Source organism: Nyctereutes procyonoides, unplaced genomic scaffold, assembly GCF_905146905.1.
Source record: "Nyctereutes procyonoides isolate TBG_1078 unplaced genomic scaffold, NYPRO_anot_genome, whole genome shotgun sequence".
NCBI lineage: Eukaryota > Metazoa > Chordata > Mammalia > Carnivora > Canidae > Nyctereutes > Nyctereutes procyonoides.
In genome coordinates this window covers 6,934,514-7,078,692 of record NW_026575145.1, presented here as the reverse complement: position 1 = coordinate 7,078,692, position 144,179 = coordinate 6,934,514, and positions in this window count along the sequence as shown.

Below are 144,179 nucleotides of genomic sequence, written 5' to 3'. Positions count from 1 at the left end.
CCTTTCTTGCTGCAGTTTAAACTCCAACAATGTGAGGACTGTATTTTAATCATTTTTCTATGCCCATTGCCAGTACTAGTATTCAAAAAGTATTATAAGAAATAATGAAGGAATACCTGCCACAATTTGGCACCATCATTGCAACTTCTGTCAGCGGTTCTGAAGTCACCACAGCACACTGCCACCACAGGCTTGTTTAGAACTGTGCCCTCTTGTAGCATTTTTCTTTATTATGCTGATTTTATTTTTATACAAGTCATATATATTTAAAATATACAACACGATGATTTGATATACCTATACATAATGAAATGATTACTAAAAACTTAATTTGTATGTTGTCTCCTAACATAGCTAGCTTGTGTGTGTGTGTGTGTGTGTGTGTGTGTGTGCATGTGTATGCCCCTCCCCACCTGCTCACATGTCCTGGGGGAGGAGGATGGGAGCACCTGAAAACCAATCTCTTAGCACATTTCCAGTATTCAATAGAGAATTATTAACTAGAGTCCTCACAAATACATCAGAACAACTTTTCAGATAATCTAGGCAAAGACTGCTTTCTCAGTCTATGAGAAGGAAAGTGAGATTTATGTGTCTAAAGCTTGGAAACACTATTGCTCCCAGTACTCTGTGAATCTAGAATCAAATATTTTGGTGTTAGTTCTAGCAAAGTAGGCTGATACTGACTTGGTACACTATGGTAGCATATTAGATTGGTTAGAGGCATTACCAAATACTTCCAGCATAGATGGTTAAGGATGAATCTCCTGAATTTAGATATTTATACCCAATCTATTTTTATCTCTGTCTCTCAACCAGTCCTGTTATAGTGCTTATGAGCCAGAAAACATTCCAAATTTTTCATATTCTCAGTTATATTCTAATATTGAAGATGAACTCCTAATTTATCTATTGTCAAATATTTTGCCTCATAATGAATGCAGAGAACCTATTACCCAAGTTCTCAAATCCACTTTGGCCTAATGGTGCTTGTAAATAATACATTTGCATAATGAGCAATATTTATAAAAGCCAATTACCGCTAATATGGATGACCTTTTGGCATCAAGTGAGCTAATAACCTTTGAAATATGGACTAAATTACACGGTGCTAAAGCAAAACTTAGGTATAATAAAAACCAGGACCCCTTGTAAACATAAGAATAAAGGTTATTTTCTATTTTGGCTACACTTTTAAAGATGTGTTAATTAGATGTGTGATTTGAATTAAAAAAATAATTCTAGCTCATTTTCAAATAAGAATATTAAAAAGGAATCATATAAAAATGATTAAAACTAGATGCAAGAGCCTTTTTTCAAAATAATTTCTAAGGATACAGAATTAGCTTTAACATTAAATACTATGATTCATACACTTTTAAGATATTAATTTGCTAAAGGTCATATACAGTTTATATCTATAGCCAGATACAAGATTTTGAGGTTTTGCTGATTCACATATGCTTAATCTCAGTAATAATGATTGATCGGGTTGAATTTTTACTTACTTTTTTAAATGGCCAAAGAAGAGTATCTGGGCACTATTAATTCACTATTTTCACATGGTATAAAACTAAACTATTTCACCTAATGCCAGTAGAACTACAGTTCACTTTATTAAGATAATTTCATTTTTGTGCATTGTTTTAAATTGTTTATGTAAAATTATGTGTCATCTACCATGACAGGCTAGGCTTGATGCAATAGCGTCATAGACCCACAGAAGTGCTTGTGTATTATAGTTGTAGAGTATTCATGCAAAATATACTGGAATCTGATTTTTGCTTCACTGCTACACTCAAGTTATTTAGAAATCAAAATTCAATTATCCAAAACACAAATAACATTCAATTACATATTCAATAATTTTCAGCATCGATAATATTACTACAGTTTTGCTTTCTCCTATCAGGTCTAAGCCTAGTAAAGTTGTCAGTTATTTTTCAGCTATCTACCCCCTTAAATTTTCTGCTTTATCTTCATTTCTTTGTGATTTTGTATTCAGGGACCAGAACTTTCACAATTATTCAGTGATTACTCAGGCCCAGAACAAAGCCATTATTTCCTCCCCCGTCTATTATTCTGGTATGTAACTTTCTTTTATTCTCCTTCATAGCAAAATCACATATAACCAATATTCTCAAACTTTGCCTTTGTAACAAACATCTAACGTGTTGAATTAATTTCAGTCATTAAATTTTTAAAGATATAGTTATATGCCAGCCTTTGGGAGACTAAAGGAGTTGGAATTTACTTTCTTAAGAGACCTGAGTCCAGTAGTAGGTAGAGTCACAAGGATACAAAGCAAAATTTAGTAAGTGTTATCCATATTAAAGTTGATGGTGATGATGTTATTAGGCCTTATTTATTGATTTCTGACTTAGAGATAATCACTGCTCTAAGATTTTTACATGGGAACAGGTATTAAAAAGTGATTTTTATCTGACTCACCTCCAAAAGTATCATGAATAAATTGTCATTTACTCTATCTACTCTGGAGAAAGGCTAAGATTTCTATATATAGAACAAAAATGTAAAAGATTTTAGGATAAGCTGGCAATAAGTCAAAGAAGCTTACTTGAAAACAACAGTTAATATAATGACAAATTTCTGATAAAATTATAAAATATCAACATTGGAAAATCACAAGTCCCCAAAGCAAGATCAAAACTGTTCTGAATATTGAACCATGTGAACGTGTCCTCAGCAGGACTAGCTGTGTCCATAGAGGGCAAGAGTAGCCTATTATGAACCAATTGCTACTGCAAATATACTATTATTGGTGCAATGCTGTTTCATAACCTAACATAACCATGACACAATCAATCAGTAAAAGAGTATGACAGTTAATGCCACACATTTGCATATAGTCATATGCATATGTAATGATCCAGGTATTGTGTTTTAAAGATAGAGTTTAAATATTGTCATGGGCACATTTATTCTCCAGGAGGAATAGGGAATTTTGGAAGAGAATTATAAAAGGGAGAAATGCAGGGCAAGACATGATGTCAGGTTAATAATTATTCAGACAAATAGGCTTTTTCAATAGTTTTCAAAAAGCCTCAAATATCTGTCTTTCGCATAACACATCTATGTAGACTGTTAAACCTATAGTGGGTCATTCTTCCATATCCTCATTTTTAGCAAGGCTTAGTTTTTATTGTCAGTAAAAGCTTTGTAGAAAATTTGTATGAAAAATATACACTGTCCACATTGGATTTAGTAGGTGATGATGTTAGTAGTTTTATTTTTGCCCCAAACTTTTCTTTTTTGCTCCTTTCTCAATTTTGTGACTTTTCATATTGCCCAACTTTTTAAGCTTGAGGTCAGTAGGCTGAAATGCTGCAAAGACAGCTAACTTATAACTCAAAGCCTGAAGACTATATCATACTCTCTCAAAGAGATCAAACATCTTTAAAATCCCCGCTGAAGGGAAGAGGGGAAAAATGGGTCAAAAATTGTGTTTGTGCTATTTTCAGTGAAAACATTCCTATTTTCTAAAATCTCTGAACAGCAGTTAGCTATCAATTCAGCAAGAGTCACTCCACGACTAAGAGCAGAACATAAGAATCATCCCACGGCAAAGGGAACATTATGCATGGGTGTTAGTGAACACTCAGCTAGTGTAGCATTAGGCTCTAAAGGCCACAGTCTGCACTGCAAACTCCTCCCTAGTCTCCAGGAGCTATAGCCTCATTCTTTAAAGCTTCCTCCCACACATATCAACATACAAAGTCTTTCCTCTGCTTTGTATTGAAATATAAGATGAAAAATGTAGAGGTAAGCTTTGAAGTACAACTTATAAGTTGTTAGTTATCTGATCAGGTTAGTTATCTGATCAGGTTTCATAAAGAGCACACTCTTGTAACAGCATCCAGATAAATGACAGACTATTCCAACATCCCAGAAATGGAGTGTTGAAAATAAAACATTCTCCAACCTTGCTACTCTGAGTAATAAAGGTGATTATTTTAGGATCTGTTAGCTACATTTTGGGTTTTTCCCAAATTTGTTCAGAAATCAGTCTAAGTAGAAAGATTTTTTTTTTGAGCCCCCGTCAGAGACTCTAAAAACTGCATATAGGAACTACATAGAGGCATCTGATTTCCAACCTAGTTTGGAACTAGAGTATTTACATAACTGATGAAAGCTGAATAAATCCTGTAGATGTGCCAATGTCAATTTCCTGGTGTTGCTATTACACAGTGAGGAAAGTGGGTCAAGGGTGCATGGGATTTCACAGTACATCCTTTGGCAACTTCCTGAGTCTCCAATTAGTTAAAAAAAAAAAAAAGTAAAAATAATAATTCCAAATTATGAAAGCTATTTTAATGAAACTCTTCTAAGCTGGTTATTGACCAAACATAGCAATAAATATTAATAATATTTAAATTAGGGGATCCCTGGGTGGCGCAGCGGTTTGGCGCCTGCCTTTGGCCCAGGGCGCGATCCTGGAGACCTGGGATCGAATCCCACGTCGGGCGCCTGCTTCTCCCTCTGCCTGTGTCTCTGCCTCTCTCTCTCTCTCTGTGACTATCATAAATAAATAAAAATTTAAAAAAAATAATATTTAAATTAATAATAACGCATAGCAGTTCCTGTGTTTACTATGTGCCAAACATTGTGCTACAAGTTCTCTACAGATGATTGCTTTTAATATTCACAAGACACTCTAAATGTTCTCACAGAACTGAGGAATTGGGATGCTTGGTTGGTTCAGCAGTTAAGCGTCTGCCTTCGGCCCAGGGCGTGATCCGGGAGCCCCAGGATCAAGTCCCACATTGGGCTTTCTGCATGGAGCCTGCTTCTCTCTCTCTGCCTATGTCTCTGCCTCTCTCTCTCTCTCTCTGGGTCTCTCATGAATAAATAAATAAGATCTTTAAAAAAACAAAAAACTGAGGAATAAGGACATTGAATAATATTCTCAAGATCACCAACTAGTAAGTCACAAGGTTTAAACTCATTTAGACAAAGCACCATTATGTCTTAGGTAACATTTATTCCAATAATACTTCCATCTGAATCACAACAAATTAACTGCTCTGAAGACAGTCAGTCACCCAAACAGTATGGTTTCTTGATCATGGTTCTCATCTTTCTTACAGGACTGCACCTTGCTGATCATAACCTAAATGTAAATCAAATCTTGGCTTTAGCTTGGCGTGTCAAATAATATTTATTATCATTAAATCCTGATCTCTGTCAAGGCTTATGCTCTATTATCACTATAGAGAAAAATAAACAATCTTAATGTAAAAAGTATAGAAAGAATTTAGGGGAAATAAGAAACTTGAAGCTAAGTATTTCTGAAATATAGAAATACAGTAACTTTGATGTTGATTTATGTTTTATCATTTGAATTATAAGCAATAAATAAAATAAATAAATAAAATTTCTAAAATAAAACAGGAATTTTCCTATAAAATCTGGCTATTCTGTATTGCTTAAAATATTCCCATTTTTCTAATTTGACAATAGTATAGACACTAATTTTAGTCATGTTCCTGAAAGTTTATGAATAATGCAATAATCCATATTTGTTTGCCAAGGAAATGTTAAAAAATACTTTTAATGCTTACATATTCAAATATATACATTTCTATTATGAGAAGAATCCAAAAGCAGAGTGTTCCTACTAAATCTTGCATTTCACAGAATTGAAAAGATTACCAATAGTTACTATTAGGTGTCTGTTTGTTTATGCACACATTTGTGTAAGTGTGTGATTTTAGGAAAATTTTAATTTTGGAAAGAATTGTTTTGTTCAGAATGTTGAGCATTATACAGACAATGATCAGTAGTTGATGTTCAGTAAAGATTTGAACAAATACAAGAATCACAGAGAAATAAATTCCAATATTTGGGATGATCAAAGGAGATAATTTTATACTTAGTGAAAGGAACAATATTTTAAAATAAGCTTTGTTTTTAATAACTAGAGAGAATTGGTAACATTATAGGCTTCAGGATAAAACTTGAACTCCTAATTCCATGCTATGCTACACATCAGCATATTTTTTCCAAAGATCCAAAATCAATTTGATGAATTGCAACAATCTTCCAGGAGTATGAAATTCCAATGTCAATTATTAATTGCCTTTTCTTCATATAGAACATGTCACTGATTCATGAAATCCAGTTTTTAGATTACTACTTCTTTCCTAAAGAACGATAACCAATCCATGTATCCAGTAATGAGGACTCTCTAGAGAAGTGAATTTTGAAAAACTCATATCAAAATTAATGACCTAGTAATTATGTTAAAAGATTATTCCATGAAGTATATATTTATATGCTGACTCATAAATACAATATCAATTTGCAGGTAATGGTACATGTTTGTATTTGGGGAAATTGAGATAGTTAAAAGAAGTCAATATTGTAGAAGTGCCTGGGTGGCTCAGATCATGATCTCAGGGTCCTGGGATCAAGCCCCATATATCCCTGATCAGTGAAGAGTCTGCTTCTCTCTCTGCCTCTACCCCCACCCCTCCTTCACGGTCTCTCTCAAATATATAAATAACATCTTTTAAAAAAAGAAGTCAATTTTGTAATAGTTTTAGAGAAAAATCTTCATTAACAGCCATAGAAATTCAGATTAGGCAGTAATTCAATATGCTTTTAATTTTACCTAAAATTTGCTATTGTTATTACCAATCAAGCTTTATTTTTTCTACTAATTCAAGATCCCTTATTATATGCTATCACCTATCCTTTCCACAAATGGTTTTTTACATACTTCATCCCCATATTGTGTTTCCTTCAAATAAATGTATTTTGAAGTGTTTCTCCATGCTATTTCCTTTTTAAAAAAAAATTTCAAAGATTTTATTCATTTGTTTGGAGAGTGAGAGTTAGTGGGGGAGGGGTACTAGAAGAGGGAGAGAGAGAGAATCTCAAGCAGACTCTAAGTATGACATGGGGCTTGATCTCAAGACCCTGAGCTCATGATCTGAGCCAAAATCAAGAGTCAGATGCTTAACTGACTGAGCTACCCAGGCATCCTTGCTTTTAATTAAATTAATTAATTTAATTATAGTTGATAACGTTACATTATTTTCAGGTGTACAACATAATGATTCAACTTCTCTATATGTTATGCTATGCACACTACAGGTGTAGCTACCATCTGTCTACAATAGAATACTGTCACAATATTATTGACTATATTCCTTACACTGTGCCTTTTATTCCTGTGACTCATTCATTCCATAACTAGAAGCCTTTATTTCCAACTTCCGTTACCCTTTTGCCCAACCTCACACCTCTCCTTCCTCTGACAACCATACTTTTGTTTTGTGTATTTATAGTCCTGATTCTGCTTTTTGTTGGTTATTCATTTTTTTTAGGTTACACATGTGAATGAAATCACACGGTATTTATCTTTCTCAGTCTGATTGACTTCACACAGCATAATACCTTCTAGGTCTATCCATGTTGCCATAAATGGAATGATCTTATCCTTTTTATGGCTGCATGATATTCTATTGTGTGTGTGTGTGTGTATGTATATACATACTGCATGTTCACACTTTCCTTGTCATTTGTCTATCAATGGACACTTAGCCATTGCAGTGATTTGGTTCAAAATATTCATTCTACATAGGACACTTCTCTTGCTTTTTTACCCCAGCAAAACATCCCTATACTTTAAAGTCCAAGTCAACAATAAAAGCTCACAGATAAGATCCTTTATGGGCAAAGCATTGTGCCAAATCACCTCATACTTGTCAGAATGGCTAAAATGAACTACACAAGAAACAACAGATGTTGATGAGGATTCAGAGAAAGGTGAACTCTCTTACTGTTGGTGAGAATGCAAACTGATACAGCCACTCTGGAGAACAGTATAGAGGTTCCTTAAAAAGTTAAAAAAAAAAAAAGAACCACCCTATGACCCAGCAATTGCACTACTAGGTATTTATCCAAGAGATTAAAAAAAAATACTGATTCGGAGGCACACACATAATCTAAGCAGCATTATCAACAATAGTCAAATTATGGAAAGAGTCCAAATGTTTATCAACTGGTGAATGGATAAAGAAGATGTGTATACAATGGAATATTAGTCATGAAAAAGAATGGAATCTTGCCATTTGCAAGGATACAGATGGAGTTAGATGGAAGAGTGTATTATGCTAAACCAAATAAGTCAGTCAGAGAAAGACAAATACCTTATCATTTCACTTATATGTGGAATTTAAGAAATAAGACAGATGAACAAAGGGGAAGGGGGGAAAAGAGAAGGTGGCAAATCTTAACACTCTTAACTCTAGAGAACTTAACACTCTTAACTATAGAGAATGAACTGAGGGCTGATGGAGGGGAGGTGAGCATAGGTGGGGATGGGCTAAATGAGTGATGGGAATTGAGGAGGGAACTTGTGATGGGGACTGGGTATTATATATATGTGATGAATCAGTGGATTCTACTCCTGAAACCAACACTACACGATATGTAAACTAGAATTTTCTTTAAAAACTTGAAAGAAACACACAAAACATTTATCCAAACTATCATTTATAACTTTCCAGTATGGTGGATAAATTATTAGTCTTGCTTCACAAGTGAGGACATTTGGGGTTTGGAAAAGTTAGGTAACTTACCCAAAACCTAACCAGTAAGAAGTTGTAAGACTAGACTATGTAAGAATTCTGACTGTCAGCTCTGGAGATATTGTGGAGAGGCCCTGACACTACACAGAATGGGAGGTTCATCCTCACCATAGCATCAGGCATGAAAATAAAAGCAACTTGGTTTTTCAAAACCAGAGCAGCTGCTTGCCAAGTCAGCAAGCAATCACACTGAATGTCACATAGAGATGAGTAATTGTCTTGCTGACTCCTTTCCAAATTCCTGACTTACAAAATTATGAAAGCAAAGAAAATATAAATTCCAAAGGAGTTCAACATCAAGCCAGTCATCCAAACTAATATGCTAGTCTTGCATCACACTCAAGGCTGACATTCTTAATTCTTTAATTTACTCACTCAACAAATACAGCAAGTGGCAGCACTGCTCTAGGACCAGGGAATCTAATAATGAATAGATAAAAATCCTTGCCCCTGGGGTGTCTGGGTAGCATAGTCAGTTGAGCATCCCACTCTTGGTTTCAGTTCAGGTCATGGGATCGAGCCCAACTTTGGGCTCTGAGCTCAGGGAGGGGTCTTCCTCAGCTCCTTTCCACTCTTCCTCTCCCTCTCTCTCAAGTAAATACAGAAATCTTGTAAAAAAAAATCCCTGCCCCCATATAGAGAGAGTTAATAACAAACCTAAATAACTAATGGCCTTATATTTCAGTAAAACATTTCAATATGTTGAATTGTCTTTCTGTAATCCTATTTTTGTTATAGGATTCACAATTCTGTATTTACAACTGATAACCTATCATTCTAAAATAGTTTCATAACTAAGAGTAGAAACTCTTCCTCAGAATTCTTAAAAGACATTTTGAATATAATCTGCAGTCTTTTATACTTTTTAGTCCCAACACCATATTGATTTCCCTAGTGGGTTCTCTTGTATGTGATGCCGTCCAGACCCCTAAAGTCATGCACTTTGATGATCCTCAGATGCAAACTCTCACGGCAAAAGTCAAATTGAAAAGGCAGCAATAGGGCAGCCCAGGTGGCTCAGTGGTTTAGTGCCACCTTCAGCCCGGGGCCTGATTCTGGGGACTGGGGTTGAGTACCATTTTGGGCTCCCTGCATGGAGCCTGCTTCCCCCTCTGTCTATGCCTCTGTCTCTCTCTCTCCCTCTCTGTGTCTCTCATTAATAAATAAATAAAATCTTTTTTTTAAAAAAAAAGAAAGAAAGAAAGAAAGAAAGAAAAGGCAGCAATATTCCAAACTAGCACCTAGTTTATTTTGCATTTCTCTTTCCTGCATACATGTATTTTTAGCTTTCTTTTCCCTCAGGAAAATATCTTATTACCCAGTTGTTGTTGTTGTTAATAGCAACTTCTCTACTTCTCATGTATAATGTTCTTAAATCAGGAACTAGAAAAGCTTGCTTAGAATGAATAGGGCATTGATACACCCAAGTACATAGTACTATGGTGTTTTAGAAGTAAAAAGAGTACCTGATGCCAATGTAGAGATAACAGGCAGATGCCAGATTGTCTTTATTTCTGCTTATCACAGAACCTAAAATAAAACTTTATGGTATTTCTTAATTCCTGAAGGCCATTCAAACACCAAGAATTTCCAAGTAAAATTTAAATAATCTTTCTTTCTTTTAATAAAAACATTTAATTTTTCTGAATCCATCTATTGATATAAAAGAGGAAGTCTTCTGAATTTAGAGGTAGTGCCAAGTAGGACTGAAAAATAGAGGTGGGGAGTTATTTACTGCTGGTAGAACTTCCTTAACCATCTGGAATATTGATCCACATCTCAAGGTTTGGACAATTGAGAAAATAATCACATATATTTCAAGATCTACTTGTCATTCTAAACTCAAAGATTAGAGAAGTTTGACTAAACTATTGTTAATGACAAACAAGTCTGACGAGCAATTAAGAACATAGACTTTGAGATCAGATTGGTTTGTGTTGGAATCCATTTACATTCCTCATTGTACACCATTCTGATCCTTAGTTTTCTTGCTTGATAACAAAGATAATTAAACCTATAATTTATTTATTTTTATAAAGCACATTTATTGGATAGGTGCTAGACATTATTGTATGGTATGTATTAAGCATACAGTAGGAAAAACAGCAAACAAAACAAGTGGAACTTATTTTAAAGAAAACAGATAATATGAAGAAGGCAAATAGTGCAATTGGAGAAAAACAAGCAGAAATAAAGATCTGGGAGTATAAGGCATTGAAATTCTAAAAGGTATTTAGGGAAGCCCGTATTGTGAATTTGACATTTGAACAATGCATGGAAGAAGGTGAGGGAAGGCACCATCAGTTTCATGTTTAAAACAAACAAACAAAAAAAGTGTTCTGGCTGGAAAGAACAGTAAGTGTGAAGATGTACAGGTAGGATGTATGAGCACTCTATTACTGAGTGCTGGCACCAAGTGTATAGTGAACAAAGAGACAAGAGATCTGTACACCTTTTTGTTGTTTGAGTTCCCATACATTTTATTTTTTCAAAATAAATAAAAACAAATAATACATAAGTCTTGGGGGAAAAACTTGGAAAAAATCAGGAATAATGAATGTCCTGAAATTTCAGAAAAATAATACATTTTTATTTATTCTAATACATATAATTTTAATATATTTTGACATGTCTGAAATTGGGATTCAGATAACAATAAATATATTAGGAAATTTTATAATTTAATTGATGTTTTTTCTTCCTTATTCATACAAAAACAAAGCATCTTACAGTTGACGGCATTGTAGATTCAATAAGACATGGTAGCTATGTAAATTACTTGAAAAATAATGAGAATAGAAAAGAAAACTTTTGTATCCTTAGAAGAAGACATGAGTTTTCAATTTCTTGGGAGCAAAAGAAACAGGTAAAAGGACATAACAGTTCAAGTTAAAAAATATGATAGGAAAAGACAAATCAAGATGAAAAGAGGGATGGAATATAAGTAACATAGCAGTAACACAAAAAAAAACATATTTCATTTTGAGAATTAAATGCTGTCCTGGAGATTTTAAGGAATGTAATGCCTATGGAGCAGTTATAATGAAGATAAGCTTAAAGAAATTTTCTTTTTCCTATATCTAAGCAGAAAAGAATAAAGATGTAAAATTAATGAGTGAGAAGGTGATAGGTGATAGATTTGTCTCTACAAAAATGGAGGCTTCATAATAAGTATTCCTGAGGGAAAGAAACAGAACAAGAACAAAAGCACTAATTAAATATAAAGCAAAATACATCTTCTTGATCTCAAATGATACAAATGTACAGAACAAGAAATTTGCCATTTGCCCAGTACATAAATCCAGATCTTTGGAGACAAAATCTACATATATTTGATGAGGAAAAAACAAAGAAAGTAAAACTAGATTTCTCATAAATGAACACAAACCTGTATAAGCTCTGGCTTTCTTCTCTGTTGGTAAATGCCCAAAATTAAAACAACAGTGAATACAAAAAAAAAAAAGGAAAACTCTTCTGAGAATTTCATACTCAGCCAAATTAGGTTTCCAGTGTGAAGGCTACAAACTCCCCTCCCCCTCCCACTTCTAATCAGGTGATAACTTTGCTGGGAACCCTGTTGTCACGAGGAGAGTAAATCCTACCTCAAACTGCTACATTTGAAGATTCTGTCAGAATATGATATGGAACTTGCTTCCACTTAAGAAATTTCAAAAACTTGACTGAAAAACAATATTTCTGGAGGACTTTCTTTAGGATGTAGTGCCATCCAATTTTAGAGATAAGTAGTCCTCAAATTGTGTTCACGTGAACAAAAATATTCTCAAAATTATTGGTAGACAGCCACAGTGAAAAATTTCTTTGATTAAATATGTCAGGAAATTTTTGAGCTCAACTAAGTCAAACTAAGAATTCTCTACTGGTACCCCTTTGAGCTTCTAAGAAACTAATATGATTTGTAAATCTTCAGGAGTAGTATAAAGCGTCAGCATTCAAATGTATTCATTTCAATTGCATCCCCAAAACACACAGAAATCACTTATGATTATTTCACATAATGCTAATATTCCACAGACCATACTTTGGAAAATGTCACTTGAGTTACTTTGGGAGATATTACCCAAAGTATGGTCTGAGGACTATTAGTAATATGCATTCAAATATTATATATGCCAAAACTGGAACCAACTTAAATGTCCTGTAGCATGAAAATGGCTTAGACAAACCACTATATCCATGCAAAGAAATATTATACAGTCACCAACTGCATAAAATGCTAAGGGAAAGATGTACAAATATTTACACTACAATCAAAAAGTTTAATGTCAAACATTTACACTGCAGTCTGATTTGTCACAGCCAATTCATGTGGTTTTACTCTTATTAGAGAATTTCTTGGTCCCTATGACTGCACTCTTTCAGTATTCCTCCCCCAACCTTAACAAATAGGGTAAAGATGTTCTTTGTTATATTTTATTATAGTTACATTTTATTTATATATTGTTTTATTTTGTCAATTGTAGATATAACTTAGATACCAACTTGGTGGATATTTTTAGTAATAAAATAATTATAAATTTTTAGATTATTTTTATTAAGCTTTCAATTTTAATTTCATACATACAATTTATATTTTTTCAGGATACAATATGGTGATTATATTAGTAAACACAGTGTTATATTAGTTTCAGGTGTACAATATAGTGATTCTGTACATTACTCAGGGCTCATCATGATGAAGTGTTCTCTTTAATCCTTTTCAACTATTTTGCCCATCCCTCCACCCTCCACCCATGTGCCCTCTGGTAACTATCAGTTTGTTCTCTATAGTTAAGAGTGTTTCTTGGTTTGTCTTTTTTTTTTTCTTTTTCCTCTGCCCATTTATTTCTGAAATTCCACATATGAGTAAAATCCTATGGTATTTGTCTTTCTCTGATTTATTTTACTTAGCATAATACCCTCTAGCTCTATCCATGTTGTTGCAAATGGCAAGATTTCCTTCTTTTTTATGACTGAATAATATTCCAGAGTGTGTGTTAGTCTGTGTGTGTGTGTGTGTGTGTGTGCATGCACCATATCTCCTTTATCCATTCATCAGTTGATGGACACTTGGCTGCTTCTGTAACTTGGCTATCATAAATTATGCTGCAGGAAGCATGTACTCCTTTGAATTAATGTTTTTGTATGTTGGAGGTAAATACTAAGTAGTGCAATTACAGGATCGTAGAATAGTTCTATTTTTAACTTTTTGAGAAAACTCCATACTGCTTTTGACAGTGGCTGCACCAGTTTGCATTCCCACCAACAATGCATGAGAGTTCCTTTATCTCCACATCTTCACCAATATTTGTTGTATCTTGTATTAAAATGTTAGCCATTTTAGACAGATGTGAGGTGATATCTCATTGTAGTTTTAAATAATTCTAAGTTTAAATTTATTCACAGAAAATTTAAATGTATTCACTTTCTTCATTAGCTCAATATTTCTAAATGTTACAGTCCACATTTCATTGAAAAATATGTAAGAATCTGAACTCTTTTTTTTAAATTATTCTGAACAATTTATATTGGGGGGGGGATATTGTATGTGTGTGTGTGTATAGGTTATCTTTTTTTTTTCTAGATTTTATTTATTTATTCATGAGAGAGGGATCCCTGGGTGGCGCAGTGGTTTGGCGCCTGCCTTTGGCCCAGGGCGCGATCCTGGAGACCCGGGATCGAATCCCACGTCGGGCTCCCGGTGCATGGAGCCTGCTTCTCCCTCTGCCTGTGTCTCTGCCTCTCTCTCTCTCTCTCTGTGACTATCATAAATAAATAAAAAAATAAAAAAAATTAAAAAAAATATTTATTCATGAGAGAGAGAGAGACAGAGACATAGGCAGAGGGAGAAGCAGGCTCCACGCAGTGAGCCCAACGTGGGATTTGATCCTGGGTCTCCAGGATCATGCCCTGGGCTGAAAGCAGGCACTTAACCGCTGAGCCACCCAGGAATCCCTATAGGTTATCTTTTGATGTGCAAAAAGCCACCTAAATTTAGTGGATTAAAAACACCAAGGCTCATCAATATGAGTTGGCAATTTGAACTAAATTGAGCTGAGCAGTTTTTCTAGTCTTACTTGAGTTCAAGCATGTGACTACAGGCAACGGCTGGTTCTGCTGGGGCCAAATGGTCTAAGCATTATTCTCATAACTGATAGTTGTAAGCCTATTAGCTGGGATGGCTTGACTCTTTTCAGGGGACTTTTCTAACAGGCTAACTTGGGCTTGCTCAGTGATGATCAAGATGAACAAGATAGAAGCTACAGGTCTCTTGAAGCTCAGGCACAAAATCACCTTTCCAGCATTGTATTGATCAAAGCAAATCACAATGCCACTTCAGGTTCAAGGGAAGGGGATCTAGACTCCCACATTGATGAAAGGAACAGCAGCAATTTGTGACCATTTGTAAGCATCCATAGTTCTTTATAGATGGAGTTTAATAACTTTTGAAATTAAGTTTAAATAATAATTATTATAGATATAATGTCAAACACAGCAGAGTAAATATTCTGAAACCACAGAACTCAGATGAGTAAAATGCAAAGAATTCATATTTTTATAAAAAAATTTTATTGAAGGCTGGATACCCTGTATATCAAACATGGAGGTGTGCTACCCAGCTCTCCCTTCAAGAGAGCAGATGCTATGTGGAGTGCATGTAGCTAACAGCCTTCAGCTGCAGCCTCATTGAGATTCGCTGCTGCATTCATGCCAATGCTGTGTTTTCTTGGAGCAGTTCCCAGCCAGTAACTGAGCATAGTGAGGGTACCATGTCCTGACCATTTTTATCCCATGCAAGAATCATCTTTGCACCATTTATGCACCAGGGCCTGTTAGGATGGCTTCACGCCTCTCAGAATTATCGGTAGCCTGGAAACAGTTACTAACCCAATCCTTCTTTCTCTCTCTTCTCCTTTAATAGACATCAGACCTACATCACAGTCTAAAGGCTTTCTTTGCTATTTCTGTACCTCTTTTCTTTTTTCTTTGGTAAGCATTTCCCCCAATCTATTTCTTGTGTGCAATACAGTCCCTGCTTTCTTGAAGCTCCAACCAACAGACCTATTCTATCTTAGCAGAAAATCTTCGCAATTCAGAGTAAATGACTCTAAATTCTCACCATCACCACCACCACCACCACCACCACCTAAAAAGTTCTTATGTTTCAGTACATTTATGAAACATCATGACATTAGTTTCTGATTATCATCAGGTTATCTTTGGCATTTGCCGAGATGTTTAATATCATGGGGTCTTTGGACACAGTCAACCCTGCATACCACTATTAAATCCACTGGGAGGAAAGGAGTCTTCCTTCATATTCTGTCAACTATTATGAAGTTTCTTCACTTTATAATGAAGCGTCCCTTCATCATAAACACAAGTCACCTTCAGATTTGCCAAATCTTTTATAACTCATATTTGTATCTGCTAAGGAACATGGAAAATGACCACTTCACTAGATCATACCATGTACACATGGTGAACTACAAGATTTGCATCTTGCATCATGTCAGAAAGAGGTCAGAGATCTCTTTGATTATCAGAATATTCTTACCTATAGGGATAAAGTAAGTGGGAGGACAAGCAAAACAGAAGTCTCTTTTTAATTACACGATTCAGACAGCATCTAAATCTCACTTCCTGTATTGGTTTACTAGGGATGCCATATAAACTATCACAGAGTGGGTGACTTAATCAACAGAAATTTATTTTCTCAAAACTCTAGAGAGCTTCCTGAGTTGATCAGTTGGTTCAGTGTCCAAGTCTTGATTCTGGCTCAGGTCGCGGTCTCAGGATCATGGGATAGAGCCCTGTGTCAGGTCCCCACTCAACACAGAGTCTGCTCCTCTGCCCCTCCCCCCACTCACATATGCACTGTCTTGCTCTCAATAAATATAAATAAATAACAAATAAACAAATAAATGATATTTTAAAAAAATCTGAAGGCTAGAAATCTGTGATCAGTGTCATCAGGGTTGTTTTGTTCTAGAGACTTCTTTCCTTGGCTCATAACTATCTTCTCTGTATCTTCACATTCCTTTTGTGCCAGTTTGTGCCCTAATCTTTCTTATAAGGACACCAGTCATATTAGATTAAGGGCCATTCATATTACTCATTTTACCTTAATTAATGCGTTACGGTTCTTACTATAAATATAATCACATTCTGGGGTACTAGGGGTTAGGACTCCAACATATGAATGTTGAGGGTATAAAACTCAGCCCACAACACTTCTCTCCAGTATTGCTCTCTTCCCTTGTGGCCCAGTATTGTTTTCTTCCCTTGTAGCCTAAGATCTTCTCTTGCCTGAGGATAAAAGCGTTTTCATGATCACATATTTTTCTATAATAATTGTTTAGAAAAAACATCTTAAAAATCAAAGTCTGAAAAAAAAATCAAAATCTGAGGATTCCTTTTTTATTTATTTATTTGTTTTTTTACTACATCAATCTTTATCTAAGGGCAGTATGTTTCTGGTGCCTTCTTTTCAATTTTGTCTTTGGGCCAATTTGAAGGGTAGGAAGAAATGATGGAAAGTAAAAGCATATCACTTAATACTTTATTATAACACTCCAAAGTTGGGCAGCCTGGGTGGGTCAGCAGTTTAGTGCTGACTTTGGCCAAGGGCATGATCCTGGAGGTCCAGGATCGAGTCCCACATTGGGCTCCCTGCATGGAGCCTGCTTCTCCCTCTTCCTGTGTCTCTGCCTCTCTCTCTGTGTGTCTCTCATGAATAAATAAATAAGACCTTTAAAAAAAAATAACACCCCAAAGCTAAAGCATAATGTCTTAGATATTGTCTATGTTAAATTTGATTGTTTTAATATGTTAATTACAATGTCAAAAATCCCATAATCTAAAAACTTATCAGAATCAATGTATTGTTAGCCTGTTACTTCCCCTTTTTTAGTGAAAATTATGTCTGACAGAGACACTTTTCAAAAAATTATCTATCTTTGTTGCTCCCTGTCATAAATTGGCTTTATACATTTGGTATAGTTGGAACAGGTAGTTGACATTTCTTTAATGAGTCACACACCTTGTTCAGTTTGAGTTCACTGCTATTTTCACATGTTCAGAAATTTCTTCTTTTCTCAATGTGTATTCACAGCTATAGCTGGTAGATCTATAATAACTACTTTCTGAAGTACCAAAATGATTCTGAGTAGCAAAAGGAGCACAGAATAAGAAATCAAGGAATTAATTTATCAGTAGTTACTGTCAATGTCTTTACCAGATTGTAAGTGTGCTTGAATGAAAACCATAGATGACTGTGAATTTTATTGTTAATCATATTCTACATTTTCTTAACATGAAAAAAATATTCTTTATTTATAATGTAAACTAAGTTGTCATTGTTATGTAAAGTAAAAGATCAAGTTAGGTGTCAAGAGTTGTAAATCATCATCTCAGGGTTGCCAATAATTAGTTGTATGACCTTGAATTCTTTCACATAACATTCCTGAATTCAATTTTCCCATCTAAAAAACAAAGGTGCTAAACTAGATAATCAAGTTATTAATTATGGTTCTCAAATGGTGACTCTTGTAGGGATCTAAAATATTGATATCACCCACCCCTTCCAAGATGAATCCTCTATTGCTATAATATTCCTGTCTAAATCCTAATCTTTTCAGCAAATTACCCTGGTGGTCTTCCCAATTCTTTATCATTGATTGGTTTTCATGTCTCTTCTGTAGATTAGATAAGGGTTTCTTCATTGCTATATATTCTCCTATTCATTCACATTTATTCAGCATGGGTCCACTATATGCCCAATGGTATATGGGAAAGATTTTAAAATGTATGAAATATTTTGCCTTTTTGGCAATATGTTATTTGGCAAAATTAATCAATGCAGAAAAAATTAGCTTTCCAGTGGAAGGTATATTAAGACATTAGGAAAAATAAACTTATCTACTTATTATCAAATATATAATTTAATGTAAATATAAAATTAAGTGCTATATGATTCCTTGGAGATCTGTATTTGTTATCCAAAGAAATAACCTAATATTTGTGCTCTTTTCAGAAAAAAAAATAGTGTCATTATGTGACACAGGAAAACTTGGAAGCATTTTCTGAAAAATTATTTAAACCAACTGAACAGATGAATGGACAGGGGTTATAAAGAATGTTTTCAAAATCAGGTCAGGAAAACATTATTCTCAGAGGAAACTTTACCTTGATAGCAGATATCTGTTTACAGTATATTGAACAGATAGATACTTCAGACTAGAATGAGTGTAAAAATCTTTTTTTTTAAATAAAATTGATAGAATTATCTGCATACCTAGTCTAAATAGCTCTGTGGAAAGTTAGAAAGAAAATATCCAGAAGGGAAAATACAAAGAAAATAACAGAAATCCATGCTGATAATTATGGACATTTTCTTTTCATCTCCCCCAAATTATTAAATTAGATATATTAATTTTTTTACCATCTTGATAATTTTAGCAGGTAATTGGACATATAATCAATAAAATGAACAGAGGAGCAAATTCACTTAAAAATGCCTGCAAAGTTTTATATTATTAAAATCATAACTCAAGACTGCTACTTTTTTTTTTTCACAAAAAGTCAGCTTTCAATGAAAACCAGCAGGGAAAATACGTATGCCTAGGGGGGAGAATATTTTTCAACTTTATAGGCCCTGAAATTGAATCTGTTTTACTCACAATCTATTGTACATAGCTGCTGTCATAAATTTTAAAGGTTCAAGAATTCACTTTTCAAATGAAACAATGACCATTCTTCTACTGAAATCCCTCAATATCTCCCCAAAGAAAACACCACATTCCACATTTTCTACAACCATTTTACGTATATGATTTTCTTTATATGAGAATCAGAGCTTCACACTACCAAAAATAAATACTGTTTTCCTTTTTAAAGATTGGGTAAAGTTTGGCTTTTCAGGGGAATCTGGTATAGGACACACGGGTTCAGCCTGAAAATCTGTGAGGCAGAACAAAAAGTTGAGATGCAAAGGAAGAGGAACAAAAATTTCAAGAACAGAGCATTTTGTCCAGAGAGAAACAAGAGATTTATTCCAGAAATAAGAATGCATTAAACCAGCTTTCATCAAAAGTCAATGAACCAGAGAGAATTTTTTTCCTCTAAAAATGGTATCATGGATCTTGTCTAGGAGAGTGCACAACTAGATTGAATGACCAAATTGGAATGGGAGACCAAAGGCTGGAGTAACAAGGGAGTTGAGAGGAAAGACAGCACCACAGGAACAACGAATATAGTCATGAAACACAGGAAGAGGACAAATTCAAAAAGAGAACATTTTGTTTTTAATTTTTAAAAAGACTTACTTCAAATTCACTAAGTTGTTAAACCAGTTTATGAACACATTCCTGAAAAAAAAATGAAGGTTAAAAATAGAAGGAAGAGATTACTATCATATTAATAAATAGCTATTAAATTCCTACCAATACGGAGGACGGGCAAGATGGCGGAAGAGCAGGGTCCCCAAGTCACCAGTCCCCACCAAATTACCTAGATAACCTTCAAACCATCCTGAAAATCTACGAATTCGGCCTGAGATTTAAAGAGAGACCAGCTGGAACGCTACAGTGAGAAGAGTCCGCGCTTCTATCAAGGTAGGAAGACGGGGAAGAAGAAATAAAGGAACAAAAGGCCTCCGAGGGGGAGGGGCCCCGCGAGGAGCCGGGCTGAGGCCGGGGCGAGTGTCCCCAGGACAGGAGAGCCCCGTCCCGGAGGAGCAGGAGCTGCACCAACCTTCCCGGGGGAAAGGGGCTCGCAGGGAGTTGGAGCAGGACCCAGGAGGGCGGGGATGCCCTCGGGCTCCCGGGGACACTAACAGACACCTGCGAGCAGAGGAGAGTGCGCCGAGCTCCCTAAGGGCTGCAGCGCGCACGGCGGGACCGGAGCAGCTCGGAGGGGCTCTGGCGGCGGCTCCGCGGAGGGGGCTGTGCGGCAGTAGCCGAATCCAACAGTGCAGGCCCCGGAGCACAGGGCGCCGGGACACAGCCCAGGATCCGGCCTCCCCCGGGACAGGCAGAGGCCGGGAGGGCCCAGGACAGCAAGGACGCTCCTGCCCCGAGCTGAGCAGATCAGCGGCCCCGCCCCGGAGCCTCCAGGCCCTGCAGATGGAGAGCTCCGGAGTTACTGCAGGAGCTGACTCCAGGGCTCCAGAGCTGGCTGCCGCCACTGGGGTTGTTCCTCCTGGGGCCTCACAGGGTAAACAACCCCCACTGAGCCTCACAGTGGCCTCACCAGACAAACAGCTTAAACATCTTTCACTGAGCCCTGCACCAGGCAGGGGGCTGAGCAGCTCCCCCAAGTGCTAACACCAGAAAATCAGCAAAGTAGGCCCCTCCCCCAGAAGACCAGCTAGATGGACAGGGGAAAAACAAATTATTGACCAAGCAGCACTGGAAAGTTCCAGGGGAAGTAGAGGGATTTACAGTATACAGAATCAGAGGATACTCCCACTTGTTTTTTTTTTTTTTGTTGTTGTTGTTGTTGTTTTGTTTTGTTTTTTGATTTCTGTTTGCTTCCCCCCCTTTTTTCTTTCTTTTTTCTTTTTTCTTTTCTTTTGTTTTCTTTTTATGTCTTTTTCCTTCCTTTTTTCTTTTTTTCTTTTTTCTCTTTCTTTCCTTCTTTCTCTCCTCTCTTTTTCTCCTTTTCCCACTACAACTTGTTTTTGGCCTCTCTGCACTGAGCAAAATGACTAGAAGGAAAACCTCACCTCAAAAGAAAGAATCAGAAACAGTCCTCTCTCCCACAGAGTTACAAAATCTGGATTACAATTCAATGTCAGAAAGCCAATTCAGAAGCACTATTGTAAAGCTACTGGTGGCTCTAGAAAAAAGCATAAAGGATTCAAGAGACTTCATGACTGCAGAATTTAGATCTAATCAGGCAGAAATTAAAAATCCATTGAATGAGATGCAATCCAAACTAGAAGTCCTAACGACGAGGGTTAACAATGTGGAAGAACGAGTGAGTGACATAGAAGACAAGTTGATGGCAAAGATGGAAACTGAGGAAAAAAGAGACAATTAAAAGACCATGAAGATAGATTAAGGGAAATAAACGACAGCCTGAGGAAGAAAAACCTACGTTTAATTGGGGTTCCCAAGGGCGCCGAAAGGGACAGAGGGCCAGAATATGTATTTGAACAAATCCTAGCTGAAAACTTTCCCAATCTGGGAAGGGAAACAGGCATTCAGATCCAGGAAATAGAGATATCCACCACCACCACCCCCAAAATCAATAAAAACCGTTCAACACCTCGACATTTAATAGTGAAGCTTGCAAATTCCAAAGATAAAGAGAAGATCCTTAAAGCAGCAAGAGACAAGAAATCCCTGACTTTTATGGGGAGGAGTATTAGGGTAACAGCAGACCTCTCCACAGAGACCTGGCAGGCCAGAAAGGGCTGGCAGGATATATTCAGGGTCCTAAATGAGAAGAACATGCAACCAAGAATACTTTACCCAGCAAGGCTCTCATTCAGAATGGAAGGAGAGATAAAGAGCTTCCAAGACAGGCAGGAACTGAAAGAATATGTGACCTCCAAACCAGCTCTGCAAGAAATTTTAAGGAGGACTCTTAAAATTCCCCTTTAAGAAGAAGTTCAGTGGAACAATCCACAAAAACAGAGACTGAATAGATATCATGATGACACTAAACTCATATCTTTCAATAGTAACTCTGAATGTGAACGGGCTTAATGACCCCATCAAAAGGCACAGGGTGTCAGACTGGATAAAAAAGCAGGACCCATCTATTTGCTGTCTACAAGAGACTAATTTTAGACAGGAGGATACCTACAGCCTGAAAATAAAAGGTTGGAGAACCATTTACCATGCAAATGGTCCTCAAAAGAAAGCAGGGGTAGCCATCCTTATATCAGATAAACTAAAATTTACCCCGAAGACTGTAGTGAGAGATGAAGAGGGACACTGTATCATACTTAAAGGATCTATCCAGCAAGAGGACTTAACAATCCTCAATATATATGCCCCGAATGTGGGAGCTGCCAAATATATGAATCAATTAATAACCAAAGTTAAGACATACTTAGATAATAATAAACTTATACTTGGTGACTTCAAACTAGCGCTTTCTACACTTGATAGGTCTTCTAAACACAACATCTCCAAAGAAACGAGAGCTTTAAATGATACACTGGACCAGATGGATTTCACAGATATCTACAGAACTTTACATCCAAACTCAACTGAATACACATTCTTCTCAAGTGCACATGGAACTTTCTCCAGGATAGACCACATACTGGGTCACAAATCGGGTCTGAACCGATAACAAAAGATTGGGATCGTCCCCTGCATATTCTCAGATCATAATGCCTTGAAATTAGAACTAAATCACAACAAGAAGTTTGGAAGGACTTCAAACACATGGAGGTTAAGGACCGTCTTGCTAAAAGATGAAAGGGTCAACCAGGAAATTAAGGAAGAATTAAAAAGATTCATGGAAACTAGTGAGAATAAAGATACAACCGTTCAAAATCTTTGGGATGCAGCAAAAGCAGTCCTAAGGGGGAATACATCGCAATACAAGCATCCATCCAAAAAATGGGAAGAACTCAAATACAAAAGCTAACCTTACACATAAAGGAGCTAGAGAAAAAACAGCAAATAGATCCTACACCCAGGAGAAGAAGAGAGTTAATAAAGAGTCGAGCAGAACTCAACGAAATTGAGACCAGAAGAACTGTGGAACAGATCAATAGAACCAGGAGTTGGTTCTTTGAAACAATTAATAAGATAGGTAAACCATTAGCCAGCCTTATTAAAAAGAAGAGAGAGAAGACTCAGATTAATAAAATCATGAATGAGAAAGGGGAGATCACTACCAACACCAAGGAAATACAAACGATTTTAAAAACATATTATGAACAGCTATACGCCAATAAATTAGGCAATCTAGAAGAAATGGACGCATTCCTGGAAAGCCACAAATTACCAAAACTGGATCAGGAAGAAATAGAAAACCTGAACAGGCCAATAACCAGGGAGGAAATTGAAGCAGTCATCAGAAACCTCCCAAGACACAAAAGTCCAGGGCCAGATGGCTTCCCTGGGGAATCCTATCAAACGTTTAAAGAAGAAACCATACCTATTCTACTAAAGCTGTTTGGAAAGATAGAAAGAGATGGAATACTTCCAAATTTGTTCTATGAAGCCAGCATCAGCTTAATTCCAAAACCAAAGACCCCACCAAAAAGGAGAATTATAGACCAATATCCCTGATGAACATGGATGCAAAAATCCTCAACAAGATACTAGCCAATAGGACAAGGCTGGTTCAACACTTGTAAAACAATCAATGTGATTCATCATATCAGCAAGAGAAAAACCAAGAACCATATGATCCTCTCATTAGATGCAGAGAAAGCATTTGACAAAATACAGCATCCATTCCTGATCAAAACTCTTCAGAGTCTAGGGATAGAGGGAAAATTCTTCAACATCTTAAAAGCTATCTTCAAAAAACCCACAGCAAATATAATTCTCAGTGGGGAAGCACTGGGAGCCTTTCCCCTAAGATCAGGAACAAGACAGGGATGTCCACTCTCACCACTGCTATTCAACATAGTATTGGAAGTCCTAGCCTCAGCAATCAGACAACAAAGACATTAAAGGCATTCAAATTGGCAAAGAAGAAGTCAAACTCTCCCTCTTCGCTGATGACATGATACTCTACATAGAAAACCCAAAAGCCTCCACCCCAAGATTGCTAGAACTCATACAGCAATTTGGCAGTATGACAGGATACAAAATCAATGCCCAGAAGCCAGTGGCATTTCTATACACTAACAATGAGAGTGAAGAAAGAGAAATTAAGGAGTCAATCCCATTTACAATTGCACCCAAAAGCATAAGATACCTAGGAATAAACCTAACCAAAGAGGTAAAGGATCTATACCCTAAAAACTACAGAACACTTCTGAAAGAAATTGAGGAAGACACGAAGAGATGGAAAAATATTCCATGCTCATGGATTGGCAGAATTAATAATGTGAAAATGTCAATGTTGCCCAGGGCAATTTACATGTTTAATGCAATCCCTATCAAAATACCATGGACTTTCTTCAGAGAGTTGGAACAAATCATCTTAAGGTTTGTGTGGAATCAGAAAAGACCCCGAATAGCCAGGGGAATTTTAAAAAAGAAAACCATAGCTGAGGGCATCACAATGCCAGATTTCAGGTTGTATTACAAAGCTGTGGTCATCAAGACAGTGTGGTACTGGCACAAAAACAGACACAGATCAATGGAACAGAATAGAGAACCCATAAGTGGACCCTGAACTTTATGGTCAACTAATATTCAATAAAGGAGGAAAGACAGTCTCTTCAATAAATGGTGCTGGGAAAATTGGACATCCACATGCAGAAGAATGAAACTAGACCACTCTCTTGCACCATACACAAAGATAAACTCAAAATGGATGAGAGATCTAAATGTGAGACAAGATGCGATCAAAATCCTAGAGGAGAACACAGGCAACACCCTTTTGTTGACCACAGCAACTTCTTGCACAATACATCTCTGAAGGCAAGAGAAACAGAAGCAAAAATGAATTATTGGGACTTCAACAAGATAAAAAGCCTCTGCACAGCAAAAGAACCAGTCAACAAAACTAAAAGACTACGTACATAATGGGAGAAGATATTTGCAAATGACCTATCAGATAAAGGGCTAATATCCAAGATCTATAAAGAACTTATTACACTCAACAGCAAAGAAACAAACAATCCAATCATGAAATGGGCAAAGGACATGAACAGAAATTTCACAGAGGAAGACATAGACATGGCCAACATGCACATGAGAAAATGCTCTGCATCACTTGCCATCAGGGAAATACAAATCAAAACCACAATGAAATACCACCTCACACCAGTGAGAATGGGGAAAATTAACAAGGCAGGAAACCACAAATTTTGGAGAGGATGTGGAGAAAAGGGAACCCTCTTGCACTGTTGGTGGGAATATGAACTGGTGCAGCCATTCTGGAAAACTGTGTGGAGTTTCCTCAAAGAGTTAAAAATAGACCTGCCCTACGACACAGCAATTGCACTGCTGGGGATTTACTCCAAAGATGCAGATGCAATGAAACGCCGGGACACCTGCACCCCGATGTTTCTAGCAGCCATGTCCACAATAGCCAAACTGTGGAAGGAGCCTCGGTGTCCATCGAAAGATGAATGGATAAAGAAGATGTGGTTTATGTATACAATGGAATATTACTCAGCCATTAGAAATGACAAATACCCACCATTTGCTTCGACGTGGATGGAACTGGAGGGTATTATGCTGAGTGAAGTAAGTCAATCGGAGAAGGACAAACATTATATGTTTTTATTCATTGGGGAATATAAATAATAGTGAAAAGGAATAGAAGGGAAGGGAGAAGAAATGGGTAGGAAATATCAGAAAGGGAGACAGAACATGAAGACTCCTAACTCTGGGAAACAAAGTAGGGGTGGTGGAAGGGGAGGAGAGCAGGAGGTAGGGGTGAATGGGTGTTGGGCACTGAGGGGGGCACTTGATGGGATAAGCACTGGGTGTTATTCTGTATGTTGGCAAACTGAACACCAATAAAAAAATAAATAAATAAATAAATAAATAAAATAAATAAATAAATAAATAAATAAATAAATAAAATTCCTACCAATACAAGAGGTTATGAGAAACTTGATCTTCAGATCCTATTAGGTAGACAAACTGACAGTACAATCATATTTATTTTGACTTCATTTACTCCTCAAGATTAAGATCGTGGAGTAAGGAATATATTCAGGGTAGTTAACTTAATCTTCAAATATGGCTAGAACTTGAGATTTGCTGAATATATAGTTTTTTAATTAACTATGATCTGTGCCTTGTTTTCTTTCCAATGATATAATTTTTCCATGGTAGAAATAAAAATCTCTACAATTTAGAACACAATTTTCTACCATGCTACATTTTTTCCTTTGTGATTTTTGAGAAAATAAAGTGTTTGAAAGATAGGGTATTGAAATAATATTACTTGTGATTCTTTGTCATAGCAATGTTCTATAATAAGAGTAATCAATATATGTGTAATTTTGAATGCTTTGATATACTATGATATCAAAAATATAATGAGCTTTATGTTATGCATATAATTATATATAATATATATATAATTGATATATGATCAATTTAGAAGCAGAAATATAAAACAGATAATTCATCTGATTTTTGTAAAATGTCTTTAGAAGATTAAAAATTGATTGCATTTTGGAAGTTTTGTCTACTTAGGTAAAAATGCTATTATTTCACTATAGTAAAAGTGACACAACTGTGAACCCTAATAGGATAGAATTTTATTGAGCTCTTAATTTAAAAATAAAAACAGAAATGTTTAGAAAGTGATCATTCTTCTTACTATTATTAGAACATAATGATGTTGCTACAATAGTGTTGTAAATATACCAAAATATTTTCAGGTCGAAAGGATTCTCTTATAATAAATATATGTAATTATTTTAATAGAAAATAATATTTTGCTTTTAATGTGGTGAGAAAATTAAAGCACTTAATTTTACATATTAACAGTGTATTTAATTAAAGCTAGATCAACTAATCAGAGAAAAAAATCACCAGGAATTCTATTGGTAACACCTGGCTCCAGATAACAACTAAAAGAGAAATCCTGCTTTGGAATCCAATAGAAATTCTAAACATGTTTAAATTTATTATACATAGGAGAGCCATTTAAAAGCTACTCTTTTATCATAATAAAAGAATATTCGTTAAACACTTATTTTATAAACAGAGTCATTGAAAAAGAGGACTGTGTCTTGGGAAGCTGTGTCTGGGTAAGAGAAAACAGTTTGATGTCCGCATGCCCTTTGCTCTTCCATTTTAGCTTGAGAATTTTTCTTTTATTTAATTTTTTTTCTTTCAGCCCCACTTCTAAAAATATCACTTACGTGAAGCCCCTGCTTCCATAAAGAAAAAAAAAAAGTCACTAATCATGGAAGAGATGAGCATTGTTTTTTTTTCTGCTCACTGCAAATATAGTTTCCTAAATTGTTTTCCTTAATGACTTTAGAAACTTTCAAATAATCACACAGTAATCAAATGGCCATGTATACATGTTTTAGATGCTTTATTATTTTTTTCTATTTGTAAACTTTGACCAGAAGCAAGAAATGTCTTCATTTTTATATCCTTAGCACCTACCACACTCCTCAGCATGAGGAAATTTGTGTGTCTGTTGAATGCATGAACAATTAGGTGAGTTAATATCCAAGACCAAAGCTAAAAGACCCTCTGCAACTGAGATGCATTAGAAAGGTATTTGATTATACTGTGGGATTCATGAGTCTAAATACAAACATTTATTTAGTAGAACTACTGAACTTGAGAACATTAGTGCTGTAGTACTATAGTTTCTCTTTTGGAACTGTGGACTCCTTAGTACTGAAGTATCCACATTATTTAAAATAAATAAATAAATTAATTAATTAATTTAATTCCAAGATCCTTTGCCTTAGCTGAATTTATACCAATTTTGATGATTTTGTAGAGGCAAGTATATATGACACTAGTTCATTTTCAGTATATATAATTTGAATGTGTATATGTATAGGATTTAAATAAAGAAATTTTAAAAGATAAGTGCAAAGAATGTGAATCATTCTTCAGTGTTAAGTGATTTAAGTCAAATATTTAGTTAGGAAAAAAGGAAGGACAAAATTCACTTCTTGTAATAATACAGAAGTTATTTCACCACAAAATAGAAACTGCATCTAAGGGAAAAAATAACATTACCTTTCAAATTTAATAAGGTTACAAAGGTGGAAATCATGAATTTATATTTCCTAAATAGTCACTAGGTAGTAAAAATATATAAGGCAATTATCTTTAATTGCCTTAGAGAAAAAGGATTTAGGATGAAAGAGTAGGTTACAGGCCCAAGGCAAATAATTCATTCCTTTAAAAAATGATTATTATTTTTTTTTAGTTTTAGGGTAATTTTAGATTTATAGAAAAATTGTTAAGATAGTACAGAAGTTTCCATGCACACCCAGTTTCCTCTGTCATTAGCAACATATTAATATGATATTTTAGTTATATATGATTAACTAATTTTGATATATTATTATTAGTTAAAATTCTATACTTCATTCAAATTTTCTAGTTTTTACATAAATCTCTACACCTGCCCACCAGATTCTTAAAAATGTATATGGAGGTCTTAACTGGGTTCAGTCACATATACCATCTTTTTTTTTAATAAATTAATTGTTATTGGTGTTCAATTTACCAACATACAGAATAACACCCAGTGCTCATCCCGTCAAGTGTCCCCCTCAGTGCCCGTCACCAATTCACTCCCACCCCCCGCCCTCCTCCCCCTCCACCACCCCTAGTTCGTTTCCCAGAGTTAGGAGTCTTTATGTTCTGTGTGGGAAATATCAGAAAGGGACACAGAACACATATACCATCTTGATGGTCTCAGTGGCACATTGCTCTCTCAAGGCTGTGTCCTTAAAAAAAGCTTCCGCTAGGGGAACAATGGGCAGGGCTTGCATTCAAAGGACAGGAGAGGGAGTGAGGAGCCTCTGATTGCCAATGTCCATCTTGTAAGTCAACTCTGATCATGTTGATCTCCTCAATGATCTCCTTCAACAAACACCATGTTAAGAGTGGAGTAAATATCTCCCTGCTACAAGCTAAGAAACTATCAGGATCTAGGAGAGAGGCCTAGAGTGGAACCTTCCATACTGCCTTCAGAGGAAACAAACATAACCCTAAGTATGCCCTGATACCAGATTTCTGGTCTCCAGACCTGGGAGACAGTAAATTTCTGTAGGTGAAGCTACTTTATGGTACTTGTTATGGCAGCCTCTAGAAACTAACATAAGCACTTTATAGTTGTTGACATGTTCCCCAGGAAGAAACAGGTTCATCATTAGAATAGAGTGTTATTGTACAGTTTCTCTTGCATTTAGTCCTGTTAAAATCCATTCATTTGCAGAGTTATTAGGTGTGCATCCTATTTTCCACCCCTTTACTGAGGTTGTTTCATATGAATGTTTCAAGTGATTAGATGGTTTTGTCAATTCTGCAGTCTATCCTTGTTTCATCCAACTTTCCAAATTTTTTTCCAATCTTTCTTTTTTAATTTGTATATTATGAGGCTTACATTCTGTGCTACAAAATTCTAAAGGGTTTGACAAATCCATGGCATAATTTTCTCAACATTACAGTACTGTACAGAATAGGTTCGTTATCTGAAATAATCCTGTGTTTCACCTATTCAAACTACCCTACCTCTTCACCAGTCCAATTCCTTCAAAATACTGATCTATTTTTTGTCTCTATTTTTGCCTATCCAGAATGTCATATAATTGGAATAATATATTAAGTATCATGTTCATACTAGCTTTAAACAATATGCATTTAAGATTCATCCATGTATTTTTTGGGGGATGATAGCTCATTTTTTTATCACTAAATAATATTACATTATATGAATGTATAACAGTTGGGTAATTGGGTCACCTACTGAAGGACATCTTAATTGCTTCCAGTTTGGGGCAGTTTTGAATACGGCGGATTTAAACATTGGTATGCACATCTTTGTGTGGAAATAACTCTTCAAATAATGCATAAAAACCTAGCGGTGCAATTGCTAGTTCATAAGATTATATTTAGCTTTGTAAGAAAGTTTTTGACTATCTTCCAAAGTGACTGTACTGTTTTGTATCCTCATAAGCAATGAATGAGCATGATTGTTGCTCTGCATTCTTGCCAGCAATTGGTATTGTTAGATTTTGGATTTTAGCCATTCTATCATTTATACAATGGTCCCTTATTGCTTAATTTGCAATTCTCTTGTGACAGATGATGTTGAGCATCTTTTCACGTGCTTATTTTCCACCTATTTTTTCTGCCTATGTATTTTCTATATTTAAATGACCATTCGGACTTTTTAAATAATTTTAGTTTGTTTTCGTATTATTGAGTTTTAAGAATTCTTTTCTTAAAACTTAATATTAGTTTTTTATCAGATATATGTGTTTCAAATATTTACTTCCACCCTATGGTTTGTTTTTTTCACTCTTTTTATAATGTCTTTTACAGAACAGAAATTCTTAATCTTAATAAAGTTTCACTTATCAATTTTACTTTCATGAGTAACAGATTTAATATCAAAACTATATAAAGAATTCATATAAATAGCAAAAAAATAAGCAATTCTATTTTCAAAATGGCAGAAGATCTGAATGGATATTTGTCATGATGCCTGGGTGGCTTAGTCAGTTAACTGTGTGCCTTTGACTCAGGTCATGATCAGAAAGTGCTGGGATTGAGCTCTGTGTTGGGCTCCCTGCTCAGTGGGGAGTCCGCTTCTTCCTCTGCTTGTGCTCTCTCTCTTTCTCTCTCTCTCTCCAAATAAGTAAAATCTATAAATATTTTTTTAAAAAATAAAAGAGTAGATTTTTTTCTAAAGAAAACATATAGATGGCCAAGAGACACAGGAAAAGATGCTCAACAACACTGATCATCAGGGAAATGCAAATCGGAGCCACGATGAGATATCACCTCACATCTGTTATAATGGCTGTCTTCAAAGAGACAAGCAATAACAAATGCTAGGAAACAATAAGGAGGTTTCTCAAAAACTTAAAAATAGAATTACCATATGATCCAACAATTCCACTTGTGGATATATATTCAAAATAATTGAAATCAGGATCTCAAATAGATATCTGCATTTTCTTATTCATTGAAGCATTCTTCACAATATCCAAGATAAGGGAAAAACCCAAATGTTCACTGATAGATTAAAAGATAAAGAAAATGTTGTATATACATGCAATGTAATATATGTTAATGTCTTGTAAAAGGTTAATGTCATTTGTGATGTCATGGACAGACCTGGAAGACATCATACTAAGTGAAATAAGTCAGTCACAGAAGGACAATTACTTCATGAGTCTACTTATATGCAGTACCTAAAATAGTCAAACTTATAGAAGCAGAAAATAGAATAGTGAGGAGGAAATAATGTATTGTTCAATAAGTGTAAAGTCACAATTATACAGGATGAATAAGTTCTAAAGATTTGCAGTATGCATAGTACTTGTAGTTAAGAAAGGGGATCCCTGAGTGGCTCAGTGGTAGGGCGTCTGCCTTTGGCCCAGGGCGTGGTCCTGGATCAGGGGACTGAGTCCCACAGTAGGCTTCCAGAGAGGAACTTGCTTCTCTCCCTGTCTCTGTCTCTGCCTCTCTCAGTCTTTCATGAATAAATAAATAAAATATTTTTTTTTAAAAAAAAGAAATAATAAGGAAGAGAAGATACATTTACAGTACTATACCATAAAAAGTCTGCATATGAGTGGACCTGTGCAGTTCAAACCTATGTTGTTCAAAGATCAACTGTACATTATGTTGAGCTCTCTAGATTGTGGTAATTTGTTATAACAACAAGAGAAAACTAATACATGAAGTATTCATCATCCAAATTTGTTCTTCTTCAGTATGGTACTGGCTACGCTAGTTATTTTCCTTTAATATATAAATGTTAGGAGTAGTTTGTTGATATTTATATCACTAGCTTGGATTTGAAATGGCTTGAATTAAGTCTACAGATCAAATGGAAAAGGAGCACTTGATTGGCTCAGTCAATAGAGCAATAGAGCAAGCTACTCTTGATCTTGGATTTTGAGTTCAAGTCCCATATTGGACATAGAGCTTCCTTAAAAAAAAGAAAAGAAAAAGAAAAAAAGACCTGGTATAGATCATGCTGAGAAGAATTGACGTGTTAACTATATTGAGTTCTTTAATCCACACACAGAGTATCTTTCAATTTATTGAGATCTTCTTTGATTTCTTTCATCAGTATTTTCTAATTTTTAGGATAGTGATCCTGCACATATTGTATTAGATGTATATGTATTTCATTTATTCATGCTACTTAAGTGGGTTTTATCCAATTTATAATGTCAATTGTTAATTGCTGATAGTTGTAACGAAGCAATTGACTTTTATATATTAACCTTTCCATCTTGTGATCTTCTTAAAGTTGCTTATTAATGCCAGGAGGTTTTTGTTTATTGTTAGAATAAATAGAGTTTTGTTTTCTTTATTTTTTATAAGATTTTATTTATCTATTCATGAGACAGAGAGAGATACACAGACAGGCAGAAGGAGGAGCAGCCTACCTGCGGGGAGCCTGATGTGGGACTCAATCCCAGGACCTCGGGATGACGACTTGAGCCAAAGAGAGATGCTCAACCCCTGAGCCACCCAGGTTCTCCCTATTTAGAGTTTCTACTTATATAATCATGTCATCTGTGAAACAAAAATTCCTTTCCATTCTTTATAATTACCATTTTTTTAATCTTGTTTATTGAACTAGCTATGGCTTTATGTACAATGTTCAACATGAATGCTGAGTGAGGACATTCTTACCTTTTTTCTGATCTTGGGGAAAAGTGTTTACTCACCATGAAATTTGATGTTAGCTATAGATTTTTTGTAGATGTTCTCTAACAAGTTTAAGACCCTGTCTATTTCTAGTTTTCTGATAGTTAATATCATGAATAAATATTGGGCTTTTTCATTTTTTTCTATGTGACTTGATATGATCATGTAAATTTCCTTTTTCAACCTGCTGATATAGAGCATTATAATGACTGATTTTCTAATATTAAACCAGACTTGCATAACTGGAATAAATCCCACTTGGTCATGATATATAGTTGTTTTTATTTTTTATTTTTTTATAGTTGTTTTTAAACATTGTGATTGTCTATTTGCTAATAATAATTGAAGGTTTTTGTATCTATATTCATAAGAGATAATGTTTGTAGTTTTCTTTTCCCGTAATGACTTTTTTTTATTTTTGAATTGGGGTAATAATAATAATGACTTTATAAAATGAGTCAAAAAGTGTTATCTCTGCTTCTATTTTTTTAAAGTGATTTAAAAAATTGGTATAATTCTCCCTTAAATGTTTGGTAGAATTCACTAGGATGTTCATATTGGCTGAGTATATTCGGTTTGGGAAAGTTATTAATTATTTATTCAATTCCTTTAATAGATATGAGCCTATTCAGATGATTTATCTCTTTTTGTATAAATATTGTTAGTCTTTTTCTTTCAGTAAATTGGTCCTTTTAATTGAAGATATCAAATTTGTGAGAACAGAGTTATTAGTTTTTAGTTTTATACGTACATGGCATAAGTAGTGATAACTACTCTTTTATTGCTAATATGGATAATGCTTGTCTTCTCTCTTTTTTTCATGGCTTGATAGCTCATTTATTTTTAGTACCGAATAATATTCCCATATTCCAATATTCTATTTGGATGTGCCACAGTTTATTTATCTATTTCCCTACTAATGGATGTCTTGATTTTTTTTCAAAGACTTGTCAATTATAACTAAAGTTACTATAAACGTCTGCATGTAGATTTTTCTGTGGACATGAGTTTTCAACTCCTTTGGTAAATACTGAGGTGTACAATTGCTGGATCATATGGTAGGAGTATGTTTAGTTTTGTAAGAATTTTGATTGTAACCATTTTGATTTCCTTTTTTTTTCTTAAAGATTTTACTTATTCATTTATGAGAGATACACAGAGAGAGGCAGAGAGATAGGCAGAGGGAGAAGCAGGCTGCCTGCAGGGAGCTCGACACAGGACCCCATCATGGGGCTCCAGAACCAAAACCTGAGTCAAAGGCAGTTGCTCAACCACTGAGCCACCCAGGTACCCACCATTTTGCGTTCTTACAGGTGATGAGTAACAGTTTTTGCTTCTGCATTTTCTGCTGTAAATTTTATTGATTTCGACTCTAATTTTCATTATTTTTTATTCTGTTTGCTTTATGCTTAAATTGCTTTTCTTATTCTGGTTTTCTAAACAGGAAGCTTAAATTATTGTTTTAAGATATTTTCTAATGAATTTCATCTACTGCTATTTATTTCCCTGTTATTCATACCTAGTTTAATTCCATCATGGTCTGGAAGCATACTTTGTGTGATTTCTATTATTTTAAATTTGTTAATGTATGTGTTAGTATCTAAAATGTGATCTATCTTGATGAATATTTCATCTTACTCTGAGGAGAATGTGTAATCTGCTGTTGTTGGATGGAGTATTCTATGAATATTAATTAGATCAAGTTGCTGGATAGTATTGATTTCATCAATTATATACCTGCTAATTTGCTAATTTTTTGATCCCTTGATCTAATAAGTTCTGAAAGAGACTACTGAAGTGCTCAACTATAATGGTAGTTTTCCCTATTTCTCTTCTCAGTTTTATGAGTTTTTGCTTCATATATTTTGACAATTTATTGTTAGGAACATAGATATTTAAGATTTTTTTTGTCTTCTTGGAAAACTAGCCCCTTCATTGGTATCTACTGCCTTTCTTTATTACTGACAAATTTCCTTGTTCTCAATTCTGCTTTCTCCTAAATTAATATCGCTACTTCTGTTGTTTCTGTTGTTTAGTTTTAGCATGGTATATATCTTTTTCTGTCATTTACTTTTAACCTATCAAAGTCTTTATATTTATATTTCTTTTTTTTATTTATTTTTATTTATTTATGATAGTCACCCAGAGAGAGAGAGAGAGAGAGAGGCAGAGACATAGGCAGAGGGAGAAGCAGGCTCCATGCACCAGGAGCCCGATGTGGGATTCGATCCCAGGTCTCCAGGACCGCGCCCTGGGCCAAAGGCAGGCGCCAAACCACTGCGCCACCCAGGGATCCCCTATATTTATATTTCTTAAGTTTTTATTTTAATTCCAGTTAGTTAACATATCATGTTATATTAGTTTCAGGTATAAAATGTAGTGATTCAACAATTCCATACATCACCTAGTACTGATCATGACACATGCACTCCTTTATCCCATCACCTACTTTACCGATTCCTCTACCCACCTCTCCTCAGGTAACCATCAGTTTATTCTCTATAATTAAGACTCTTTTTCTTGGTTTGTCTCTCTTTTTTTTTCATTTGCTTATTTGTTTTGTTTCTTAAGTTCCACATATGACTGAAGTCATTATGGTATTTTCTTTCTTTGACTGACTTATTTTGCTTAGTATAATACTCTCTAGCACCATTATGAAACTGCAAATGGCAAGATTTCATTCTTTTTTATATCTGAGTAATATTTAATTGTATACTACTACTTTATCCATTTATCAATTGATGGATGCTTGGGTTGCTTTCATATCTTGACTATTATACATAACACTGCTATAAACATAGAGATGCACATTTCCCTTTGAGATGGTGTTTTTGTATTATTTAGGTAAATAACCAGTAGTGCAATTGCAGAACATAGTTCTATTTTTAACTTCTTGAGGAACCTCCATATTGTTTTCTACAATGACTGTGCCAGTTTGCATTCCCACCAACAATGCACAAGTATTTCTTTCTCTCACATTTTCACCAATACTTGCTTCTTGTGTTGTTGATTTTATTTTTAACTTATTTTAAGATTTTTGTTTATTTATTCATGAGAGATGCAGAGAGAGAGGCAGAGACATAGGCTAGGGAGAGGCAAGCTCCCTATGGGGAGCCCGATGCAGGACTCAATCCTGGGGACCCAAGATGATGCTCTGAGCCAAAGGCAGATGCTCCCTGAGCCACCTAGGCACCCCATCATGTGTTGTTGATTCTAGCCATTCTGGCAGGTGTGAGGTATTATCTCATTGTAGTTTTTATTTCCTTGATGATAAATTATGAGGAACATCTCTTCTCATGTCTGTTAAACATTTGTGTTTCTTTATTCAGTTCAGCTCCCAATTTTTTAATTGGATTATTTGGTTTTAGGGTACTGAGTTCTATAGATTATGTACTTTGAATACTAACCATTTATCAGATGCAAATATCTTCTTCCATTCTTTACTTTTTTTTTTACTTTTTTTAAAATTTAAATTCAATTTGCCAACATATACTATAACACCAAGTGCTGGGATCCCTGGGTGGCTCAGCGGTTTGGCTCCTGCCTTCAGCCCAGGGTGTGATCCTGGAGCTCGGGATCGAGTCCCACGTCAGGCTCCCTGCATGGAGCCTGCTTCTCTCTCTGCCTGTCTCTCTCTCTCTCCCTGTGCCTCTCATGAATGAATAAATAAAATCTTAAAAAAAAAAAAAACAAAACACCAAGTGCTCATCCCTTCAAGTGCCCTCCTCAGTCCCCTTCACCCGGTTATTCCATCTCTACATCTACCTCTCCTTCCACAATGCCTTGTTTGTTTCCCAGAGTTAAGAGTCTCTCATAGTTTGTCTCCCTCTCTAATTTTTCCCACTCAGTTCCCTTCCTTTCCTTTATAATCCCTTTCACTATTTTTTATATTCCCCTTATGAGTGAAACCATATGATGTCTGTCCTTCTCCAGTTGACTTATTTAACCCGGTTGACTTATTTAACTCCACAAAATACCCTCCAGTTCCATCCACATCTAAGCAGGTGATGGGTATTCATCTTTTCTGATGGCTGAGTAATTTTTCATTGTATATATAGACCACATCTTCTTAATTCATTCGTCTGTCAAAGAATGCTGTGGCACCTTCCACAGTTTGGCTATTGTGGACATTGCTCCTATGAACACTGGGGTGCAAGTGTCATGGCATTTCACTACATCAGTATCTTTAGTGTAAATACACAGTAGTGCAATTGCTAGGGCATAGGGTAGTTCTATTTTTAATGCTTTGAGGAACCTCCACACAGTTTTCCAGAGTGGCTGCACCAGTTCACATTCCCACCAACAGTGCAAGATGGTTCCCCTTTCTCCACATCCTCTCCAACATTTGCTGTTTCCTGTCTTGTTAATTTTCACCATTCTCACTGGTGTGAGGTGGTATCTCATTGTGGTTTTGATTTATATTTTCCTGATGGTAAGTGATGCAGAGCATTTTCTCATGTGCTTGTTGGTCATGTCTATGTCTTCTTTGGTGAAATTTCTGTTCATGTCTTTTGCCCATTTCATGATTGGATTGCTTGTTTCTTTGCTGTTGAGTGCAATAAGTTCTTTATAGATCTTGGATACTAGCCCTTTATCTGGTATGTCATTTGCAAATATCTTTTCCCATTCTTTTTTTTTTGCCATCATATTTTTATTTTTATTTTATTTTTTTTTATAAATTAATTTTTATTGGTGTTCAATTTACCAACATACAGAATAACACCCAGTGCTCATCCCGTCAAGTGTACCCCTCAGTGCCCGGCACCCATTCACCCCCACCCCCCACCCTCCTCCCCCTCCACCACCCCTAGTTCATTTCCCAGAGTTAGAAGTCTTTATGTTCTGTCTCCCTTTCTGATATTTCTCACACATTTCTTCTCCCTTCCCTTATATTCCCTTTCGCTATTATTCATATTCCCCAAATGAATGAGAACATACACTGTTTGTCCTTCTCCGGTTACTGTGGCCAAGTTCAAAAAGGGTGTTGCCTGAGTTCTCCTCTGGGATTTTGATGGAATCTTGTCTCACATTTAGATCTTTCATCCATTTTGAGTTTATCTTTGTGTATGGTGCATGAGAGTGGTCCAGTTTCATTCTTCTGCATGTGGATGTCCAATTTTCCCAGCACCATTTATTGAAGAGACTGTCTTTCTTCCAGTGGATCGTCTTTCCTCCTTTATTGTATATTAGTTGAGCATAAAGTTCAGGGTCCACTTCTGGGTTCTCTGTTCTGTTCCATTGATCTATATGTCTGTTTTTGTGCCAGTACCACACTGTCTTGATGAACACAGCTTTGTAGTACAACCTGAAACCTGGCATTGTGATGCCCCCAGATATGGTTTTCTTTTTTTAAAATTCCCCTGGCTGTTTGGGGTCTTTTCTGATTCCACACAAATCTTAAAATAATTTGTTCTAAGTCTCTGAAGAAAGTCCATGGTATTTTGATAGGGATTGCATTATACGTGTAAATTGCCCTGGGTAACATTGACATTTTCACAATATTAATTCTGCCAATCCATGAGCATGGAATATTTTTCCATCTCTTTGTGTCTTCCTCAATTTCTTTCAGAAGTGTTCTGTAGTTTTTAGGGTATATTTTGAGAACCATTTGAATGGTAAATGGTTCTCCAACCTTTTATTTTCAGGTTGTAGGTGTCCTTCTGTCTAAAATGAGTCTCTTGTAGACAGCAAATAGATGGGTCCTGTTTTTTTATCCAGTCTGAAACTCTGCGCCTTTTGATGGGGTCATTAAGCCCATTCACGTTCAGAGTTACTTGAACTTCTTCTTAAAGGGGAGTTTTAAGAGTCCCCCTTAAAATTTCTTGCAGAGCCGGTTTGGAGGTCACATATTCTTTCAGTTCCTGCCTGTCTTGGAAGCTCTTTATCTCTCCTTCCATTTTGAATGAGAGCCTTGCTGGATAAAGTATTCTTGGTTGCATGTTCTTCTCATTTAGGACCCTGAATATATCCTGCCAGCCCTTTCTGGCCTGCCACGTCTCTGTGGAGAGGTCTGCTGTTACCCTAATATTCCTCCCCATGAAAGTCAGGGACTTCTTGTCTCTTGCTGCTTTAAGGATCTTCTCTTTATCTTTGGAATTTGCAAGCTTCACTATTAACTGTTGAGGTACTGAACGTTTTTTATTGATATTTGGGGGTCCTCTCTATGTCTTAGATCTGAATGCTTTTTTCCTTCCCCAGATTTGAGTTTTCAGCTATGATTTGTTCAAATATACTTTGTGGTCCTCTCTCTCTCTCTCTTTCTCTCTCTCAGCCTCTTCTGGAATCCCAATTAGACGTATATTCTTCCTTCTCAGGCTATCATTTATTTTCCTAATCCTTTCCTCATGGGCTTTTAATTGTTTTTCTCTTTTCCCCTCAACTTCCTTCCTTTCCATCAACTTGTCTTCTATTTCACTCACTCTTTCTTCCACCTCATTAACCCTAGCCTAACCCTAGCCTTAGTTAGAGCATCCAGTTTGAATTGCATCTCAGTTCAAGTACTTTTAATTTTGGCCTGATCATATCCCAATTCTACAGTAACAGAGTCTCTAGAGTCCTTTATGCTTTTTTCCAGTGCCACCAGTAACTTCATAATTGTACTTCTGGGTTTTTTTTCTCATAATTGTACTTCTGAATTGAATTTCTAACACTGTATTTAAATCCATATTCAGTAACTCTGTGGAAGAGAGTATTGCTTCCAGTTCTTTTTTTTTTTTTGGTGAATTCTTCTTTCTAGTCATTTTGTCCAGTAAGGGGTGGAGTAGAGAGAATATAGTCTCCCTGAGGAGACCTAGAGAGTGATCCTCTTAGTTCTGAGTGTATTTTGTTCTGTATGTTAGAAGAAGCTCAATCCCAAATTCATAAAAAACAGCAATACTACTTATATAAAGAATCAGCATTGACCACCAAAACCTAAACAATGTGAAAGAGGGGGCAGAATGGGAAGGAAGAGAGAGTATAGTCTCACATAATGAACCAACATAGTGTTCCACTTGGTTCTGAATATATTTTGGTTGTGTGTTAAAAGATATTATCTTCCACTATTGTAAAACAAGATGAGACAGAAAAAAAAAACATATCTCATATATCTACCAAAACTAAACTGAATACATTGAAGAGAATCCAGAAGTGAAAAGTATATCTAAGACATGTAATTGTAGAAATATGAAAGTCAAAAAGGAAAAAGCTTAAAAATGAACAGTTGGTAAAATATTGCAGTTAAAGTGGAAAAGAAAAAATATTGGAAATTTTTAACCTGATATAAAAGTGAGTTGTAATGAAAAAAAAAAGAGAGAGAGAGAGGAAAAAAAGAAAACAAACTCTCTAGTTCTATATACTATTTTCCCTCAGTTCTAGAGCTTTCCAGTGCTGCTTGTTCAGTAAACTTGCTTTTCCCTTGTTCCTCAAGCAGTTCTTCTGGGGGAGGGGGTCTGCTGCCCTGATTCTCAGGTGTCTGTGCTAGGGTGCAGACGCTCCATCCCCTGCCAGATGCTGGACTCAGGGTGAGCTGTTTAGACTCTGAGGTCTTTGTTCCCTAGAGGTTCCAACTCTCTTAGGTGCAAGGTGAAAAGAAGAGAAGAAAAAAAAAATGGCGGCAGCCAGATTTCTAGCTCTGAAGTTGAGCTCTCCTCAAGTAAATAAATGCTGTCTTCCAATCCACACCGGCCTAGATGTTCTTATAGCTGTGCAGATCAGTTCACAGATCCTTCCCTAAAATTTGTAGTGCTAAAGCGCCTCTGTCACTCACCAACTCTTCTGGTCTTGCTGTAAGTGTTTGTTGCCTGGCAACTCATTGGGCTGCCTAAGGCTGGCTGGCCAGCTTGAGCTCTCATGCAGACAGAGCCTGGTGTGGCATGGAGAGCCTACCTTGACACCCAGAGGGACTTGAAACTGAAGAAAGAAGGTTGTGTTCTCCATCAGGGGAACTAACCTACCTTAACTGAGTAGACCTGTCAGTCTTCCACTGGCTCCTCCCTGCCATCTTCCCTTGTGCTGCTCTGCCTGGGGGAGTCCATGGCTGGGGAAGCCAGCACAGGGTTAAAGTAACTCCCAGCAGTGCCCACCAGGGGCCCAAACATCTGCTCACCTCAGGGGCACAGTTTAGTCACTTGCCATTTGACAGAAGCCAGTTTGACCTTTGTTTGGTTCTGTTGCTGAAGCAAATTTGGGACTTTCCTGTCTCGGTACCATTCACTGGCCCACAGGAGCTTTTGAAACCTTGAATAGACTTGCTTGGACAATGGGGTTGGGCATAGGGTTGTCTTTCCTCTTAAAATGCCATCTGTAGACCTTGTAAGTCAGATGTCCAGATGTTTGGCCAGTGAATTCCTCTGCTTGACACCCTCCCTGTCACTTTGGACTCAGTGGGAGTGGGCATCTCCACACACCTGTGTATGTGAAAGTCATTTTACATTTCAAAGCAGTGTGTTTTTTATTTTTATATTTTTAACTCTTTATCCTTGGATGTATAAAGTGAACTTTTTGGCTTCTGTAAGTATGCTCTATGCACCTCTAATGTTTTATCATGTATTTATATGTTGTACACAGTACTGGCCGATTCTGTAAATGGATGTATTGTACAGAGAAAAAAAAAAAAAAAAAAACTCTGCCGGGTGCCCAGTGACTGGGGAGTTCTGGCTTTCCTCTGCCTTCCCCACTTCTGCCTGTCCCAGGGAGAACAGAGGATAGACAGCTTTGTCCACTACGGCGCCCTCGGATGGAGGGACCTGGCCCCTAGACCCTCACTCCCAGTGACTGCCTCTCCCAACGGGAGCAGAGGACAGCCGCCTCCTTCTGTTGCAGGGCTCTAGGGTAAAGGGAGCTCCTGAGCCGCCGGTAACTGGATGGCTTCTCCCAAATGCCGCAGAGGGTTGTGATCTTCCAGCCCTTTCCCAATATCGGACTGCAGTTTGCGGTGAGCTTTCTCCTGCGCTCCCCTACTCTTATAGTGTCTCTGGGAATCTTGACGCTCACTGCCCCTCCTGCGATTCTGCCCTATTTCCCTGCTAAGCATTTTCATCAGGGAAAACTCTGGCGCAGATTTTTACAGTTCCCTCTGGTCCAGGGCTTTCGTGGCTTCACTTTTGCCAGGATTTTCATGGTTCCCCTCTCCCACTTGAATTATTATTATTTTTTTCGCCTTCCTACCTCATTAGAAGCTAAAACTTCTCTCTGTAGCATTCCAGTTTTTCTCTCTTTACATCTCAGGTCAAATTCATAGGTTGTTCAGGATGTTTTGAAAGTTATCTAGCTAAGTTTGTGGGACCAGAGGAGTTGAGGACCCCTACTCTTTTGCCATCTTCGATGAATCTCCTTCTCCCATTCTTTAGATTGCCTTTTTAGTTTTATTGATTGTTTCTTTCATTGTGTAGAAGCTTTTTATTTTGATGTAGTTCCAATAGTTTCTTTTTGCTTTTGTTTCCTTTTCTTCAGGAGACATATCTAGAAAAAAGTTGCTACAAATGATGTCAAAGAGGTTAGTGCTTGTGTTCTCTTCTAGGATTTTTATGGTTTTAGTTCTCACATTTAGATCTTTTGTTCATTTTGAATTTATTTTTGTGTATGGTATAAGATAGTGGTCCAGTTTCTTTCTCTTGAATGTTGCTGTCCTGTTCTTCCAACACCATTTGTTGGATTTTCTCTCCTTTTCCCATTGGATATTCTTTCTTGCTTCATTGAGATTAATTCACCATATGGTTGCGAGTTTATTTCTGGATTTTCTGCTCAAAGTCCATGGATCTTTGTCTCTATTTTCTGCCAGTGTTTTGATTACAGCTTCATAATATAACTTGAAGCCTGGAATTGTGATGCCTCTGGCTCTGCTTTTTGGTTTCAAAATTGCTTGGGCTATTCAAGATCCTTTGTGGTTCCATTCAAATTTTAGAATTCTCTGTTCTAGTTCTTTGAAAAATGCTGTTGGTATTTTGATAGGGATTTACACTAAATGTGTAAATATTTTGGGTCATATAGACATTTAAACAATATTTGTTATTCCAATCCATGGGCATGAAATGTCCTTACATTTCTCTGTGTGTCACCTTTACTTTCTTTCATTAGTGTTATTGTTTTCAGAGTACAGGTCTTTCACCTGTTAGGCTTATTCTTAGATATCTTGCTATTTTTGGTGCAATTGTAAATGCAATTGATTCCTTAGTTTCTCTTTCTGCTGCTTCATTATTGGTGTATAGATATACAGCATACTTCTGTACATTGACTCTGCATCCTGCAACTTTACTGAATTCTTATATTAGTTCTAGCAGTTTTTTGGCAGTCTTTTGGGTTTTCTATATACATTATCATGTTACCTGCAAATAGTGAAAGTTTTACTTTTACCTTGTCAATCTAGATGCATTTTATTCCTTTTTGTTTTCTTATTCCTTCACTAGGACCTCCAGTACATATTGAATAGAAGTGATGACAGTGACCATCCTTGTCTTGTTCCTGACTTTAAGGGAAAAGCTCTCAGTTTTTCCCCATTGAGGATGATAATAGTTACAGGGTTTTCATATATAACCTTTATTACATTGACGTATGTTCTAAACTTATTTTGTTAAGGGTTTTTATCATGAATGGATGTTGTATTTTGCCAAATCCTTTTCCTGCATCTATTGAAATAATGATATAGTTTTTATCCTTTCTTGTATTAATATAATGTATCACGTTGATTGATTTGCAAATATTGAACCACTCTTGCAACCCAGGAATAAAGGCCATATGATTGTGCTGAACAATTTTTTAATGCATTGTTGAATTCAATTTGTTAGTATTTTATTGAAGATCTTTACATCAGGGATGTAGTTCACTTTTATCTACATCAGGGATGTAGTTCACTTTTTTTTTTTTTTTTTTTTTTGTAGTTCACTTTTATAGTGGTGTCTTTACCCAGTTTTGGTATCAGGATAATGCTGGCCTCAGAATAAATTTGAAAATTTTCCCTTTCATTTCTATTTTTTGGAACAATTTGAGAAGAGATATTAACTCTTCTTTAAATGTCTGGTATAATTCTCCCGGGAAGCCATCTGGCACTGGACTTTTGTTTTGGGGGAAGTTTTTGATTAGTGATTCAATTTCTTTGCTGATTATGGATCTGCTCAAATTTTCTGTTTTTCCCTGCTTCAGTTTTGGTAGTTTATATATTTCTAGGAATGTATTCATTTCTTCCAAGTTGTTCAATTTATTGACTTATAATGTTTTCATAATATTCTCTTATAGCTGTATTTCTGTGGTTTGGCTATTATTTCTCCTCTTTCATTTGCAGTTTTATTTGAGTCATTTCTTTTTTATTCTTGATAAGTTTAGGGAGAGGTTTACCAATTTTATTGATTTTTTCAAAGAAACAGTTCCTGGTTCCATTGATCTGCTCTATTGTTTTTTGTTTGTTTGCTTTTTTTGGTTTCTATATCATTTATTTCTGCTCTAATCTTTATTTTTTCCTTCATTCTACTAGCTTTAGATTGTGTGTGTGTTTTTGTTTTTTCCCTAGCTCCTTTAGGTGTAAGGTTAGGTTGTTTACTTGAGATTTTTCTTGCTTCCTGAGATAAGCCTATATCATTATCAATTTTCCTCTTAGAACTGCTTTTGTTGCATCCCAAAAATTGCATATCATTGTTTTTATTTTCATTTGTTTCCATGTATTTTTTAATTTATTCCTTTATTTGCTAGTTGACCTATTCATTCTTCTTTTCTTTAAGATTTTATTTATTTGAGAGAGGGAGAGAGAGAGAGAGGGCCCAAGCAGGAGAGTGGCAGAGAGAGAGAGAGAGACAAGCAGACTCCCCACTGAGTGAGGACCCTGATGTAGGGCTCAATCCCAGGACTCTGGGATCATGACCTGAGCTAAAGACAGACACTTAACTGATAGAGCCACTTAGGTGCCCTGACCTAATCATTGTTTAGTAACATATTACTTAGCTTCCATGTATTTGTGATTTCCAGATTTTTTTTCCTGTGATTCACTTCTAGTTTCATAGTCTTGTGGTCTGAAAATATGCATGGCATGATCTCAATCTTTTTATATTTGTTGAGGTCTGATTTGTGACCCTGTATGTGATCTTTTCTGAAGAATGTCCTGTATGCATTCGAAAAGAATTGTATTCTATTGCTTTAGGCTAAAATGTTCTGTTTATACCTGTTAAGTCTATCTGGTTCAGTGTGTCATTCAAAGCCATTGTTTCCTTGTTGATTTTCTGTTTAGATTATTTATCTATTGATATATGTGGGGTGTTGAAGTCCCCTACTATTATTGTATTATTATTATTTCCTTTATATTTGTCATTAAATGTTTTATGTATGGGTACTCCTATGTTGGGTTCATAAAAATCTACAATTGTAATATCTTCTTGTTGGATTGTCCCTTTATTATTATATAGTGTCCTACTTTGTCTCTTGTTGCAGTCTTTGTTCAAAGCCCCTATTTTGCCCAATCTGAGTATTCCCACTCAGCTTCCTTTTGACACCCATTTGATAATAGATGTTTCTCCATCCTCTCATTTTCATTCTGTAGATGTCTTTAGTTCTTATATGAGTCTCTTGTCGGCAGTATTATATATGGATTTTGTTTTTTATTCGTCATCCTATGTCTTTTGATTGGAATATTTGGTCCACATACATTCAAAGGCATTTTTTTAAGATTTTATTTATTTATTCATGAGAGACATAGAGAGAGGGAGAGAAAGAGAGAGAGAGAGAGAGAGGCATAGACATAGGCAGAGGGAGAAGCAGGCTCACCTCAGGGAGCCTGATGTGGGACTCGATCCCGGCACTCCAGGATTACGCCCTGGGCCGAAGGCAGGGGCCAAACCGCTGAGCCACCCAGGCGTCCCTCAAAGGCATTATTGATAGATATGTATTTACTGCAATTTTATTTCTTGTTTTGTGATTGTTTCTGTAGATTTACTATGATCCTTTTTTGTCTTTCTTTCTTTCGTTTGAGAGTTTTCTCTAGTGATATATTTGGATTTCTCTCTGTTTATTCTTTGCATATTTATTGGTGGTTTTCATATATGTTACCATTAGGTTTGTATTTAACCTCTTTTGCATGTAGAAGTCTATGTTAAGTTGATTGTCATTTTAGTTTAAACCCATTCTTTTCTCCTCTCCTTCCCATGTTCTAAGTATATGTTATTATATTTTATGTTCTTTTCTGTGAATTCCTTGACTAATTTTTTTACAGAAATATTCATTTTTTACTGTTTTTGTGTTTTGCATTTCTGTATTCTCACTTTTGGGCTCTCTTTTCCACTCAAAGAGTTTCCTTTAATATTACTTACAGGGCTGGTTTAGTGGTCACAAACTCCTTTAGTTCTTATTTGTCTGGAAAACTCTTTTTCTTCCTTCTATTATGAATGATGGCCTTAATGGATAGAGTGTTCTTGGCTACAGATTTTTCCTATTCAACATTTTTGATATATCATGCCATTCCTTCTGGCTGGCAAAGTTTCTAATGAAAAATCTGCTACCCTGATGGATTTTCCCTTGTAAGTTACTGACTTCTTTTGTCTTATTGCTTTTAAATTTTTTTCTTTATCATAATATTCTGCCAATTTAATTACAATATATGCTGGTGTGAATCTGCTTTTGTTCATTTTGATAGGAGTTCACTGTGCCTCCTAAAGATGGATATCTATTTCCTTCCCGATTTAGGGAAGCTTCCAGCTATTATTTCTTCAATAAATTTTCTGTCCCCTTTCATCTCTCTTTTTCTGGGGCTCCTATAATGTGAATGCTATTACATGTAATGGAGTCACTGAGTTCTCAAAGTCTATTCTCTTTTTGCATATTATTTTTTTCTCTCTTTTTTTTTGGCTTGATTACTGTCCATTACTCTGTATTTTAGGTCACTAATTTGTTCCTCTGCTTTTTCCATCCTGCTGTTCATTCTATCACATTTCTCTTTTCATTTGTTGAGCTTTTTATCTCTACTATGTTACTCCTTATCTCTGTGTTAAGGGTTTCACTCATGCCTTCCACTTTTTTCTCAAGTCCAGTGAGCATCCTTATGATCAATCTTTACATTTTTTATCAGGCATGTTACTTATATCTGTTTCGCTTAGACTTCTGGTCATGGTCTTGTCCTGTTCTTTCATTTGGAATAAATTTCTCTGTCTCCTCATTTCACCTGCCTCTCTGTGTCTATTTCTTTGTGTTAAGAAAGGCAACTATGTCTTCTGCTCTTAGAATTAGTGACTTTATGAAGAACAGGTCCTGGAGTGTCCTGCAGTACAGTGTTGTGTTCACCAGAAACTGGCACTTCAAGAGAGTATCCTGTGTATTGCTTATGCTTTTCTGTTGTGTCTGGGTCACTTTTCCTTTCAGTGCAGTTGTCTATGCTGACCATCTGCCTATTGGTGGGCTGTGCTTCTTCTTTGTGGTGTTTAGTGCGACCCAGGCAGACCAGTTCTGAGGGGGTATGTCCAGCAAGGAAATTGGGTGTGGGACAGGAGTTTTAGCAAAATTTGCACTGAACCACTAGTCCTCTGCCAGGTTCCCTGAAGACCTATGAGGGCTAAGGGCTGAGTACTGGGGCAGCCAGCAGCATGAGCCTGGGCAGCTGGGTCTGGCATTTGCACAGTGGGGTGTCGTGCTGCAGCTGGGTGTGGCACATGGTGGCATCTGTGCACTCAGCAGCTGGGTATGATATGTGCATAAAGTTAAAACAGAATTGGCCCTGAGCCCAGGGCCAAAGTTAGCAGGCTTGGAGTGGGTAAGTCCTCAGGAGAACACATGGGCATGGCAAACTGCTAGCAGGCTAGGTCACCAGTGTCTGTTCAGCATTACCTCCCGCAGGTGGCCCTGTGGTTATGCTGGGGGCAGGAAAATGGCACCTGCCAGCCCCCTTGTTTTTAGAGAAATCCCACAATATGCTCCAAAATCAGTGTGAACAGATATGTCTCCTGTTTGCCCCCAATGTTGTGTAAATAAACTCCCATTTTTATGTTGCCTCTCTGTGCAGCCTGCTGTCTCCATAAAGGTGACAACCCAGTTATCATTCACACTCCTGACTTGCCCAGTGCTCAGTCAACTGACTTTTAAAGCTCCAGGCTCCAAGTCCCACTGGTTTAAAAAAAAAATCATGGACTTCAGCTGCTCTGATTTTTTTTTTTAAGATTTCATTTATTTATTCATGAGAGACGCAGAGTGAGAGAGGGGCAGAGATGCAGGCAGAGGGAGAAGCAGGCTCCATACAGGAAGTCTGATGTGAGACTCGATCCTGGGCTTCTAGGATCAGGCCCTGGGTTAAAGGTGGCGCCAAACCACTGAACCATCCCAGCTGCACAGCCACTCTGATTTTTAAAGCCAAACATTATGGGGATTGATCTTCCCCCTGTGAGCTCCCTTGTGCAAGGGCTTGTTTCTCTGCCCTCTCTACACACACACAGCTCCCTCCTTCCTCTGGCAGCCCCCCTCCACCTTTCTGACTTTCCTAACCTTTAGATGCAGCTTCTTCTCTATATTTAGTTGTGGAATTTGTTCTACCAGTCTTCAGATCACTCCCTGGTTTATTGAGTTGGATGTGACTTGATATGCAGTTGAAAACTCAGCTAGAAGTATATCTCAAAGTCTTTATATTTAAAGTAGTTTCTTGAGGTGCCTGGGTGGTTCAGTTGGTTAAGCATCTGCCATTGGCTCAGCTCATATTCCTGGGGATCCTGGGATCAAGACCCACATTGGGATCTCTGCTCAGCAGGGAGTCTGCTTCTCCCCCTTCCTCTGTTCCTTCCTTCACTGTGTGTGCATGCACTCTCTCTCTCTCTTTCAAATAAATAAAATCTTTTTTTAATAGTTTCTGCATATACCATACAGTTAAATCTTGTTTAGTTATAGACTTTGACAATCTCTGATATTTAATTGATATTTTTAGATTATTCATACTTAGTATTTATTAATAGAGTCAGATTAATATCTAGCACATTTGTGTTTTCTATTGGCTGTATTTCCTTTGTTTCTTCTTCCTATCACCTCTTTTTCTGTCTCCTCTGGATTTCATTGAGTATTTTGTATAATTCCACTTATCTCATTTTTTTATCATCTCTATTATACTTTAAAGGAATCTTTTAATGTTTCATTAGTTTCCAATATACATTTTCGACTAGTCTAAATCTACCTTCAAATAATGCTAGAGTATTTCACATAGAGAGCAGATACCTTATAACAGAATATTCCCAATTCCTCCCTCCCATTCTTTTTGACATATCTGCTATTCATTTCCCTTATCCATATCCTACAATCACCTAAGACATTGCTACTATTACTATTTTGAACAAAAAGTTATCTATTAGATCAATTAAGAATAAGAAAAATAAAAGATTTTACATTAACTTCATATATTTCTTCTCTGATGTTCTTCTTTTCTTTAATGGAGAACCATGTTGCTGACCTATATTACTTCTTTCTCCTTGAAATATTTTTCTTGAACATTTCTTGCAGGAATGGTCTGTCTCCTGCAGTTTTTGTTTATCTTAGTTTTTTTCCCTCTATTTTTGGGTTATTTTACCATATATATATATAATTCTATGTGTGCATGTAGGGGGAATTCTTTCAACACTTTAGTTCACTTAACTCTCTTCTTATTTGCATGGTTTCTAACCATAAGTCCACTCGAATTCTTATACTTGTTTTTATATAAAGAATATTTTTTATTCCTCTGGCTTCTTCTAAGATTTTCTCTTTGTTTATGGTTTTCTGAACTTTGAATATTATATGTAAACATTCATATTTTTTGGTATTTATTTTGCTTAATGTTCACTTTTGCTCTTATTACTTTAAATATTTCTTCTGCTTCATTGTCTTTCTTTTTATTGTTACATATATACGTTTTTAAAGTTATCACATTTCTTGAATTTTGTGTTCTAGGGATTTTTCTTCTTCTTCTTCTTCTTTTTTTTTTTTTTTCTGTTTGCATGTCAGTATGGGAAGTTTCTATGGATTCATCTTCAAGCTAGCTGCTTTTCCTTAGCTGGGTCCAGTCTACTGATTAATCTATCTAAGGTATTCTGTTCTGTTACTTTTTTTGAAATGTAGCATTTTCTTTTGTGATCTTTTAGAATTTACATCATTCTACTTTCATACCCATGATTTTTTTATTCATATTGCCTACTTTTTTACATTATAGCCAATTAGCATATCAATCATTATTATAACTTCCCTGTCTGGTAATTCCAACATCTGTATCATATCTCAGTCTAATTTTGATGCTTGCTTTGTGTCTTCAGATTGTGTGTATTCTTTGCATGCCTTGCAATGCCTTTCTTTGGTCTGCCTTATAATTTTTTGTTGTTGTTGTTGAAGTAGACATAGATTGGATGATGAGAACTGAATTGTTAGACCATTAATGTAAAAAAAAAATATATATATATATATGTATATATATACTAATCTAAACTGGAGCTGAGCTGTGTTTAATGTTTGATGTTTGGGACCAGAAGCTTTAAATGCTCATAGTGTTCTTATTTTCATCTCCTTTCTTGAATTTGTACTTCCTATGTACTGCTCCATGGAGAAAGTCTGTATCTTTCAGTTCTTTTATCTATAACCCATTCTTATACTGACGCCCTGTTGATGTGGTGTTACAATGTGAAACAGGGGAAGCATTTCATAACTTTATGATTAAATCTCAGTGGGCCTATGTCTCTTGGCTTTGACCTTCATTGGTATTTTTGTGGTGGTATAGATATATTTCTTCTTAGGTGAGTCAGGAAGCCTAGAGGAGATTGAAGTGGGTGGGAATTCCTTTCTCCAGGTGAGAAGGATCTATCAAACTATTTTCCCTCTGGAGAGTAGACTTTTATTATATAGAACACTCAGGGTGTATTTCACCATGATTACACTTTCCTTACCCCTGCAAGAGCTAAGAAGTTATCTTTGTCAGATCCTTACCATAAGAATATTATAAGGATTGTGAAAGAAAACCTATGAAAATGTCAAAGACCCTATAAGATTGTGGTCCTTGGAGTTTCTGACTATCATTCTAGTCCATGCTTAGCCTCTAAAAATATGTCAAGATTATGATTTAAGTGTTTCTTGTTGTTTGTTTCTCCAGGCAAATTTATATGAACTGTGACTCTCCATATTCACCTGTGTATCCAGATTTAGGCTAGTAGTTTATCGTGAAGCCTCAATTCTCTAATGGGCCCAAGAAATATTGTTGATTTTCTGTTGGTAAGGATTGGAGTAATGACATGTTGGAGTTGAAACTGTAAGTATCATTCCTCTTTCAGGTTACACAAAAAGCAACTTTCAAACTGCTATTGAAAATTTTGTTCTTGTTTTGATAAGCTCAACTTCAGAACACTTTTTTTTTTAATAGAGAAACCCTGTAATGTTTCCTATTATAGTTTAGAAAAAGTCTGGGAAAATAGCATCAATTTTAAGGCAGTATTATAGGCTTCACTTTACCCAGTGTGGTTAAATGTTTATATTGCCTTTTATGCCAGTAAAAAGAATATTTGTTTTATGAAGGAATATATTCTTTTCCCATAAGGGAAAGCAAATTTCACAATCTATTTCCTAGATTTCTTTCCTTATGTGGCCAAGTTCTAGGTGATAATACATTCTGCTCTGCTGACATCAAAATTCTCTTGCATTAACCATTGTTATTTTTTAATCTGCCTATACCACCAACATACCATATAGCTATTAGTCAATATCCTGACTCTTGTCTTCTTTGCCTATTTCAAAATTAGCTAAGCTAAGGCAATATTTTTTTAGAAATGTTGTTCTTGGTCTGACTACCTAGAGCAGTAAAATCATGAAATGAAGTTATAATTATCACCATTTGGCTACCATTATATTTTTCCACCTTAAAACTTAGTTCAACATGAAAACTAAAACTAAAAAATAGAAACCTATTTATTCTGAGTTTCAGTCTTCCCAACTGCCTTTCTTTCTTTCATCTCAAAATAAGATTATTTTCTTCAGCTTGTATCTTCTTTTCATTAACATAAGACTGTTGTGATTCTCCTTGATCAGATGACCTTCCTTGAAAAGCTCATACTGCTCTCAGAGACTTTAGAGAGCACTGCTGCTGCTAGGGCCAGGCTCTCCACATGAAGTCTCCCAGGCTCTATATGGGGATGTTGTGGGCTGATCTTCCAGGAGGCATGACTATTTTTGTGGCTTTACACCATGCTCGCTTTTGGCATTTCCATATTTTTAATCTCAGCTCTTTACCACTATGCTTGGGACAAACAATTCCTATACTGAGTGCTATGGGAAACAGGTCCATGGGAGGGGTCAGCCCCTCATTTGGACATCCCTTTCTCATCCATGTTCAGGAGCAACAGACTTTTTTGAGAACATAAACTATTCTGTTCAGAGCATCAGGAAAATCTATATCCTACTGTACTATAATGTTTCCTTGGTTTGAGCCTCAGGTGTTGTTTACTATTAGGATAAGAAGCCAAATACCTTTGCTGTGCCTGATACTAGCTTTCCCATGGTTGCTACATTCCTCTTAAGAGCAGTTCCTATGTTTAGAATTATTCAGCCACTTCCTCTTCCTAGAAGTGTTTCCAAATATTCAATATAAACTTGTTTTTCCATGCAAGTGTTTTTGGATATTGCTTTGTAGGAAAACAGGAAAGGTCTAGACGATACCTACATTTTCTTTTGAGTTGTTAGATTTTATAATTAATACAAATGCCTATGTGAGAATGTACCTGCTCATAATCTCAAATTATCTTATAATTTACATTTTACATAAATTTGCCAAGTGATTAGTGTCATAGATAGAATATGACATTTTTTGTAGTTGTTATTTACTCCTTTTCACAGAGATCTTGGGATTTTAGTAACTGAAATTCTTACTATACTTCATCTAAATAGCAATTTAGTAAGAGAACAAATAAGAAAGTTTTGTCTTGGGATCCCTGGGTGGCGCAGCGGTTTAGCGCCTACCTTTGGCCCAGGGCGCGATCCTGGAGACCCGGGATCGAATCCCACGTCGGGCTCCCGGTGCATGGAGCCTGCTTCTCCCTCTGCCTGTGTTTCTGCCTCTCTCTCTCTATCTGTGTGACTGTCATAAATAAATAAATAAAAATTTAAAAAAAAGAAAGTTTTGTCTTATGTAAAATAAAATCCACATGATGACTTTTTTTTCAGTCTTTTTATGTTCAATTCTCATATAGGCTGAAAAGGTCGGGTTAAAAAAAAAAAAAGGTTTGGACATCCTCCAAATTCAGTTTCCAGTACCTCCAAAGACTGTAACTACTCTCTGACTTTATTAATTTATTCTTTATTGTATCTTTTATCCATTTGTTCAGAAAGTAATTATTTAGACACTGAAGAGAAGACACAGTCCCTCTCCGCACAGAGGAAATCCAACAAGTAAATAACTGTAATTCAGTGTGTTCAGTCCTCTATTGGAAACAACACAGAGGGCTAAGGGAGTGCCTAAGAAAGATACCCTTGCCTCCTTTTGGAGGTGTGGATTCTCAGGAAAGTCTTCTTAGAGGTAAAACTGAAAATAATCCTGAAGGATCAGTAGGAGTTAGCAAACAGACAAAGGTTAAAAGGATATTCCAGCAAAAATAACCAGTATGCACCAAGACCCAAAGAAGATATAGAGTACATTAGGGAAACAAATTCTAAGAACACAGAATTAAAAAACTGAAGTAATACGATAGGTGTGGGCAAAGGGTTTGGGGGAAGAAGATTGCAAGAACAATTAAAGCCCACTCTTGCCTTCTTTCTCTTCACTTCCTGAAGTCAGAAACCTGAAGTCTCTCTTCCACAATGTCCTTGCTGTAATCTTGTTCCAGGATTTCTTCCTCTAGACTAGTCTTATTAAAACAGTTTGTATTTTTTATTTCAAAATCTTTTTATGTCACATTCAAAAGGTAATGTGATCTGGCAGTCTGGTAAATCTTAAAGGAACTAAAATAGATGAAGTTATTGATCTGAAGGAGCAAGTGAGCCTGGAGATTGTCCTTCGTGATGGAAAGAAAATGAGACCTAAAGCCCAACAAGTTGCAGAAAACACTATCAAACTTTTTTCTTTTTTCACTATATCAGGGTAACATAAAACTGTGATATTTCCTTAATTTCTTCTTTCTTTTCTACTCTTAAACTGGTGAGAAAGTAGGAGAGCAAGAGAAAAGCTGGAAACTTAGATTCCTAATTCTTGATAAAATGAAATGATGGTAATTTAAAATTTATAATAACAGCACCTGGGTAGCTCGGTCAGTTGAGTGACTGACTTTTTTTTTAAAGATTTATTAATTTATTCATGAGAGACAGAGAAAGAGGCAGAGACATAGGCAGAGGGAGAAGCAGGTTCTCTGCAGGGAGCTTGATGTGGGACTCGATGCCAGGACCCCAGGATCACGACCTGAGCCAGAGGCAGATTCTCAACCACCGTGCCACCCAGGTGTCCTGTGACTGACTCTTGATCTCAGCTCAGGTCCCGATTGCAGGATTCTGAGATCTTGCCCCCCACATCAGGCTCCTCGCTCAGCAGGCAGTCTGCTGGAGATTCTCTCTCCCTCTGCCCTTACCCCTGCTCATGCTCTCTCCTTCTCTTTTTCTCTCTCTCAAATAAATAAATAAATCTTTAAAAAGTAAAATTTATAACATACAAAAAAAAAAAATCAAAGAAAATCTGAATAGAAACACTCACTACTCAGATGTCCCAAAACTGATAAACTTATTTCATATAGAAAGAAACTACATATGGACAAATGCCAAAGCAAGATTTACTAACCTTAGCACTATTAACTATTTGAGCCACATAATTATCATAATTATTTGTTGTGGTAGCTGTCCTGTGCATTATAGAGTGCTTAGCAGCATCAATGGTGACTATTCACTAGATACCAGTTTCACCCTATCCCCAAGTCATCGTAAACAAAAGTGACCCTAGGGATGATCGCCAAAAGCCCTCCGGAGACAAATCACCTCTGGTTGAGAATCGCCTTGCTAGATTCTAGTAGATAAATGCAGAAGCCACTCTTGGGGGCGGAAGAAAGATTTGCTAAAATCTCCTTCTAGTTCATCTAATTAAAAGCAGATTGTGGAGGAGGGGCAAGGTGGCGGAAGAGCAGGGTCCCCAAGTCACCTGTCCCCACCAAATTACCTAGATAATCTTCAAATCATCCTGAAAATCTACGAATTCGGCCTGAGACGTAAAGAGAGACCAGCTGGAACGCTACAGTGAGAAGAGTTCGCGCTTCCATCAAGGTAGGAAGACGGGGAAAGAGAAATAAAGGAACAAAAGGCCTCCGAGGGGGAGGGCCCCGCGAGGAGCCGGGCTGAGGCCGGGGCGAGTGTCCCCAGGACAGGAGAGCCCCGTCCCGGAGGAGCAGGAGCTGCACCAACCTTCCCGGGGGAAAGGGGCTCGCAGGGAGGTGGAGCAGGACCCAGGAGAGCGGGGATGCCCTCGGGCTCCCGGGGACACTAACAGACACCTGCGCCCGGGAGAGTGCGCCGAGCTCCCTAAGGGCTGCAGCGCGCACGGAGGGACCCGGAGCAGCTCGGAGGGGCTCGGGAGCGGCTCCGCGGAGGGGGCTGCGGGGCGGGAGCGCGAATCCAACAGCGCAGGCCCCGGAGCACAGGGCGCCGGGACACAGCCCAGGATCCGGCCTCCCCCCGGACAGGCAGAGGCCGGGAGGGCCCAGGACAGCGAAGACGCTCCTGCCCCGAGCTGAGCAGATCAGCGGCCCCGCCCCGGAGCCTCCAGGCCCTGCGGACGGAGAACCGAGAGCCCCGAGCCCCGTAGTTCCTGCGGAGGCTGAATCCAGGCTTCCAGAGTTGCCATAGCAACTGCGGCTGATCCTCCTGGGGCCTGACGGGGTAAACAACCCCGGCTGAGCCCTGCAGCAGGCAGGGGCAGAGCAGCTCCCCCAAGTGCTAACACCTGAAAATCAGCACAGCAGGCCCCTCCCCCAGAAGACCAGCTGGACGGACCAGTGATACTCCCCCGTGTTCCAATACAACTTGTTTTTGGCCACTCTGCACTGAGCAAAATGACTAGAAGGAAAACCTCACTTCAAAAGAAAGAATCAGAAACAGCCCTCTCTCCCACAGAGTTACAAAATCTGGATTACACTTCAATGTCAGAAAGCCAATTCAGAAGCACCATTATACAGCTACTGGTGGCTCTAGAAAAAAGCATTAAGGCCTCACGAGACTTCATGACTGCAGAATTTAGATCCAATCAGGCAGAAATTAAAAATCAACTGAATGAGATGCAATCCAAACTAGAAGTCCTAACGACGAGGGTTAACGAGGTGGAAGAACGAGTGAGTGACATAGAAGACAAGTTAATGGCAAAGAGGGAAACTGAGGAAAAAAGAGACAAACAATTAAGAGACCATGAAGACAGATTAAGGGAAATAAATGACAACCTAAAGAAGAAAAACCTACGTTTAATTGGGGTTCCCGAGGGCGCCGAAAGGGACAGAGGGCCAGAATATGTATTTGAACAAATCCTAGCTGAAAACTTTCCCAATCTGGGAAGGGAAACAGGCATTCAGATCCAGGAAATAGAGAGATCCCCCCCCTAAAATCAATAAAAACCGTTCAACACCTCGACATTTAATAGTGAAGCTTGCAAATTCCAAAGATAAAGAGAAGATCCTTAAAGCAGCAAGAGACAAGAAGTCCCTGACTTTCATGGGGAGGAATATTAGGGTAACAGCAGACCTCTCCACAGAGACGTGGCAGGCCAGAAAGGGCTGGCAGGATATATTCAGGGTCCTAAATGAGAAGAACATGCAACCAAGAATACTTTATCCAGCAAGGCTCTCATTCAAAATGGAAGGAGAGATAAAGAGCTTCCAAGACAGGCAGGAACTGAAAGAATATGTGACCTCCAAACCAGCTCTGCAAGAAATTTTAAGGGGGACTCTTAAAACTCCCCTTTAAGAAGAAGTTCAGTGGAACAATCCACAAAAACAAGGACTAAATAGATATTACGATGACACTAAACTCATATCTGTCAATAGTAACTCTGAACGTGAATGGGCTTAATGACCCCATCAAAAGGCGCAGGGTTTCAGACTGGATAAAAAAGCAGGACCCATCTATTTGCTGTCTACAAGAGACTCATTTTAGACAGAAGGGCACCTACAACCTGAAAATAAAAGGTTGGAGAACCATTTACCATTCAAATGGTTCTCAAAATATACCTTAAAAACTATAGAACACTTCTGAAAGAAATTGAGGAAGACACAAAGAGATGGAAAAATATTCCATGCTCATGGATTGGCAGAATTAATATTGTGAAAATGTCCATGTTACCCAGGGCAATTTACACGTATAATGCAATTCCTATCAAAATACCATGGACTTTCTTCAGAGACTTAAAACAAATTATTTTAAGATTTGTGTGGAATCAGAAAAGACCCCGAACAGCCAGGGGAATTTTAAAAAAGAAAACCATATCTGGGGGCATCACAATGCCAGATTTCAGGTTGTACTACAAAGCTGTGGTCATCAAGACAGTGTGGTACTGGCACAAAAACAGACATATAGATCAATGGAACAGAACAGAGAACCCAGAAGTGGACCCTGAACTTTATGCTCAACTAATATACGATAAAGGAGGAAAGACGATCCACTAGAAGAAAGACAGTCTCTTCAATAAATGGTGCTGGGAAAATTGGACATCCACATGCAGAAGAATGAAACTGGACCACTCTCTTGCACCATACACAAAGATAAACTCAAAATAGATGAAAGATCTAAATGTGAGACAAGATTCCATCAAAATCCCAGAGGAGAACTCAGGCAACACCCTTTTTGAACTTGGCCACAGTAACCGGAGAAGGACAAACAGTGTATGTTCTCATTCATTTGGGGAATATGAATAATAGTGAAAGGGAATATAAGGGAAGGGAGAAGAAATGTGTGAGAAATATCAGAAAGGGAGACAGAACATAAAGACTTCTAACTCTGGGAAATGAACTAGGGGTGGTGGAGGGGGAGGAGGGCGGGGGATGGGGGTGAATGGGTGCCGGGCACTGAGGGGTACACTTGACGGGATGAGCACTGGGTGTTATTCTGTATGTTGGTAAATTGAACACCAATAAAAATTAATTCATAAAAAAAAGGAAAAAAAGCCCCCCCCCCAAAAAAATAAAAGCAGATTGTGATCAGTACTAAGAAGAGAAATTTTGATACAATTTTATGAGAACATACACTAAACTAATTCTGAGAAGAAAGTAGGAAGCAAAATCAGTATTCCTTCTACAAAGGAAGTGAAATATGAGCATGGGCATGGACTCAAAAGATGGCAAAAAGCACAACTGTAAGAAAACAGTAAGAAAAGAAAGAAAAGAAACTGTAAGAAAACAACACACACAAACAAATCCTGGGAAACGTGAAAGTAAAGTATTTGAAAAATAGTAAAAGTCCATTATAGTCAGCCAGTTTAGGATAGATTATGGTTGTACTTGCTTTGGTCACACAGGTACTAGAGAAAGTGATGGGTTAGGAAGCTGGAAAGATATATTGAGTGCTTATTTTGAAAAATAATCAATTTCTTGAGAGAAATTGGGTGCTTTTTTCCATTTAGCACTAAATAACTAGTTGATATATTAGAGAGTATTGGCAGAATCTTTGTTATGAATGTAATTTTTAAACTTTATTTTAAAAATTTTCAAAATAATATTATAAAACAATAATTTATTATCTATTACTTAGGTAGTAACACTAGAAGGAAGCCTAGGTTTTGAAACTGCAAGCCATATCCCAGGTTAGTTATGATTTATCAAATTACAGGTATACATCTCCAATGAAATGGATAGCTTCATGAATGTTAGCCTTAAAAGCAATCTATTTCAAAAACATGGTTTCTACTTTTCTGTTTTGCTAATGAAAAGATGACTGCTTTAAACAAAGGCTGAAAATTGAGATACTTATCACATGTTGTAACAAGTTAACCAAAATATAAATATACATTGAAATAAAGACTCTGATTGCATTATACTGTGTAGAAATATTTTGGGGTGATAAACACAGCTATCAGCTGGATTAGGGTTGGCTTTTGTCCATGAACAGAGTAGAGCGCCACTTGGATCCTCCCAGCAAGAACTCCAATTCTTAATTAGGAGAGACAATGTTTTGACTGTGCTTGAATTTGGATAATATTTTGAGAATCAAACAATCAGAAAGATTTTATTAGGCACTACTCTGTTATCAGTCTTTTAAAAGCCGAGTAGAACATCTTTGCTAATGAAGAATTATTCACAAGTAAGCCCAGAAAAGCCACACATGTGGTATTCTGTTGTCTTAATATTGGCATATGAACAAAACAATTTACATTTGGCCCTTGAACAACATGGATTTGAACTGTATGGGTCTAATTATACACGGATTTTTTAATAGTACAACTGTACGTGGATTTTCTCTTCCTTATGATTTTCTTTTCCTTAGCTTACTTTATTATAAGTTTACAATGTATAATACACATACTGTAGAAAATCATAAGGAAAATACATTTACAGTACTGTAATATAAAAAAGAAAAATCTACCTATAAATGGACCCACATCATTCAGACACGTGTTGTTCAAGAGATTGATATTTATTGTACTTTTAGCACAGGTCAAATACCAACCTCTTCTGCCTCTCTCTCTTTATTCACTCATCTTCTTCATTATGCACACACAAGCACTGTAATTTGTTTATCTACGATAGAAAAATAGAGGGTGCCTAGACCCTGGTCAGGCATCACCATAACAGCATCTCCAAAGAGATCCTCATAGTTTCACATCTGAGAACTACAGCTCCCTCTAGTGGAAGTAAGTTCTTTCTTTTCCCTTGAGAGATGAAAAAACCTACCTTTCTCTTTCCCTGGTGGCATAGTCATTGTTCATATAGCTTTTAAAATATTGTTTCCTGTCTCCAATAGGTATTTGAGCAAGATTTGCTGAAGGCAATATAAGGCTAATCCTGAATATAAGACTAATCCTGAAAAAGAAAGCAAATAGAGATAAATAAAAATGGCTTTTTTCACAATTGGTTCTCATTGACTGATAAAAAGCAATTTCATGAAGTTTTTGATTTGGTTGTTTACAAGAATGTGTACATGATAGGAATCTGGCAGAAACTCTTCTCATTTGAAACAATAATGTCTTAGAAAGAAAAACAGAACTTGCTCTAAAAATTATATTTTTGAAAGGACTCTTAATAGGAGGTTTTTTGAATATATTGGAGTCAATTCAGATGTTTGTGAAGTAGAATGCTTCATTATTATTCTCATCACGATTATCAGTATAAAAATAAAGAAAGCATTTAGCAATGAGCTGTGTGAAATTTAAAGTGATTAACATTGTTGAAGTTCATGCTTTTTAGTACTACACATTTTTGAGAATCTACCTGTATTCACAGTTTTGACTATTTCAGAGAAAGAATTATTTTTTTAAAAAAGGAGTTGAATAATTAGCATGTCTACAACCTGCGTTCAAAGACAGACTTTCACAGTTTATTAGGAAGGAAGGAGAGTTGTCTTACTGTTTGAGCTTATCATTAACTGGTAGGACAAAACAAAAACAAAATAATGTGTGTCTATTTCTACCTCTATATTTCATCTCTAAATTAAGAGATGCAATCCAATGGATATATAGAGGAAGTGGTAAAAGTGAAATATATGAGTTCTCTCTCCTATTTCATAAAAAAATTTGTGAGGCTGAAACTTTTTTGTGCATTCTTGGAATATTTATTCAGTCTTTCACTATGTTAATTATTGGTACTCTAGGAGTATACCTCTCTATGTCTCAGTTGTCTGATCTGTAAATGGGAATAATAAATCTAGACTGCTGATCTCAATAGACTAGTATTCAAAATAAGGCTACATGTAAAAATAAGGCTACATACAAAAATTTTAGATGATAAAGGATAATTTAAATGTGAAATGCCAATATTAATCTTTAGGTCCTCTTGATTAGACATTCTATTTAGAATAAATTGGCTACGTAAAATTTTGGTGGGAATATTTGGAGAATATATTTTTCTTTTTATCTGACAATGATTCCCTACAGGAAAATTTTACTAAACCCTCACTCTCATGCTGCTTCTGTTAATAAATTATAAAATAAACTGTTAGGAAAAAATCATGTAGATTTGCTTCTAATGGGAAATAATTTCTGTGAACAGACTCTTAAAGGTAAATGGAAAAAGTTTAGAAATAAAAACAGAATGGGTTTAAAAAATTGAATTGCTTTTTGCTAAATGTCCTTTTTATTTGTTTCTATGGTTTTAGATGTTTATTTTTATTTATTTATTTTTTAATTTATGAGGGACGAGAGCTGCTTTATTAGTTCCTCCATGTTTTTGCTAAGTAGTCGCATTATTTTTGTCAGCCTTCATTGTTTACCTATCCTTGCCCTGTTATTTTTAGAGAATTTTACCTTACTCTATTTTGTGTTGTGACTATATTATTTTATTGATATTAGAAGATGAATTGAGTGAATATATATATATATGTGTATATATATATATATATATTTCCTATACAAAGCATATCAAATGAAATACACGTGGTAATCATGGTTAGGAAACTGGGGGGAAAAGATGAACCAAATGCAGTTCAAGTGGCTTAGTGATGGAGCACCAGCAGAAAGGAAATAAGGTTAGGAATCACGTTTCAAGTGGATCAATGACCAGGGGATTTCTGAAGACTGAAAAGCATCTAGAAGACCCAGAGAGTTAGATCTGTGTTTGACTCCAATAATAATGGTAATGATTATATTAGGGTTTATCATATAATGTGATATTGTGATATTACGCCTTAAGTTAAAGATAGGAGACTAGGAGCATATCTATAACCTCAAAAAGAAAACAGATTTTTCACTGTTAGTGGAAAAAATTTGCTTGTCTCGCACAATAGAGTGTTTGTTTTATTTTGTTTTATTTATTTTTTTAATTTATGATAGTCACACACAGAGAGAGAGAGAGAGAGAGAGAGAGAGAGGCAGAGACACAGGCAGAGGGAGAAGCAGGCTCCATGCCCCGGGAGCCCGATGTGGGATTCAATCCCGGGTCTCCAGGATCGCGCCCTGGGCCAAAGGCAGGCGCCAAACCACTGCGCCACCCAGGGATCCCTGTTTTTTTGTTTTAAATAGAACACAAAGATGCCAAATTCATGAATCATCTGGTTGGCAGGGAAACTCATGTTATTCTGTTTTCGAATTCAGTCATTATAGCATTCTAAAAGCTAATAATGATACTAACAACCATTCAGTACTTACAGTGTGGCAGGTAATGTTCTGAACACCTTCAATCCATATAACAACCTATGAGATAGTTATTAATTTTTTCCTGTTTTATAGATAAGGAAACGCTAGCACAGCTACGTAACTTATGTAAGGCCCTTTAGCTAGGAAGTTTTGGAGTGGGCTTTCACATTCATTCTGATTCCAGAACCCATACTTTTAGGAAAAAGAATAGTGAACATGGGAAGCATCCTTTGAAATCCATTATGTGCTTTAACCAAGTGAGGAGGATCAAGAGAAATAAGAAATCAAAAGTTTTCCCAAGAAGCTTACAATCTACTTGAGAAGTCATAAAAAAAAATGGGAAGTCATAATTTTAATTGTCTATAATCTAAATTGGTGGTTGGTTTATATAAATTAGAATAGCTGTTTTTTGTTGTTGTTTGGAAAGCCTTAAATGCAGTAAGATTCCATAAGATTTTTGGTGTGTATCTATTCATTAGTTTTTTCTACTAAATTGGATTCCATTTACTTTCTTCACACAATATTATGGACATTTTTCCAGGGTAGTATGGTAGTATGTACAAACCTACCAATTTTGTAGCTGTCGTCTTGCATTGCATTTTATCATGTGCCATAACTTACTTAACTCTGTTAATGGGCCTTTAGCTTGTTTTCAGTTTTTCATTTTCCAAAATGATAAAAGCAAACTCTGATAAACGTTTTTTAAAACATGTGTATAAATCCATACATATGTTTGTACAATTTTGTAAGAATTTGTTCCAAGATTTCTAGGTATAAACTTGATGGGTCAGATGTTATAAATATTTTAAATTATGAAAAAAAATTTCAAATCATTTTCTTTTCTTTTTTTTCATTTTTTTTCAAATTATTTTCTAAAAATGAATCAACTTTATAGCTCAGTAGCAAAGAGCTAAGTGCCAGTATTCTTAACCTTTTGCATTTTAGTCTTTCTAATCTGTAATAATAAAAGTATCATTTGTAAGAACATATGACTGAAATAAAGATTCTGCTTTTTTTTGGAACTATTTAACCGACTTTTTTTATTAAAAAAGGGGGGATGAGGGAAGTGAAAAGTAAGTGTCCTGAACTGAGTCTCAGAGTCAATCTCAATAGTTTTGACACCCCTCATGTGACAAATAGTGTACTTACAGTTGCTTTCCTTTTTTAAAAAATAAATTTTACCTGGGGGTACCTTGGTAGCTTCACTGGTTAAGCATCCAACTCTTGATTTTGGCTCAGATGGTGATCTCAGGGTCATGGGACTGAGCCCTGTCTGCACTGTACATGGAGCCTACTTTTCAGATTCTTATTCTCCCTCTATTCCTCCCCTCCCCCCAAATATAATAAAATAAAATAGACTTTATTTTTAGAGCAATTTTAGATCCGCAGAAAACCTGAAAGGAAGATACAGAGATTTCCCATATATCCTCTGCTCCACACATACATAGTCGCTTCCCCATTACCAACATTCCAAACCAGAGTAGTATATTTGTTACAATTGGTCAACTGTAATTGACACATCATTATCACCCAGAGTCCATAGTTTACATAGGGTTTACTCTTGGTGTTGTACATTCTATGGAATTGAACAAATGTATAATGTCACATATCTACCATTATAGTATCATACAGACTAATTTCACTGCCCTAAAAATCCTGTGTGCTTCACCTGCTTAGTTGCTGTATCTTGGATATCTCTTCCTATTATTAATATATCTTTTTAAATAGTTAAATACACCTAGTTAAATAGTATTCTACCAAATAAATTTACAAAATTTTATTAAACCTACTTCATAATTATAAATACTAAATTATTTTTTATTTGTTTGCTACTATTTACAAAACCATGATGAACATTCTTATATACAACATCTTTGGGTACTTTTGTGAGTATATCTGTAGGATAATCAAAGATTTTAAGCAAGGGGAAAAGAAGAATGAATCAGTGACTATGAACATATGTATATGTATAAACAATTAAAACATACAAATTTAATGTTAAAGAAAAAATGAGAGGAAAGAGACAGGAAACTAACTTTTTTGTTATATATCATGTACCTTATGTGTAATCATATTTCTTCATGTAAACAAGATTTTAAGTTAACAAACATCACCCCCATGTTTTAGAGAACTGACCATAATTAAATTCACAAGGGAACAAAAGTATTCATATTCACTCATTCATATTGGGAGAGGAGGCTGTCATTCAGACCAAAACACATACCTGTATAGCATCCCTGAGGCTAAAAGACTTGCCCCAGTCACCTGAAGGCTATGTGGTAGAACAAGGTTTGAACAGGCTGGCCAGTCGGAACCTGCCCTCTTTAGTATTATACTACACTGCCCCTCGAAGGAAGCGTTGTCGAAAACCAGGTAGACTCTACTAGAAGGCCTAAGGCTCTATACCAAAAAAGTTACCAAGACAAGGATACAAGCACTGGGAAAAAGACAGACACTCGGGTATGATAACCTGGGGAGATTTTTCTTAGCCTGGTAGCAAGAGTGACTTGTTATAGAATTCCAGAGAACTGGCCCTGCACGTGAAGGTCCAGGGGACTGTGAAAATATAAATGTCACAGTCGCTGAATATAGGTAAGGCTTTGAAAGTGCTATTTTGATCTGGAAGAAGAAAATGGCATTATGAAAACACTCCATAAATGGAACAAAAAGATAGTGTATTGCCCACGCAATATCTGTCATATTATGGGCACTAAATAAATATTGATTAAAAATTTTATTTGAAAAGGCTGTGCATATTAATAAAAAATTATGTTAGAAGTACATTCATTAACTTACTGGAAACTTTATGATTTCTAAAATCCCCACATTAAATAATAATAAATAAAAACATGAAAATAATGTAACACAAAACTATTGTGAGATCTACGAGTTTGCTGCCTTGTTAAGAATATTAAACCAGGCTAAAGTCACCTAATAATAAGCAGATTTTCCTTAAAGTATGTAAAATCCTGAGCAATTACAGAATTTTCTTTAAAAATTATTTATTCAAACCAAGTTCTAAATTACTGTTTCATTATAGCTTCACTATATGGTAGATATGCATGTTATTTAAGGGAACACACAACAATTTATAATTTCAAGTATGGCTGAATTCCATTTATGAAGGAGAGATAACATGATCCATCATAGCTGGTCTATTACAATCAGAGAATGCATTTTATAACACTATGTACATAGAAATATGACTTAAGACTTAATACAGCCAATCAGTGATGTAATTCTATCTGATTTCAATGAAATATGTGACTATCCAATCCTACAAAACAGTTCATAATATGATGCCAGACATTCTTGTTTTATGAAATTTATCATGTTTATCATAGCAAATGAAACTCTAATTCTTTTAAAGAAATCTGCTCTCCAATGTATTTTAAACACTTTTTCATGCACATAAGAAGTAAGCACAGTTGAATGATGAGGCATCTGAAAGCAAGTGATAGTAAGATATAATGGTCTTTACTATACACAGAAAACCAATTCTACAAATTATCATTTAAAAATAAGATTTTCGGGATGTCTGGGTGGCTTAGCGGTTGAGCGTCTGCCTTCAGTTCAGGGCTTGATCCTGGAGTCTTGGGATCGAATCCCATATCGGGCTCCCTGCACGGAGACTGCTTCTCCCTCTGCCTACGTCTCTGCCTCTCTCTGTGTGTCTCCCATGAATGAATAAATAAATAAAATCTTTAGAATAAAAGAATAAGATTTTCAAAGTTTCTGAGGAATATTTATAATCTCAAGAGAAGAAAGTAATACCTTCTTGTCCTGTAAAATAAACAGAAGGAAAGAGAGGTTGTTCTACATTGTAGCTCTGAAATTATTCCTCTGGATCCAGAAGCAAGGATTTCTGTAAACCATAATCAGGAAATACTAAATTACTTATTTTAATTCAACCAAAATTAAGTGAACTACTGAGAAGCAGGCACTGCATTTTGCAGTGATTAAGCACACAGATGCCAGGGCTACCCCAGCTGGGTTCTGGCACTTAATCAGCAGTGTGTCTTTAACAGATTCCTTGGAATTCACTTCCTTCATCTGTTCAGTTCCCCCATTAGTAAAATATGGGCTGATGCTAATAGTAATAAGAATTCCGTCAAAGCATTATGAATATTTTGAGTTACCATATGCAAGGCACCTAGAATAGTGTCTAGAACACAGCAGGTGCTACATAAAGATCAGCTGTTATTGTTAGTTTTTCTAAATAAAGGAAGATTTTTCTGCTCAAGAAACTCATAGTTTATTCCATGTTTAGATGAGTCTAGAGAAGACCAGGGAGAAGTATTATTTCAATGTGATAAGTATTAAAATTAAGGTACATTAGAGTGCCTCATATCTTACTAGAAGAATGATAGGCATCATCAGGGATAGGATTTAATATTTATATTGTATTTCTAGGTTATAGCATGTCAATATTAGCTTTACAATATTAGAAACGTCCTAGTAAATATCCTTGATTGAATTTCAGTCAGAAGCCTGTGATAAGACATGTTTACCAAAGTTACTCACCCGTTAGCATTTTCTTCAATTTGATTATGACCAAGCTTTCTTTTTGCAAGTTTTTGTTAAGTTTAAGTTTCGTATAGGAAGGCACTTGTAGAATGTGTGTAATAATCAGCAACCCACTGCTATCCAGATAATTTAATAAAAGGTGAGAGTATCGGAGATTGATATAGTAGTCTATGGCTTTCAAATGTTAAAACATTATTTAATTAGTGCTATTACCCATGTTCAGCCCTTTCCTAATCTTTAGGAGATAAATACCCATAATATTTAAATTGGAGACAATATTCATAAAAGCCAAATAACCTAAATGACATTTTCCAAGTTTTTATCATTAAGAGCACGACTGTGCTTGGCACAATTAAACTCGTGCCAAGACTTGCCAGATATTTTAACTTTATAGGACAGTAGTTAGATATTTAGGAGTGGACTGGCCTCTGGATAAGTATCTCCACAATTGTCCTTAACTTTTTTAAATAGAAAATATATTATTGTTGTTAATTAAAATGCACAAGGTATTGTTTATTTTATAGATGACAATACATAGAGTCACTCAGGATTCTTAGGAGACTAGGCTAGCTATAAGGTATATTTGAAAGTATCAAAAATGAAACAGCACAGGCGCTATTCTTACAAGTGTTCGCTCTCCAAACCCTTTACAATCAAGCCCCAATTTTTAAAATATTCAATCATTTATCTTTCCCATTAAACTGTAACATGATTTCTCTTGGTAATACAACCAATTCCTGTTCTGGTAATCAGGCTCTTACAACACTCAGCTGCCCTAGAGACTTGACATTTATTAATTCCTGGAGAAGGTCTGTATGTAGAACATAGCAAGATCTACATTCACATAAATCATGGAATTATAGTTAAAACCGGAATCATGACCTAGAAATCCAATCAGCAAGAATCCAAACCACATCTTCTAACAAATATAAGGGGGTGGCTTTTTTTTTTTTTTTTTTTTTTTAATTTTTTTTTTGTTTTATTTATTTATGATAGGCACACAGTGAGAGACAGAGAGGCAGAGACATAGGCAGATGGAGAAGCAGGCTCCATACACCGGGAGCCTGACGTGGGATTCGATCCAGGGTCCCCAGGATCGCGCCCTGGGCCAAAGGCAGGCGCTAAACCGCTGCGCCACCCAGGGATCCCAAGGGGGTGGCTTTTTAAAAAAAAATTGGAAAGAATCATAATAGACTTGCTAGGAAATGACTCAAGTACAAAGACATGGAGCCTTATGCTGAAGAGGCTACAAGAAATGAAAGCAGGCTGACCAAATATATAAAAGATGTCTACTGAAGACTGATTATTCAGATGTCTACTGAAGAGCAGCTACTCACAGAGCAAAAAGAGGAAGAGGGGTAAATAGTAGTTTAACAAAAGCTCTAAAAGGAAAGATATCATTCTGCATTTCATTTTGTTTTAATTATAAATATCACCTAAGTGAAGAGTCCCTGAATTTTAGAACTATTGGAGATAGATTTATTTTGTAATTAACCACTTCTAAACCTCTCAATACATCATCTTTAAAAGAAACATTTTAAAAGATAAAATGTATATCCAGAAATGAAACTTTAGAAATTGAATTATCTTTATTCTGCAATAAAAGTCATCTCACCTGGAGTCAGAACCCGGCTCCAGACACATCAGGCTTACCACCAATTTGTGTTTCCCACAAGAGCTGTGGAGAATGATAATTGCTTTTGTATAGTTTCAAATATATTGTTTAAATATGATATTTCTACTAATCCAATGTTCATAGCTAATTATATGTAATTACATATGCTTCTCTATATATTCTTCTTACTTGGAAGAGAGATGATATTGAAAAAAGATAACATTCTTGAGAATCAAGACAGAGATGTGTTTCTTATTAATTTTCTGAATCTCATATCTATTCATTATTCATATATTACATGGAGTACTAACTACACCAAGTACCACAGCAAATACTTTAGGTCATTCTGTTATTTAATTTTCACAATAATCTTAAGAAATAGGTCTCATCTTTATAATAATATTTCAAACAAGGAAATTGAGATTACATAATTTGCTTAAGAACATGTCATATATGCAGTAAATGTTGGAGCCAGGACTCATCTCAGGCAGGTTGACGTCAGAGTTCACATGCTTAACCAATATAACATTCTGCCTTCTTGAAAAATAAAAGAAAGGCCTTAGATATATAAGTCTCCTGAATTCTAGAGTCTTATAGCCTGAGTTTAAACCCTATTCTACCATATGTTCAAGTTAATTCTTGACTCTCAAGAATGCCATCTTTCTTTAATATCATCTTTCTTCCAACTAAGAAGAATATATGGAGACACATATATAATTATGTATGTGTATTAATTTGATACAATGGGTCTATAAACCAGGAATTTCCCATGTTTTTTTAATATAGGTAAACTAGGCTTAGAGAGGCTTAGAGAAGTTAAGTAAATAAGTTAAAGGCAACACAACTAGAAAATAGCATGAATTATTTTGACTCTAAGTCTCTGTTCTTTCTAATACATGGTACTGCCACTCATTTAATTTATATATGATCATCCCAACGCACTGTGAAATAAGTCCTATTATCTACCTTTTTATAAACAATAGAATAGGTTAAAGGACTTATCTGAATTCATCTGGTTACCAAGTATTGGAACTAGGGTTCTAGGCCAGGTCTGTTTGACTCAGAAGTTCATTCCTTATGATAATTCTTTGTACTTGAGTCATCCTTGTAATCAAGCTGCCAATTATTTTTGGTATTTTTCACAGACTAAGACTTTATTCATTTTAACCTTTGCTATATGATTCTGCTTGTAGATAGATGAATCTCAGACACAAACTGGACCATTTGCAGCCATCATCATTTTCATCTTAATCCAAATGAATCTTGGAAAATATAAAATACTAAGAAAGGCGATAGCCTAAGATGATATTGCCATATAATATTTGGGAAGTTTTGCTTTGGAAATGAGTATGCACTATTTGGGATTTAAATGGATCTATTTAGATATTCATTTAAGTAATTGAAATGTATATTTTATTTATTTACACATTTCCCTCTTCTATCAAGGAATTATTTAAGGAGTCTTTAGTACTTCATCTGTTAATAGATGATTTCTAGAATATATCTTCTTTCAAAATTGAAATTGGTGATTTTTAGAAGCAATTTTTCATTTAGAGATTATATTATCCATGGCACTAATAGCAAATAGACGGCACACTCAAATTAGGTTTTTCTGAGGTGGGTTTATTTGTAAAGCAGTTAATTGCAAAGTCATGGGAAAGTGTGGGGGAATCACAAGGACTAGAGCATAAATCTGAAGCTGTTACCACCCCTTGTCCTGTGTGTGTGAAGGAAGAGAGAGATTACTGGAATTGGGAAGGAATGAGAATTGTGTAGAAAAGTCCACTCTGAATAAGCAGTGGCCTAATTTTACTGTACATACTAGCCTAAGGTCATTGCAGAGGATTAGAACAAGAGAATTGCTAACCCTATATTTCTATCCTCCTGCCTTTTAATCTTGTTTCAGTGCCTCAGAATGGCCTAAGCCAACTGGAAGTCAGAGGGCATGGGGACTCAGTGAGTTAGCCCTATAGGTCATATAGTCTTCTGGAGAAGAATGTAGGATAGAGAAGGGCAGAAAGCAGACCTGCTGTGCCTAATGAAAATATCCAATACAGACATTAATACTCATATTAACTAATTAATTTATAAAATCAACTAGGATCCACGCATATGATGCTATGGTATATCAAAACTTTAGAATAACAATAACTGTGCTTAATAATGGCTAATTATAAATATACAAATATTTGTAATAGTGAAAAACCAAAGGAGTCCAGAGCAATTTTTTAAAGAAAACTCAGAGGACTGTGAGTTAGAATTCCTACATTAAAGTCAATCATTAAAGATATGATCCTCTCAATACTTCAGTTTCTGTTTTGCAAAATAGAAATGCTTATGTGCCCTACCTCTCTCATGGGGTTGTGGTGATAGTCTATTGGTTACAGTGTATGAGATAGCATTTTGAAAATACAAAATATTATTTATTTTAAAGACATATCATATTGAACTAGGTCATCTGACAATTTTAAGATCTGTTTTTATTTTATTTTTTATATTATTTTTTTCCAGTGAGATAGAAAATTTATGCTTCTTAGAAAAAAGGCATTGTGAATGAACAAGTAAGCATTTTATTTGAGGGTTTATATGAAAAATAAATTATGTAAGCCCACATGTATTTACATCAGAGTCATAAGTTTTTAAAGATTTATTTATTTGAGAGAAAGAGAGAGAGAGAGAGAGAGAGAGAGAGAGAGAGAGAGAGCATGAGCAGGAGGGGCAGAGAAGGGGGAGAGAAAATCCCAAGCTGATTTGGCCCAGAGCATGGAGCCCGACCTGGAGCTTGATCCCATGACCCTGAGATCATGACCCCAGATGAAACCAATTGTCAGATTCTCAATCAACTACACTACCGAGGGCCTCCGTAGTCATACATTTTTTTTAAAAAAAAATGTGTCATGACAGACACAGAGTGAGAGAGAGAAAAAGAGGCAGAGGGAGAAGCAGGCTCTGTTCAGGGAGTCTGACATGGGACTCGATCCCGGGTCTCCAGGATCACACCCCAGGCTAAAGGTGATGCTAAACCACTGGGCCACCGGGGCTGCCCAAAGTCATAAAATTTTAAGTAAAATATCATGAAGCTACTTTTCTGAGTATTCTATTGGGTATTTGTTTGTTTTGTTTTGTTTTGTTTTTTGGTAGTTTGTTTTACTTCTACATGCAAGTTTATTTTTTAAAAGTTTTTATTTAATTTCCAATTAATTAGTTAACATACATAGCATACAGTGTAATATTAGTTTCAGAGGTACAATAGAATGATTCAACAGTTCCATACAACACCCAGTGCTAATCTCAACAAGTGCACTTCTTAATCCCCATCACCCATCCTCCTACCCACCTCCCCTCTGATAACCATTAGTTTGTTCTCTATAGTTAAAAGTCTGTTTCTTGGTTTCTCTCTCTCTCTCTCTCTCTCTCTCTCTCTGTCTCTCTCTTTTTTACCCTATGCACATTTGTTTTGCTTCTGAAATTCCACATATGAATGGAATTCCATCATATGGTATTTGTCTTTCTTGTCTTTCTCTGATTGACTTATTTCACTTAGGATAGTATTCTCTAGCTCCATCCATGTAGTTGCAAATGGCAAGTTTCATTATTTTTTATGGCTTAGTACTATTCATTCATATTCTAATATATACATATATATACTATATATATTCATATACACATGAATAGTACTAAGTATATATATACTTAGTACTATATATATATATATATATATGTATATATATATATATATATCTCACAACTTTTTTATTCATCAGTCAATGAATAGCACTTGGGCTGTTTCCATGATTCACCTATCATACATAATGCGGCTATGTGAAACTATAAAAATTCTAGATGAGAACACAGGCAGCAACCTCTTTGACATTGGCTGTAGCGACTTTTTTCTAGTTATGTCTCCTGAGGAAAGGGAGCAGAAACAAAAATAAACTATTGGAACTACATCAAAATGAAAAGCTCTGCACAGTGAAAGAAACAATCAACAAGACTAAAGGGCAGCCTATGGAATGGGAGAAGATAATTTACAAATGACATATCTGATAAAGGGTTAGTATCCAAAATATATGAAGAACTTATAAACTTATAAAACTCAACACACTCCCCAAAATAATCCAATTAAAAAATAGACAGGAGGCATGAATAGACATTTCTCCAACAAAGACATACAAATGACCAGCAGACACATGAAAAGATGCTCAACATCATCGATTATTAGGGAAATACAAATCAAAACTATGAGATATCAGCTCATTCCTGCCAGAATGGCTAATATCAACAACATAAGAAACAAGTGTTGGCAAGCATGTGGACAAAGAGGAATACTCTTTCACTATTAGTGGGAATGCAAGCTGGGGCAGCCACTGTGGAAAACAGTATGGAAGTTCCTTAAAAAGCTAAAAATAGAACTACCCTGTGATCTAGCAATTGTACTACCAGGTTTCTACACAAAGGACACAAAAATATTTATTCAAAGGGATATATGCATCCCGATGTTTATAGCAGTATTTGATTTTTCAAAAGGAAACTGATATTAAGAAATTATGTCTATACAATATTTAGATAAATACGAATGTACAATTTAGCTTAAGGTGAATGTCCTCATCTCTAAGCACAATTGTCTGAATAACCAACAGTCATCTGGGTGTAGTCGTTACATGTAGTCGCCTTACATATATGCCTATTGTTTCTCACAGAAAGTGTAGCAAGTGTACTTGCCATTCTGAAAATTTCAATCCCATATTAGCAATTGTACTTATTTATATAAGAATATTAAAATACTCCAGAAACATGAAATAATTTATGTAAGTTTAAAAACTTAACTTAAAAAGTTAATTAAATGTTAGTTACCTTCCTATTTTCATTCTATACACTCTTCCTGCCTTATTGCATACCCATGGCTCTATCCATCAGCTATAAAGCAACAACCTCTGGGGCACCTGGGTGGCTCAATGGGTTAAGTGTTTGACTCTTGATTTCGGCTCAGGTTATGATCTCAAGGTTGTGAAATCAAACCCTGAGTCAAGGTCCATGCCCAGTGGTACTTAAGATTCTATCTCCCTCTCCTTCTGAACCTCCCCCCTCCCTCTCCGTCTAACTCTCCCTCCACCTTAAAAAAAGAAAAAAAAAAAAAGATCAGCAGTGCTAATTTGATATTTCTAATGTTTAGTAAACAAGAATGTTTAAAATTATTTACTCAATGAAAAAATGACTTTAAAGATCAAAATTCTATAAGGATAATGTTCTACTCCCCAACTGCCATGATAAACCCAAAAATAATAATTGTTTTTGATATTGTAAGAGGATTGTACTAAAAATGTACAAAATAAATGGTTGAATAACTAATAGTTATAGTGACATAATTCTGACCTCATATAAGATTTTCCAACAGAAAAAAGAAACCTTTCAAATAGCAACAAATCTGTTATATTTTATTGTTTCTTTTCAGACTAACATCAGAGTTTTGTTCATAATTTTATCATGTAACTATTCTTTCACACTGCACTTTCTGCCTCAAAAGAATAGATACTAAGGGAGATAAGTGCCCTTTATTTTTTGCCAAGATGAAAGAATTCTCCACTAAATTTGTTCTATGCTAAAATAAGATAAGAATTAAAATACATAAATTTGCATTCTCAATATAAAAGCTTACATTTAAAAATCAAAATATGAGTTAGTCGTGTCTTTTAAGTCTAGAGACATTTAAAATTAGGGCTGCAGTTGTGGGCACTGAAAAAAAAAATAGACATTATCCACTTCAAGTCACAATTCTTTTCACTTAAAAATTTCCTTTACAGACCAAAATTTCTCTATCTACCATTATGTTGAACCGATATAATTTTGACTCTTTGATTTTATGATAGAATTATAAGAACATTATGTTAATTAATCTAATGTATTTTACTGAGTCCATCTTTCTCCAACCACATGTTTTGTTAGCGTAAAATGGAAAATCTATGCTCTTATTGTGTTTTTTTTCTAACAAAACACACACACACACATATACACAAAACAAAATCATAGTTCCACTTTACCCCAAAGGAAAGATTTTATAACAAGAAATACAGCAAACATATTTTCAATAAGTTTCATTTGGTGTAAAGGAGATGGAATTTCTAAAGTCAAAGTATTTCTAACAAATTTGAGAAGAAAGCAGAGAAATTCCTAGAAATTCTTGTTACAAGATTTACAGAATCTTGTAGAAGGTTTTGTGTTAAGCCTGAGCATTGAGGCCTTCTAACAGAAACTGTGAATTATTTTCAGTTATCACATGGCCCTCTAAAAAAACAATGACTAATAAGCCATAACACAATCCAGTTAAGAGCACGTGAACTGCACAAGTCACAAAGAAGTAAGTGAATGTAGGAAACTAAACTGTAAGAAGGCTTTGGTTGGGACAAGAGGGGTAGTCCTCTCAGTCATGAGGTTATTGCTGAGAGGAATCCATACTATGGCACAATTTGATGTGTTCATTTTTTTTTCTTTCAATGCACTTTTAAATGTTTTTAAAATGAGATATAATTGGCATATAACATCATTGAAGTTTAAAGTGTCACACAACATCTTGAACAACACATCGATTGATACACATATACGTATTGCGATATGTTCACTGCCATAGCATAGCTCACACCTCTATTACAACACATAATTATCATTTATTTTAAGTGATTAGAACATTGCATATCTAGTCTCTTGGTAACTTTGAAGTATATAATACAATCCTGTGGTGTGTTAATTTTTGAGACAAAGAAACAAAGGTAAATCAAGTTTAAAGGATTGGTCCCATATTACACAGACAATATGGACTACTTCAGGAACAGATATATCTCCTGACAGCCTTTCTTTCCTATTACATCACCTATTTCTTTTCGTAAGGTATTTGTTGAGCAAAATGCCTAAAGCTGAACCCCATTAAACACAAAAGTAGATGTACACACAATTGTGCAAGCAGTTGCTTGTGATCCTGATGTTAGCATGAACAGGAGGGCAGAGGCATAGTTATCTGCAGAGGACATTTTGTAGTAAAAGTCTTGCTTCTGGGCCTCATATTTAAGTCTATTTTTTTCTCCAATGTCAATCACAACTTCCCCTGTCCTCTATTTTCATAAAGCACTATAAAAAGATAAATCCTGTTACATAATCACAAAGCATAATGCAATTTTTCTAAGTCAAGATAGTAAATTTTGTGAAAAAATCTGTCATTTGACTGCCTAACTTCAAATTTTAGCCCTAGCCTATGTTAAATGTGGGCAAGTTATTAAAAAAAAAATCTGTCCATACCTCAGTTTCCCTAACTTCCAAATGAAGATACTAGTAATATCTTCCTGGGTTGTTGTGAGGAGTATATGAGTAAAAACACCTAAAAACTTACAACAATGCCTGGCACACAGTAAACCCCATGCCTAAACTTTGATCATTATTGGTATTTTATTATTAAACTTTAATATAGGCATCTACTTCAAAATAATAATATGGATGCATTTTTTCTTGAGCTTTTATGGAATATTTAAAACATATAAACTCTATGGGTTTGCATTTTTGAGGTATGTATTTATGACTCAGCCAGTGGTAAGTAGAAAGGAATACAGTATAGTGGCAGAGTGTCCCAAGTCTGGTTTATGTTATTAATGCCACCACCTAGAGGCTTATTGAGGACAGCACAATTGCAGTATCACATTATTTGAAATAAGTTCAGTTTTTTGGCTTTACATGAATCAGCTGATAATTTTTTGCGTGTGAAATAGTTGGTGTGATAAGCCTCATAATTTCTAATGCTTACATTTAAAAAATTTTTCTATGTTATTTCCCACTATTCGGTTTCAAATTTTCCCCTTTTCAAATATAACAATATCTCCCCCTCATCCCCTTATGCAATCTCATTTCCTATTCATCCCTCTTCATATTGTTTTCCAATCTGACTTTCAGCTCCCACACTCTTCTAAGCCCCAAAGTGCCTGATGGGCGTTTCTTCATTCCTTGGATGAATCCTATACCTAGTAATGGAATGTTAAGAATATAAAACAGCCAGTACATCCGTCGATCAGAAAAAAAGGTGGCCCAATACTCACAAGCTATCCTTCTTCACAAAGGAATCTCATGGATTGATCTGTTCTTTCATTTGTTCATACATTCGTTCTTTTAAGATTTTTATTTATTTATTCATGAGAGACACAGAGAGACAGGCAGAGACATAGGCAGAGGGAGAAGCAGACTCCCTGCAGGGAAGCCTGATGCAGGACTTGATCCCAGGACCCTGGATCATAACCTGAGCCAAAGACAGATGCTCAACCACTGAGCCATCCAGGTGCCCCTGTTCATATATTCATTCAACAGCATTTATTGAAATCTATTCCATGCCAGGTACTGTGTTGGACATTCTCACTTGGCCTTCTTCATAATACTATCTATCTATCTATCTATCTATCTATCTATCTATCTATCTATCCATCAACAATACTGTTTTAATCTATTAGCAATAATCATGCCTTTGATAATCCTCATTAGCTATGATACTTCTGCTGTGCAAAGCTGACAGTACTGTGCTATCAACTCCAACTTATACATGAAGAAGCTTAGATTCAGAGGTTTTAAGTAACTGTCCCCAAGATATTGTGCTATATATGTCTTTTTTAAAAAAAAGATTTATTTATTTATTTATTCATGATCGAGAGAGAGAGAGAGAGAGAGAGAGAGAGAGAGAGAGGCAGAGACACAGGCAAAGGGAGAAGCAGGCTCCATGCCAGGAGTCCGACATGGGACTCGATTCCGGACTCCAGGATCGCGCCCTGGGCCAAAGGCAGGCGCCAAATCGCTGAGCCACCCAGGGATCCCCCTGTGCTAGATATATCTTATTGAGTTCCTCTGTGAATATAAGCCAGCCAGCTAATATTCATACAAGAGTAGAACAGGGCCATCATTTTCACTCATTCATTCATACATGCATTTATTTGTGTTGTTGTTGTTATTGTTGTTTTGCAGAAATTAATTGCTCTGCCTTGTGCTAGGTATTAGGAGAAAGTCTGCTTTTGGGGAAAAAAAAAGCAGTATTACTTACCAGTGCTGGTGTTCTATGTATATTAATTCACATAGTTCAAGAATGGGCTGGCCAAGTTTTGGTCCAGATGACTAATTAAAATAATTCTACTGATCTGGCTCAAGTCTAATATCCTATGCCATTTGGGCCTGATTGCCAAGATTAAGTCATTCTTTTTGAATAGCACTCTTTGAATTGTTGCAAGCCTTTTGACAAATTTTCAGAGTTCTAAAAAACTTGACTTTGACAACTTTTGCTGCTGTTCTCAATGGTTTTATTGAAGATCAGAATTCCACATCCCTTTACTCCATCATGCCAGAATTCCCTCCTTGTTATGATTTTAAACTCATTTCTTTAAAACCAACTGTCTTAGTTGACTGTTACTCTTACCTTTTTTTCCCTTTTATTATAACTAATTTCTTAGTAAATTCCTATGTAGAAATTCTAGCTTGGCTTCTGGGGTACTATGGACGTGTGGTGAAAGGGTCATTAAATTCATATTTAGTTATTAAAGGGAATACCAGAAGTCCTAAAGTCAATGTGATAGAGAAAACTAATCAGTGAGACAGCTCCAAGGGAAAGGTTTATCTTTCAGAGTAAAAGTAAGGGTATAAGGTCCACCACTCCTCATATAGATAATTCCCCTGGTAACCTTGGAACATTGGAAGTTCTTCTAAGGAAATTTAGATTTTTCACTTACGTAGATATTACACACTAATTGCTCTTATTCCTAAATTTCTTATGAAAAGTCCTCTGTGTAGATCCCAAGTAGTTACCTCCAGAAATCTGCCAGGACCTCCCTCTCCATCTGCAGACTGGATTATATGTCCCCGTGATGGATGCCCACCTTGCTTCGTGCCTGTACCACACTTTTCTCTATTGGCTCTTCCATAGCTCTACAGAATTACAGGATTTTGACTTGCCTTTGTTATCTCAATATCTAGGACAAAACTTGGTGCTAATAGATGCTCAATAAGTTGCTTATGGAAACTTTTATTTATTTATTTTTACATTCCTCTTGTTTGTTCAGACTTCTTCCCATTGCTTCCCAAAAGTTTGCCAAGCTGCATTATTCATTCCAGTAGGATTTTCCAAGGCTATGTAGTTCAAATTATCTGACTTTAAGATTTACTAGACTATCTTCTAGATCTCTTTTCCTACAGTCTTTTTTATCTCGGCTCAGATTTTCTTATAAAACCCACTAGTATTGTTTTTTCTCCCTTTAGCAAGGATCATATTGAGGAATTTATACTTCCTGAATCAATTTCCTTTTCATCCATTTTATTTTATGCTTCTTGTCTTTTTTCTCTTTGATACTACTGAAACTATACATAAGTTATCACAAACTCTTAGTCTCTAAATATTTTATTTCCTCATCTTCTATAATTTTAAACCTTATTCACATTATTGATCTATCTCATTCTTTAAAGGATTCTCCCAGATTTGCAAAACCATTCTCGTTCTTGAATCTCTACCTGCTTTGTGAGAGCTCCCTTTCCCATGAGCTGCAGACTCTATAATTCTCACGTATGGCTCAGCCTCACTTGGAGCATCTGTGATATTAATCAGTAATGATAAAAGAACTGCTTTATCAGGATAGAGGGCAGGTGACCACTTTCCTGCAATACTCACTTGTTTAGATGGTTTGGATGTTGAAATACCTCTATCTTTCAATGCAAATTGCATTTCTTACCAACCACATGATGTCTTCTTTGAACTCTATGTTGTTATTGTGTACAGCATTGTTATTTTATACAGTGACCATAACCCTGCCTGGGGTCACTATCTAGATCAATGTGCTGAACTGAGTCTCTCTTTTTTTTTTTAATATTACTTTAGCATCCTTTTCTTAAAGCCAGCCTCCCAGACCAAGCAAGTGTGCCCGCTATTTTCTTTCTTTCTTTCTCATTTTAAAATAAGATCTATGCCCAATGTGGGGCTTTAACTTATGACCCTCAAGATCAAGAGTCATAAGCTCAACCAGATAGGCCAGCCAGGCACCCTGTGTAGTCCTGCTCAAACTTTGTGAGCTACTCCACATAGCAGTATGTACTGATGAAGTGGATTTCAGCCTCAGTTTTGCTGCAAATCATATCCATCTCCTCTCTCTCTCTTCCCTTCTTTTTTTTTAGATTTATTTATTTATTTATTTATTTATTTATTTATTTATTTAGTCACAAGAGAGAGGCAGAGACATAGAGGGAGAAGCAGGCTCCATGCAGGGAGCCCAATGCGGGACTCCATCCCTGGACCCCAGGATCATGACCTGAGCTGAAGGCAGACGCTCAACCACTGAGCCACCCAAGGGCCCCTCTTTCATTCTTCTAACACTTTTTCCCTCTTCTGTCTTCCCTCAGTCACTGTCATCACTCACATATCTAGCCCAAGCATAGCTTTTACCCATTCTCCTGCTTGGTTGGTATTCAGCTTCTCATTTTTCATGACCAAAAATTGCTTTAAATTTTATTTTCTTTGTTGTTTGCTCTTAAAACAGTATCTGACCCAGTGATGCCCTTCAGTTATATCAACTTCTATTATTATTTTACTTCTACCCATTCCAAATCCTGGAAAGATTCAGGATCTAGGATTTTCTCTGACATTAGTTGCCTGTGCTGTATAGCCTAGCTCAAATCATTTCTTTCTCTTTTATCAAAACATGTGTGTTTTGAGCATGGAGAATGGTGGCAATCTATAAAACCATTACTGGCATGTAGAGATGCCATATAAATTCCTACTACACTTTTTTTTTATCTTTTTTTTTTTTTTAAGAGAGAAAAAGTGTGTGTGCATGGGGGTGAGGAGGACAGAGAGAATCTCAAGCAGGCTCCCCACCCAGTGTGAAGCCCAAGGCAGGGCTTAATTTCACAGCCCTGAGATCATGAACTGAGCCAAAATCAAGAGTCAGACACCTAACCGACTAAGTCACCCACGTGCCCTTCTCTGGTCTTTGTGTGCTCATCTTTGCCTTCCGTCTTTGATTTTCTGTTCAATATACAGAGCTTACCTCTTTCATTTATTTTCCCTATCCAGTGCAAGCCATATATTATTTTTCTTTGGTCTCCTAGAAAATGTTCCACCGATGTAGTCCCTTGCATGATTGCCACTTTTTGTTATGCCTGGGCCCCAATTTAATCAGATACCCTGAGGCCCCAGTCTATTTTGTGAGTTCAGTGCACACAAGCATACACACAAATATACATATTCATGTTCACACCCCATGAATGAAAAAATTTCCTTAAGTGCAGAATAATTAGACCCTAAGACCTTGTAACAGGTTAAAGTTAAATCAGAAGACCAAACAGAGCACAAATTTACAACTGTATCATAAAAAACCTTGCACGTTCATAAAAAATTCTGCCAGCCCAAGGACTGTTCAATTAGACTCTTTGGTGGTAGAATTTATTCTAAATAAAACCTCACTTTCATGCTGTGCCATTTCTACATAAGAATTGGAGAGAACTATGCAGATCCTGCACCTGTTGAGTTATACAGAAAATCTACAGGAAACCAAGAGTGCAAGTGCATGTGATTAAGTACAAAAGATTAGAATAAAAACCTTAGGTGGCTATGGTTTCTGCTGTTATTTTAACTCTCCATGCTCTTGTACATCATATATCATTAGTGGCAAAAATCACATAATAACAAATTACTAGCCCTATGCTTGAAGTTCTCAGACAATGCATATTATGTGAACATCTATGGCTATTCTGAGCATACTAAATGATTAAGCCAAACAGAAAGGTTATCACATTGTGCTTATGAATTTTGGTAACTAGTGGCCTTGTGTTACGCATGTCTGTGATTCTGAAGAGCAGATTTAGGTTCTGCTTGGTGGCAGCTCCTGCAGGGGCTAATCAGGAGAGCTGCTGTGACTAAAACTGAAGTGGAAGTTGCAGCTGCTTGGGAGATGAGTTTCATTAAAACTGCCTGCCAGTGTCAACACAGAATCCAGACTGGATTTTAGAAACAATATGTAACATTTGCAAGGTACTTGGGCACAGTATTCATAATTTTCTAATAGTGGCATCTTTTCACCAAGAATGGAAATAAAATCTTTCAACAATTATTGACATAGAATTCACCCTGTAACATTCTAGTTAAATGTGAACATTTCCATTATTTCCTTCTATCTAATAATTATAATATATATGGAGATTTTGCCATTAAAGATAGATGTCTTTAGCATTTGAAAATAAATTACAGTTATTGACAGGTTAGAGTATAATCCTTGGTCGTGTTAAAGTAATGAAACACATGTAAAAATATTGGCAAAACTATTTGGTTTATTTAAGGGCAAAGGTTAACCTTAAATTTATATATCACACTACTTTTTCCCTTGGTTTTAAAAAAGTAGCTCTATTTATGGAATTCTTTCTAGTAAGTTAATAGATGCTTAGGAAAAAAATGACTTTCAGAAAACGTCTAACAGACATCAGAATTTCTATGGCCATTAAGATATTTAAAGACATATGTTAAATCATATTATCTTAGTTATTTTAGTGTTAGTGTACAGATTTCAAATGATAAGATGATGCAAATAAAATGATATATTTCTTTGTTAAAAATAAAGGTAGTGCTTAGAAACTAAGTTGATAACATAAAGACAGGAAGTATTTTTTCCAAAGGAAATAAAGTGATGATGAGTCACAGAAATGCTGGGTGGGGTGCCTGGGTGGCTAAGTTGGAAGAGCGTGCAACTATTGATCTTGGGGTCCTGAGTTGGAGCCCCACATTGGGTGCAGAGATTACTATAAAAAACAAATAAATAAACTTTAAAAAAAGATCTGTATTATAATAATAGTGTTTGAAGCTTGAAGACAAGCTTAAAAAAATCCCCCTTCCCTCTGATGCTTTACCCAAACAAATATGTTATTGCTTTGGTTGCATATATGTTAAATAAGTTAAATTTATTTGAGAAGTACTGAAGAAATATCTTAATCCAAGACTATTTCACTGCCATCTTGCATCCGAGCACCTTCCTACCCTATTGGACATTTCTCCTATGCCTTTGAGAGTAGCTAATTGAATTTCAGAATCAAGCCACATCTTTAACATACACCTTGTGCTCAATAAATATTAGTTTACTACATGAATTTTTCTAGTTTTCACTACCTCAGTCTATAATCCTTATCAGGCTGTATTCCAAAATACAGAAAATCTAAATGTTTGGAAGATTTTGCAGCAGTGCCAGATAAGAAACACATCTGTAAATTTATAATTGCTGACCAGAAAAATTTAGATTGCTGTCAACAGCATATATTTATAATTATATTGTTTTAGACAAGTGCAGTAAAGTGCTTCTTATCGTATATGTGCTGCTGAAGTGAGCACAAAGTGTTTCCTATTTTAGCTATTAGGATCTAAACCATTTTTTCTTAATAACCAAAAGGAAAAATGAAATCAAACCACAGAATCCATGAAAAGAAGAGTTAGTTTTTCAATATGTTCCAAATGGCCATTAACTGGCATAAGCTAAGAACATTAAAGTCTCAGAACATATGAGCACATGTTCTTCAAACACAGAAATGTACTGGTATTTATCATGAAATCTTTCAAGGTAATAAAAATACTAAGTGAGGCATACATTTACTAAGGAAGAAAAGAAAGAAATAGTACTGCTTGATAAGACAAAGTTGCCAAAAAGCAATAGAACTTGCTTATTCCCATTCATGAGATCGACACCTCTCCTTGCAGGTGCCAAGTGATAAGTTCTTAATGTGTATGTGTCATTTGAATGTGTCTGCATAACAAGTGAATTTAAACATGAATTTTTGATTAAATTACTAAGTCCCTACAGAATGCTAGTCATTGTATCAGCTCTCCCATTTTGATCTGAGAATAATTCATGTAGACTTACTAATACTCACTACATGAGAAGCGCTCCCAAATTATCAGTTGCTCTCTTCAATTCCACGTGCTCACTTCTGTTATCTAGACTGGAGTTTTCTAATTCAGTATCCTACTCTTGTTTGCCCTTCCTACTAGCGCATTTACTCTAGATTTTATTCTGCCTCTTTCCCTTCATAACATGCTGGGTTCACTATTGGTTCATAATTGTACAATCTGAAACAGAATTTTGAAATAAATTTTCATATGTTAAAATCTTTCTCTTCCAGGCCGAGACAGGAAGTGAAAATGTCAGGCACTATGAGAGGATCGATTCATGCATTATGTCCCCAAATGTACCTGATTCATAGCTGCATTTTATGCACATTCTGAAGACTGGCTATGTATGAAAAGCTATGTGTATAATTAATGCATTTATATAGACTTTATGTATGCATCATATGTATATAAATATTAAAGTGAATAGACTTTTCATACCTATAATTTAATTATGTTTTGGACTGTATGAAAACAATCCTTACCTAACCTAATGAGCTTCTGTCACTTTTATAGAAATTTTATTTGGAAATCTTTGGTTCCTTTTTCTTCTTCTGGGATCCAAATCTGGGATCCAAATCTGTAGGCATTCAGAATGGTCAAGTGTTTGACGTACAACCATAGCCTGTCCTAAAATATAGCCTCTTACAAAACTAAGCTATCCCAAACCCCTAGTAATAGAATAGCTTACTTTTATACTGAGAAAGTTGGGAAAGCACCATAATCCACATGTGGCATGTGCTCAGGCCAACTTTAAGGAGTTTGTGCTTATGACACCTAAAGTTCTTATGAGGTTGCCTAAAACATGGCAGTGACATCTATGATTGTTCTATGTGTGCTAAGTGTGTTCCTGCAACAGGATCAATTGTGTTTTCCTTATCTAGGAGCAGAAAATTGTGTGTTGAAGGCACAAATTCAGAGTCAGAAAGCTAAATTTTTAAAAAATGAAGCTTTTTTGAGTAATAAAAAAACAAAAGAAACATTTCTATATATTACTCAGTATTCATCACAGTAAGTGTACTCTTAATCTACTTTATCTATTTCACCCATCCCCCCACTCCTTCTCTATCAACCAGCAGTTTGTTCTCTGTATTTAAGAATTTTGTGTGTTTCTTTTTTTCTTTGTTTGCTTTGTTTCTTAAATTCCACAAATTAGTAAAATCATATGGTATTTGTCTTTCTCTGGTAATTCTATTTTTAACTTTTTTTTTTTATTCACTAAAGATTGAGAGAGAGAGACAGAGACAGAGACACAGGCAGAGGGAGAAGCAAGCTCCATGCAGGGAACCCGACGTGGGACTCGATCCCGGGTCTCCAGGATCAGGCCTGGGCTGAAGGTGGTGCTAAACCGCTGAGCCACCAGAGCTGCCCCTATTTTTAGTTTTTGGAAGAATATCCATACTATTTTCCACAGTGGCTACACTAATTTGCATTCTCACCCACAGTGTAGGAGTATTCCTTTTTCTCTACATCATTGCCAACACTTCTTATTTTTTGTCTTTTTGATTCTAGCCATTATGACAGGTGTGAGGTGATATATCATTATAGTTTTGATTTGTGTTTCCCTGATGTTTGGTGATGCTGATGACATTTTCATGTGTTGGCCATTTGTATGTCTTTGGAAAAATGTCTATTCAGGTGCTCTGCCCATTTTTAATCAGATTATTGATTTTGGGGTGTTTAATCATATAAGTTGCTTATGTATTATGGATTTTACTTCCTTCTCGGATATATCAATTGCAAGTATTTTATCTCACTCAGTAGGTTGCCTTTGTGCCTTGTAGATGGTTTCCTTCACTATGCAAAAGCTTTTTACTTTGATGGAGTCCCAATACTTTATTTTTGCATATTTCACTTGCCTAAGGAGACATATATAGAAAAATGGTTCTATGGTCAATGTCAAAGAAATTACTGCCTATGTTTTCTTCTAGCAGTTTTATGGTTTCAGGTCTTACATTTACATCTTTAATCCATTGTGAGTTTATTTTTGTGTATGGTGTAAGAAAGTGATACAGATTCATTCTTTTGTATGTAGCTGTCCGTTTTTCTTAACATTACTTGGTCTTTTACCCATTGTATATTTTGCCCCTTTTGTCATAAATTAGTTGATCATATAAGAGTGAGTGTACTCCCTGGATCTATATTCTATTTCATTAATCTACATGTCTATTTTTGTGTCAGTACCATACTGTTTTGCTTTACTTTGTAGTAAAAAGCTTTGTAGCATATCTGGAAATCTGGAATTGTGATACCTCCAGCTTTGTCCTCCTTTCCCAAAACAAGATTGTTTTCGCTACCTGGAGTATTTTGTGTTTCATATAAATCTTAGTATTATTTATTCTAGTTCTGTGAAAAATGATGTTGGTGTTCTGATAGGGGCTGCATTAAATCTGCAGATTGCTTTGGGTACTGTAGACATTTTAACAATACTGATTCTCCCAATCCATGAGCATGGAGTATCATTCCATGTGTTTCTGAATCTTCAATTTCTTTTGTCAGTGTTTTATAGTTTTTGGAGTACAGGTCTTTCACCTCTTTAGCTAAGTTTATTCTTAGGTATTTTATTCTTTTTGGTGCAATTATAAATGGGATGTTTTCTTAAAATTAAGAAAAATTTTTCTGCTGCTTCATTTTTAGTGTATAGAAATGCAACAGATTTCTAAATATCAATTTTATATTCCAACTGTATGGTTTTTAATGATCAAAAGTTATTAGTTACTACCTAAATCATTAAGTTATTATGTACATTTCAAAATATATTAGATTTTTAAAAACATTTTATTTCTTTATTTGAGAGAGAGCGAGCAAGAGAAACAGAGACAGAGACAGAGAGAGCACAGGAATAGAGAGAGCACAGGAATAGAGAGAGAAAAAGCGGGGGTAGGGGCAGAGACAGAGGGAGAACCACACCCCCTGCAGAGCAGGGAGCCCAATGTGCGGCTCAATCCCAGGACCTTGAGATCTTGACCTGAGCTGAAGACAGACACTCAGGTGCCCCTCAAAATATATTAGATTTAGAAATATTGTTTTCAATGGAATATCCTAAGTACACATTAATATATCTAATCCTATATATCAAAATTCATGAGATAAACAAATAACAGTTACATACGAACTTCAAAATTCAAATTTTCTGCTGAATTATACCCTGACCTGTTATTAAAAGAAAACCGATATCCTCAATATATTTTTCTGCAAATACCTTGGTAGAAGTTTTATTTTTATTTATTTTTAAATATTTTATTTATTCATGAGACACACACAGAGAAAGGCAGAGACATAGGCAGAGGGAGAAGGAGGTTACCTGCAGGGAGTCTGATGTGGGACTCTATCACAGGACCTTGGGATCACAACCTGAGCCAAAGTGAGACACTCAACCACTGAGCCACCCAAGCGTCCCTTGGTAGAAGTTTTAATAATCAGTAAATATATGAAAAGTGAATATCAAGAGGATATGGAGGAGAAGGGAAAGGAATTAAATAATATAAACTCAAATCCAGAGTATGTCTATTTACACGCAAGAACAAAAGGCCAAATCAGGGATATAGATCCGTTTTAATCAAACTACCTCAGGTAGCCTGCACTGCAGTATTCTTCAAGGTAACTTTCCAATTGGGACTAGTTTTGGTTGCTCCTGCTAGAAAGGTAAGCAGTAGCCAAGTTAGCCTTAGATTTTGTTTTTTGTTTGTTTGTTTTTGTTGTTGTTGTTTTTAAATATTTTATCCATTTATTCATGAGAGACATAAGCAGAGGGAGAGGCAGGCTCCCTGCAGTGAGCCTGATGCAAGACTGGATCCTGGGATGCAGGGATCATGCCCTGAGCTGAAGGCAGACACTCAACCACCAAGCCACCCAGGCATCCCCAAGTTAGCCTTGTTGAAGTGAAAATTTTAGTACTGAGTCTACGAATGCGTGTCTACAGGATGGTCATTTTTGTGCACTGAATAGGCACTTTATTTTATTTATTTTGGGGAACTTGGGTGTGAATATATATAAAGTATACAAATATTATCAAATTCTGGGAGTAGATCCATTGTGAGTGGTTCATCTACAGATATCTTCCCCAAACCTTCTTTTTATTAATTTTCTTCTAAGTCCTACATCAACCAGTCATAAAGCATTGGAGGTGATAACCTCAGGCCATCTTTGCTTTTAAGCAAAGAAGATGACAAAATGATGTTCTGTCCTCTTGGAGGATTTCTTTCATGAATGGTCCTCCAGGGCACACCTCAGTAAGACTATAGCAATGCCCTTCCAGCCTATGCAAGCTTATACTGAATATTCTGTAACTAATCCTTCAATATTTTACTACTTTAACAACAAGACTTAGGGAACACATTATGAGACCACAGTTTTAGAATAAGGAAGAGAACAGAATATGCAGAATTTGGCATCCTTGGACTGTGATTTAAGAAGAAACAAAAACAAAACAAAGTGAAAGTATGAATTGTCATTCTTATGTCTTTGAACTAGGAATGGTTGCTATAGTGTAGTCAACTCAATGTGGATTCCAAGAAAAGGCAATTTTTTCAGAGATATGCTTAGGTAAGCAGGCAGTTGTCATGACATTGTTTGGAGATAAGAAGTTACTCAAACACCATGTAGTAGAATAAAATGGTATTTTCAGACAAATCATGGATTTAAATTCAGGGAATCTATTTTATTTTGTTTTAATTCCAGTATAGTTAACATACAGTGTTATATTAGTTTCAGGTGTATAATATAGTGATTCAACACTTCCATACATCACCCAGTGCTTATCACAAGTGCACTCCTTAATCCCCATCATCTATTTCACCCATCTTTCTTCCTGCCCTTACCTCTGGTAACCATCAGATTGTTCTCTATAGTTAAGAGGCAGGAAATCTAGGTTACAATTTTAGTTCCAGAGAGGGCCAATTCTCGGATGGTTAAATTATAACCTCCAAAAATCCACTCCTCCATAAAAGCAATGAGAATAATTGAAAGAACTTTCAAAATCGAAACAAATTTTGAAACCAACCTTTTCAGAATTTTGGAAATCAACTGAAGACTTGTGACCATCTAAAGTGTGTTTGTTTGTTAAAGAAGAATGGCTGAATCTCACTAAGAGCAGCAAGCTTATATGTCTTATTCTTTTATCTCATTCCCCACCTTCCCAGCTCTGCAGTAGCCTTAAAAACTAACAGCATGGCACCTACAAATGCTGTGAAAAACCAGCCACTTGGAAACTACAAGATAAGACAAAATGGGATTGGAGCTTCCCCCAAGTCTCAGAAAATTATCACTATTTGATCTGACCTGTCTGGCAGCTGCTAAAAAGCTCCATTCTCAAGAGATGCCTTCATTCAATCTGATTCAGGGCATGTTCTGTGAAAAACCACTCTGTCCTCAGGACATTTACCACAAAACAGTTAGTAGTAATTATTTGTCATCATAGCTACCCAGGTAGCATTTCCAGTTAGGGCTAATAAGAGCCTAATCAAAAAAACATTAAAGGTTGGGGCACCTGAGTGATTCGGCAGATTAAGTGGCTGGCTCTTGATTTTGGCTCAGATCATTCAGGGTCCTGGGACTGAGCCCCACATTGGACTCCACCCAGGGGGAGTCTGTTTGAGGATTCTCTCCCTCTTCCTCTGTCTCTCTCCCTCCTTGAGCTTATTCTTTCTCTCAAATAAATAAACCATATTTATAGATGGAAAAACTGGGAAATTCCATGTCAATCAGGACTTAAAAAATGCCAGCATATTCCTGGAAATCTAGAAAGTCACATTCATGTGCTGGGTTGTGAAGATACTAAGAAAAAACCTGAGAACGTCCTATTCACTGATGACTAGTTGATCTTGAGGGTGTGTCCAAGCAAAAAGCGAATACTAAGGTAGACTTCCCAACTTCTTGCCAGGGCATTTAAGGAATACCCCAATACAAACAGCATTCCCCATCAACATCTGGGAGATTTACTGGTCCATAGCACTGAAGGAAATCTCTTTTCAATCATTAGCTGACCACTAACTGAAGCAAGCAGAGACTTCAGTAGCACATATGACAAAAAGCACATACCCTTCAGACTATGTCCAGCAAAGTAACTAAATAAAAAAAGATAAATAAAAATTAAAAAAAGAAATCCAGCAGCAATAACAAACCTTAGGGAAGAGAGGACAACATGATTTCCAGAGTTGGAACACTGTACTATTTAAAATGTCCATTTTTCCAACAATGAAATATAGAACATGTGCAAAGAAAGAAGAGAGTATGAATCTTGTACGGGGATAAAAGTAGTTGATAGATAATTCCTCTAAGAAATCCTAGAATTTGCATTTACTAAACAAAAGCATTAAATCAGTATTTTAAATATGATCAAGGAACTAAAAGAAATCTTACATGAAAAGCAGAAGGAAAGTATGAGAAAGATGTCTTACCAAAAGAAGATATCAATAAAAAAATAGAAATTAGAAAAAAGAATCAAGTAGATGGGGCACCTGGGTGGCTCAAGTCATCAAGTTGGTTAATTGTCTGCCTTTGGCTCAGGTCATGATCTCAGAGTCCTGGGATCGAGCCCCATGTCAGGCTCCCTGTTCAGTGGAGAATATTTCTCCCTCTCCCTCTGCCTCTCCACCTGCTCATGCTCGCTCTCTCTCACTCTTTCTCTCAAATAAATACAATCTTTAAAAAAAAATCACGTAGAAATCCTAGAGTTGAAAGTACAATAACCGAAATAAAAAAGTTTAGTAGAATAATAACAGCAGATGTGAACAGGCAGCATAAATAAATCTGAAAACAGGTCCACTGTGATTATCCAGTTTAAGAAACTGGCGAACAAGAATGGGGAAAAATGAACAGAGCCTCAGAGACCTGTAAGGTGGCATAAAACATATTAACATGCATATAATGGAATATTCTGGAAGAGAAGAAGAGAGAGAGAAGGAATATTCGAAGGAATACTGGTTGAAAACTTCCTGAATTTAATGAAAAATATGAATCTGCACATCTAAGAAGATTACTAAACTCCCAGTCAGACTGAATCAAAGAGATCCACATATAAATATATCATACTCAAACATTTTCAAGACAAGTACAAAGAGAGAATTTTGAAAGTAGCAAAAAAAAAAAAAAAAAAAAAGGAAGTAACTCATCCCATACAAAGGATCCTCAAAAATACTGACAACTTATTTTCCAGAAACTATGAAGGCTATGAGGCACTATGATGATGTATTCAGGTGCTGAAAGAAACGAGATTGACAGCCCAAGAATTCTACATTCTGAAAAACTATATTTTACAGATTAAGGAGAAATTAAGAATTCCAAGATAAAAACTGAGAATTTATTGCTAGCAGAAATGCTCTGGAAGGGAATTCTTTAGACTATGAGGAAAGAAAACTAAATATTATCTTGAATACATACAAAAAATTAAGTGCCCCGATAAAGGTGATTATATAGAAAAACATAAGAGACAATGTAAATAGAGCTTTCATTTGTAACTCTTTTATTCTACTCTCTTATTTAAAACACAACCACATAAAGCGATATTTAAAAAACTTGTTGATGTGGTTACAATGCACAAGATGTAATTTGTGTGGAAAACATTGTACAAAGAAGGAGGAGAGATGGAGCTATATTGAAGCAATTTTTAATATAACATTGAAATTAACTTGATATTAATCTGATTTAAATTGTCCTAAATTAAGATGTACATTGTAATCCCAGGGCAACCATTAAGAAAATAACTAAGAAAATATATAGCAAAGAAACAGCTACAAAATTAAAATATGAAATATGAAAATAAAATAAACAATCAGATCAGTAAAATCAGAATTTAAAAATCAACCATAATGGGAGCATCTGGGTGGTTCAGTGGTTGAGCGTCTGCCTTTGGCTCAGGTCATGATCTCGGAGTCCTGGGATCTAGTCACTCATCAGGCTCCCTGCAGGGAGCCTGCTTTTCCCTCTGCCTGTGTCTCTGCCTCTCTTTCTGTGTCTCTCATGAATAAATAAATAAAATCTTAAAAAAATAATAATAAAAATTAAAAGCAGCCATAATTAACAACATTCTGAAATAAGCACTTTCTGTTGGTGTTTACTTTTCTAATCTTAAAAACTTTCCATGTGTATTTGTAGACATAAATATGTTTTGATTTAACATGATATTGTAAATGTTTTTTGGTCTTAGGTTTGGATTTGAAATGTGTGGCAGGGAATTTTAATATATGTTTTCTGTATATTGTAGAATCTGTACATGCACACATGTAAGCAGGCATTTTATGTGTTACATATGATTAAAATATGTTAAAATAGATTCCTGATGTGTTCATTTATGTTAAACATATGAAATATTTTTAGGTAATTGCTAGTGATTTCCTAATCAAGCAGTGAAAGTTAAAATCAAATCCAGAGTCGTATCTGCAAGATTCAAGTGATTTAAAGAGCTATCAACAATATATATGATAATCTGTATAGTTTTTCCAAGTGATTTTTATTAATCTGAAAACAACTTATTTTAATTTGTGATAGTCACACAGAGACAGAGAGAGAGAGGCAGAGACACAGGCAGAGGGAGAAGCAGGCTCCATGCACCCGGAGCCCGATGTGGGACTCGATCCCAGGCCTCCAGGACCGAAGACAGGTGCCAAACCGCTGCACCACCCAGGGATCCCTAATCTGAAAGCAATTTAAAGAATTCTTTAACCACAAAGACTAATAGAGTGAATCAATAGCAAAAGCTGATATAATTTAAAATAAATTAAGTGCCCAATCAAATGCTTTTAGTCTGTGGGCACATGCAAATTTGCTTGGAGAAGTTATTCTCTCAACATTCCCTTCACATGGGGAATTTGTGTGATGTTTGTTTTCACTAAGAAGGAGAAAATGGAAAAGCTATTTCAGAACCAGATTTGATTTGCTTTGAAAACAAACAAACAAAAAAGTGCTATTTCTTCTCATGGCTTTGGGCTAATTGCTCTTCCCTTCAAATCTCTGTTTTCTTGTTGTTGTTGTTTCCCCCGCCCCCCCCCCTCCTTATCTATTTTCAAGGTAGATTTAATGGCTTTGGGAAAACTTGTTTAATTTCCCCAGTCCTTTTGAAAATGGTTTTCTTCCCTTTCTTCTCTTGCCTTACTCTCTGAAGTCTGATTTTAGTCTTAGCATGTTGAGGAATTAATAATGCATGACTGATTTTTCTTTTATATTTTTTCAACTTTTAAGAAGTTTTGCTTAATGATCTGATCCCAGAAATGACATATCCTCATTTCAATTCTGCCTCTGAAAAAAAACTGTATTATCTCCAGAGAGCCATGATATAACCTTGTACATTTGTTATCTATTGCCTTACTTATACCATAGGAAGGGAGGAAAGCCCATTTTACATGAAAACACTGAGTTAAAAAGCAAAACAAAACTTGTTAAGGAATTTACATAATTTTACTAAAATGAAAATACAACATGGATATGTTCATACCCACAGTAGTTGGTGACTAACTATAACATTAATAGTTGCTTTTGAAAAGCTGTATCCAAGTAATTTCTTATGTGTTATTTTCTTCCACAAAAATAATAGCTAGTGTTAAGGAATGTGTACTATGACCAGACATTATTCTAGGTCCTTGGCATGTGTCAATTCCTTTAATATTTATAATGATCCATTAGATAGATATTATTATTACTGCATTTTCATAGTAAAAAATACTGAGGTAAAGAGACTGGTTAAATAATGTGCCCCAGGATTTGACTCTAAGTAACCTCGTGGTAGAGCCTGCGATTTTAACGTCTATCTATTGTTACCTATTGTTATCAGTTGCATTTAGTATCAAAAATAGATAATGTGGGATGCCAGGGTGGCTGAGTGGTTGAGTATCTGCCTTCTGCTAAAGGCATGATCCTGGGGTCCTAGGATGGAGTCCCGCATCCGACTCCCCACAGGGAATCTGCTTCTCCCTCTGCCTGCGTCTCTGCCTCTCTCTGTGTGTCTCTCATGAATAAAGAAATAAAATCTTTTTTAAAAATTAGATAATGTTTTCTTTTTCTTTTTTTTTAGATAATGTTTTCTAGTGGACAAAAGATAGGCACATATGTGGTATTATAAATAACGGCAAAGATATAGACATTTACTTAGAATAATAAAATATAGTGGATGTCAATTTCCTCCAATGATTAAAACTCTGTTCACCATAAAATAGTAAGTTGAAGCAAGGTTAGGAAGTAGAAATTTGTCAAACATACTCTTGAAATTGGTTTATCTAAAACTGGATGCCAGATATCTAAATCTGAATTTTTAAAAGTATTTTCTTGCTGATTCAACAAATTGCAAGGGAATGTTAAACAAACAGTAATGTTTTAAAGACCTCAAAAATAGGCTAGTAGTACTGACTTTTATATTTTTATCAAAGAATGAAAATTATGGTTCTCTCACATATCTAATAGTTGTGGTCGAGTCAGAGGCCTTTCTGACTAAAGCATTAATTTTTGGATTTAGGATAAACATAATTTTCTTTAAGTTTGTTTGAATGAAAATAACAAAAAGCCAAATCACATACATTTGAGCTCATATTAATACTATTTTATTTTATTTTATTTTTTAATAAATTAATTTTTATTGGTGTTCAATTTACCAACATACAGAATAACACCCAGTGCTCATCCCGTCAAGTGTCCCCCTCAGTGCCCGTCACCCATTCACCCCCACCCCCTGCCCTCCTCCCCTTCCACCACCCCTAGTTCGTTTCCCCGTTAGGAGTCTTTATGTTCCGTCTCCCTTTATGATATTTCCCACACATTTCTTCTCCCTTCCCTTATATTCCCTTTCACTATTATTAATACTATTTTAAAAAAATATTTTATTTATTTATTCATGAGAACACAGAGAGAGTTAGAGATATAGGCAAGGGGAGAAGCAGGCGCACTATGGGGAGCCTGATGTGGGTCTCAATCCCAGGACCCCAGGATCACAAGCTGAGCCAAAGGCAGACACTCAACCACTGAGCCACCCAGATACCCTTAGTATTAATTTTTTAACATACTTTTACATTATGCACTTATATTATGCTAGCCACTCTTTTATGTGCTCCACAAATATTACTTCATTTCATCTTTCTACAAACTGTGTGCAGTGGCTATTGTCATCTACATTTTATAGATGAAGAAACTCAGAAAGATTAAACAGTTTGCCTAAAGTCACACAGCTAAAATGTGGCAGACCCAGGTGAAAAAATTAAGATCTTGTCCCTAAATTTCTGATCATCTCCATCATCTGTATTGTATATCTTGGGTTTTAAAATTGTCATCACTTATCATTTTTTCTTTCTCTCCTATACACACACCAAGTAAAACAATCAAAATCTCGAAACAAGTTTCACATTTTACTGACAGGACAAATCATCCAGAGGCATTATTAGAAGGCTGATTTGATATATGGTTAATGGAAAAGTTATATTAATGACTTGTAGAGGCAGAGGTCCTACAAGTAAGCTTGAATTACTTATTTAGTTATACTCCTAGGATCACCACACATATTTTGTGTATTAAGATTTTTTATTTTTAAAATTATTTTCAGTATCCTTCTTTCCACCAATTGGTAATGATGTTTTAAAGTCATGATTAACAATGGAACAAACATTTATTCCTTTTCAAACAGAGTTGGATACATGTAATTTTTAATGAAAAACTCGTGAATCTGAATAAATACATGTTCTCATCTTTCAGCACGTACCATTCCAAATAGATAATCATTAGACATTTCATATTGGATGTCAAATAGAGTGACCCTACATTCAAGTTACTGTCACTGAACTTTCTTTTGCCTGTGTATTTAGTGTCACAGAACACTTAAATTACACATAAATTAAAAACATAAATTTACACATAAAGATATACAGGATGATCAGCCACTTATTGTGGCTTATTGTGTGAACCAAGAACTAACATTTTTATAGCATTTCATAACTACAAGTTACTTTCATACACTTTATACTAACAAACCTTAAGGTACATAGACAGGTATTTATTTTTTCCCCATATTTTTGAATAAAGGTGAAAAGATTGACATTCATTGAGCACTATGATTGCTGATCATTAACTGCATGTCTTCAAGAAAATAATAACACTTCTGAACCTTGGTTTTTTAACCTATAGAACAGGGCCGGTAATGTACACTTTTCTTACTTCAAGGTTTTCTACTAATACCAAAATAAGGCAGGAGAAAAGAAATTGCATACTGCAAAGGGCTTTTCCTTGTCTCGCTTTTCCCATATGAACATGAGCTAAAGTTAAGTTCCTAGAGCACCACAAAATTCTTTCTGTGACAAGAATTCTGTTATATAAATGTAGTATGTTATTGGCTACTCATGAACACACTCTCTACCTAGTTTAGCAAGACTTGAAGTTATAATTTAGGTAGCCTTCATAATTTTCTTTCAACATTTATACTATAGTATTAAAATTTTAAATCATTCTACTTCTGTTTTATGGACTGGCATTAGACTTAACTTGAATGAATCCATTTCTGTTCTCCTTCTTAATCTTAACAGGGATTAAGAAACTTGCCAGACCTATCAGGGTTTTTTTTAAAAAAAAGCATAACTAAACAATAGCAGAGTATTTATTTTTAAGGAAAGGTAATTTCATGCTGTTCAGATAGACAAACTGTGCCATATAAAGTCTAAAAATGTTAGTCTAAAAATGGATTAATAACCAGTACATACTGGTTTTATAGAAAGAATTGAGGGGTACCTGCATATCTCAGTTGGTTAAGCACCTACCTGCCTTTGGCTCAGGTCAAGATTCCAGGATCCTAGGATGGAGCCCACCCCATGTGTCAGGCTCCCAGCTCAGCGAGGAGCCTGCTTCTCCTTCTCCACCCTGTTTGTGCTCTCTATCTTATTCTCTCTTTAAAATAAATAAATAAATAAAATCTTTTAAAAAAGAAAGAATTGATACCCTCCATATATATATATATATATATATATATGTATATATATACATATATATAATATATATAACTAGAAAGCTAATATTTTATAGTTCTGATAATTGAAATTCTTTTAAAGACACAGTGTCATTAGACCATAACCCCATTAAAATGTAACCAAAGGCTTAGGTCATCATATGCTACAATTTTTTAAAAAAATATTTTATTTATTTATTCATGAGAGACACAGAGAGAGGGAAAGGCAGAGACACAGGCAGAGGGAGGAGAAGCAGGCTTCATGCAAGGAGCTGGATGCAGGACTCAATCCCCGGAATCTGGGATTAGGCCCTAAACCAAAGGCAGACACTCAATCATTGAGCCACGCAGGCGTTGCTACAAATGGTTTTAATCAAAGAAAAATACCCAGAATAACAGAAGTGGCTAGTATTTTGTGTGATGCAATAGCTCCCCCATCTTACACCCTAAAGAATTCTTTTGGGAAATAATATTAACAGCGTCCATATTTTATTGTTTTAATTCTATATTCTTTCCTTACCTCTTGCAGAGAAACCTTATCATTGATATACTTGTCCCCAAAGTATCCATTATTTCTACACGATCTTCTCCAAATATAAAACCCTACAGAGAATCTCAGTAACTAGGATATTTAAAAATTATCTGATAAAGATAAATACATACCATGGATATCCTATGATTTTTAACATGTTCTGGGAAAATAAAATTTTATTTTATTTGCTGTATGCTTCAAACATGATATTCTTGGGGTGCCTGGGGTGGTTCAGCTAGTTAAATGATCAACTCCTTGATTTCAGCTCAGGCCATGAGCTCAGGGTGGTGAGATGAATCCCTGTTGGGCTCTGCGCTTAAGCACAGAGTCTGCTTGTGATTTTCTCTCTCCTCTCTCTCTGCCCCTCTCCCCACTCAAGTTTATGCTCCTCTGTCTCTCATAAATAAATAAATAAATAAATAAATAAATAAATAAATAAATAATAAAAATAAATAAAATTGATATTCCTACTCATGGTCTTATTTCTTTATATTTTGATCACTTAATGACAGTATTCAATAATTATCTCTCCAAATTAGTTTGACTCAACACTCAAACAAATATTAAATATTTTCACTCTTTTAAAATAGCTAAAGAAAACACTAAGTAAATTACCTCAGATTTTCTTAATAATGATTAAGTAAGTAATTCAATTAAAAATCCTAAAAATTACTTACCTAAGACAATTCAGGTGAAAGGATTTTTTTAATTCTCAAGTTACTGAAAACTTTCATGTGAATATATTAAAATTAATATTTCTGAAATAATGTTATATATGACTTAAAATTCTCATTTTTTTTAAATTCTCAATTTTTAATGTTTCATCAAGCCCTATATACTGTAGAGTTTTTCTATATTTAGCATTATGAAACAAATGCAAATTATATGAGAGCCAGGAAAAGAAAATGCCCATCACATAAAAAAATCATAATGATGAATAGAAGAAAGGAGAATTACAGATATTTTTCATTTTATAATTATTCAGTAGTCTACTAAATGTAAAACAGATTTTTTTAAAAAAATTAATTTTTATTTTACATCAAAGACATGATTCCATTTGGGAAAAAATCACCTCCTCCCCATGTACACCACCACCCAGATTTGAGAACATTTGGCAGAGAATATATTGGTTAACATTATTGAATGTTTAATAACAAAATCACGTGAGGACATTTAGAACCCTGAAGCCAGTTATGATCTGGGACCAGCTTGTTGGCTAGATGCAGCCAATTCTGTGCATCTTTTCCCAAAAATGGTTCACTGACCTCATATAGTAGGTTGGTATCACCCAAGGTTGGATCATTTAAACCATAGAGATTGGCAAAGGTTATATATCAAAACCTTCCCTATCCTATCCCCTCCTGCCAAGTTGGTTGTTAAACATTTACCAGTGTACTATAGCCAGTAGCAATTTTCCACCTATAAAATACCTTCCAGCATCAAATTTCCTCTTTGGCTGTGCACTCTGTGCAACATTGTCCAAACTGCTGAGGTTTTTCCTACTAATTTTCTGGCTCTATGATACATGTGTGGAAATCTAGAATTTCTTTATTTTTTGTTTTTATACTCACAATATCCACATTGTTACAGAACTGTGCTTGGTCAATGAAGACCATTGTCTAATACATGAGTTCTGATCTTAAAATCTAAAATTTGTCATCTTCCATAAAATTAAATATTGGCATGCATAATTGATTCCATAGACTCTGCAATCTTGTGAAATTCATTCTTAAAAAAAAGAAAAAAATTAAATCAATGTACTTACCTTAAAGCTACAAGTTAAAAAAAAATAAAGCTACAAGTTTATTTTTGATTCAAATATACATTTTTCAATATATACAGAGTATGAAAACTGCCTATATACTTTAAGCATTTTTATTAAAAAATAATTTTTTAAACTTCCTTAAAAAAACTTTTTTATTTATTTGAGAGAGAGAGAGAGAACACAAACAGGGATGGAATAGGTAGAAGGAGAGGGAGAATGAGACTCCCCACTGAGCTGGGAACCCAACGTGGGGCTGGATCCCAAAGCCCTGGGATAATGACCTGAGCTGAAGGCAAGACACTTAACCAACTGAGCTACCCAGGCACCCCTAAAAATTCATTAATTTAAACTAAAAGCACAAGTTCAACTAGAAGAGAGGGGAGAGAAAACTTCTGGAGACAATAAAATTAAATCTAAATAAAATGCAGGTTTATTAAAGTGTTTTTCTTGTGCTTTTTCATTCAAATATATAGTAATCAATAGACTTCAGTATTCAAATAAAATGTGTTTTATCATTTAAACAGAATTAATAAAAATTGTTGAATATGTGAATGAAATTAATGTAAAATTGGAAAATTTGTTTTCTATCAGTTGGCCTAATATTTATTATAGATAAGTATTAACCTTAAAAACAATGGTTTTCAAAATCACCTAGAGGTCTTGTTAAAAGATTCCTTGACCCCAACCCAGAGTCTCTGTTTCAATAGATCTGGAGTATATCTGAGAATTTGCATTTCAACAAGATAATGGTCCAGCAACCACACTATGATAAATACTTCTCTAAAGGTACAAGTCTTTTTGATACTGACTTTATCAGTATATATATCAGTATTTATCAGTATATTTATCAGTATTTATAAGGCTAAGAACCCTCACATTGACAAATGACTCAACTCTCTGAAACATGAATTGGGCTGTTGCCTAATTAATAAACCTCAGCACCATTGCTTTTAGAAGAATAAAGAAGATCTTTTCGAGGTTATCATCCTGTTGGCTCACAAACTGGCCCCTGTACATAGAGGACAAGGAAAAAGCAAAGAAAGAGGCAAATGACTTCAGATTGGTAGGTGGTAAGTTTAATAAGCAAAAAAACTTACATGTGAGTCTTGTCTTGGGTGGCTGCTAGACAGTAGATCTCCACACCTACCTGCTTCTATTTGTATAGAAGCCTTAACTGGGTTCGGTCACACACACTCTCTAGATGGTCTCAACACACATTGCTCTCTCAAGGCTGTTTACTTGAAAATGGCTTACAGCATGGGAACAGTGGGCAAAGCGGATATTCAAGGTCTGGGGAGTGGGTTAGGAACCTCCCAATGCCCAGGTTCAGCTAGTTGGTCAATCAGTGGTCATGTCCTCTTGATGATCTCCTCTAACATATCCACAACTAGTTGGCCCCATGATGAAAAAGACAAATACCTTAGATTTTCTAAAAAAAAAAAAAAAAAAAAAAAGTTGCATATTTTCTGAAATCCCATAACTCATTCATTCTGAATTTATCATATCCCATGTTATAAAATAACTTTCTCATAATATCATTGTTTTCTCAGTTATAAAATATCCTTGGAAAAATCAAAGTTTTTGTGTGTGCTGTGAGAAGAAAAACTTGTACCAATATGAATTCTAGTAAAATTTGTGATAATTGGTGACAGAAACACCACGGTGTCTTTAAACTGTTTTGTCATTTTTTAATTAGTTTTACATTGCATGTTTTATGTTGTCTTTGATTATTTACTTTTTAAAAAAATATTAGTCAGCTACTAATTTGCACAATTTTTTCATAATACATCTATCACAATAACCTTTGTACCTCAAAAGACAGACATTTACATATTTTATACTGTATGTCATCATCCTCAATTTAATTAAGATATCAGTCAGAAAGTATCCTCAATTTAATTAAAAATACAAAGTAAGCTGCAACAGCAAAAGTAAATAATTATGGAGGAACTCAGACAAAACGATATATACCAGCTTCTGTTATTCTTCTAGAAAGAAGTCTCTTCTGCCTGGGGCTGATCCTATATAGATAGGATCTTCTGCTAACTCCTTGGATGCTGTGCTCCAGCAATTTATTAACTATTTTCCATATTTTATTCCTTATTTCTTTTGTTAAAATATTTTATTTATTTATTCATGAAGACAGAGAGAGAGAGAGAGAGAGGCAGAGACATAGGCAGAGGGAGAGGTAGGCTCCCTGCAGGAGCATCATGCAGGATTAGAACCCAGGAACCCGAATCCCGCCCTGATCCAAAGGCAGATGTTCAACCACTGAGCCACCCACGTGCCCCTATTCTTCATTTCTTAATGGGGATCTGACTTGATAGATACTTCAATACCCTCTATCTGCACTTAAGTCTTTTCATTTGAATGAATGATCCCATACCCGTCTTAGATCTCTCATCTGCCATTTTCTCCTTGACCCACTGAAGGAAGGGGCTATCCTCTAATATTATTCCTCTGAAACTGGTCTTGCTATCATTACTAGTGATACGCATTAAATCTTCTCCCTCTCTTTATATTATTAATCTTTCTGCAAAACTTGATAATGTTCTCCAACCCATTTCTTGAAATTGTCCTTGTCTGTGCTTTCTTGATACCATTTTCTCCATCTCTCTATTAAGATATATTCTTCTTCAACTTATTTCCATCTCTTTTTTCCTTTTTTTAAATAAATTTATTTTTTATTGGTGTTCAATTTACCAACATACAGAATAACATCCAGTGCTCATCCCGTCAAGTGCCCCCCCTCCCAGTGTCCGTCACCCATTTACCCCCACCCCCCACCCTCCTTCCCTTCCACCACCCCTAGTTCGTTTCCCAGAGTTAGGAGTCTTTATGTTCTGTCTTCCTTTCTGATATTTCCCACACATTTCTTCTCCCTTCCCTTCTATTCCCTTTCACTATTATTTATATTCCCCAAATGAATGAGAACATATAATGTTTGTCCTTCTCCTATTGACTTACTTCACTCAGCATAATATCCTCCAGTTCCATCCATGTTGAAGCAAATGGTGGGTATTTGTCATTTCTAATGGCTGAGTAATATTCCATTGTATACATAAACCACATCTTCTTTATCCATTCATCTTTCGATGGACACCGAGGCTCCTTCCACAGTTTGGCTATTGTGGACATTGCTGCTATAAACATTGGGGTGCAGGTGTCGCAGCGTTTCATTGCATCTGTGTCTTTGGGGTAAATCCCCAGCAGTGCAATTGCTGGGTCGTAGGGCAGGTCTATTTTTAACTCTTTGAGGAACCTCCACACAGTTTTCCAGAGTGGCTGCACCAGTTCACATTCCCACCAACAGTGTAAGAGGGTTCCCTTTTCTCCGCATCCTCTCCAACATTTGTAGTTTCCTGCCTTGTTAATTTTCCCCATTCTCACTGGTGTGAGGTGGTATCTCATTGTGGTTTTGATTTGTATTTCCCTGATGGCAAGTGATGCAGAGCATTTTCTCATGTGCATGTTGGCCATGTCTATGTCTTCCTCTGTGAGATTTCTCTTCATGTCTTTTGCCCATTTCATGATTGGATTGTTTGTTTCTTTGGTGTTGAGTTAAATAAGTTCTTTATAGATTTTGGAAACTAGCCCTTTATCTGATATGTTATTTGCAAATATCTTCTCCCATTCTGTAGGTTGTCTTTGAGTTTTGTTGACTGTATCCTTTGCTGTGCAAAAGCTTCTTATCTTGATGAAGTCCCAATAGTTCATTTTTGCTTTTGTTTCTTTTGCCTTCGTGGATGTATCTTGTAAGAAGTTACTGTGGCTGAGTTCAAAAAGGGTGTTGCCTGTGTTCTCCTCTAGGATTTTGATGGAATCTTGTCTCACATTTAGATCTTTCATCCATTTTGAGTTTATCTTTGTGTATGGTGAAAGAGAGTGGTCTAGTTTCATTTTCATCAATTCCTCGACTATTTTATACTTCAAGGGTAAATCTTTAGTCAGATGTTCTCACTCATGCACTCTCATTTAATTTCATGATTTTGCCACCTTTAAATTAATGACTCCATCCCAGATTGCTGGTTTGAGCTCAATTTATATATCCAGATATCTCCTGAGAATCTCTCTTCCAGCCCTTTTAAGTTCACATATAAAACTGAATGAATCCTCATCTAACCTGGCTTTCTTTCTGCATCCATATATTGGTAGACTAGAGACCCTTATATATTTTCCTGTCTCTAGACCCACTCCTCAGAAAATCTACCTGAATCTCTTCTTAGAGATCTGGCTCCGATGGCTATTTGCTAAGTAGGTAGCATGCTATCTTACCCTACCCCCTGAGTGTAGCTGGGCTAGTCTTCTCTCTCCTGGGTGTTGCAATTGAGATGAAGACAGAACATGGTGTTATTTGTGGATGATATGACCATATTTGGACTATGTTCTCTAGTTATCAAGCTGACATAAAAGTTGGTCTGAAAGGAAAGTTTCATAAAAAACCCATGTGAAGAGAGCAGTAGAAATGAGAAACTGTGTTAACCTAGTAAGTGTGAAACAGAGTGGATCCCCTGTTTCCTCACAACGCTTACGTTCTTAAATATATCTCTTTCTTTTTGAGATAAGAGACATTCCTGTATAGATCCAGAAAGTTCCAATTGTGAGAGCTGGGTGGGGGGGGGGTCAACCTCATTTACTCTTTTATAGTGATCAAATTAGCAGTTAGTCCATATGGATATCCAACTTCTTATCCACTCCTGAATCCAATCCTCTTTCTCGTGTCCATAGCCATATCCTCTTATTTCTTACCTTAACTACTGTTATTCTCCTTGAGAATGATTTTGTTTTTGTTTTTTAAATTCTTCTATCCCACTCTGCTGCTGGACCAAACTTTCTAAAATAGGAAACCATATTTATTATTGTTCTGCCTAAAGCCATTTCATTAAATGCTGACTACCAAATGAAATCACATTCTTTAAGCAGAGCATGCAAACCACTTATGTCCAGAACCTGAATGACCTTGTGCTATCCTGAGTTTACTGTCCTGTATGTCTTTTCACTTGGCTCATGTCATTCTTGCTTGCTGGAATACCCTTCTCTACCTTACTGCCTAGATCATTCCTATTTACAGTGTTTACATTAGTAAATTGTCTCTGACCTACCCAATAGAGTTAATCACTCCCTTCTTTGGAATATACACACATACACAATTATCTATTCTATTTCTTTTATTTAAATGCTTTTTCTTCCTTCCAGAATATAAGCTCACTGTTGAAACAGAACAATGATCCGTTATTTACATAGCATCTGTTTATTACAATATAAACAAACCCAGGAAGTTGTTAGTATAATCTAAAGTAGATCTAGATTTTCTGAATCCTAATGCTTAACCACTGGTGTATGTGTTAATCCATAATCTATTTCACTTTCTCTCCAAGAGAAAGGACAACTTTATAATTATTATAGTTCATATTGCAACTCTTTGTTTTTTAAGATTTTATTTATTTATTCATGAGAGACAGAGAGATAGAGAGGCAGATACATAGACAGAGGGAGAAGCAGGCTCCCCATAAGGAGCCTGATGCGGGACTTGATCCCAGATCCTGGGGTCAGGCCTTGAGCCAAAGGCAGATGCTCAACCACTGAGCCACCCAGGCATCCCATATTGCATCTCTTGTAAGTGTCAGGGAACTCATCATATTAAAAGATAAACTGAGGCACATTAAAAAGAGTTAAGAGTTTATTTGAACACACATAGATTTGAATTGGGCAGTACCAAACCAAAGATGATTAGAAGAGCTCCACCAACAGGAACTAGAGCAGAGGTTTTTATAGAGAAGATATGGACACAAAGCAAATAATTAATTACTTGATTGGCTATAGCTTAAGCAGTTGCCTTATTTGGGAGAGCATTGTTGTCTATTTATGATTGGTTGTTCTTAAATTCCATTTTCTCCAATTGGAGTGCATTGACTCTGGTTTAGGTTTTGGTTTACAAAGGCATTTAGTTATATTAGTCTAAAGGACTCCTTGTTTAATTGCTTTAAACTCAAAAATCCAGAGCACCTGGGTGGATCAGTTGGTTGAGCATGTGCCTTCAGCTCAGGTCCTGATCTGAGGGTCCTGGGATTGAGCCCCTCCTTGGGCTCTCTGCTCAGTGGGGAGTCTGCTTCTCCCTCTGCCCCCACCTCATGCTCTCTCTCTTTCTTTCTCTCTCTCTCTCAAGATAAATAAATAAAATATTTAAAAACTAATCAAAAATAAATCCTTCCTGTAAAAAAATAAACTCATAAATCTCCGGTCTTATTTACTTACGTTAATGGCTCTCTTTGTGGCACTTCCAATTATGCCACATATTTCTATGATTCTTTGGAACCACAGTTTACCTTTTTCTACTCAGATTCTGTTAAGTATTTTTAAAACCAAACTCTTTTATCCAAATGTAGCTTAGGTGATTCCTTCTTTGCAATAGGAGAAGTCTTATTAATAGGACTGGAGAGTGGGAGAAAGTAGGCAGTGTGATTTCGTTGATTCTAATTCTGCCCTTCTCTCCATGAAGCACAGAAAAGTTAACTTAGGGTCTCTGCATATCAGTTTTTAAAATCAAAATTAGTGGTTGAAATAGCCAGTCTCCAGATTGTAGCTATACTTGTGAGCATAGCATAATATATAGAGACATGCAATCGTTACATTGTACATGAGAATTTAATATAACATTATGTGTAAACCATAAATAGGATAAATAAATTTTAAATAATCTATAAATTCCCTTCTAATTATAAATTTTTGTTCTTGAAAAATCAAAACATTTTATTAATAAACAGAATAATTTGAAAAGTAACCACGAGTGATCAGCATATATATTTACTTAAAGGTATATATTACCACTTGTGTAAATATAAATTAAGATATATTAATGAATTTCTACCTCCCAAGGTGCAAATATAACAAAACATTCTGATCATAGTAACATACGTATAAAAGTATAGGGGCTATTTATGGAACTAATGTAAATGTCAATTATCTGATTTTAATTCTGAGTAAATCATTGGCTCAGGTCATGATCTTAGGGTCAAGCTCCCTGCTCAGGGGAAGTCTGTTTCTCCCTCTTCTTTTGCCACTGCACCCCTCCCCACAACTCCTGCTGCTTGTGCACACACACTCTCTCTCAAATAAATAAATAAAATATTTTAAAAGTTTTGAGTAAATCAAAGATAAAGATATATTGCAATAAAATTTCAGATTAGCTAGAAAAGGCATTTATTTATTTGGAGTAACCACTAATAGATTATATTTCAAAAATGTTTCTTTTTTTTAAATTTTATTTATTTATTCATGAAAGACACAGAGGGAGAAGCAGAGACATAGGCAGAGGAAGAAGCAGGCTCCCTACAGGACCCTGATGCAGGACTGGATCCCAGGACCCCAGGATCACAACCTGAGCCAAAGGCAGATGCTCAATCACTGAGCCACCCAGGTGCCCTCCAAGAATGTTTCATTCATGCTGTTAACACCTGAAACACAAAGATGACTAGAAACAGAAAATGGAACCAAGTGTCGATTGCTTTTTCATGGTGACTGCTAAATCTATCTATCTATCTATCTATCTATCTATCTATCTATCATCTATCTATCTATCATCTTCTTATTTTCATGGACTGCAGTTTTGTAGTCAGGTATTCTGTTTTATCCATGTCCCAGTTACTAGCTTAGAAAAAAATAAAACAAAATATATTAAAAAAATAAATGTTATACCTCTATTGAAAAGTCTTTTCCAAGTAAGTTTTATATATATGACTGTTTCTAAGGTTAAAATAACAAAGGAGAAACTGAGCTGTGTGAAATCACAAAATAAATGGTTAAGAAAAAAGCCTGGCACATTATCTTATGCATATTCATATTCTTCTACTGCAACATTTATGAGATATAGGAATAAATATTAAATTGAAAATATGAAAGAAAAAAATAAGTCTTTGCATTCATTACATTTTAAAAATAGTTATCACCTTGTGTAAATGTGATCTACAGAGAATCTGAACCACTAAATTTGCTGACTGAATCATAGCTGAAACTACAAACACACTTGGGTATATTGTGGATCATGCTCACTTTCTTTTATAAAATTCAACAACTTTGTTCAAATCCAGGGTTTACCCTCTTGGGCTACTCATTATTCTTGCCTTTCCGTTTCAGCATTTGCTTCTTAGTGAACACCACAGCACAGATACATTGTATGAAAGCAACAAATAGCAAATGAACCACAGTGGGAGAAATTTCATACAGAAAAGTCAAAGCAAAACACAATCCCAAAAAGTAGCCGTGTGTTTATATATTTCATAAAACAGAAAAAAATGTTTCAAGGAAAGTAAAATTAGCTTTCAAAGCACAGTTGCCTCTTGAACTGGACATTTGCTGTATGAGGGTAAAATTACTTTGCATATTTTATAAAGAAAAATGTTTTAACATTTATAGAAAGTAGTCTAAGTATGGCTACTCTACATACACACTGGTTTTCTTCTTTAACGTTTTAAGTTTCACTGTAAGTACTAGTTGAGGCATTTTATGCAAAATTTTCCAGAAGGCTCTTTCAAAACTATCCAAAGACGTATTCTAATTATCTTCTTATTCCAAGTAAAATCATTCCTGTGTTACTTGGTGTTGGAAAACAGGCATGGATTTCCCCTACAAAAGGGTATTCTCTTATGAAAGAGAAACCAGAAGTGATTATATAACAAAAGCAAGCCAGAAAAGTTAGTTGCATAGTGCAAGGACAGAACACAATAGGCAGAAATGAGTTCAAGAGGTCAAGGAATCCATCTTATACCTCACTAGCAATTTTCTAAATGAATGAGTAAATGTAGTACTAGTGAATCCAATCAAAATTTCCAAGATAAGGTCACTAGAAAAAAAAAAGTCTTATTCTAGTTCACTGCATCAAACAAGTGTCCATCTTTCAAAATTAATTAAAAATTGTATTTTATTTTTTGCATTTTGAGCATTTTCACATTTAAGACGAAGTTCAAGTTTAAAACTACATTTGAAACTTTCCACTCTTCACCAAACTGAAAAATAAAACTTTTAATAGGTCATACAGTTCTTTCATACACATAAATATTCCATTTATCTCCATCTTTTTCAAAGTGTATAAAACAAACATTTCAGTGGAACAGTATGAAAATACTTTTGATAATGAAGAGTTAATGTTTGAAGTCAGGGGAAAAATATTCCTAGACAATATATAAGAAATTATTTTTATACTTCTAAGTAAATGTTAACTTTAAAATTTGCCCACATCCTTCCTTCCCATTCTTTTTTTTTTTTTTCAAGATGTAGTGTCCCTTTTAGTATAAATGGAAACTAGAGAGCAGTAACATCTCTTAGTAAAAAATGGCAGCAAGAAAACAAAGGACTATGGGCTGCTTGGGTGGCTCAGCAGGTTAAGCTACAGTCCTGATTTTAGCTCAGGTCATGGTCCTGGGGGTTGTAGGATCTGCCCTGCACGGGGCCCTCCCTCAGCATGGAGTCTGCTTATTCCTCTACCTCTGCTCCTCCTCCTCCTCCCCATGCTCTCTCTCTCTCTCTTTTCTTTCTCTCAAAAATAAAAAATAATAAATAAATAAATAAATAAATAAATAAATAAATAAATAAAATCTTAAAAATAAAAAAAGAAGAGGAAAGACCTATCCTTGAAGCATAACCTGTATGAAAATGAGTGAGTGAGTGAATGAATGAATGAATGAATAAATTCAGTGCCAATGTTTTTATACTTTTGGTTACATTATCAGTACTACAGAAATCAGAAGTCTTAAACAATTTCTACCATAAAATGTAGTAAGTCCTCAAATGTGTAGAATTGTAAAAGCCAACTATAGTGTTGAAAGCCAATATAGTGCTTTCTATATGGTTTTCACGTTTGAAAACCATATAGAAAGACTGCAATTTCATATAATTTTTTACAATGATTTCCCATGTAACTCTTAGTTCCTAAATTCTGTTGCTGATGAAACAATTTAAATAGCTAATATACCTCATAATCAGTAAGTTAAACGAATTGTTCAATGAAGTATTTTTTGGTTTAAAAAGGTTCTAATCTTATATTATCAAAAGGCTAAAACATGCCAGTGTAACCCTAAATAAGAATATTTTATGTTTTTGGCATATCCAAACAGAAACAAAAGATACAACAGGTAGATAATAGTTAAATTAACACTGTCTATATACAAATTAGTTTTAGAGAAACTGGGAAAATACCATCACATACCAAATAACACAATAAAACAATTAAAGTGTTTAAAAATAATATTTTCTATAAATATTAAGGATGTTAATAAATCAGAATCCAAATAACTTAAATATGTATTTAATAATGTTTGTTTTTATTTTCATATTGCCTAACTTTTATATTATCATATTTATTAATTTTTATAACAACATGAGAAATGGCAAAGGGAAGACTAGTCTGAGAACCAGGGTTAAGCTACATAAATATGAAGAAAGTTTGATTATTTTCTAGCAAGAATACCTCTAAGGGGAAGATATTTAAGGAACTAGTTCTAAACTTTTAAAATACATTTTGAGGATAAATAGTGTCTGAAGAGAGCAACTTGAGTATTCAAGATTTTGCTCAACAATATGTCACAAAAATTGCAGAATATTTAATATGAAGGTAAATAAAAATATTAGTAGAATTTTTAGGCATCTTCCTGAGGTTTTTTATCTCACTTCTATGAAAATATGTATTAATTAAAAAGGTTATTTTGAGAAACTAGATAATTTATAGTATTTCAGTAAAATTGGTTATTCATTACATAATTTAAAATACACTGATTGAGAACAGAAGTGCTATGTATGGAGTACTTGCTTCTAGTATGTAATTTACACCAGCAAAATCATTACAATCTCCTAACCAACCCCAAACATGAGGATTATAATTTTTATTTTACACACAGTAGAGGTTCAGGCTAGAGTTAAATGATTTCCACAAATAATGCAGTAAATTGCAGAACCAAGAGTCTAATCCAGATGTGTTTATATTCCAATAATTTTTTGATTTTGCTGTGTTGTACCTTGTACTTCATTAAAAGATTGTGTCCGGGTATTTCATAGGCTACCTCCCAAGACAGTTGGAGTAAATGTGGAAAAAACAAACTAGAAACTAATAGCAATAGACTATTATTAGAGTCAACGGAGATGGCTTCCAGAGGTCTAACCAAAAGAAGATTTGGACTTAACAGCAAATTGTGGTTGTGAAATAAAGCAAGGTCATGTTATAATGACCTCTCGTTGGTCTATAATCTGCATTAGATGGTAAGCACTACTGTGGGAATGGAGACCAAGAGAATTGTGATTCTTCTCTCCCCAATGTCTAGTGCTGGACACTCTCTAAAACAATGAAAGGAATACACTGCAAGCAGAGAGGCCATTATATGGAAAAAAAGTTTGATGGCAAACAATCAGAAAAGGATTTGTTTCATTACAGAAATCACTGGCACTACTATTGAGAAATAAATCCAAGGGAAGTTTACCACAATCTAGCTAAGAATGTGGAGTCAATGAAGGGATCTGAATGACTAGGCGGTAAAACATAAGTAGAGCAATGAGAAGCAACTCTGTTTCTCCTAAAGAGACCATTATTAAAGAAGCGAACTGGTGAAGACATTAGGAGGAGATTACCTAATCAAGCTTTAGGAATTTATGTTAACAAATAATTGTTTTAAAAAATGTATCTCTTTTCATGTAGATAAAACTTATCCAACATTACTTATCTTAATGAAAATGCATCTTTCAGAAAGTACGTAGAAAATAGTTCTTAATTCTGTATCTGTGGTAGCTTGAAAGAAAGCCAAACCCTGTGGTTTCAACCAGATGAGTGTGTCACATTACTGCCGACTTGTGGCCACCTGATTGAAATTCAGGGGCACATTTGGGAGAAAAATAAACATTAGAAAACAGACTAAAAAAGTACAGCGTAAAAGCAAGAGCTTTCTTATGCAGTTTATTATCAAGTATTTTAGAACTAAAAGTAATATACATAGTTTGAAGAAGTTAAGTCCATAGACTTTCAACAACTATCACTTCCATCTAATATGATTTGACATGTCTACTAATACTCATAAATCAAGTCGTAAGAACAACAATGAAACTTTTTAAGACAATATGTTTTTAAGATAATTATATAAAGACTGGCTTCATTTAAAAATAGAGTGTTAAGTAAGGGGCACCTGGCTGATTCAATGGGTAGAACATATAATTCTTGATCTCCGGGATCATGAGTTCAAGGTCCACATTGGGCATAGAATGAACTTTAGTTGTTTTTTTTTTTTTTTCAAGATTTTATTTATTTATTCATGAGAGACAGAGAGAGAGAGCAGAGGCATAGGCAGAGAGAGAAGCAGACTTCCCACAGGGAGCCTGATGTGGGACTCAATCCCAAGACCCTGGGATCACAACCTGAGCCAAAGGCAGACCCTCAACCACTGAGCCACTCAAGTACCCTAGAGCTTACTTAAAAAAAAAAAAAAAAAAAAGAATCAAGTCAAAATGTTCCTAAATATATAAATATAAAACTTTCTAAATGTTTTTCCAAGGTTAAAAACTAGGCGCACAGCATTTTCAAAAATACGTAAAAGATAAAATAGAGAATATAGTACCATACTTAGCATTCAATCCTGTATGCAAATTTAAGAATGACTGTAGTGTCTTAGCTTCCTGGATAAATAACATACTTTACAGAAATTCTACTTTTTAGAAATCATGTTCATATTTCTAAAGTGGGTAAACAACTAGTCACTGACACTTTAGTTTGAATTAGCTTTGAATTAGCAAATTAAATTTGTTTTCTTAAGAATTTAATTAGATCCATCTAATAATATGGCTAACTTATTAACAAGATTATTTGACAAGAAAAGGAAAATAATTCACAATATTGTACCATTCTTCTCTGGATTAGATATTTCTAGGTAGGATGTTGTGCTTTGGGGCTTCTGGGCAACTATATGGAAGTGCCAGACAATAAGGAATTGATACCAGGACATAACCAAATAAGGAAGAAAAATAGATGGATGGATATTAAAGACAGTATCTACGTCTTGCTTTCAATAATGCCTAAGAATTGCTTTGCCCCTCCTGCGATGTTTATCTCTGAAATAACTTCTCCTCTGAATTTTCTCAAAAAGTTCTTGCCTATGACACAATCCTTAAAAATATTACACTTGTGTTTTAATAATTAAGCTTCAAAAGACTCTTCTTAGTAAAAGAAATGGCCACTCTCATCTAATAATAATTTATTGGGGTCTTATTGCTAGTTCCAGCTATCATGAGGTAGACCTTAATCACATAATGCACCATTACCATCATCTATCAAGGTTAAAGAGACAACAAAGAAAACAGGAAAAAAAAAGTAAATGTATGTTTTACACAAGTAAAAATATCAAAAGACAATAAAAAATTATTTAAAAATAAAGGGAAAATATCTTCTGTCTCTAGTAAGAATGTTAAGTAGTAAATATATTTGATTTTTTTTTGGAAGATCTAAAGTGGATAAATGAGAACTCTGTTCACTTATAAAAGAAATATGCTAGATCTTCAAGTCTGGTTAGAGTTCAGTTGAATCCTTTTTTTGGGAGGTAAGGTCTATTTACCACCACAATTTGTACCTTAGAACTTTATAGGCAGGAGCAACATCAGAAACCTATTTCTAAGATAATTAAATCTCTTTTTACATTTCAAAACCATGCATGGCACAACTATGACAGTTATTTTTTTTTTAATCTTTATGTTTGGCTTTTACTTAACTTTTTTAATATTATCACTTCAGTTCAGAAACTTGTCTTTTCCTGTTGTTTCTTCATATCATTTTCCAGTCTTTAATTAACAGAGAGCCTTATATTAATAAAAGAATCAAAAGCTCTTCACAATAGTGATTTATCACCCAGAAAATCTGGAGATAATTTCACCTTAAATAACATTAAAAAAATAACATTTTAAAAGTGTGCATCAACAAAAAATGGATTGAAAAGACAATTTATCACACACGCCAATCCCCAAAAGTAAGAAAATTCATGGAGGAAGAATAAATCATGCCTTTCTCATTGCCTTGGAAGAAACTCAAATGCCAAACAATAATACATCAGAAACTTAGGTTACCTTTTAGTTATTATTACTTCACTGACAAAATTCACGTTTCTATTTGTTGTCTGAAATTAGCAAAATACAACTTTTCCAAATTCTGGATTATTCTGGGACAGCAGTCCAACATTTATAACCATGATCATTAGAAAAACAATCTGGGAGAGAGAAACTTGACATAGTTTTTAAAGTGATTTGGCATAAACATTGGGTTTGGGGATAAATTAAGAAAGTCAGGCAGATATATTGAGAAAAGTAAAAATTAAATTATCTATTGAAATACACCTTTACTTCTTTTTAGATACTGATGTACAAATGGACTCTGTTCTAGAAAGAATCTGCTTGGACTCTTAAAACTTTTCCAATTGCGTAGTTGGTTAGCGCCAACAACCAGCGTACAGGCAAACCAGAAATTGCTCTCTTCCTTTCAGAGGCCCCTTTTTTCCTTTGAAGGAAATAAAAATAAAAACTACCCTTTGTTAACTTTGAGATCCTTTGGGAAAGAGTATCCTAGCCTCTCCTTGAAAGTCGTGCCATCATCTATTTATTGATGACCAGGTAAAGCAAAGCTCTTCTTCTCTATTATTGGCAGACTGTGTGATCAGCTTCCACTGGGGAGAAAGGAACAGGGTATGTGGAGAGGGAGAGTTCAAGGCTTTTCCAGTGAGTGCTTTCTTGAAATCAGTTAAAACTGGGAAAGTAGAGGAAAGCACTTTCCAATACAATGCCTCACGGTGCAGTAAGGCTAGACTAAATGAAGAGAGGATGTATTTATGAGCTTGGTAGGGCTTGCAACATAAGAGAACACGAGAAGTCACACAGTATTGCTCCTCCACATTAAGGAAACGTTGCTCTCATCTTTCTCGTGCAAACACACACACACACACACACACACGCACACACACACACACACACACACGCACACACACACGCACACACGCACACGCACACACAGCTTTTCTTCAAAGCACCCAGTCATCTATTTGAACTTTGCCCTGCTCTCATTGCTAGACTTCTTACAGCTGGTTAAATATACCCCCTCCTCACCTCCGTCCAGGCACTAGAAAGAAGAAAGAAAAAGAAAAAAAGTGATTTAGTTCAGCGGTGCACGGTCTTTGGATTTCCCATTCGACATCTCTCTGTACTTTGGTCCCCGGGAGGAACTGCAAACCTTTACTTCTCGGACTTGGGCGGCTCCTATCAGCTCAGCAGGAAAGGGTAGCAAGCGAGACAATCCTGAAGGAAAACGGAGTCACCCCCGCGTCCTAAAGTATTTGGAAGTGCTCGCCCTCGGCGGCGCGGCGTCGACTTCGTCCCGGTGCAACTCCGCCGCCCTCCAGCGAGGTCCCCGAAGAGGCCAAGTGTAAAGTGGAACGGAGACGGCCGCTCTCGCCCCGCTCCTCCGGGGGGGGGGGGTCTCTGGACTGGGTTCGCCGCCGGTTCTTGCCGTACACTTTTCGGAAACTCAAGTCCTGTGCTTCGGAGGACACAAAGCCACAGGGAGGCACGGACGGTGTTAGGGGAGACTCGCCTGGACGGCAGCGGCGTCCCTTCGGTGTAGGTTGGGAGGTCTCTCCGCACTGCCCCCGACCGCGGGAGGCCGCCGCCCCGGCTCGGGAACTCCGACGGACCCCGGACGGCGGACCCCGGACCCCGGACCCCGCGCCGCGGCGGCGACACCCGGAGGCGCCGCAGGAACCGCAGCCCCGCGGTGCGCGCCTTCGCAGCAGAGCAGCGGCCAGGGGCGCGCGGACTCCCGCACCCTGGATTGGACTTGGAGCCCGGGGCGGGGGGGGCGCGGCGCAAAGGGAGAACTGAGCAGAAGAAGGAGATGAGAGCGGTTTCCACCGCAAGCCCCCTCCACCCCTCGGCTTCTTTCCCCAAAGAGGCGGCTGTGTGGTCCCGCTTCTGCGTGGGTGCACGTGTACGCGCTTGGGTGAGCCCAGTGGGTGTGCCCCAGTGCGAGTGCGCTTGTGCCTCCGCAGGGCAACGCTAAAGCCTGGCGAGGGCAATGCCGGCAGCACAATTTGAGAGCGCCCATCCGAGGGGGCCAGTAGCACGTGGCCTTGCCGACTAGGCCAGGAAGACGCCCTTATTCGCCAGCTTCTCTCCGCAACCTGCGATTCTTCCCTTCTCTGCGGGTTCTGACTGGTGTCGGGGCCAGCCCGAGATCCAAGCTAAGAGGGGGAAGGCCCCCCCACCCCCCACCCCCATCCCCGCCCCAAGGCCGAAAATCAAATGCTGCAGACGTGAAAGGGTTTCCTGGTTCCAGCAGAAAGAAACAGCGTGATTGCACTGGGGGATTCCCGAAAGGAAGCTTTTTGCAGACTGGAGGGAGCGAGGGTTGGGGTCTCGGAGAGAAGGTCCCCCGAGTTGTGGCAGAATCAGGAGAAACGCCGATCCCTCGGCCCGTCTCCGCAGAGCCCAGCCTAGCTTTATCCCCGCCACTCTGATCTCTTTCCAGCCGACCTCAGTGGTCAGGCCTGGAGAGGTCACCTCTTGGGCTTGCCTTCTGCCCTTGACATACTAAAATGTGACGGGCTGCAGCCCTGGTGATGTCTAACGCTGAGCTGAGTTGACTCTCGGCTATAATGCTTTTTAAGCTTCTTTTCCAAATCTGATTAGTAAGAGAACCACCACCTACTACTAAAGGGACCCCGGATGAGGCCGGCGCAGGCGACAGAGACCTCAAGCCAGCAGCCTTCCGTCTTAGATTCTCCGGGAGGTTATTCTAGCTCATGATTCTCCCCACCGCTGTTGGTCGTCGCCGCTTGACCCGGTGATACTCCTTTATCCCGTCACCGTGGGGCAGTGGGCGGCCCGCAAGTTTCTCTTTTACGGGAGGCTGGGGACGCCCCTAGAAGTTCGCCTTCTTCTTCAGCCTGGCCGCCTTCCCCCTCCCCCTCCCCTCCCCTTCCCCGCAACGCCCCCGCGCCTCCCCCGCCTGGGGATTCGCCGGCGCCTCGTGGACCCTCTCCTCTGGCCCGGGCGGGGTACCTCGGCCCCGGGCGCGCCCGGCTCGCGGGCGGGGGGTGGGGGGGCGGAGGGAGGCGCGGCGGCCCCGGCGGGGGTCTCGCCTCACTCCGGAGTCTGGGAGGCGCGGGAGCTCCCGTCATTGCGGCGAGGGCCGGGCCCACGGCCGCGCGCCCGCCGCCACCGCCGCCGCGGCCGCCTCCATGCTGCAGCGCCGGACGCAGTCCTTCCCCGCGGGGCGGCTGCCGTCGCCCGAACCCGCTGCCGCGGGGAGCCTGGGCGCGGGGCCCGCCCTGGTCGCAGACTGGGACCTGGGCCGCCAGCCGCACGCCTGAGCTGCGGACTCGCCGCGGCGCCGTGTGCAGCGGCGCGCAGGGAGTGGGCCCGCGTGTGCAGAGCGGCCCGAACTGAGCACTCGCGCGCGCGCGCGTGTGTGTGTGTGTCTGTGCGCGCGGGTGTGCGCGCGTGTGTTTGCGCGTGTTTTTTCCTTTTCCCTAGAGGATGTGAATGTCTTCGCAGCTGGCTGCTCCCTTAGGATTCCTGAGTGTGGAGCTCTGGGCTGTGAGCACAACCCACCCATATAATCCATTTTGCACGGTCGGTTTAGATCAGGAGGAAAAAAGCGCAACTGGACGGGGGTGGGGCCGACCAACGAAACCTTCTGGAAATAGACACACACATTCACGAGAGAGGAAGAATGAAAGACTTGAGATTTTCATAAACCTTCTTGCTGACCCTTCTGTTTTCCAAAAAGACTCTGGATCTTTGCTACCTTTTGAAGTCATCTTGGATTTTGTGTGTGTGTGTGTGTGTGTGTGTGTGTGTGTGTGTGTGTAAGCCGCTCTCCAGCTAGCTCTGTGTGTGTGTGTGTGTGTGTGTGTGCGTGCGCGCGCGCGCGCGCCTCTCTGATGCATTTGACTGTCTTTTATCCAACTGCCCAGAAGCAAATGTTGTTAACTCGTCGGTGCCCCCTCGATGCCCAGGTTCTCGAAGAACAGGGAGGACGCCCAGACCCATTTTGCCGGCTGGATTCGGAACCGCTGCCTGGCTGTGGACCCATGTGTGGATCAGTTTACCCAGAGGCTTAGAAAGCTCCGGTATTAACTTGCTTCCAGGTACATCACAAGGTCACCAGAGGGGCTTGTAGCCGTCTTGTTTCCGTGCATCTAGACCTTCCCTTCTTGGCCAGAAGGATATTTATGTTTCGATCCACATCATCTGAAGGCAAAAGTTCAGCCCTTCCAGCTGGTTTCTGTACAAACAAGGTAACAAGGATTGCTTTTCAAACTGCTTAACAAAATCCCCGACTCTTCCTCAGCCCTTTCCCGGCTCTCTCCTCCCCACTAAAATGTCACCAGCTCTTGAATTACGTGGATTTGGGTTGGAGGAGAACTTGAAGAAAACGTGATCAAAAGGCGATGCCAAACCACTCTCTTTTCTGCCTGTGGTCCGGTGGGCATCAAAGCCGATCGTGAGAAGGACCAGTCCCCTCCTTATTTCTCCCTCCCCGTGCTGTGCTGGATGTGCGTGTGCAAGAGTGAATGCGAGTGCGCGCGCGCCTGTGTGCGAGTGTGTGTGTGTGTTTGAGTGTGTCTGTGTGTGCGTGCGCGGCCGCCCTGCCTCTGCCCGCTCCCCGGGCGCAGAAACGCGGGTTTCATGGGGCGATCGCCGCGGATCCCCCACCCAGCGCGACCTGCGGGCAGCGGCGGCAGTGGCAGGAGCCGCCTTTCGGACTCCCTAGGATGCGGGTGCTGAGCTATGGCAAAGGGCAGCAAAGTGACAAGCGAGACCCGCGTACGACTGTGAAAACCACCTGGAGCCACCTTGCCGGGATTGTACCTGCGGGCAGAAAGTCCTCCTACGACCGTCTTTTCCTCTAGAGGCACCAGGTAACAAGCAAACGACTACCCGCCTCACCCAGTTTCCTTCTGATCTTGTTTCTAGTGTTTTATCTGCATTGCAGGCTACTTTACTTATTAATGTTTCGAAAATCACTAGGAAGGGCTGGATATCCAAGGGCGCTCTGTGATGTTGTAATAAAATTTCTAGGAGGTGGTATATAAATCTATACCTGAGCACTTAATCTAGCGGTGAAAGCTAAGGGAATATGGGTACGCTCCACCCTGAGTGATGATATGGGAAAGCCGGGCATGCTGAACCTGTCTGAAGATGCCAGAGATTAAAATTCCATGTTTCCTTCAGGCTATGGTTGCCACGGACCATTTGGTATCCAACCCTCCCCAGACTGTGGAGTGCGAGAGGGTGTTTGGTTTCCACCCATCATTTCAGGCAAGGATCCTTTTGACCCTTCTCTACCTCTGGTGCCAGGTTGTTTTCCTTTCCTCATTGTGGACGAGCTTGCTAGATCCTTTAGTAGTTGTAAATTACGCATCTGGAGACTTTAATCTGAAACGGAGTTTTCTTGGAACTTGCTTTGCATGAAAGGGAATTCATTGTCACCGGCGTGTGTGCTGAGACATGGTATTTAACTGCGAGCGTTTGCTTCTATATAGCAAAATAGATCCGTGAAAGAAGTCATTTTTGTATCGAGAGGAGGGAGCAAGGCTAAAGCCATAACCACCACTCCAGTACCATCCCCAGCTATAAGGTCTCGGTGGTGGAGCTTGTGCGCGCGTGGTTGGTTTGGTTGGTTTGGTTGGTTTTGGTTTGCTTGTTTCTGTATAATATGTATTTTGAAAATTCTTGCCAGTGCATTGATTTACAAGGAACAGGGTGGATTTGCGACTGCCTAATTAACATATCTGATACGTTAAAACGGAGATTCCCGTGGCTGGCTGGCTGAGTCAGAACAAATTTAGCGAACTTCCAAAAGCCCCTTACCCTTGCACCTTATTTCTCTCATTTCCTTTTTCCATCACATCTGCGTCTCTCTGCAGAAATTTCACTCCTTTCTCGAGAGCATTCGGATTAACAAGATAAAGCACTTGCAAAGTAGTCTCATCAATGTTTTATTCCGTAGTGAAGGCGGTCTGAATAATTCAGCCGAGGAGTGCTCGTTTGTGTCCTGCCTTCCGTAGCTGCCTGCTGGGTGCACCCAGCCCAGGGTTTGGCCCGGCCCAGCGCGAGGCGCCCTGCTCTGGAGGCAGCGAGTGGAGATGCGCCGAAGGTTTGTCTTTGCTAAGGCAGCTTAGAAAGTGTCGGGGCGCTGCCTCTTTTTCTCCGCTTGCTGCGTTTCTATAGATATCCGTATGATGGCATTTGCGGACTACAAGCTGGCCCCTAGCTAGCTGCTCTCGCTGTCCCTGACTCCTCCGGAGTCTGGGCTCGGCTGCTGCTGCAGCCCTCGCAGGCTGGTGGTGCTACAAGGCCGTATATGCAGCGGGCTTGGGGGCTGGGCTCCGCCACTGCAGCTGCCAGGCCCTCGTCGACACTTTTTGGGGAGGGGCGGGAGAGCTCAGCAGGCCCCCTGGCAGACAGTAGGCGCATCACCGCTGAGGTGGCGGCCTGGATGTGAGAGGAAGGAGGTGGAGAGAGACGCGTGGAGGGCAGTGAGGTCCTGCTTGACTTCCTGCGCCTGCAGTCCTCCACCCCCTTGTAAATGAATATTCAAGAACATAGAAGAAAGCTGGCTGCAAAAATGCCTTGATACTCAAATATTGCATGGTTTCTCAGGTTTCAAAACCTGAAACTAAGTGTGTTCTTCCTAGATTTCCATTTTTTCCCCCTCTCTCTTTTCTCCTCTTTTGCTCTCCTGGATTTAATTAGGTCATTTTTACTCCTGTTTTATCTCCAGTTGGAATACCACTGAAAAGACACCCCCACCCCCCACCGTGCCCAATAAACGTCAAGGCAATGAGGGTCTTCAGATAGATTCGCTCTGTAAGGTAGGGAGAAACAAGAAAGGATAACTTGACTTTTAACAAAAAAGCAGGTCCACACTCTATTCTCTGAAGACTCAAAAAAAAAAAAAAAAAAGGGTACTGCCTGAAGAAAAACTAAAACTAAGTAGGGATTTGGGAGGGAGGAATTAAATGAGAGCTGTTCCTTTCTTTTTTCTTTTCTTTTCAAGTTAATTTTTTTTTTTTTTTTAGGATTTCCCTCATCACTCAGAAAATCCTAGTCAGAAAACTGATTTGTGTGTACTAACAATCTCACAAAGACACTTCTTTGTCCCCCCAAATTCCCCAGAATATTATTGCAACAGAAACTATATCATACTCATAATATTTGTTAGCAAATAAGGCATACTTCTTTCGAGGGTACCCAAGAAAGAAGGAATGCTGGTGCAGAATAGAAGTACCTGGGAAAATAATGGGTTTTCTCCATCTCCATCCTCATTTCACTTCTCTCTGGCCTTTTCACCATTCTGCAGGTTTAGGTCTTGTCTTTGTATCCTCATACTGAGAGAAGGCAAAACAAATGCATTAGCTGACTTTAGAGTGCTTAAAAGACTAAACATAGATTATGGTGTGATTCATGTTTTAAAACACCATTCATTTGGGCAGATTGGAGTTAGGTGAAATGTCAAAGCCAAATAGGCCTCCTTGCACAGAGTTTCGTATATAGAAGTTCCTGAGAAATGGAGATTTTTGCCTCCCTCCCCTTCTCCCTTGTTTGGAGGAACAGAGAGGTACACACCAGTTAGCTTGAGGATCTGAGTCCACTGACCTTGTACTTAGATAGAGCTGGCTCATCTCACTCATGGGTTAAGATTGTCAGGTGTTGTTAGGAAATTAACCAGCAAAATGTTCCTTCCTTTTAGGCTCCCTTATGCTTACCATCAAGAGGGGCAGAACAATAGGGCCAGAGGGACACCCATGGGAACCGACTTGAGCATATAGGCAGGTAGGAAGAACTTGCCACTTGACTCCTGTCCCCCAGACCATTTCTTTTAGTCATTTTTGTCTTTTCTCTTTTCAAGAAGAGAATGACCTTGAGCAACACCAGTCTCCTGTGCTTCACATACCTCTTTTCCTCTTCAAACATGTGATGTATGTATCAATATAGAATACACATGCTTATCTACTTTGGTTTTGAAATATGATATTCCTGGATTTGAGAGGGGTTCATTAAGAAAAATCTTTGACTACTACCAGCCAGAGGTGATTTTTTTTTCCTTTTTTCTCATGAGGGGAATGGCAAGAGCTGTGGTCACATGAAGGAAAATTGTCCCACCTTTTCCCCCTCTTCATCATTTATTGTCTCCTACATCATTAAACGCATTCTTGGTGTTAAAGGAGTGTCTGGTTATGACATTGGTGTTTAAGTGACCCTCATATGTTATGTCTGCTCTTCATCTTTTCCTGAATGACCATTGGTTCCCTTTTGTTCATTTAAACCAGTGTTCTGTTTCCTCTTGCTGCTTGAAGCACTTTAGGCTTGGTAGTTTTGCTGAGTTTTCTAGCTGGTGAAATTAGGATCTTGCTTTCTGCTGATACTATTGCTGTGTTGTTCTGTGGTTGGGATGAGATGCTTGCAGATATCTAACAATGTCCCTGCCTCTACATAAAACTACCATGTAATAAACTCTGTATCAAACTCTGTATTTAGTTATTTTAAGAAAAAATTACAATTAACAAGATTGCTAATAAATAGATGCCAATTTTGAGGTTGGAGGAAGAAGACTACTTAAAACTTTCTAGTGGCTTGACTGGGTAATCTATTTCACTTATCCCAGTGATTGCTATTTTTCATTTACTTAGAAAAGTAACATTGGCATTACTTTCAAAGTTCTAACTTTTATATTTTATTGAAGAATAAAATATATGAGTTTAGGCTTTTAAATAAATAGTATACATGACTATACAGGCAATTTTGCTAAATCATTCTACTGACACATATGTGTATAGCTCTGCCTCGTTAATAAACTCTGAAAGTGAGACTACTTACTATATTTCAACAGCCCACATTTTTATTCCTGTGGCATCCTTCAATCAGTGAGGACTATTTAAAACCTGAGGCAGTAATAATTTGTCCATTACATGGTGTATGCATGGTGAAATTAAGAAGAATTATGTTTATCAGTATTGAAGCTTTTCTGGTTAGAAGTGAACCATTTTTGTTATGTCCTATCAATATAACATAAATTGTATGTTTTTATGAAAACTCCAGTTTTATATAACGAGATATAAATATAAGAATTAATTCAGAGATAGTTAATACCATCTTAAAGCTTTTCCATCATAGTATTCTGATAGTGTTCTGACAATGCTTTTTACTGAACTATGACATAATTTAATAGTAATTATGAAGATGGTTAACAAGTGATAGAAAATTATAATGAGATGACATGGTTATATAAATGCACTATCATTTTGCTGATACCAAGTAAATCACATGAATGGGCTTTGTTATTAAACTACAAGCTGTATCAGTAAGATTTCTCAGAAATTGGCTTTGATGGCCTATGTTTATTAAGTTACAAACTTGGGCACATTGGGAAGAAAATGCAAACTGATCGATTTGAGTCTTCCTAGATAATATATATCTTTTTATAAAAGAAATCTGTCTAACCACAGACCTCATGCTATTCTTTTCTTTGTGGGGGCATATATGCAATTTATTGCTTTAAAAAACCTTCCACAGAAATATTTTGATTTTGGCATGATGAAGAACAATTGCAGAATTACCATTGGATATTGAATACTTTAGATTTTATAGCAGAAAGGATCTGGAAAAGAAGTAATAAGACAAACATATAAAGTTGTACATCCTCCTCCCCTCCCCCCCCCCACCAAATCTGGAAGCTGTTTCTGAATTCTTAGAAAAAAAGACTAAATGAAAATGCTAATTAGTTCAATATATAGTCAATTAGAACTCGTGTATTTGATCAGAGATAGAAGCCACAACAGTGTCGCTTATATTACTCTTTTTACTTTGCCCTGTGCAGCTCTTTTGAGGAAATACTAAAGAAAACTGAAGGATTCATGTCAGTTGCTTCCTGCATTTCATTCCCCATGTTGACTTTGCATTTTTTGTCTTCAAGTAGGTTTTTCCTGAGTCTTAGTGGTGGTGCTTCCGAAGTTATAGAATATTTGCATTACAGTAGTTTATTAGTGGGAATATATCAACTCTGTTATGAAAACTTTTTCTTCTTTGGAAATACAGGCTGTGGTATTTTCTTAGTGATTGCCTCTTTGTTATGCTTTCCATGGTATAAAGATGAGGTTATTAAATGACTTATGTGGATTTATTAGTGTTAAGGCATTTGTATAGCAACATTAAAATGCATATGATTTACACGGTGATATTGAACACTATAGAGTAGTACTTGCACTTTCTTCTAGACAGATAGATACTATTCTATCAGTACTATTCACAGATATTTAAATATAAAGTGCCTCATTTAATAGAAATGTGTCTACCTTTGCATTGAAATTTTTGGGGTTATTTATAGGAATTATGTAGCATATTTGCCATGTATTGATTGTTCAAATGTCAAGCATTTTAACAACCTATAACTAGACATTGGATCCTGACCTCAAGGAACTTATTTTCCTAGTAACAGGAAGGATGTAAACAAATACATAAGTTTGAAAGTAATTGATATTTTTAAAATTGATATTTTTAATATCAAAATGATATTTTGATTTTTTTTTTTTTGCTTTGTAGTAAGAAGAGGAAATTTGGAAACTGTTACTATACTTTGTGGAGGTTGATACTGTGCAGTGGTTAGAAGCATGAACTTTGGGATTTCACAAACCTATGTCTCATGCTTATGTAACCTTGAGCAAGTCTTGAAACCTCTCTGAGCCTTAATGTCTTCACCTATAAGATGAAGCTAATAATAAAAAACACTTAGCTGCTATCATTGCCATCATCATTGCCATCATCATTATCATTTCATCATTAGCTATCCTGAGCGTAAAGGAGAAAAAAAAGGATAGTAATTGGATGATATCAAAGCCTATGCTTGGGATTGTAGACCCTCAGGACCCCAGGAAATGCTAAAGCTCAGCCAAACCAAGGACCGCACAGTCCACTGTCTTCAGAAACCAAGCATATGTGAATCTTAAACCCAGGAAATCTGGCTGGGTTTACGAAATTATAGGTTGAAGCATCTCTGGTACACTAGTGAGTGCATGGTTTTCCCAAGACATTCATATTTAAATTCATTTTACTTCCTGATGGGTCTGGTATTATAAAATGTCTGAGTTATTCTGATATCTATTCAAATTTAAATTTTCTCTAAAGCATCCCTGCCAAGTGGTCATCTTGACTAAGCCTGAGTACCTTCAGTGACTCTAAAAATCACTCCACCTAAACTGGATTATTCCATTTTGTATAGGTATATTATCAAATATATATATATATATATATATATATATATATTTAAAGATTTTATTTATTTATTCATGAGAGACACAGAGAGAGAGAGAGACAGAGACACAGGCAGAGGAAGGAGAAACAGTTTCCATGCAAGGAACCTGATGTGGGACTAGATCCCAAAAATCCGGGATTACACCCTGAGCCAAAGGCAGACGTTCAACCGCTGAGCCACACAGGTGTCCCTCAAATTTATTTTTGAAGTTGAGCCAAACATCTGACATCTTTGGCTTCTAATTAGTTTTAATATGGGAGGAGGGGCACACAACAAATCTAATTCCAAGTACCACAAATATTTAAACTGAATTACTGGGATCCCTGGGTGGTGCAGCGGTTTGGCGCCTGCCTTTGGCCCAGGGCACGATCCTGGAGACCTGGGATCGAATCCCACATCAGGCTCCCGGTGCATGGAGCCTGCTTCTCCCTCTGCCTATGTCTCTGCCTCTCTCTCTCTCTGTGTGACTATCATAAATAAATAAAAATTAAAAAAATAAAAAAAAATAAACTGAATTACTTGAGATCACCAAACCATGATTGCTCTGCTTATGACTAAACATAAAACCATACCTAAACTGATTTGGGACAGTTTTCTATGTGTCATGATTTCAAGCCCTTTACTTTTTATACTCAATAAATGTTATCCATCATTCGTCTTTATCTCCACCTCCAGTTTGTTTGTGTCACTTTACATGCAAGTGTGATACCAGCTCCAGCAAACCACAAGGGTTGATTAGTGTAGCATTGAGCAGAAGCATTATTTCCTTGCTTTTGGAACAAAGGAAGCAGGTACATGCTATGCTGTAACCATCCATCCAGCACTCATGTCATATTTACTATTTGATCAACGCCTTCTCTCCTTTTGATCCTGCACAAGGCATTGGAGTCTTTAACATATACCTCTCAGATGCTACAGCTTCATTGATCCAAATTGTCTTGAGACTAGAATTATTTGCCATTCTGAGTCTAGACCCTAGTGCAGACATCACTTTCATAATCATGTCATATACCTCAACCTGTAAACATTCACATCATATGATTTGCTTATCATGGTCAAATTAATTCTTTTCCACTAAATATTGAGAGAAAAAGTAACTTATAAGTATTACAGTGATATTCATAATGTATGTGAGAAACAATTAAGTGGAGCAAGATAAGAAGACTAGATTTTATCTTATCCTAAAGTGACGGAAGGATCTGGCTACATCATGGGCTCTCTGATCTAGAAAAGAATGACTCAACGCTGATTCTTTGATTCTTTTAAAACCATTTATTCATCATTTAATGCATGCTTCCCTATTCTGCTAAGTAACTATTTCTCCTTTGAGACACAAAAGTCAAAATGGATTGAAGCCACTCTGTGGAAATTGCTATGTAGAGTAAGAAACAAATATTCTCTTAGACAACCCTAGTCTTAAGTCACTCCTGATGATACTCATATATCTTTGCCTCTTAATTTACTCTTAAACTTAGATGATACTGATTTCTAGAATATTTACTATGTCCGTTTGGGTTACCTCCGCCACAATTGAATAAAATTGAAATTAGGTTTCCAGCTGTTTCTCCGGCCTCCTTATGAGGTCACCTGATTTCTAATAAGGGGGAAATAATCTGAAAACAAAAGGAAGTGACAGTAAAACTCTCTCTGTCTGGTACCCTCACAGGATAGGTCTTGGCTATCAACATTCTTCAAAACCTTCAAATGTTTTATTCCACTAGGCACCGTGTTTAATATATGTGTATTTTAAAAGTTTTATTTTTAATGTGAATGCTAATAGTTATTAAAATTGACACACTAATTCTAAATACAGCTAACCTTTTTCTTAAAGACTTCAGGTCTTTGTTGTTAGTGATTGCAGAAAGCCCTTACAGACCGATCCATAGCATACTTAAGACAGTTTGTACTGGTATGAAATTTTCCTCAACTTCTTTTCTATCCTATGTATGATTTTTCATTGATTATTTTTTCCGTGCTCTCATAAAACAAACTTTTTCAGTGGATGTTTTTTCTTTTTTAACTCACTAATAGGAACTTATTAACAAAATGACAAGATTGTTAGATATCTTTGTGAACTAAGAGCCTGAGGATGAATAATATTCTAAGACCTCCGCTGCTAAGGAAAGCACATGAGTTTTCCTTCACATACTTTATGTGGAAAGTCCTGAAAAATGCTAATATATCTTGGATAGTAAATACAATAGATGATGATCATCAACCATCCTAAGTACATTTTCTGAGAATATTCTCTTTGCCAGACACTGTTGGTTTTTACTCTCTTCTAAGCCATGCAATGACCCTACAACTTAGGTGTGATTGTATTCCTTTCTTTGGAGGAGCAAGTTGAGGCTGAGGGCAGTTAATTTACTTGTCCGTGATTATATGACTAATAGATGATAGATGACAAATATTTCTGATTGTAAAGAAGATGCTATATCTGCTATACCTAGGTGATTTTCATTTTCATCTGCCTCTTAAAGCTGCTTTCTGTTGATTGTTACATAGATGTGACCTTCAAAGATGAAGACCATCCTCTGAATATGTACCTTATTCTTAATTTCTTTTCCTTAACAGTACTTAATGAATTATCGTATTTTTTATCTGGAAGTGTTTAAAAGACTTTATGGTTCCTGTCCATTAGGGGATTTGGAAGCTATTTGCATGGAGAAATGTTTGATCCTGGATCTGGGATATAAGTATATCCTGAATTTTTTTTTGCCAAAATAGACTCTGTGATTTGGGGTGATTTATTCTTCTTAGTTTGCCATTTCCGTCTACAAAACGGTATTACAAGCCAGTGTAAACTAGCTGGTATGTCTTAAGTAATTAATAAATGTTCCTTGTAGCATTTTTCCTAGTTCAGAAGAATCAGAGAATTCTGTAAATGTTAGAATCAGATGGAACTTGGAGATCATTAATGATCATTTATCATTAAAATGTTTGCATTTGTCTAATTGTGCTCTGCATTCCACTTACCTCTTTTTCCTGTTACTATGCTATTTGTTCTGTTGCTGTCATTAATGAGCACTTCAGTCTTTACCCCCAGATACCTCTTTCCTTTGAGACAGGGCTAGAAAAAAAAAAAGTCAGATAACAAACTCATTTTGTCATCTGAATCCAGATTTCTATGCTGTTATTTCAATGGCAGAGAGGCCTGACAGTCAGCCAAAATCTGATGCTTAAGTATAGATACATTTGTTGGCAGAACAGACCATTTCTAGATTAGGACCTGTGGTGTGTTCTCACCTGTGATTTACTTTCTTACTTCCTCTGGTGAATTCAGTATGGACACAAATTCATTACAGGTATTCCCATCAAGAGTAGATGTCTGTTTGCCTTCCCCTTGAATCTGGACTGGCCTTGCAACTTGCTTTGAGCAATAGATGTGGCACAAGTAATATGATATGACTTTCAAGCTGAATCCTCCAGAGATCATACAGCCATCACTGTTGCCCTCCTAGAAAAAAAAAAAAAAAAAAAAAAAAACAACCACAGTAACAGAATATAAGAAGCTTGGTTTCCCTGCTGGAAACAGGTGGCCCAGCCAGCTGACAGCCAACACCAGTGGCAAGACATGTAATGAGGCCTCCTTACAGCACCCAGATACAATTGAGCTTCCAGGTAATTACAGTCACATGAGTGACCATAAATGAGACCAGCAGAAGAACTAGCCCCAAATTTATGACCTACAAATCATGAACAAATAAAATGGTTGTTACTTTAAGCCACTAAGTTATGGGGTAGGAATAGATAACTGAGACACACCTTTGGGTAATGGGATATAACCAGCCATCATGCCTATTTTGGAAGACAACTGTCTCACCTCCCTTTCCTTTTTAAGATTTGTTTATTTACTTGAGAGAGACAGAGAAAAAGAGTATGGCACATGAGTGGGGGAGGGGTAAGGAGAAATGAGGACGGAGAGAAGTTGACCCCCTGCTGAAAGGACCCTGAGATCATGACCTCAGCCAACATCAAGAGTCAAATGTTTAACTGACTGTACCAGTCAGGCACCCTTCCCCACTCTCTTTCTTATACTTCCAACAAATATTTGTTAAATATCTACTAGATCTAGGCATTCTGACCCCTATCTATGGGGGGGTCAGTGAATCTATGGATTCATTGAAGAATATATTCTTTTCTTAAACTTTTGGAAGTATTTGCTGGTTCCTCAAATGCCTCAGATTTCCTCAAAACTCCGTTTCCTAAGATGTTTCCTAACATGGCTGAATGTAAAAGAAATTAATTTTGATTTACCTATTTACTGCTGTACCCACTTATCGCTGCATTAGAGAAGCTTCTCTGAAAGGGCTGTCCTCTTATCCTAGAGATCATGCCATTCACCTAAAGCCCAAAGGAGAATTTATCTTTGTTTCTCGATGTTGTATTTTGGGCTTGGTTTGGTTCAGAATGACATTTTGTTATTTCTCCAAGATTTTACCTTCTAATTATGTTTCAGTGACTCATGTTTACTATTCATTTCTTCTGTAAATTGAATCTAGATTGCACAATCACTTTATCCTGGGACTTTATACACCTTCATTTTATTTCCTGATGTTCTCATTTATATACCAAATTATTCTGTAGGCATTTGACATACTGTTACAGGTATAATAAGGTGCAGGGTATAGACCATGGGGCAGTATAATTATAATGGCTTAATAACTGTATGATTATTATTTGTAAAGAATGCATAGCTACAAAATGAATACAGTTAAATTCAGTGTTTTTACTTTTAGTAAGAGAGATACATTTGTGAAGGGATGCAAGGGAATGCATGTCAAGTTCCCTTAAATAATTTTCTATAGAGATGTTGTCCAATGAATTTGAAAGTCTCCCTGGAAAATATCAAATATCAGTTATTTTATTTACATTTTCTTATTGCTATATCTTTCTGTGATTTTAGGATTTAATATGATAGGTAATGTATGTTGTACTAATCATTTGAAATTTCTACTAATGAACTCTAAAATAAGCAAGCACATATTCCATCTGCTGCATGTTGCAATGTACATAAGAATTTATTTTCTTAGCATGACATGTATCAATTTCCAAGATCCCAATTTCTGCAGACTCCAGAGTGAGTGTTTTGTTTCACCATGTCCGTTTGGTGGTCATCAAACTTGCAGGGGAAGAAAAATAATTTTCTGTCTACCCTTCTAGGTTCTTGGCTAAAGCCACCAGCCCCCGCCCCCAATAAAAATACAGATTACAGGAGAAAAACAGAAATTTAACAACATGTATACCTCCTGTATACATAGAAGATACCCAGGAAAACTGAGTAACTCCTCTAAATGGCCCAAGGTATCACCTTAAATACCATCTCCAGCTAATGACCAATTAAAAAAAAAAAAGGGTTTGGGGAGAAGAGGAAGCCAGTTGTGGGAGATTATCAGACAAAACACAGTAAAGGTTGTTATACAGATTGTGCCTCTTGTGCTGTTGAAGAATTTTTAGATTTAGTTAATTCTCCTCTCCTCGGTTCAGAAAAGAGGACACCCTTACAAATGGAGACTTCTCTTATAAATGTGAATGTCTGTTACGAAAAGATAACTTCAATGTGGATTTTAGAGCCTTTCTGGTATCTGCTATTTCTTAAAAGTAATCAACCTAAATTAATTCTTATGCCAAAGAGGCATATTTTGCAGTGGCAAGTTCTCCCCTTCCCTGCTTTCAGATTTCTTAGCAAGTTTTGTTATTTTGGGGCAACAAATTGAAAGTAGTCAAGCCATAGTCTGACTATAAAATCTTTAAAATTAATGGCTCTAAAGGCATCTAGTTGGCTCAGTCAATGGAGAGTACAAAGTCCAACCCCAAGCTGGGTATAGAGATTACTTAAAAATAAGATCTTGTAAAAAAATAAAAAGGAAAAAAATTAATAAAATGAATGGATCTAGTAGAATTTAGCTACAAAGAAAATTGCATTTGTCTATTAATCATGGAGAAGTTAAATAACATCTGTAGTATATACATAAGGCAGATTTCATTTTACTATAATAAAACAGTAAGAGACTATTTGTATACACACACAGCTTGTTTATTTTATCAAATACTAAATCATTATTAATATGCATGCTATGTATTGTACTGTTAGCGATTATCACACTTTAAAAGAAGATTGAGAATAAATCCTTGGATAAATGGTTGTGGAAAAATAATAATCTTTTATTCGTTGTCAAATAATGTGTAGTAAAATTGTAAGAAAGAAAATGACAATGACTAAATTTAAAAATAATTTTTAAAAAGTCTCAGGTAGCTTCTTTTTCTTTTTCCTCTCTGTAAAACAGGAATCATACAAATCCTGATTAATTGTAGCTTTGCATTTGTTTTCATGGTCTGGTTTTCAGCCTCTGAAGTGTAGCATTCTCCATTATGATTTACTCGTTTCTTAAAATCATACTCTTTTTTGATAGGAATAAGTCTGTATTTTCTGATCAACTTCCTTTCTAATTTTCCACTATAATTTAACTCAAATGTTATAGGGAATAATAATGAACAGAGTTTTAACTGGGGCAGGCCATCATTTTGTACTAATTCTTTGGTAGGCGTTCAGCTGAGAGAAGGAAGTAATAAACCCCTGGCATGGGGCGACCTGGGTCAGTTTGACAGCCACTGCTTTGGCACAGGGTCAGCTCAGTTGTTAAAACTCAGCCTTCCATCTCCTTAAAGGCTCATTGCTGTTCCCTCAGGACTTCAGTGTTCTTATGGTCATTAAATAAAGAAACTTCCATTTGACAAATAAAATGGCTAAAATTAATACCTGTGGGGATTTTGAAAAAATGTCCATGTGTTTGAGTTACTATTAAGTGGTATATCAGAGAAGTAATCAAACATCCCTGTGTTTTTCAGGGAACTCCAACATAATGCAGTTATGGGTATGTGGACCCTCTATTAAACGGTTTTAATAATCAATTTTCAGTGTCTCTGTTAGAAAATTCATGAAGAAAAAATTTAGCTCTGACTAGCCTTATTGGTAACTGTGAGCAATATGTACTCATATTTCCTTTTTTTTTTAAGATATTAGTTTTAAGTAAACTATGCCCAACATGGGGCTCAAACTCACAACCCTGAGATCAAGAATCACGTGCTTCACATACTCAGCCAGCCAGGCATCCCAGTATCTACTCACATTTCTATTACAGTTTCATTGCACTGGGCAGACTTCTTAAGATATAATCCATTCTTTAAAAGTTGGATATTTGCCTTCATTTTAGTTTATTTCAATATAGTGGAGATGGAAACATCCTTTTCATAGTCAGTTTTGGCTAGCGTACCCTAAAATTTACTAACTAATTATAGTGAAATCACAACTCTACATTCTTCGTTGAGAAGAAGTTGGTGGCAGCCTGTGAAGAAAATAATGTAGTGTGGTTAGCCAATGTTCCTGTTTCCTCTAGGGGAATGTAACTAGTTTAATCAATTACATATGCAGCAATAAGTTCCTGAATTACCAAAAAGGAAATGGCTCTTGGCCACTACATATGAGATATTTTAGTATCAAATACCTCTAGCTTTATCTATTCAAGTTTGAAATCATTTTGTTGGGGAGCAAGAATTTCCTGTCCTCTTCTAGGTTCTTCCAGCTGGACTGAGAATCAAATTGGCACAAGACAAGATTAACAGGAGAAAATCAGATTTAATGTTGCATGTACCAGGAATGCACACAGATATGGAAATTCCAAAGACAGCCGAGTAAAATGAGGTATATATGTTATTCTGAATTAAGGAGAAGAAATAGGGGTCTGGAACCCAGAGGAAAAGAATGCGATTCACATAGCACTATATAAGAATAGCAGATATTTGGTTATTCGATGTTTTCCCTGCCATACAGGTAGGTCATTCAGATAAAAATGCTCTTTGGCAATAACCTGTATTCTGGCAAAGACCCTCATTTTAGATTCTTCTGTGCAGTTAAGCAAGGGACAAAATTTTCTCTTGAGCCCTCAAAGTATATGTCAGCTCAAAATAATCCACATGCTGAAGTGGCATATTTTGAGGGGACCTCAAAAAAATATTTTGTAAATCTTTAAGTATAGTCCAAGACAGTACACTTTAATCAGTCAGTGTGCACTGAAATTTGAATGACTGGTTAGTTTTCCTACAGTTAATCCTTTTGTGGAAGTATCATTGGTATTATTTTAATTAAAATCAACAATAGATTGTTCATAATTGTGAGCAAGGAGGATGTAATGTAATATATCATTTGCAACCTCTTCAGATGATTCTGCAGAGGGAAAAACATTGAGCTGGAAGGTTATCAGCAAAAATAGAATATAGCAAGAGATATAAAAATAGCACTCTCTTCCCTGTCTTTTTCAATCTGAGTGGAGCTCTCATTGTATGATTCTGCATGAAATCTGCAAAGTGCTGTGAGACTCGCTTTTAATTGAGGTAACCCTGAGCTTTTTGAAGTATTACCAGCGACAGACTAAAGTGACATTTTGATTAAGCAGCGGCTCAATTGTGAAATACTGTTATCCTGCATCACTGCTGGCAAGCTTAATTGGAGTATAGAGTCTAACTAGAGGTACAACAACAAAGCAAAAACAAAGCACCGATAATGAAATCATGTTACCTTCTTAATATTGGTTCTCTCACAGTTCACACATACACAGAGACATAATTTTCTTCATTCCATTCTTTTGTTCTTTTGTTTGAATCAGTGAAGAATGTCCCTCCCGATTCTCTTTTCCTTTTTTTCTTTGTCTAAGTTCTAAAAATTGACTAATTCCAGATAAAAGATTCTAATTACAGTTTAATCAGTTGCTAGTTTAATTTTTAAAGAAGCAAGTTCTAAGGATATACTTTTTGCTAGTATTTGCACTCAAATTTTCCTAAGATATAGGTTGCTGTATTATCATCTTCGTGATTAAGTGATGGATATTTGGAGATACATTAATGAATCACAGAGGAGAGTACTAATGCAGAGTGCTTTTCATTACAGAGTACTTCAGCATTGTTAAAGGATAGAATTAAAGTATGGCTTTGAAATTTATCTCATGGATCAGTTATGCAGGTCAAATATTCATTACAAGAAAGTTATTGCAATGTGATTTGTAATAGCAAAAACATATTTTATAAAACTCTGTACAGTCGAAGCATTTATCAGTAATGGGCAGGTTTGTGATGGGCAGGTTTCCTAACGAAATATTGTGCTTCTCTTTAAATAACTAACATAGATCTATATTTGTTGATAAAGAAAGCTGTCCAATATATATGGTTACATAAGAATAGAAGTTGTGGTGGCTGTAATATTATCCTCTTTGCATAAAATATAAACTTACACGTATATAAATACAGGTAAATGTGTATTTATGGATTATTCCTTGGAAATATACATACACGCAAAAAAGTAGATGGTGGTTTCCGCTGGTTAGGGATATCAAGTGATTTTTAATTTATCTTTTTATAGAGTTTGAAACTTTTTTGCTTTGTACATGTAATAATTCATAATAATAAAAGCTTAAATATAAAGTTTAAATAGCTATTATTGTTATAGATCAAATAAAATTAAAAATGAATATTCTAAGTAATGAAAGGATACTGTATACTAGATATTATGCTATTAAATAAGTCAACAAAAATATCAATGATATTTACAATTTTTTTTATAAATGAATTGTAGAAATTTAGCAACCAAGCTCATATAGAATACTATTTGCACTGTTTAAAACAAACTAAATGTCTGCCTCTTAAGGGGAATTTCCTTAACAGTAGGAGATATGAAAAAGTGCTGATGGTTTTAGAGCTTCTGCTCTGCTTTATTTTGCAACTTTTAAAAGGGAAATTATATATAAAACTTAAATACCTAATTTAATCTAAAGTAATAGGAAAATCTCACTTCCACGATAAAGGATGTTTCATTCTGGATTTTATTTAAGTTCACAGCCTTAAGTTTCTTTCTTTTTTTTTTTTTTTTAAAGTTTTTATTTATTTATGATAGTCACACACAGAGAGAGAGAGAGGCAGAGACACAGGCAGAGGGAGAAGCAGGCTCCATGCACCGGGAGCCTGACGTGGGATTCGATCCCGGGTCCCCAGGACCGCGCCCTGGGCCAAAGGCAGGCGCCAAACCGCTGCGCCACCCAGGGTTCCCAACACAGCCTTAAGTTTCTGGAGATAGGAATTTTGAGTGTTTTGTGTTTGCATTGGGCCCCAGCACAATATTTGCCATATAGATGAAAGATTTGATCTTTAAATAAAAAAGGAATTAACTTTTTTTCCTAGAATCTTAATATATAACTTGCAGATAAAATGTTTTCTAATTTACTCCAATTTATTAACAAACTAAATAAAACAAAATGAAACAGAAGTATGTAAGAGGTCCTGCTTAGACCAGTCTAGAAAATTGGTAATGGGAAAAAAAAATACTACTGAATTCCACATTAACAGAGATAAAAGTATTATTTAAATTTTGTACAGGAGTATGAAGCTAAACTTTTGAAGGGTATTTTTTATCTCATATTTAATAAAAAAATAACTGCAACTATGCATAATCATAGAGTAAGAAAAACACTCAAATCTTATTCCTAGGTACACTTTTCAAATAGTTGTGATCAGTAGCTTTAGGGTAGTTTTTACTTTCCATTTAACGTTCACAGCAGAATTTTAAGGAAGTTAATTTCTTAAGATTTATTTTCCCATTTTTATTGAGATGTGATTCAAATATTGTATGTCACCCTTTTGAAGTGTACAATTTTACTGATTTTTTAATATAATGACAAGGTTGTACAGCCATCTCTAATTCCAGAACTTTAAAAAAATATCTCCCTAAAGAAACTCTGCATTTATTAGCAATCATTACCTATTTCCCCCTCCCAGGAGATTAAGTTTTTTGGTTGTTTTGTTTTGTTTTTTTTGGTGGGAGGAGAGGCAGTGATGGGGAGGAGTGTCTGGGTAGGGAATGGCGATGCAGAAAATAAAGGAAAAGAAAAAACAGTACACTAAAAACAAACTAGGGTTTTTTTAAAAGAGTTAATCTTCCCAAGGCCTTTCCTAATCTTTGTTCTTTTAAAGCATTCTTATAGATAGATATTTTTTTATTTATCAAGGTTTATTCTGTGAGATCCTCCTTTGTCTATGCATTTGATTCTAGCAGTTATTCCACATCATTCATAGACTCATGAAATCCTAATTTTTATAAATGAAATTGCAGTTTTACTATAGATATGTGATATGTTTGTAATGGGAAAGTAATGATAAATAAGTTGACAACATGGTCAAAGATCTAGGTTTCTCCCTATTAATCTATCTGACCATCTATCCATACTGGTGTGAAGTGGAAAGAAATATTTGAATGGGGTTAATTCTATAAGTGAATGGTTCATTAGTGAATATTGCCTTATGGTGATGCTTTTTGCTGCAATAAACAGTCTTGTAATTTCAGTGACTGGAGTAAAGAATACTAGGTTAAAAGCCCCTTTGTGTATCAGTTGAAATTGTATGTATTTTCCCCCTTTTTAAAAGAGAAACAATGAAATATACTTAAAGTTTCCGTTTATGCAATTGATGATTGTGCATGTTGTATATTAGGAGCTGATTCTGTTTAGATAAGAAAATTAATATTTTCTCAGTATTTAGCATCCTAGGTTTTAGTGACATTTGATGATAATTTATTTCAACACTGCTGACTTGATATTTTGTTGCACAGAATGTCTAAGCACTGTGCAGAGATTGTTCTGTCAAAAGTGAAGCTTATCTTGTCTCTCCACTCTGAGTTCTTGAATCTTGACTATAATTTTAAGTTCCTTTTATCCCTCATTTCTCCTTAAGAATATTTACTTCTAGGGGATCCCTGGGTGGCGCAGCGGTTTGGCGCCTGCCTTTGGCCCAGGGCGCGATCCTGGAGACCCGGGATCGAGTCCCACGTCGGGCTCCCGGTGCATGGAGCCTGCTTCTCCCTCTGCCTGTGTCTCTGCCTCTCTCTCTCTCTCTGTGTGACTATCATAAATAAATAAAAATTAAAAAAAAAAAAAAGTTAAAAAAAAAAAAAAAAAAGAATATTTACTTCTTTCTCACTAACGTGCCCCTGAAGTCATTTATCAGAGTAGATAAAACGAAACAGTTCTAAACTGGTCCTTTTTTTCTGTGTTTGGGTGCTGTAACTTTAAGTTACTGACTTGTTTATTCAGTAAGTATTTATTGAGAACATTCTACGTGTACCAGAAATCATGGTTAGATCTAAAGATCCAACAGTAAACAAAATAAGAGAGAGAGAGATGATTGCTGCCCTTGTTGATGTGATTGTTGTTCTTGTTGAATGTACAGAATGGCAGGGAGAAAGATACTTTGGAATTCATGGATTCAATTTGTTGAGCACCAGTTAGGTGTTATATGTCTGGTTAGGTGTTGGCATTAAAGAAATAGAATTGGTTTGCATGTTTGGAGACTGTTATGACACAAAGTCCAGGGTGCTTTGAGAATATGCAAGGTGGTATCCCATTTGTCAGACTCACCTTCTGCTGGGTCTCCTGTCAGCCCATGTTCTGTGTGGATGAATGATAGTGCATGCTGAGATAACTTGTTCTATCTGGGCTGCTGTTCTATGCCCTGTAAATTCTCATTTAATCTGTAAACTATTAAAATTCAAATATTAGGCTAGATGGCATCATCAGCTGTTTTTTTTAAAAACAGAATTGCAGATTATATATGCATACATGCATATGTGTATATATGATCCAATGTGTCTCTGTATTCGCAAAAAAAGAAAAAAAATATTTCTGTAGTTACTTATCAAGTATGAAGATTTTCCTGCTTTTCATTTACTTCAGATAATATAGACTGCTCTGGCTCAAGTGCTGGCTTAAACATTTGTTTGTAGAGCATTTCCTGCTAATCAAAAACATATTGCCCTACAGTTATTTCTTGTATTACACCATCCAACAACAGGAGCCTGAAATCTGCTGTTCAATCAACTTTGGGCTCACTTATTTGTGTGTTACTCTTCCAAACTGTTTTATAGCCTTGAAAGACTTCTCTATTACCTATTTGTAAAATAATTTTATTGTTTGACTTCAACTCATTCTCTACAACATAACCACATATTCAAAGGTTCCTGTACACTCTTAAGATTAGACAAATACCTTTTTATTTCTCTGGATGGAATTTTCTAATTGTGTGCTCAGTGTAGGTGGTATGAAATCTTGTCCAAGTATTACTAAACTCTGCAGTTTTCTAAACATACTTAGCTATTGCATGGTTTTGTCTTTGATTCTACTTTTTCTTTTCCCCAAAGGATGATTTTCTCATTATTCTTAGATTATTTGTTCAACAAAATTTCCAAAATGTCCTTTTGGGGCAGTCTTCTCTGCTGCCTTGATGTTGAGGTTGTTGTCACACGTCTTTGTTTCTATACTGCCCTTGTATCATATATTTTGGAGAGGCTTCTGGTGGTTTTCAGTGTTTCCATGCAAATGTCATATAAAGGGACATTCAGTATCACGGCTCTTTTTTTTTCTTAATTATAGCACTTACAGAATCTACTTCAGTCATTTTTAAAATTTTCTTCTCCATATACACTAGACAGACTCTGATGTCTTTAAGGGCATGATATATTTAACATATTTAAAATTTTCTTTTTATCCAAATGCCTAGAATCATGTTTGGAATTAGTCAGTTGAATTATTGAAATGAATCACTCTTTTATGAGTAAGGACATAATGGTGACACAAAACATGGGCAATAGTTTTCTCAAAAATTTTTCCAAGTTCATTGATATCAAGCTAAAGATTTCCTATATAGTAAAATTTGAAGACCTTTACTCAATAAAGAAATACTGGAGAAAAACTAAGAAGGATCTATATATACATCTCAAGTAAAATTGAAGAAAATATTTCCTCTGCGTTGAATCAGTTTAAAGCAATGACTTCTTTCAGATACATAATTATCGTTCTGAATTGGTTGTTAGATTATGCAAATTTAGCAAATACTATAAACGTTTATCATTTCAAAGTTATAATTTGAATTATTGACCCATTTAAGGGATTTCTGAAGGCTGCTTTTGAGAAATACATGACTTGAGAGCAGATCTTTACATTCTTCCCTTTTTTTTGAGTTTATATTATTTTCTCAGAACCCAGAAATTCTAATTCCATGTTGTACATTATAATACAGAGTGATATATGTTTAATAATGTACACTATAGTATGTATGCTAGTGTACTAGAACAGTATATACACTATATACTATATGTATAATGTATAATAATATACACTATAGTCTAGTACATACAGTATAGTTTGTCATTTACTTGCTGCTAATTCAATTGCACGATAATAAAATAGAAGATTCTCATTTCTTTGACAGCATTGCTATTTGCATCATATCCCTTTGAGAAGACATAAGTGGAAAAAATAATTTTCTTTTACAGTAGAATATCTTAGTATATATGATCTATGATTTATTTAATCATTGGACATAAATTTGTCTACTCAGGTTTTCTTGGTCACTTAAAAAAGTCGTTTATATCAAGTAGATATATTTTATTTTCTTGGTATTTTTTCTTTGATACTTTTGTTAGTTCTTTACCATTTTTGTTTCCATCTTCTATGTAAAGATGCCATGTGTCTCTATTCTCTTTATTTTTAACTTGCTGAGTTTAAATGGAAGAACAAATTAAAATCTGTCTCTTCCGACTTATTAAATATTAAGGTGAATAAACTTGCAAGGGCTTATGTAAAGTTCTGGACTCTCTACCTATAGTCTTCCCTCTTTAAATCTATACTTATAGTCATGCAAGATAAATTTTCCTAAAGTGCTTCAGTTATGTGATTTCCCTGGTCAAAAACCTCCAGAGGTTCCCCATTGGTTATTAAATTAAATTCAAACTTGTTCTCTGACATTCATGACCCTCCAAACCCCAATAAGATCCAGCTTCTAGTCTCAACTATGGCTACTCTTCTCTGTTCACACTACATATAGCAATAAAACTGAATTATTTGCTTTGCACAGACTCTACTATATTTTTATCCACTGTGTATATTTCTTTGGGCTGTTTCTTGGAATACTTGTTTTGTATCATTTTGGCTGTTCAAATTCAGCTGTTATTCCTCAGAAAGTATTTCCGAAATCTGTATCTTTAAGAAGCTTCCCCTGATTTATTTATTCAATACATATTTATCCAAACGGCATTAGTAAAGGGTACAATGAGTGAAAGAATTAAAATCTTTATTATAATGAGTTCATTTATTAGGCCAAATAAAAATATAAAATATTGGGGGCACTTGGGTGACTCAGTATGCCTTCCACTCAGGGCATGATCCTAGGGTTCTGGGATGGAGCCCCACGTGGGGCTCACTGCTCAGTGGGAAACCTGCTTCTCCTGCTTTTCTCTCTCCCTCTGTCCCCGCCCCGACTCATGCTCTCTCTCTTTCTCACTCTGCTCTCTCTCTCAAATAAATAAATAAAATATTTAAAAATATATAAAATATCAGGTGATGATAAGTGCAATGAAGGAAAATATTCCAAGGGCCATAGGAGTCTGTAATCAAAGGTGGAGGGTAGGTGTATTAGTAAGGGCGATCAGTCATATGTTCTCTCTTTTGAGGGGGCATTTTCAGAGACACCAAAATGAGTAGGACAGTAAGTCATGGAGATATCCAGAGGACATGAGGCTGAAGCAAGTGTGAGTTCAAGACCTCTGAGACAGCAGCGAGCTTGCTGTGTTTACAAAATAGCCATCAGGGACAGGTGGCTAAAAAGGAGTGAGTGAGCAAAGAGGTTAGAGAGAAGCCCTGTGGGCCAGCCCAAGGATTTTAACTTTCCTTGTGAAAATAGTAATCCAAGGAGGATTTTGAGCAGAACTGGCTTATTATTATAAAGGATCACCCTGGTCACAGCCTTTGAACAGACTGCAAGGTCAGAGAGGGAAAAGGAGGGAGCACAAAAAGCTATGTCGATCAAGATTTAATGGTGGATTGAACCTGGATTTTGGTGTAGGAAGTGACGAGATTAAGAGTTAGTTTTTTGAAATAAAGAAGTATGTTTGAGAGGAGGTAAGAAATCACACACAAAAAATTATCATGTTTTGTAGACTCATCTTCAAAGCTACCATTACTTTTTTTAATTTTTAACAGTAATATCTTGTGCAAGTTTCTTTAATAAACTATTTACTTGCATTATTTATATTTAATCCTCACAACAACTCTATGAACTGTAGGTATTAAATATTATGGTTACATTTTTATATAGGAGTTCTTGGGGAATAGAGAAGTTGAAATATAAGAAAATATTATATGTATCTATCTTCCTGTATTCTTAGGGAAGGCAAAATAAAATGGCTAGAGATAAATACATCACATTGTTCATAGTGGTAAAAAAATACATAATTTTTTTTCTTTATATTTATCTGCATCCCTTTTAAGAATGGGTATTGATTTTCCTTTAGTTATTTTAAAATGCCTATATTTAGATGAATAAGGATATTGCTTTCATAATCTAATAAATGTTAAAAGTAAAAAATCATGATTTTTACTCACATTTGGTTTCAAATTCTATCACCTTGGTCAAATAACAGTGTCTTTCTGGACTTCTGTGTCTTATGTGTACACTGAAGCTAATAATTCCAAGGTTTCAGGCTTGTTTTCAGGACTGGAGTGGATAACAAAATAACTAGGTTAGGCACGATGCCTGAAACAATAGAGTACAACGAAATGGTCACTATTACTATGTTGATATTACATAGATTTTCAGATTTAATTACTTAATAAGTAAGAGAAAATATACAATATTATAATATATATAAAATATACAGCTAAAATCTATATCTAATACATTGCTATGAAAATGAATTTCGACTAAGAACTTTGATTAATTTTATAATTAAAAAAATATTCCACTGTCCTGCCTTAATTATAGGCTCTTCTACTACTTTGGAGGATGGAATTTATATTCTCTTTAAGTCTTTAAAAATATTTAACATATATTGATTTTCCTTATTTTAAAATGCTTTAAAAAATAAATAAAATGCTTTAGTGAGTACTTTTAAATAGATGTGGATAATTGTAAATAATTAAGGACCACTTTTAGATACTCGTTTAGTGCGGGCCAGTGCTGTTTTGTGAAAAATTCCATTGATGTTTGTTGCAAACAGACTTGACGTCAGTGTTAGTTCACTATAAATTCAATTTTTAGGGTCAGGTCCAATTCCACAAGAACATTGCAGTTATGACGTTATCTGTGGCAATGTCATGAGTGTAAGTTAACACATAGATGTTTAAAAACAGCAGGCAAAATGTTCTCTGAAGTTTTTGTAAATGTTGCCCTCTATAGTTAAGAAATTTTTTAAAATTATAAGGTGAAAAATATTTAGATGAATTAGGTATGTGCATCCATAAAATAGTGATACAGACCACGTTGTTTTTTTTTTCTTTTTTAAGAATCTCATCTATTTATTTGAGAAAGAAAGCACAAGTGGGGGGGGGCAGAGGGAGGGAGACACGCAGACTCCTCACTGAGCAGGCAGCCTGACAGAGGCTCATTCCCAGAACCCTGGCATCATGACCTGAGCCGAAGGCAGACGCTTAACCCACTGGGCCACCCAGGTGCCCAGAATCTCCTTCTTTCTAATATGTCTGTATATTTTTTCCATGTCTTATACCTAGCAATTCGAATGAACAGCTCTTAGATATCATTTAAAGTGACTGAATTACACTTTTTTCCTAGAGATGGGAATGTGAAGAGATAAAAACTAATGCCATCTTCTGCAGTCTTATTTCAAAATTATCAATCCTACTAAATTATTGTTGAGTGATGTTTTACATTATCTTGGTTTGCCATGCCTCTAAGTTCAGTTATTTCCAATGGCTTTCACTCTTCTTAAATGTTACTAGATTTTTTAAAAATATTATGATGATTGTTATAAAATTAATTCAGGATTACTGTGTAATGGTTTTTAATAAAACTAAGCAAAACTGGATTCAGGACATTCACTATAATGAGCTTCATTGCATTCGCTCAATGGTAGACCTGTATGAATCACCAGTGATGCCAACTTCTCTGAAATTAAATGTTTTAAGAATTCTTCTAGATTAAAGGATATACTCATTTTTTAAAAGTACCAAAAATTGTCACTATATTGTGATTGTTTTTTCCAGTGATGGGCTCATCCAGAGATATATCCCTGTGTCTAGTGCACTTTCTCCCCATGGAGTCTCCTGTTGTTCTAGAAGCCATAAAGGCAAATAGCTTAATACAGAGAAAGGACAGACAGTGCTGTTGATCAGGTATGAGATCTGTACTTGAAGAGGGGAAATAAAATAGTATAATAATATAATTTGGGAGCCAAAGGAGAATTTTGTAATCCTTCATGAAACATTAGCTTTATAGATATGATTCCTGAGACACTGAAATATGAAACTTCTTCTAGGGCACAATTAACTATAATATATTTTGTGGACTGACTCTAAGAACTGTATGTCCCAGTATATAATTAAAGACCTATTGCATAATTATACCAAAGTGATCTGATTTCTTTCAAGCTGTAGGATTTGGGTTCATTTTTATTTTTTATTTTTTGGTCCATTTTTATTTTTGTCATTTTCAGTTTTGATATATTGAAAGTGAGATCTTTTCTTTCACTTTTCAACATATACTGAATTAAGACTCCTTTGGGTTATTCTTAATATTGCATATAATCTAGGAATTGCATTATCCCAGTTCCTTTAGGAAACAATTCATCAATAGTTAAAAATTGCTCCCAAATGGCAAGTAAAAAAGGGTAGCATGTTAATGTTTTTATGATTTTAGGACTCAGAAAAGCATTATTTTGTTTTGTGATGAAAATGGAACCCATTACTTTCTAGTAATTGTATTTTGTTAAGGTCAGCAAGCCATATTGGCTTCTGAACATTGAGATGTACCATGATATTTCCTTAAAATATCTCAATTGTTATGAATTAGTTTAAAGGACAGACAAAACTTGTATGTTCGCTGCATTCTCTGTTGGCTAGTATACATAATATATCTGAAACTGTATAAGCCAAAAAACGCAGTTACTCAGATGTCAAGATTTTGAGTCCAGTATTAGAAATTAACAAATGCTGTAGAAATTTAAGTTGAAATTCTTTAAGTAAGTAAGTCTAATTCTTTAAGTAACTGTAATGATTTAAGGAGATTTTCCTGAGTATTATAATATACTATGTACTGTACTGTGAGTGATTAAAAGATAACATAATTTTTGTTTAAAGGAAATAGTTTTGGGAACTATGACAACCTCACAAATGAATTCATCAAAGCACATTGTGAATGGTGCAATAGGAGACCATAGGGTTAATGAGAGAAAGATAAGATCTAGTTAAGAATCCAAAAAACATCAGAAAGAAGAATGCACCTGAGACAGTCCTTGAAGAATTGGTAGGATTTGAGTGTTTTAAAGTAAGAAAGTAGGCATTTTATTTTACTTTATTTTTAAAGATTTTATTTTAAAGTAATCTCTACATCCAACATAGGGCTTGAACTCCAAAATCAAGAGTCACTCACTCTACTGATTGAGGCAACCAGGTGTCCCAAGAGTAGACATTTTAGAATAAAAGGACGATATGAAGAAAACAACAAAAAGAGGCTGAGCAAATCATATTTAGGAATGAATAGTCTAAATATTGCTGGACTTTAGGATACAAATAGGATAGTAATGGAAAAAATGTCCGAAAATATTTTAGAGGTAGGGAATTCATATGAAATTTTGATGAAAATTGGGAGCCATTGTAGTTTAATGAGTTGGAGAATTATGTTGGAACTTCCTTTGTGAATATTATAAAAAATGGTTTATCTGATGAGTTAGAGAAATATTGGAAACAAAGAAACTGGTTGAAAGGCAGTGCAGGCATTCTGGATGGGAAGCAATAAGGACTTCGTTGTGGAGTTTGTATTAAAAATGGAAAAAAGCATCTGGCTCAGTGACTTCAAGGAACTCCAGTTTACTTTCATTAGAATTTAGGAATTTTGTTTTAATACATTCTCTGCTGTAAGATCACAAGAGTTAACAATAAGCTCTCTTTTCATCCCAAACTCTTAGTCTGAAAGGGGCTTATTTCATTGATCTCCCACAATCATCCTCACTATGGGAATTTGCTATGGCCTTTGGGCCCCTCGGAACCAGTTCCATTGTTTAGGCGAGATGGATAAAAGGTGCTCAGTGTCTTAAGTAGGAGGTGCCCCTCACTGGTCAGGCTCCTTAAGTCTATAATTGTAGTTGGGGAGAGTTACTCTCTCTTCATGTACATCTATCATCTTATGATGGTGGAATTACGTGGTTTTCAGCATGTCTTGTTCAGATATGTTTTTTTGTTTTCATTTAATCATATGACACTTTAA